A 144,179-nucleotide genomic window follows, 5' to 3' on the forward strand; every position below is an offset into this window, starting at 1 on the left:
AGTCGCTTTTCAATATGAGCATTACTTTTTGAAACAGTAGACAAAGATAACTGATCACTAGAAACATCCGAATTATTGAGATTTAAATTACAAGGTTTAGTACTACTTGAAGCGAAATGGACAGTAGCTTTGCATACTGACTGAATGTGTCCTATCTTACCACATTTAAAACATTTAGCATTACGAAATGCGCATGAATTACGAGAATGAAACTTTCCACATGATAAACATTTATCAAACTTCATCTCACCCTCGTGATTTGCTTTGTAATTCCTTGTTGCAACACCTTTCATATTTACACGAGGATAGGAATCACTATTAAATGAACGCAAGTTTGATTGACCCTGAGATTGTAGTTCATCATGACGACTAAGCAAAGTATTAGAAATCTTCATCGACTGGATATCAAGTTCATTGACTGCTTCGTAGTTAATACACGCAGTTCTAGCATCTTGAAAGGAACAGTTTGGCATTTTTAACAGCTCTCTTTCCGAACTCGGTATGTTAATTCCTGCAATTAATCGATCTCTCAGTTGCACATGAAGTTGATCACCGAAATTACACTTGGCAGCTTGTTTCTGTAATTCAAGGATGAATTCCTGAACTTTTTGGTCATTTTGACGAACCATCTTATGAAATTTCGCCCTTTCACGGCATTCAAAACTGGTGCATTTTACATGACTTAATAATAGCTCTTTAAGAGTTGCATAAGGGAGTGAGATAGGTTTTTCTGGACATGCCAAAGTTTTTAATAAGATGTACGCTTCTCTCCCAATGAATGTCAGAAAATGTGCCACAATTTTCTCACATTTAACATCTTTCTTAGTCATGCTCCAGATTTCGAACCTTTCCAAGTAATCCTCAAAAGCTTCAGGAGTTGAATGAATATATAACTTTTCCATTGCAGGCTCCATTGAGACGCCAATATGGTATTCGAATTATCGTATGAACTAGGAATTCCAGGATTAACGCAATTGAATTAAGAAGACACAGGGACAAACGAATGTATTGTATTTAGAATTCGAAATCAAGCATTCAACCAGTACAAAGGTATCATTAGTTCATTCAAACACCACACATTTTTATACAGTTGGGATAAAAGTGCCACAATTATTCGGAGTTTAACAACACCTTTACCAGCGACACTTTTTATAATCGAGGTATGCCAATCTAGTTGAATCAGAAGTCAGAAGTGAAGGAGTTTGAAGTTATATTTGAGAGGCTGTCGATATATCGAGAAGTTTTTGATCTAAGCTGGCCAACGGTTGTGGGAGATGTGTAGCACGGCGTATCCACTCGTAATCTGGTGCGCATATATGACCGAGCGCCGTCGCCTAGGCGAGTTCAGTAAAACTAGTGCGGTTAGCATCAAATGTCGAGGACTTACAAGAATATTTATTTTGAGGATTTAATTACGACGTGCTCATTTAGTACTCTTCTGTTAAATGGCGTTATTTCTGGGATTCTCAGTTTGTGCTATAATTCAAATACTCCAAATTATCACATTGGCGTCCCGGTGGATCTTGTGATAAAATGGTTGGGCATACATCCAGATCTTGATGCTTCTGATGATTAGATGGAAAGGTTCGGGATCTGGGTTATGACCAAGGTAGGAGTAGATGATGTTAACACTGTGGCTCATTTCCTTACATTCGTCGTCTTTTTGAACAGGTTTTTGAAGAATTTGACAGGATAGGATAATATCGAAGACAGTTTGGTAACATGGTCAAGACGATCCAAAAGAATAATCCCTGCACCTCTGTCTGGCCGACATAACACTAAGTCTTGACTTCTCCAAAGATCAGGTATTTGAGATTTATGTTCTTTTGTTAGTAATCGACTAATTGTAGGTATTTTATTCACATATTGATTATAGCAGTATACAAGAGTTCTTTTTGAAATGTTCATAATCTTTATTAGATACTGTAATAAGATCACTTGTCTGACGAATGAGGCCTTCGAACTGGAACCTGGCGTTGATTTCAATAATGTTAACTAACGTACTGCAAAATTTAGGGCCAAGAGATAATGCTTGTGGCTTAATAGTTGTAGTGTGGCGTCGAGTCGCGGTTGACTATGATCACCACTACCGGAAGACTACGTGCCAGTTAACCGATAAGAACCCCCGTAGGCCAAATATCAGAAGGCAGTTGATAGCTGTAGTCGAGATGTATTCGTTGACGATTTCGTGGTATCAAAAGAATACTGAGATCGTGCCAGGTTACAAGTGGGGTTACTGAGAGTAACCGAATTTGTGCAAGGTCACAATCCACGGAAGAATGTATGTATTTTGGTACAGTTAAACAAACAGGTACGGCAAAACGACCCCTTGTACAATTGGTTATAATACTAATTGCTTCCATTACACCAATCGAGTTCTCGTGATAAAAGTAGGTCACTACATAGTCGACAATATTGTACTGGAGTAACTAAAAACCTATTTCCCTGACGATTCCGGAAAAAACGCTTGAGTATCGGTCGGTTTTAAACATTTCATTATTCACAGGTACACCGGCAGTACAAATGCGAACCCTTTTTATGAATATGGAATTTAAAGAAGATACCACCTCTGAAATCCTAAATAAACGGATTTCGAAATCGTTGGATAGAACGTTCCGCGTAGCTAAGCTCTGAGTTGTTTTTTCAATCCGGCCTAAAATTTATGGATGTGTAAAGGATAAACTTCCTCTTTGGGCCACATGAGTGCGTATCTACGAATTTAGTTGCTCGTGTGGTGCGGGTTACATTGGCCGCACAGAGCGACCACTTTCCAAACGCATCTCAGAACACTATCCGGAATGACTTTTAAAAGGAGAATGTAAAATAATTAATAGTTTTATACAGGAGCACTTGATCAACTGTGGACACATCGCTCCAAAGGAGTAGTGGTGGACCAGACTATGTATAAACGTAAAAAGTATCAACGAAGTTATTAAAGATCAATAGTAATGTTAATATATATAAGTTAATTGTTACAAATACAATAGAAAATTGGAACCTTACTTAAGTTCGCCAAATTGATGCGTGTTCAGCTTTGGTCTGGTACTGAAATTCCACAATTATAAGTGCTTGGTAATTCCAATCAGGTTGACGAACTCTCCAGTAGTGTAATCCAATGTAAGGTATGATATATTCCCACTCACAGTCTATAAATGTAGGTAATATTTGATTTAGATTTCAGTTAACTCAATCATAAACGAAAATGGAACGAGGGATATGTGTGTAGCAATGTATTTGTTAGCAATCAACAGTATGTCACGCTATGTAAGTTACACAACGGAAAGTATATTCAAGGTCATTTACTTAAACAACACGTATAGTCATTTAATGACAAATGTACATACAGTGAAAAATTGACAAAATAAATACAAATAACACTAAAAACTATTTACAAATTAAGCTTGTCAGGCCTATCTTTACAGAGTCTTCTCTTAAGGTAATCTACACAGTCAAAGGAATTGGATAGAAGGGATGTTGGATCAATATTTTGTGCACTGATGAGGCACTGGCAATCCACCAACTCAAGCCCGAAGTTTGCGTGTGGAAACGGTTTGTCCAACCTCTCATCCTTCCTTGGTCCTAGTTCCCTTTAGTAGTATGTTTCGGTTTCTCACTCCCTTTTCTCATTTTTCGTTTTATTGTTATTGATTTTTAAGTGAGTGTTGTGTAATTTTAAACTGTAACCAGTTATTATTTATTATCTTTAAACAAGTTTTCTTGATTATTATTCATTTTATTATTACGACCTTTGTGTTTGTCGTTCTTCTTAATATCTGTCAATTGGACAATTATTTGAACCGCAAATTGTTTTCATACTTATATTCCTTTCTTACCCGTTGATTATTGCATAGCTTCACTTGATATTTAGTCTCGAATCAATTTATGATGCATTCTTTTCTATCCTTCTATAGATGTATATTTTCCATATAACTATAAATACGAATGTGCAGCTTAAGTAAATAATTTCATCAAAAGTAAAATTTTCTTCGCTGAATTCTTTTTTCTTATTCAGTGACACAATGGGTTATTTTAGTTACTCAGATAATTCATTGAGGAGTTTAGATGCGTGTCGCGAAGATGGGCACACATTTGGTCAATGTTTGTCCAGTGGCAAGTTTCACTCACTTAATCCATATGTATTTCGTAATTCTAAATGCTTTAAATGTGGTGAGATTGGACACATTTTGTCAGTTTGTAATACTACGGTTCATTTCGCTGCAACCAATGATAAAATTTGTAATTGTGATCCTATTAAGTCGAGTATTTCTAATGATCATTTATCTTTACCCAGGACTTTGAAAAGTGGTATGGAGTCACATAGCGGTCCAGAGCTAAATGAAACTCAGAATCACTGTAAGACAAAATTTTCTAATAAACCAACTTCTTATCAGATTTCTCATGTTATTGTGCCGGATATGGTTTTTCCTAATGCTTCACATATTTCTGATGAAATTTCTTACATATCTGAGGAAAAGATGTTGAATGAATCGAATCGTGATCGAAAATTCAATACAGTCTTGATAGATGCTGATTTTTCTAATGACCCATTCATCTTATATGAAATTCTTGATAAATTTGTGGAAAGTATTTCAGAAGAATCAAATCCTGATACCATATCATATGTCATTTGTCCTCAAAATAAATTTATCTCTAGTGATATTCCTAATGAATGTGACAAATATTTGCCTCAAATTATATGCCAGAGTGTATCCCTAGTTGCTCACACATAATAATCAAAGTGTGAGATATAAGAAGATAATGCAAATTGGGAACATCAAATTGGTCATAACATTGCGACGTAGAGACCCAACATTATTTCGTGGGGGAGGATAGTGTTGGAAAGTCTATGATGCAAATTCTAGATATCATTGGTTTCACTACACGACCGACATGGTGATTGTATACAATTCCAGGACTTAGATGAGTCCGTTACAATTTCACTTATTGATTCTGATACTAATGAGTACATTCCAGATAATGCAGAGTCAATATCCAATACACTGTTGGGCAGACATAGGATGAAATTAAGGAGAAGACGTACAATCGGTTACAGAAACTTAGACTCCAATTTAAGCTGTGGCGGATGTAGTGTTTGTATGAACTAATGATTCCTTTGTACTTAAGGACTGCTTGATTTCGAATTCCAAATACAATACATTCGTTGGTGCTCATTTAGTAATTCTCGGTTAAATTGCGTTATTTCTGGGATTCCTATAATAATTCCTATAATTCAAATACTCCTAATTATCACAAAACGATTGGAAGAAAATATATGATATTGCTAACAGAAATGAAGGCGGTGTCTGCGATATATGAAACTGAATAACAATAACATTCTATGAAAATAATACTGATTATAACGAAAAAGGTTTGGGTTAGTACATAAAAATGGCGTTAAAGCCCTGAATTGATTGATAACAGAATTAACCCAATGGAGACAAAATACAGTTATACAGATTTAAAACCAAACAGCAAAAGACTCCGATGTGGAGAGTAGGGAAGAAAATTTTTATAAAACGTTGGGATAGATATTCAAAAGATCAAAAAAGAATAGATCGATGACTGATATTCTTGGAGACTTTTACTGCAATTTGGGTAAAGACCTAAACAGAAGACTCCAAGAATTAGTTGACCAACAATTAAACTCAGTGGAGGAGACAACGTTAAGTTGAACAAAACTAACAGAATTCGTTGATAACACTGAACTGAGAGTACTAAATAACCAGGACGATTACCTGGGCGCATCCAGGAACAAACAAAAGTTATATGATAGCTTTCGTTCTGTCAGTAAGTAGAGGAGGTCTCTTGATATGTAACGTACATATAAGTACATCTACCGGAACGAATACTGACCAATAACCGCTGAAATAATCAAGCGAAGGAAAGCAAAATAAATATGATTCTCTTGAAAATAACAAGTGAAATCTTGATAAATCCAGAATCACGCCTAAACACTGAGTCAATGCTAATGTGACCAGTACTTATAAAAATAAAAGTTCCAGAAAGCACCCAAATAACTATTGAAGTATTTTCCTACTGGATACGACTGGAAAGATCCTTTCACGGATGGAATGCAGCCATCTCAATGCAAGAACAGATAATCTGACCTTATCGACTCCATTCAAACTCAGAAGTAACTTATAAACAGGCCAAGCCATAAAGTCAGTAAGACACTTAACACAAAATGTTACGGACAGTAAATTCGAATCTGTGTTTACGTTTGTGGATCTGATGCAAACTTTAAACTCAATCCCAAAAAAACTAATTATAATTAAACAACAAAAACAATGACAAAATGTGAATGTATAAAGTTGTATAAGCCAATTAAAACTAATGAGAATAGCTATGATGAATATGAGGCAAACATAATTGGGAAAATAGAGCTGATCTGTAAATAATGAACAAAAGTTGCGACAAAATGGATGTAGCTACTAGAAGGATGAGTATAAATCATGGAATTGATTATACCTTGAATGAGGAAAAATGTTTGCTCACTGATTGTTTCAACGCTTGTAAGACGGAAGAATGATTATAAATACATATTAAAACGTGGTGTTCGCAGTTCGAGCTAAACTCAGTTATTCAAACGGCAGTTAAAAATTTCAAGACCAAAGGAAGTAAACAACTAAACAAACTAAATGATAGAAGTTAAAATAACTGTCCATATAAAGCCTGCATAATTGATGGTTCATCGTTCATTACTATACGGTGCACATATGATTAGCAATTGCCGGACAAGAAATCAATACAAGGAATTACGGAAGAGAAACAGTAAGTTCACCTCAGTGGTTGTGGCATGTCATAGATGATTATCTCCAGACTCAAAAGGGCTAAAAGCAGCACCACTACGGAATGACTGAGTTGTAATGGTCAAAAGGTAATAGTGCACTACTTTCCAAGCCTTCGATTTCGCCACCCACCAGGATTCTCTATCCAACTCTGTCCTGGGCATTCCAATCCAGTTGTTTCCACTTGCTGTTCTTGTTTTGGATATCTGCTTCTGATTCTCGACACACTGTGTTCTTTGGCCTTCCCCTCTTTCGTTTCCCTTCAGGATTCAAGTTAACGCTTACCTCATGATGCAGTTTGGTGATTTCCATAATGTATGTTCTATTCACTTTCAATGTCTTTTCCTAATTTCCCATTCATTTGGAAGCTGGTTTGTTCTCTCCCACAGTGGTCTGTTGTTGATGGTATCCGGTCAACGGACATCGAGTATCTTATGTAGACAATTGTTTATAAGTACTTGTACCTTTTTGATGATGGTTGTCGTAGTTCTTCCAGTGTCAGCTCCGTACAGTAGAACTATCTGGACGTTCGTATAGAAGATTTTGGCTTTGATATTGGTTGAACGTTGTTTTGAGTTCCATATGTTCTTCAACTGTAAGAATGCTGCCCCTGGAATCACCTGTTTTTTATTTACCCAGGCCTAGTTAACTCACAAAAATAAGTTTAGATGTAACTGAAGTCTTGATTCAACAGAAGGAAGTTAGCTCATACTTGAGTCCAGAAGATGAACAAAAGAGAAAGATAACAGTTTGAAGGAACAATGTATCCGATTAAACGTGGTAGTAGATAGGCATAAAACTACTTAACTGGTGATCTAGGAGAAATAAAAAAGGTCTAATTTGGCCGGTGTTGGGACATGTCTTGGATATGTGGCCAATGGACAATGATTTTCATTCAAAATCAACATGAAATATTGGTACTGTAATGAGATTTTACAGTTCGCTAAACTAACTCAAACTAATTTTCTGTGACCACATTTTGGGCACTGAATAAAAGTATTTCTAACGCTCGTTTTTACAAGATATAAGATTATAGTCATTCATTTTTAAATTCAGTGCAAAAAACTTATGAAACGTTTTCTTGATTCTTATTGGTTAATTCCTACACTATACTTTCATCTATTTAACTGAAATATGACTACGAAAACACCGAATCTATTTAATAAATTCTTTATCCATTATCATTGAAGACTCAAAAATTTGTCTTACTATGAAAACATACTTAACAAAACACCTTTTTTAGTTGTTTAGTAATATTATTCTAAAAGTTGTAAGTTAAGAAACTTGGAGATTGATTATCTCTAATTCAAACTATTGTCTAAATCAAATAATTACTCAAAGACTACTTTGTTGTAAAGTTATTCATCCAATTTTAAGTAGACATCTGAATTCTCTGAAGAATTTCTGCTTACTTATACCGTTTTGTGTTTTAATATACATCAGTCTGAAAATTTCTCATCATTATAATTATTTATTCAATTGAAAAAAAAGGCGTAATATTCATTTCAAATAGTGTTAGATAATGAACTGACTTATCAATTATAATGAACGTGGTGAACATAAGGAACAAAAAAACCAAAAATAAAAAGAAATAAGAAATGCATATTTATTACAAATAAGTATTCAATTGAGAAAATGTTTTTCTAATCATCATGTTAATTGAATATTAACCAATGATGAATGAAAATTAACAAAAAGTATAAGATAAACATTATATGACAAATACTTCTCAAATGTCTATTGATAACAAGGGAAGAAAAATGAAACCAACATTACAATTTCTTGTCCTATTTAAAGTACAACATTTATTTGTATTGAATGATTATTACATAGAAATTATATTATACAAATAAAATATTACTGATTGAATAATATTGAAAAGTAATGATAATTGTTTATCTATATTTGCAAAGGACAAAGTAGTATTTACAGTGTAGCTTCTTCTTCTTTTTTTTTCTTTGTTTTCTTTATGACTAGAACCTATATTAGTCAATTTCTCATATTCATTTGATTCTTATGTATGGTAAATCAAATATATATATGTTAACCGGTATACGAATAATAAAAGCATATTAATAAAAGATTAAACAAATTATATCTCTTGATAAGAAAGTTTAATCAACAAATATATATTAACTAAATAAATTATTATTGCGCTTTATTTTTTATTTAATATCTAATTGTATTCATCCTTCTCATCCCCCACCCCCCATTCCACCCCGTCCACCGGAGAAGAGAATGTATAAATGGTGCTAACATAATGAAACATAAATTGTTCAGAAAAAAGGGGGGAGGAACAGAACAATCATATTACGTCATAATTCATTGTTAACAAATTTAAAAATTGTTATTTAGGAGAAATCTGTGAATGTAATTTTTGTTTTTAGAAAAAATTATCATTTTCATTATTATCCTTTCAATTTCTTTTTTTGTTTGAATGAAATCTCTTCAAATCTTTCGATTAATTAATTAATTATTGAACTAAGTAACTAACTAACAGAATTTAGTGTAGGAATAAACATTGTAGTTGTATTTGGTAATAATCGAATACCTAATCCATTAGATGATTTACAATTATCATTTCTTGATTCTTGAATTCCATTTGAATTATTTGATATATTTGAAATTGGTAATTGTGTTTGTGTTTGTGATGCAAATTTACCATTTATTGTTGTATTATCTGGACTAGAATTATGATATTGACTAATAGAATTACTATTATTATTAATCGTTGTATTAGGAGTATTTATTGATGGATGAAATAATTCAAAAGGATCTGCAGTATACATTTTAGTTAAATAATCTTTGGGATAAGTAAAATGATTTTTTATATTAAATGTTCCCGGGCATGTTTGACGTATTGATAAGTTGGATTTTGAAGTCTCTGAAAGACTTTCTGTTCCATTGATGCTATTATTAGTAGCATTATTTAATTGTTCAAAATCAATTTTGTTATCTATAATCTGAGAATAAGAGAATACTTGTTCACTCGAATATAATGATGGTATAACGGATGCATCTGAATACCAATTTTGTATTTGATTTAAACAATCTTTAAACGTTGGACGTCTTTCAATTTCTTCATTCCAACAACTAGTAATAAACATATAGATGTTAGTTGAACAATGTTGTGGACATGATAATAATTGTCTAGAACGTATCAAATCTAAAACTTCTGGATCAGAATATGCAGAATATGGTCTCATACCACCAGACCAAACTTCCCACATCAATACACCAAATGCCCAAATATCTGATTCAATAGTAAATTTACCATAGATAATTGAATCAAGTGGCATCCATCGAATCGGTAGCATAAGACTATGAGGATGTAAACGATAATAATCAGCTGCATAACAATCACGTGCTAAGCCAAGATCAGTAATTTTACAAAATAATTGCTCATTTAAAATGATCACATTTCTTGCAGCTAAATCACGATGAACGAAACGATGACTAGATAAATAATCCATTCCAGCAGCAACTTGTGATAATACTCTCCAAATTTCTGATTCACTAAGAGGATTTGGCAAATTACATGTCACACCATTAGGATAACTTACATTTGTTAAATTTATTTGATTAATCATAGATCTTCTTGAAGATAATAATTCACATAAATCAAGATATTGCCGAATTTCAAATATCATACACCATGGTGGGTGTTGTACACTAACCCCAAGAAGACTAAGTACATTTGGATGATCTAATTCAGAAATTAAATTAGCTTCTCTGCGAAAATTTGCTTGTAAACTGGCAGGTGAACCAGCTGATAAGGTTTTTACAATAACTGAAATTGGATGACCATTTTCATAAGCACTATTCGGTAGTAATTCAGCCTTATAAACCGGTCCAAAAACACCTTGTCCAAATTGTTTCCCAAATCTTTTTGTATAAAAAAGTAATTTAAAATGTAACATACACATAAACTAATATATTTAAATATCAATATATCAAAAAAAATTTGTTGCTTTGCGACACAATGGAATTTTGATGAATATTTAAATAGTTGTGTATTGTTTAGTTTCTAAAACAACACACTTCCAACCTCATAACAGTTAGTTTAAATTCCATTTCATCCATATCCGTTTGAATAGCCAGGTACTAGATCCGATTATCTTTTATACTCAAACATAAATATACAAACTTGTATTTGGTGACTGAATTTCATTGTGTTATTCACTTTTTATTTTTACCTTATACCCAGTTTTCAACCTTAAAATTGTCTTTACTTAGTCCTACGTGTTGGGGTGATTCAGAAATCCCTTGCAAAAGACAAGCAAGCATCAAGAAACACTAAGACGTGTTTCGTCAAATCAGCGTTCATTTGGAGTCTTGGCCAGAAATATCAAGGTAGCGAAACGTCACATGCGGAAGCTCTGATTAATTGGCTACTACAGTGCTACTATGTTTAGTAGCATTCCAGAATATTCCAGCGACCCAAGGACATTTAGATATATAATAGAAACCCTATACTTTCTGTAATAAAATGAACCTCGGAGTAAAGTATTTTCCCTCATACTTGCGTCTTCTCTCTGGTGTTCAAGTCGCTGTGCAGTTCTAGCTTTCGGGGTACCAGAATAGCTTAGGAAACTAATATAGCGTTCAATCGATAAGACTTATCACTACGTTAAACTATCATTTAGTATGAAAGCCTCGACCATGTACCTTTGATTAACATAATTACATCAAGGAAAAGAATTTAGAAGAGACGTGGGATTAAAATAAATAAATAAATAAATAAATAAATAAAAACCTACTATTTTAATTCTGAAGTGAATTTATACTAAGACGGGAATTACTAAACTAATTGTTTGATCGGCTGATATATGTAGAAATGTAATTAACTGGGATTTTTCTTGAAATAAACAAGTTCAGGACTAGGTTACCTATTGAATGTAAGCCAGCAGTTTTTATAGACTCGACATGTAGTAGCAATATGTTTCATCGCTAGCCTAGAAGTTATCATCAGTTTAATACTCAAACAGAAATCAGTCATCCATAATTATTAAGATATTTGAGAATTTTATTTGGATTTAACAATTTCTTAAAGGATTATTAAGGTTCCTCTTCTTGGATCTAACAAGTTTTATTTTGATTCTGCCTTTATTCAAACTTAACTCATGTAATAAAGTACATGATAAGTAATTTAAATATAGTTATTTAGTTTAAAATCGTTATAAAACTCACCGCAACTGAGAAATGGGATATTCCACAGCTTTCATAGGTTCATCTTCCAAGTTAATTTTTGAGAATAGTGTGGCGTTTTGTGAAGCGTTAAATGAGTTAATTGATGAAGGAGGGTCATTTAACAAGAATTCATTAGGACTAGCATTTCTAAGTGTTGTATAAGCCGCTGGACTTTCAGCGTCAGCTTTTGTTTCATAATGTAATCCTACCTCTGGAATTATATCACCATTTAATGGCAAGTGGATAGACTGATTAAATGACTGTGCATTATATGATGGGTCGGTCATACTAAATGGAATTGATGTTGGTGCAATTGCTGTAATGCCTATTTGTGATTGTGTCGTTAAACATTGTGATCCTGGCGGTGGCGGTGCAGGGGCTCGAGGAGGAGGCAATTGTGGGGTCAAAAAGTTGGAAGCTTGATACTGGAAATACGTCGCAGAACCATTATGTTTAGCGGATGCAACCGCAGAAATAGATGTGTCATTAAGTACTCCATTTGTGTTGTTAAGATTAGAAGAAACACTGTTATGCCCAACCGTAGCTGGTGCGCTCATAGCATTCGCATCACTTGTGCTGCAAATCGTATTACTTCCACAATATGTAGTTGTGTAAGCTTCTTGCATACCATTTAGGAAACCGTTCGTACCACCTAGTTTAATACCAGCTCCCATTCCAGGGACCCTCCTTTGCTTGCTGCCATGGTTTGAGTCATTAGGAGCCCCAACTCCTTGTCCTCTCACGTGAAATCCGTCCAATCTTTCAGTTTCAGAACAATTACGATTGCCTCGACAGTTGGAGCGAATACGTGACCTTCCTAGGAAACTTGAACTATCTGTTGTTAAACGCGGTGAATCACTTTTACCATGTCGACAGAGAAAACATACAGCAAGAAGAACAAGACTCAACAATGCTAATGCCCCAAATGAAACAAAAATAGGTAGCAAATCAGGACCAGTTGATAACGCAGTATTTAAGTCTTGACTAGATGATAAGACACCATTTTCATTCTTTTCTATCAAATGACCAGATGATGGTGCCGCCATATGATGCTCTTCCCAGAATTGTCCATCATTATCTTGTCTGTATTCTGATACTATAAAGGGAAATTTCAAAAATTATATGTATAAAGATTTTACATATGTTTATGCTCAAGGATCGGACAAAAATTATGTAAGTTGCTGGTTACAACACACCACTTTTAATTAGTTTCAGATTATTTTTTAAAAAGTAATTACACATGATTCCTTGTTATTATTCTCCATAATTTAAAGATGTGACATAACAGTTTAATAGTAAACTCGTTAGCACAGAAAGTAGTTCACTTAATCTAAGCGCCAGTTTTTACTTTTAAATTGATGATAATTCTAATTAGTAGGTTAATGCGTTCGTGTGAAGACTTCATTATGATTGATTTTACTTTTTTTTAAAATCAGTATTAACAATTACAGGAATATTTCGAAAGTAGCTTCTTTTATTTGTGTCACTAGTATAATATAAATGCAAATTTAGTCACTGGTTGACTATTGGCATCCATTATTACCAGAAATATTTATCATTCAAGTAAGATTTGTGAAATCTGAGGATCAAGTACGTTTTTTTATAATAAACTCTCCGTAGACAAGAAAGCTCATACTATTAGACAAACCTTGATTCTCAAAAAAAGTTATTTATACGAATGGAATTTAATTACAGAAACCAGAATTTAAATGGATGATTATAAGTAATCTTATTTTTCTGGAAGCCTTTAAGAAAACCTAACTAGACAAGTAGTAATTTGTGAGTTTAACCAATCAGATTTACTAAAAGTCATAAACAGATTAGTATCTGGGATTCATTAAACATTTTTTAAAACATTTATCAGTTTCCGTAACATTCTTTGGAATCATTGTTAACACTAACGCGAAAAATTCTTAGTTTTATTAGTTAGTCAATAAAGGAAACTTTTCATCTCTTTGTTATATAAGTTGTATTAAGTTAATGCCTGGCATGAAACGTTACCTAACTATAGTTAAACAAAGAAAAATGTATAATTTGCTATGTCATTTTGCCATTAAAGCAACTTTGCTTAAAAACTGATCATTTTACACCACAATAGAACTTTACTAGAATTTGTAACTAAGTAGCAATATCAAAGTAGTTCGTTCATGATGCGCATATACCGATAGAGGTTAATCGATTACAATCCGTAAAATAGACAAGGAAGAAATCTAAGTTCTAAGAATAATTCAGCACACGATGAGTAATTTACGGGCTATTTTGGAAATCAATAGCTTGATGGATAACGCTTTACTATTTAAAATAATAGATACTTGTTGAAAATCACAACATTATTGCCCAATTACATTCAAGTGACGAGTCTCAAAAAGTGAAACATGCTTCCTGAATCCCACTCTTATCCATAATACAATAATAATTTCAATTGTTAGAATTCCTTGATAATTCACTGATCATGTATAAAGTGAAAGATTAGCACAGTTTATCAAAAGCTGAAATAAGAGAAAATTATAGTCGTCAGATTTAACTTACTTTGTTCTGACATAATCAAAGGTTCACCTATACGACGACATGTTTGTGGATTATCCAGTGAATAAATCGGTAGACGTGAACAATCCATAATCATTTCCGGTACTAAATTTTAAGAAAAATATTGTTGAAATAGTTTACATTGTTGTTAAGAAGATAATACGTTAAACTTTTTGCATTCGAACAGAAATATCCCTTAAAGACAATGGATTTTTGAAAATAACTAATAAGAAACGTATCAACCTGAATGATGAAACGAAGAAGACGTTTAAAACATTTCGTTTATATTGTGATCCGCAGAAACGATGGAAGTTTAAAAAATCTATTTTTTTAAAAAAATAAAATGCCATTAGTACGTAGAACTTATATTTAACCAAGTTAGTTGTATGCAACTTATATGGTGAGACTATAATTCATAAACGGACCAATCAGGTTTAGAATAACAGATCTTAGATTTTGGCGCGAAATTCACTCACCCAATTGGCCAAATAGCCTCTTGGCATTTTAGCTGAGGTCAGTTCGTGATGAAAAACCGTAAATCTAAGTCCAAATCCTAATCATCAACTGTGTTTCATAATCCTTATTCTTCAAACTGCTTTATAACATTTCATTTAGCCCTGATAAGTAGGTAAACACTTTAAAGGTCACTTTAGCGTCGCTCAAATGCAGTCCATAAATTATGGTCTCATCACTCATGCAATTTAGCATAACTGAAAAGGGTTTTGTCAGTTAAGCGAACATGAATCGGAAGTAGAATAAGGACAAAAATAAGCCGATTGTCATCGTAATCATGAACCGATTTTACATGGTAGTTAATGAATAATTTTGAAATCAACTTTCAAAACTTGTAGAGGAATACTCTGATCTTCGATATCAATCGATGTCAGATAAAGATTTAAGTTAAAATTGTACCTTATTGGGTTTTAATGGAGTGGTGTCAGGACGTTATGGACGCTTTCATATCCGAGTTAGATCACGTGTAGGGTATTAAAAATATAATGTCATAGAGCCCGAAGCTACAAATAACAGCACTCTGGTTTTCACCAAGATACAACTGGGTACGTTACACTATCGATGTCATTTAACAATCCTGCAATATCTTTCTAGGATCTTTTCTTCTTTTCTTTCTCTTAAGATTGACGCTGTAGTGTCTTGTTTGCTAAAATAAGGACAAACTCTTAATATGTTCCAAAATTACGAACACACTATTCACTGAGAATTTCTGTTTACAATATACAGATAGCGAATAGATGTGTATATCGAGTTAAAAATCAAGTCCAGTTGTTAGGTTCCAGCACAGTGGCTTAAAAATGCTGTATCCAACTGTAATGAATAAATGCATGTAGTTCGATTGTATGTGGGGTAGTAAGTGTGTGTACTGATGAAGTGTTTAGATATGAAATAACTGTTCAATTCTTCTTGGATTATAAAAAATAGCTTTAGACAAAACTTGGTGAGTAATATATTGAAACTTAGAGATCCTTGTTAATGCTGATTTCGTAGTCTGTAAACTGCAAAGTCAGTGCAGAGCTAATCTTTTTAGGAAAGTTATATACATATATATGTCACTTACAGTCATACAGAATTTTTCTATCCAAATAGTCGTATGTTGGTCCACATTCATTTTGCATTACATTTTCGCATTCTTGTCTGCATAAATGACGTGTCTGATATAAATAACGCATTGAGTTCTCATTTAATGATTGTGTTTCGCTTGAAACATCATTTTCAAAGGAAACAGGTTTTGTTTCTAAACACACTGGAAAATTGTAGTAACAAATTGCTTCCATTAAACGTCTTAAACAATCTTCTCGTACACGATGTAGTGATTGAGTTGCAGTAAGCTTAAGAACTATAAGAAATAAGGAATAACAATAGTAATAGTGATAATAGCAATATATTAGTTTATAATACGAATAAGAAGTGACTACTGTTGAAAAAAGATGAGGACAGATTATTATTTCGAATTTTAATATCATGATTAATGTAACTGTATATATTTTAATGGTTAGGGTTGTGACCATTAAATTCATCTTTGCAATTTCATCTCTTTTATAAAAGATAAAAATGAGATAAGCTATGGAAAACATTGAAATTTGATAAGTACTTGAACAGCTACCCTGAAGGGGCGCAGAAAAGTACGAAAAAGAGAAATCTGTTGTTAAGATCGAACTGTGAATGTGATTTTATTAACAATATTCTAATTCATCTATACAACAAATATTTCGAAAGATGTTCACTATCTCCATGAACTTAAATCATATTCAGAATCTTGTATCCCTGAGCAGTCATCAGTGTACACTTTCGGCTTGGAGAGTGGATGTCTAGGCTAATAAACACCACATTCTAATTCGTTTGACAATGAAAATGGCATCGAAATGAATGTAACATTTTAAAATCCATCTTTTCTTGTAAAGATTATTTTGAACAGAAATGTTTACTACTGCGTATAATATTAGTAGCTAAGATCGAAAAGCATAATTTGTGCATAACATTCTCCAAATTAAGACATGAAGAAAAAAATAATAGAACGAAATATAAACAAACTGTTTGATAATTTGTGACTTAGATTTAATCGTGACTAGTCAGTAATCACATAACTCATATAAATAAAAGCACAAGGAGTTAACAATCTATTCTGTCTAGTGGCTCCAACTTCTGTTTTGAATAAGTAAAATCAATCAAAATTTTAGTTGAAATAGCAATTTTACTCATTCATTTTTATTTTACTGTTGGAAACAAATAACAACAATTGGTTCATACGACATTTGTTCCCTCAGAATCCTGGAGCCCATGTGCATGGTTGGTTTGGAATCAGGGTTTTCCAACCCCCCTAGATAGATCCTCTACATCCACCAACCCGGTTAAAGCTCCGGACATTCGCTTTTCGATTTCGTAAACAACAGCTGCGAGGAGGCAGTGAGTAGGACTTTCCTGGAAGTTGTTATATACGTGCGGCCATGCGAGAGCGTTTCGAGAAGGAGAGCTGACTCTCCCCACTGTTTATTGTTTAAACCTTATATATCATAGGATATATTTATGAGATCATGTACAGAGATTGAGTTGTATTTTTACTGGTAATTAGTTGTGAAGAAGTCTAGAGTGATTTAGTCGTTTGGATTTTCGTTAATAGCTCCAAGATTATCTATAATAAATGAATTAATTGACAAAAAATATGAAAAAATAACTATGCGATTACACAACTACACCTTAATAATAATTTATGTGGATCTGATGATTTGGTCACTTTACTGTACCTCCATCTGGGTGGCTTATCAATAGTTTAAAAGATTTTTCCGGTTACAAAGAACTTATTTCTGGGCTCATGATTTAGCTACCATGAGACTTTTGGCCAGGTAAGCTATAATTTTTAACTTTAGATAGTAAATATTAAGGGGACCGTTCGATTTTTAGGAAGCAAACAATTTACAAGTATGTAGTGACTGGAAAATAACCTAATAATTGAAAGAGTTTGTATGTGAATTCTAATGGATGAATTTGTTGTTTGCTAAAGTCATTGTTTACCATAACAAATGAAGATATCATTTAATTTTCAAAATACGTTAATGTCCATAATGATATCTCTATAGATTTTCTTATATAATAATTTTTGAGCACATGATTAAAGTAATCTAAGAGGGTTGGTCTTCTTTGAAAAGTGACTGTTGATATGAAGTAGGGTTTGTGTTCGAATTACCACCGAATAATGGAATTCATTTGTGATAAGTAGTGGAATAATTCTATTGTGTTATTTCTGGTATCACAGAATGTTATTCCAAAAGAATGAATCTGAAATGATGCGAATATGGATATCCTTTAGAATTTTATTGGTTTGTTCGAGTAACCACATTATTTACATCCCATGTGCACAAAGAAATAAATAATACCTCATTTGGTGTCCAATTTACTTATGTCACTACCTACTCACATAGATTATATTTATTTAGCTATCTGATGCCCATTTACTACTATCATTGATGTTCTGAAGTTTTATTGTAAATAGTAACTAGTATGTCATCGAAAACGTCACCATTTGCAAACCAAGTTAAAAGTACGCTTTCGCTCTTTGCTGTGATCTAAACAGATTCTTGACTATTTCTAGATCATGTTTTATACAATAGCATATTTGAAGTCATTAAAATGAACTGTTTTGAGAATAAAGAGTTTTATGGGGGTTATAGATAAGCTTTAAAGATCTAGGAAGAAAAGACACGAAACTTTAACCCCTTAATATTTACCACCAGATGAATTGATTTATCTTGATCAAATACCTCTAATCTCTATTAACGACTATGATACGATAGTAAGTATTATTTAGTAATTAATTTAGAATGAAAATCCGTCATTGTTAAAATCATGTTTTTCTACGTCAACACTACAAAGATGACTTTAAAAGGAATCGAAACGAAAACAGTTTCCATACTTCCATATGTATGGTGATACATTTTTGATCAACAGGAGAGTTTAGGAAATAATTAGGTCAAACAGGTGCTTGTTTTTCTACTTTGTTTAAGGCAAACACCATCTGTGGCGTTAAATTACAAGACATAATAATAATGTAACTCATAATAAACAGATATTCTGACAGTAAATCCAAGTACAAAGTTTATATCAAAGTCTAAGGTATCCGGTTATTGAGGATAGTCTACATCACTGACTAGCTTTAGTTAAAGCACAAATGGACATTCACGATGACGCAATGCATGGAACTTATGATCTTCAGGTTGACTATTCATCCCTAAGATTCCGAAATTGCCATTTATTGATTTGGAATTCTAACTGCAGTCAATTCACTCTTATGCGTAATCATCGTCTATTCCCGCAGATTAAAGCACCATTACAAAGGATAAAGTTTTTGGATTAGATAGATAGAGAGTTCATGAAAACCTACAACTGAGGAGTCATGTACTAAGACAAACGACTGTCTAGAGCTGCTATATTTTAAGTGGGTGTATAGATAAAGTCAGTCAGCGGCACAATTATCTTAAACTTAAGAAATCCGCGTAAGAATAATGTCATTAGGGGAAAGCAAGAGATATAGACTTAAAATAAGCGACATTACTGTATTTATCGGAATTGCTTGAAATATATTTTTAGATAGACACTTTTAGAAAATGAAATGTGTGGATAAATACTTACTAAGTAACTTATATCTATAAAAATGGTAGCTGACTTTTTTATAATAGGAAAACAGGCTAGCATTTGAATTACACTTCTCTCTCCCAACCAGTTGAGATAGTTAAACATAGTGAAACCGAATTCTAATCAAAGTTAAATATCAGATGATCGTTTCTATATTTGAATGGGTTTTGTGGACATTATAGTAATTTTAAAAGTTGAGATCATGAGTCAGTTGAAGCTAGGCCACCATGGAAAACCTGGAAGCACTGGACAGCCGATTCGTCCTAATGTGGGACTCCTCAGTAGTGCGTATCCACGATCCCTCCTCACGAGATTCGAGAGATAGTAACTCACCGAAGACAATGGTGGATGTGCCGTTCAATTTCGTGGATTGGTTGAAGTTAGACATTAACACCGCTGGATGCAGGCTCAGTGGTCTAGTGGTTAAGCGCTCGCGCGCGAGACTGATATGTCCTGGGTTTGAATCTCGCCAGGCGGGATCGTGGATGCACACTGCCGAGGATTCCCACAATAGGACGAAACGGCTATCCAGTACTTCGACGTTTTCCATGGTGGTCTAACTTCGATTGACTCATGATCTCGACTATTAAAATTAAAAATATCCATATTTATTTAAAATTTGTGTCTTACTACTTATTTTCAAAAGTAGTTTCGAAGAATTTGAATTTTAAGTTTTAATGTATAATGAATATGATATTTAAAAATTACTGCACAAAATTATAGTTTACAACTAAACATAATTTATTAGTTTACATAAAACAAAGTCAATGTTTATTATCATGAAAAACAAAACCAAGTCATAAATAACACAAATTGAAAAGCAAATGACAAGAAGAAGAAAAAGAAAAAAGAAAAAACTCTATTACCACAACTAAATAAAGTTGACAAGACAGTACTTTTATTATTTACAATTTATACTTTGAACAGATTCGTTTTAACGTGTTAATCAATATTATATGATAATGGATAGGATTTGTAACTCAGTTGGATAATTTTTGATGTAGATTTGTTCACTAAGCTGAATGGTTTGGTTGTGACCAAATATTGTGTGTGTGTATGTATGTATGTATGTTATATGTTAAGTGAGATGTTTACTTATTTATTTATTTATTTTCATTGATTCATACGAAATTGATAAATGATTGTAAGATAAGTAAACGATTGTAGAGTTAACTTGAAATGTTTATAATTTTCTTTTTTATACATGAAAGAACTGGTCAGAAAACTGACGAAGAATAAAATAATACTGAAGATAAAGCAGGAAGTCTAGATCATGTTTCTTGTTTTATGCTTAAATAGATGGATTTGGATACTGTATTATAATATAAATTAATAACTAGTTAATTATATAATATTTTCATCGGATACGATTTACAGTTAGATCATAATGGATAGTGGCTAGCAGTGGAATACAGGATGAGCGTTTCGTCCTATTTGAGACTCGTCAGATAGATGTATCTGCATACCACAGTTGGTGTTCACGCCGGTATTCAAACCTAGTACCGTTCGTTTCAAACGCCATCGCATTATCCACTTTGCTACTGAGTCCTGATAGACAACTACTTGTGTAACGAGGTGAAGTTCAAATTCACTTAGTGTTGTTTTACTTATATCTTCCCATTGCACAAGTAGGTGGCTGTCAGGACTCAGTAACAAAGCGGATAACGTGGTGGCGAACGGCAATAGGTTCGAGTCCCGGCATGAACATCAACTCGGATGTAGACACATAAAGCCGACGAGTGCCAAATTTGACGAAATGGGCGTCCTGAATTCCAGTGTTAGCCACTATCTATCTTTGCTTAAAAAGCTTGTGACTTAAGGCTATATCAAGGTAATCGGCATAGGATACAAATATACTAAGATTGGACTGGTCAATTGCAGCCCTAAATAACAATGGGAGGATACAAACAAAACAACACCAAGTGAATTTGTCTTAGTATATTTCGTATAGTTGTAGCTATCAGTAAATAGTCTTATTTTCAGATTACAGGAAATTAGGCAGTTGTTTAAATAAATATTAGGACTTAAGATTTAAACAAGATTTAATTTACTACAAGTTTACTACAAGGAAAATCATTCGAGCATTTATTTTGAATTGTCTATTACTATTACCATTGATTTTAGATACGTTTATTGTCAGAGGACATTCTACTTTATCAAGGCCATGATATCAAATCCTCTTCTATTTACTAATTGCCATATAGTGTTAATTTATTGTATTACAACACTGAAAATGAAAATAATAAGTATGTATATCATAAGTTGTCATATTTTCATTAGTCGCTCCATCAACCACATAATTTAATGTAAACTTTAGGTAGAGAGATCGATTAGAGACTGAGGTTAACAGATGATGGCTTATAAAGCTAGTCACCTAAGGCAATATCAGGGCAATCCGCACAGGATGCATATACACCAACAAGAGACTGGCCAATTGCAGTCCTGAATAACAATGAGAAGATATAAGTAAAACAACACCAAATGAATTTATACAAGGGGTAGCCTGAGTTACAAAAATCATAAATTATCATATTTGACTACTGAACTGATAGTAATGTTAAATCACACTGAGAACATAAATTTGATCTTACAAACCTACATAAATCACTGGAAAAAATTTAGGGAAAGTTCATCCTGTATTCATTTTAATGATGTATAATTAAAAATTTTGTTGAAAGCTACTTCAACATGGATACATCTGAAAAGTATTGTATATATATATATATCAAATATTAGAACTTACATTTAGATATTTGTGTTTCTATAAGAGCTTGTTGAAATTCTCTTGTTACATAGACACGATGACCCATAAGGTATTTACCACAGACATTACTATGAAATTCTTGACAGAAACCATCAGATTCAGCAGTTATTGAATTCATACTATGTTTTATAAAAAGGAATAATATAGGCACGTAAATGTTACTACTTAACGATACTTTCAAACAATCGGAGAAAAAATCTATGAAAAGAAATGTTTAATACATTGCAAAAGTTTTTGTTAACCTGTTGTTGATATTTATGAATCAATTATTAATATTCTATGACTGTATAAACTTCTCTAAGGGATACACTGATATCGCTTGATTTATATAGGCTTATAATTCTTCTGTTATTAGTTACTAGTGGGATTGAGCTTGAGCGTTTAGTTTTATTTGATACCGATGAGCTCAATGCATCTGTGATTCATTATCTAGAAATAGCTCTTCAAAATAGGATGCTTAAAATGGTTCCATGTTAATATCATGATCTGAGTGTGTAAAGTATGAGTAAAGTTATTGATTTCAATGCATGAGAAGTAAAAGATAACTATTCTTTATGAGAACCGATCTTTATCCTGGTCAGTATGATTAACTAAGCCCAAATCAATCACGGTTAAATTAGTCGATAACTGAGTGAGAGAAGCGGATGAAAAATATCATATATTAAATTATTCTTATTTGCTTTATAACAGTATAGACAATTTGGTCATTAGAATTTCAAGTCATATTTAACACTAAACTTTATGCATCCTGAATCTTGATAACAGCTTTGAATATCTGGATTGCTAGTCTTTAATATTAACAATTAAGAAGGTACAATGACACATGTAATCATTCAATGATTAGTATGAATAAACTACTATTAATCACGATAATAACTTAGTATTAGTCTTTTTTAGTAAATTCATAAATGAATAGTTTCAATGCATCAAATCAATGTAAATGTCTTCAAAATGTCAGTTATAAAGCTTTATTTATAAGATCAATGATGACAATGAAGTTATTTTGACCAGTACATTTGTAGTATTTTACTTATATTCTAAGAATGGCATATATGAAAAAAGAAGTTATTGAAGATGAAGATTATAAATAAAGGAGTATGGATGTATGTGTTCTAAAAGAAATGTAATTTTTTTCCATATAATCCTATTTCATATTTTGTAGAGAATTATATCCAGTGTTTGGCATAAATAGAAACAAATGACAGAAAAAGCTTTTAGTCATTTCATTTTCATACAGGATAATGTCTATTTGTTGTATAACAACAGTATTGAAAGTAAACTGTGTTTTTTTTCTGTCTGTCGAGTAATACTACTACTACTACTACTACCAGAAATAATGATAGTTTATTAGCTTTTTAAAAGTAATAAATGAGTCATCATGATGATATATATATGGAAAACAAGCAGAAAAAGATGCTTATACTTATCTTTTGTTAAATAGAACCTTTTAACAGTTTTATTTTGTTTTAGTGAAATGAAAATTAGAATTGGGCGCTTGACATAAAAGTCAAGATGATAAGAATAAACAAACAAATAATTCAAATTTCTGAAGTAATGTTGTGGCTTTGTTATTCACTAAGCTTTATTATTATTTTCAGAATAATCAGTTAATGATGGATGATAAGTTACTTTTCTCAATAACAATAAGTAAAGGGCTCATTTATGATGAAGTAGACAACCTAAGCAACTTTATGAGATTACTAAAAATGTGCTTGTTTCTGATTTAATGATGCCCGTAATGGATAGTTTTGTCTTTTAAAGTATTAGATTTAAGATCTTTTAACTATATGAGTAATTACATAGGCAATTAGTAATGGGAAATTCTTGAAAATTTTAGGAAAAGAATTTGATAAAATGCTTGCTAAGTTTAAGGAAATACATCTGAACTTTAGAAAATACGTAGAACTTTCCTCAAGTCCGAGTAAAAAGGCAATAAAATGCTGAATTTCTTCTAAATTTTATAATAGTCCTTCCATAGAGATTTTATGGGATGGTGGAGAAGATTTGTAGCTCAGGTGGAGTTTTGTTCTCCACCAAAAATAGAGATTATATAATGATTCTCCCACAAAGTTGATTGTTTGGGGTTACTACCTATAATTGAGAGTTTTGTTAGCATAGGACTTAATAATTAAACAACAACCTGTTAATTGTCGTACTGAGTGATAAGAATGAACCCGAAAATACATGAGATGTAGAATAAACCAGATTTTTCTAAAAAAATGAGTGTGATTTTTCCCAGTTCATTAGATCCTCAATGTTTATAATGTACAATAATTTCGAGACTTTCACCATTGTGAACCTTCCAACTTCATTAACTTTGTAAGTACCAAAAAAGTATAAAAAAATCTTATATTTAGGGAATTAAATGTGATTACTAGATTAACTTATTTGTCATTGAAGAAGAGTTTGATTTTAAAACTTTAATACTAATACCATAATATGAAGTTGTCTAAATCTAGACAATGAGTTTGCATAATCAATGATATGTACGAATATTAGTGATAAATTAATTTGTTATTTATGGATACTTTCAAGAGTTTGAATATAGACTTCCCATTATTTCTATTTGTATCCTTTTTATGGCTTAAATTGTAAAAACACTTTATAGGAATAATAAACTTCACTTATGGGATTCGCGATTTCAGATTAGTTCATATTCTCTTAGACAGATATATTTGAAGGGCTGTTTAAATGATTAAATAGATTTCATGGTACATTATATTGGTAGATATATATATTTGACATATGCTGAAGGGAATTTTTATACGAAAGTGATAGAAGCTGGAGGAGGTTTGAGAGCATAGGAGAACTAAATATTTGTTTCTCGACAGATATGCTGGAATTCAGTGATTTAGAAGTTTTATTTCAGTCAATTTTTGGTCAACAATGATTTTCACTTAATGTCCTTGTTGAATTACTGTCGTATTGTCAACTTGACTAGTTTAAGTAATTACAGCTTTCCAATCACTTGTTAGCAAGTAGTTTGATAAGGTGTTTATGTGTAGAATTATGTATAAATCTAAAGTTGATTTTATGTAAAAAAGGTTTTTGGCGGAAGTTTAGCAGAGTACTTTTATTTTCGCATTGGATAAGGTACAGAATAGTTCCATCAGCATCTATGCATACTGAATGCATAAAACAAATTTAGTAATAATAATAATACTAATGATAATAATAACTGGACATTGTAACTATTCTATTTTCAGTAAACGTTTCGGACGTATACCGTGCGTATTTTTGTGTGTTGTGGAGGTAGAGCACCAAAATAGAGTTCACGACTTCAGTACACTTGCATGAACTCAATATTTTTTAAAAACTTTGTTTCTCTGAAACTGTATACTGTTTGTTACGACAACTGTGATAAATGTATACATAAGTTGACAGACAAGATATGAAATCTGCATGAGAGTCTTCCAAGGTTTAAACTCAGACTGTAATACAAATGAGTTAAGGTGGTATAAAGAAATTTTTATTTGACTGAATGTTATCAGCGATAAAATATGCTGACAAAACAGACGGCGGACAGCTATTAAGAGAGACAATCAGATGTACGTAAGGGTGATAACAAAGTAAATCTGAGGTTAGTCATTTACATGTATGAAACTATTTATTTACAGTAAATAAAAATAAGCACTTGAACCTTCTGAAGTCTCACGCTATATATATATATATATATATAAACGGATGGAAAAGAAAATTAAAGCCTAAGGGAAGAAACATTGATTGCTATAACCCTAACAACATAGGAGTAATTTCCGATGCAAAACAAATAAAGGGGAAAAATGTCAATAACATGAAAACTGAATAAGATAAATTTACTGTTAATCTTCCAGCAAAAAGAAACTATGAATTAAGACAGTGTAATTACAACTTTGTATCTAGGTATGATAATGAACTATAATTATGAACGGGAGTTTTTAAAATTACTAAATACATTATTTTTATTTGTCATTTTAATAAACTATTCAAATTAACACAGATTGGATTGTATGTGGCTAGCAATGAAAGCTAGAACGTCTGCTTTGTCCCGTATGAAACATACCTGAATTTCAGAGTTGATATTTACTTGGGGATTCGTACTCATTATCTCTACCTTCAAATGCCAACACGTTATTCACTTAGCTATTAAGTTCAGATAACTACTAATTTGTGCAAAAGGTACAAATCTTTATTTATTTTGTAATGTTTTGGACTGTCCCAGTACATTCAGCCAACCAGTCCAAAGTAGGATAATCTAAGTGTCCTGGATTCCACCGCTAACTTCACTACATCTATTCCATATAAACTTGTCTTATTTGCCTAATGGAGACATTTCGCATATAATCCACTAAAATCAAGTAAGATTGATCGAAATTCAGTCAAAATATCATCAGTGCAATGATTCAAACCATTATAAATTAAATTAATATTGAAATCTACATTTAAATTGCATCTGTGATCATTAGTATTAAGATACTAATAGGAGAGTTAGTTTTTATTAGTTACTAACACAATGATATAGACATAAGCTTTATCCAATTATTAGAATTAATTAATAGGATGTAGAAGTAAACATGAAGAAATTAGTAATATCTACTAGATTAAAGTTTAATTTACATAATAGTGAAACACTGAAGCAAATTATCAGTGAAATTTTAAAGTGTTAAGTTACTACTTGTTTGACTGATTTACACTACATTCAAGTTATTGACCTGACGTGCTAATGTTCCAAAAAGAACTCTTTTCCCAAGTTTTCAACATTGATTATTCTTAATGGATTTATTTTTATGCAGCCTATCATAATGTTTTCAGAAAAAAAACGTTTGCGTAACAGAATGGTTTGTTATTTTTCGTATATATCACTTTACCTTCCAAAAGTAACATATTTTGTTACTAGTGTGCAATTTTTATTTTCATACTGTTTCATATAAAGCTTTGAAAAAAACGTTATGGGTTTTCCGGGCGTAATACTAGGCTTTATGCATAGAGAAATTTCATAGTAAGCATATTTACTGTCTGTAAATGAGAAGTGGTTTTGGTAGTTAAGCTAAATAATATAAATGGTCACAACATAACTCACATTTACTTGACTACTTTCATTGCATGTCTTTCCAGTGTAAAATAGCAAGATATATCTTTCAATAACTGTAAATAATTTATAAACATTAAACCTTAGTTTTGAGAACGCCTTGAAATTACCTATCAATCTACTTTTTCTAACTTAATTGATCATCTGTATTATATTTTGTTAGTATATTATTTATGAATGAGTATAATGTACTGTTGAAATGTAAAGTGGGTGGTTTTGGCGACGGGGTGAAAGAAAATTTTGAACCCTCAGTTTTCAAATTAATGAATCAAGGTCAGCCTGTGATTGAACAAAATTCAGTGTAGTTATTTCGAGCAATCGGAACGCGAAATTCTCGCCGGTGTCCTTGAACGACATTGATTGTTAATTAGTTATACAATATTTTTCATTACGGTGCTGATTCAGAAAATGGCTATCTCTTCCAATCAATTACAGTTGCTATTTGAGCGACAACAGCAGCGTTTCAAAAAGAGCCAGTTGAATTTTTTGGACAATTTACGCACACGGCTGCTAGGTAATCCATGTTTTAGAGATGTGACAGTTGATGAGTTAATTTCTAATTTGCATACAGAGTTGTAAAATGACTGCGGAATGTATGAACATGTCGATGAAAGCCTCCGTAAATCCTTGATAAGCGGTGATGTAAACGAAGTAGCAGCAGTCACTCATGATTTGTCCAGTGATCCAGAAATGTTCATTTCAGAGACATGCCCTGTCGTGGGTTCAAATCCCATCCCCGTCGTCAATTGTTACAACATTAACAAGATATAACAATTACAAAGAAAACTTCTTGAATTTTAAATTTAAAACAATTTTAATCCATATAACTGTGAAACCTAGAGGTACCTAGTTCAGTTCCATATGTGGTCGTTTGAAAATGCTCCTGAAGAGGCTTAAACTAGAACAAAAAATTGTTCAGTACTCAATGATTTCTTCGGCAAACATCAGTCAGTTGTAGAAATTACTTTAATGTCATACAAAATTCATAGAAATCAGCCTTACCTAACAATTATTCATCAATTTCGTTTGAGTTGACTGAAGTTGGTGTTATGATTAGTTGAAGGGCCTACATTCGCTTATCATAAAATGACTCTATGTAACTAGCACTTATTATATTAGTAAATATGTGTAGTATCATAGTAAATATTCTATAAGTTTAACTGAATTCATTGTATTTGCTTGAGATACAAAAGTTATATACAGTGTTGTGTTCGTACAAGATATATTTCATTAGCTCCAGGGACTGAAAAGACAATCTTTACTGAAAATTGTTCTCTTTCATTCTGCAGTCATCCAATAAATGGACAAAAAACGCTTAAAAATGTTTGCATTTTGTCAAACATTGAAAAAAGTATGTGTTAACCTCATATCGTGTTGTTGACACTTTATTTCTAGTTATATCAACTAGGCACTACTCACAAAATGACTGTATAGAAAAAAATTCATTGAATGAATAAAACAATATCATTGTTCAAATACTATTTGCCTTACTTATATTTCCTTTAAATTATATCGAGTCAAGTCAAAATCATGTTGAATATAACGTTGATATTAAACGTTTAAAGATTATTAGAATAAGGTTGATATTAGAAATATGATTTGTTTACGATTAACTTACAGATATTGATTTTCTTGTTGTAAAATTGGTTTCACAAATATATTTGACTTGGAAGCTATGCGATATAGAAAAAAAATTGAGAAAAAAATTGAAAATATAATAAATTCATAAATTTTAATAGTGGAGGTCATGAGTCAATCGAAGCTAGACCATCATGGAAAACCTGAAAGCAGTGGACGGCTGCTTCGTCCTAGTATGGGACTTCTCAGCAGTGCGCACCCACGATCCCTCCTCGAGAAATTCGAACACATGACCTAACGGTCTCGCGTGCGAACCTCAAAACCACTGAGACGGTATCCAACGGTGTTAATGTCTAACTTCAACTAATCCACGAAATTGAGCAAAATTGAGAGGTTAAGCATTTGCGCGCGAGACCTATAGATCGTGAGTTCGAATCTCGTCAGGTGGGACTGTGGGTGCGCACTACCGAGGAGTCCCGCAGTGGGACGAAACGGCTGTTCAGTGCTTTCAGGTTTTTCATGGTGTTCTATCTTCAATTGACTCAAGGTTTCAACTATTGAAATTAATATTTACCATTATTTAAAAATCATTATAGCATACTACTGTGTATCATGTTAGAAACAATAGATAGATTGTTTGTTTCTTTTTAAAACACTTCCAGTCAAATCAAGATGAAAAGAAATATAAAATAGTGAGATTTAGAATTCTAAATGAACAGTATGATTCCATCGAAATTCAACAGTGCAATTTCAAAGTGTAAAACTATTACTTCTAAACTACCTCAAGTTTTCGTATGTGTTTTTTTTTAAGGTTAATAAGTGAAGTTTCATTTGAGAAAAATTTTCCAGCGGGAACTATTTTATACTGACATGAACTAATATTTGGACAATTTCCTGAATGTTATATATATATATATACTCAAATCTGAATAAATGGAAACTAATTATTTGAAATGCTCATATATGTAGGGATTGCTTAAAATTCGAGTTAAAAAATTAACATATTTTGAGAAAAATGACTCATTTCATCAGGAATATATTTAGTTATTCATTTCATTCTGATCATGTCATCGTTTTCCTTTTTTTTCTTTTTTTCTTTTTTTTACATGCCGAACAATAATGGTCACAAAGATAGAAATAGAAAACATAATTTGTTAAGTGTAAAACAATAAAAACATTGTTAGATTGCGTGACATTGATTATTATTAGTATATGAATTATTTAATGTTTGTATATAAAGAATATACTGATTACATGAACAGTTTGTCATTTTTCTAGTTTGTCATAAAAGAAAAAAGAATTATTGTGGAGAATAAAGAATAGAGAGGAAAATTTTAAAGAATTAATCAACAATTGACTCGTATAAATAAGATTCAGTCAGTCAGTCAGTAACAACTTAAAACCTCTTACGTACGTACATCAGTTCGAGTTGCCACACCAAATTAGCACAGAGATGCAGTTGTCGATTCAAATCCCGTAGTGGTAGAGGTAGCAAGAGTATAAGCAGTAATCGGGAAGATTAGGGTTTGGAGATGTTATTCACGGAGTATAATACAGTGAAATAAATTTGAAAACAGGAAAAAAGGGATATGAAGAATTCGGAAGATTAGAATTTGGGAGAACACAAAGAGTGGATGCACTTGCGCCATTGCAAACTATTTTGAGCCATGTCGTTCAGGGTCTCTAACCATCGGTTGCTATCATCTCGCGGATCCCAACCAGGTAGTCTACACCTACCAACATGACTCAGTCCACTTGTCAGTGACTTCATGGACTTGTGCCATGTTTTGGTTTGGCCGCCCCTAGCTTTCTTCCAACCTACTCCTATACCACTGAACATCGCACGTCGAGGCAGTCGGTGGTTGGGCATACGTAACAAGTGTCCCAGCCTTCTCAACTGATGAAGTTTCACTACTTCAACAATGGATTTGCCATCCTTACCTACAACCCGTTTCCTAACAACTGCATTACTTACTCAATGGTCCCAGGATATACGAGCAATGTTTGGAAGATACCTATGATCAAATACTAGTAACCTACGGATATCCTCTACTCTTACCGGCCATGTTTCACTGCCATAAATTAGGACGGATCGAACTGCTGCACTGTAAACCCGTCCTTTGGTTGATAGACGCATATCTCGTCTACGCCATAAATGATGCAAGTTGGCAAAAGCTAGTAGAGCCTTCTGTATCCGTGCTGAGATTTCGTCACACACCAGACTACAAGGGCTGATGAGACTTCCAAGATAAGTGAAGCGGTCGACACGCTCAATTACTTCACTCCCTATTATTAGTTCGGGTGTCGATGCAACCCAATCCTGAAGCAACATTTTTCATTTCGAGGGGGAGAATCGTATCCCGAACATGCTTGCATTGTTGCTTAGTGTGGTCAGAAGACTCTGAATTTTGTCAGCGTCTTCACCAAATAGAACTATGTCATCGGCATATTCTAGGTCAGAAAGCGAATCTCCCGGTAGAAGTTTAACCCCTGGAAATTTAGATGAGGAGAGTGTTATCTCTAAAAGCACATCAACGACAAAGTTGAACAAGAATGGAGAGATATTACTATCAGTAGTATAGTGATTATGATTTGTATACAGAATAATATAATCAAGGCAAGAATCATACAAAATACTGTGAAAAATATAAAATTTATCAGTAATAATGTACATACAAAGAAAAATAGTGACTAAAATACATTTGAATATTATATAATTAATTATAAAATACCATCTATAATGTTGGATTTCTGAAATGTTTTCTTTTCAAATATACATGAAAAAGAAAACTATATGAAAAGATGGATAGTGGCTAGGAATGGAATTCAGGATGTACGTTTCGTTCTGTTTGGGATTTGTTAGCTAGATCTTGGAGTTGATGTTCACTCTGTGACTCGAATCCAGTACTGTTTGCTTCAAACATCAACTCTGGGATGTAGGTACATCCAACTGACAAGTCACAAATGGGACGAAATGGGCGTCCTGGATTCCACTGTTAGCCACTATCCATCTTTGCTTAATAAGCTTGATCCGAATAGCAATTGCTTCAGCCGTCTGTAGGGTTCTCACTCTGACAGAATTAGGTAGACTGCTGTTAACACGATTATTATTGCGAAAGATTACTTTATATCGGCTGTATGTCCCGTCTAAAGTAGATTGTCTAAAATGGAGGTGTTAACCGTTTTGACTACAGCTTTGGTTAACCACACGGGGAGGTGCTCAAGAGCCCGAATGTACAAATTCCTAGAACATTTGCCAATATAACTTGCTCCACAGAAGCAGTTAAACTGATGGATACAGAAAGAGGTGGCTAGTCTAGGTAATTTATCTTTCAACCTCGGAGTGATTATTGGACGTATGGAAAACATGTTACAATTTTAAAGGATGTACTGTCTTAAATCTGGCCAATTTTATGAATTATTGAGATTTATAATTGTAGAACTTGATGAGAAATTACTGAAAAGAATATTTTTCGTTCTAATAATTGTGTTTTAATATAATGGGAATTTTTCAGTGATTAAAATCTCCACAGCCCTATACTGATACTTTATTAATTAACTGACTTAAATGCTGATGATTTGTAGTTTATGATTATTATATAGAAAGAATGAAATTAATTTCCACTAGATCGACATTCTTTTTTTATTTCTCAAAAAAAAATAATTAACCAATAACTAATCCGTTGGATGGGGGGGCGATTGGCTAACTAATTCAGTGTACAGATAAAAATAGAATGCATTTTAAATATTTTTTCAAATAAAATAAAATAAAAATGTAAATTAGTATAGAAAATCAGTGAAAATAAAAACAAAAACTACCTCAAAATGCATAAATTTCATTTTCATTGTTCTTTTTGTGTGTGTATGTGTATGTTGTGTATAGAAATAAATAACAAAACTTATTTCAATTTTAATTAATGAGCTAATAAACTGAATTTTTAGTAAATATAGATATGGAGGGGAGAATAAAGTTTATTCTTATTTATATTTAAAGTTATATGTGTTTGATTTAAGGAAAAGAACGAGACGAAGAGGTAATAATTTTGATATTTTTTACAAATTTCGGATATATATTTAAGTATAGTTAGTTGTTATCTGTAGGTAATTGGAAAAGAATATACCTAAAAGGATGAACTCTGTAATATTTATTAGTTCATATATAATTAAAATTCTGTTTATTTATAAATTCATTTACACCAAGTGGATAAAATGATGCGTATACTATTTCCTATGTATGTAATTCATGTTCAACTATACAGAAAATAATAACTATAGGAGTAAAATCTATTATAGTAAGTTTCAGGGTTGAATGCAATCTAAACGGTTTTAATACTGCTTGTATAAAGACCAATAATTCTTTAGTTGTTATGAATAACTGATTATAAATAACCCATAATCGAATAGATCTTCATAAATCATTCTCTAAATATACATTGGATACTTATTATGTATATCTAATTTTGGAATATGTTCCCAAATGTCTGTAGTAAGCAGTTGTGATATGTGAGATTATCCATGTTAGGAATATGAAACATATTTATTAATTTCAATCTATCCTAGTTTTACTGAATTGTCAGTAATGGGTTGTGAAGATTATTAAGTTTTCGATTGGATTGTAAATTAATGAGAGATGTTAATAAAATGGTTTTCACAAAACTTGAATTTTCTAGGTTAAATATAGTGAGATGTTATGAGTAAGAACTGTTGACTAGTTACAAGGCAGAACAATAAATCTACTTTCATAGATGTACTAAACAAATATGAAAGGAGTGACCTAAATCATCGAAACTAACATGAACGCTTAGCACTTAACATTACTAATAATTAATGAAATTGACAGTTGTACACCATAATCTAAAATATATTTTAAAAAATGCGCATAATTTAAGTTATACATTAAGTCCTCTAACTGTCTTCATTTCGTTAAATTAACTGTCAAGAAGAGTGTCATCTGGTTGTTTAAGAATAGACTGAAAATTCGTCATGGTTGTTTTAGAACTCTCTTTGCACTATACTGTGTTTGAATTGCTTCATACTATCGGTAAATAAGTAGTGGCAAACATAAGGGATGATTTTCTCACATCTATTAATACGTATATTTATAAACAAAGCGTTGCTTCTAATAGAGTGAAGATGTTTTCAATTAACAACCCATTGTGTTTTAATAAATTATTGAGAGAAAAAAACTAAAAATGAATAAATATGCTTTACAGAATACTGAAACAGAAACTTTTATGCTTACTTTTACTTGTTAATTGTAGATAAGCTGTGGCATTCAATGTTCCAGATGGATTAGTTGCAACGCACAAATACTGTCCAATGTCAGAATTATGTAATTTTTCCACACGTAAACTAGAAATTATTAGAGGAAAACAATCTAATTTAAGTAGTGAAATAGGTTTATGAAGAAAATATAGAATATATTTAAAATAAACTAATATTTTCTTTGTTATTTCACCGATTTGATTTCAGTCAAGCATAATGAAAGCTTAGTTTTACAGTATCTAATTATCAGATTTCATTAAATGCTAAATGTAACTTTGTCATTATGAGATATGAAATGCAATAATTCAGTGTACTAAAATCTATTGTAATTGACTCGTGGCAAATATACCTCAGTGACATAACAATTTTTATAGTAAGAGAATTTTATTACATTTACAATGAGCACTGTTTAGAAAGGTGGATAGGAGTACAATGAATGGTTATTTGTAGGGCGATTCCAGTAAATGAATTCTCTTATTATATTACGAGTTTGATCTAGCTACTTATGAGTAATAAAAAAATTTGATAACTGGTGCAAAATAGCATGAAATACAAGTTAAAGGAGAAAAAAATTGCCGCTTCAAACTATTTAGAGATAGACCACAGAAGAATGAATAGTTGTTCAGTCTACACTTGAAATTTCACCGACAAGTCACTTTTCCTTCATGTGTTTTTCAAAATAAAAAATAGGATGTTAAATGCATGATAGTAAATATTCAGTAAGACACAAATAGTCTTAAAGTTTAGAGAATATGATACTCAGCTGTTGTTTTATATGATTAATGTATAAACTATGTCAAAAACTATGACCAACCTGTTGAAATTATATAAAAGTTCCATCCAGTGAAACATATTTTTTGGACAGCTTTCTATGTGATTCTAGTCTCAACTGATTTCTCTTTAATAAACGAATATGAAACAATGTGTTGAAAGGATGTTTGTACATCATTTCGAATATTATTGATCATATCATTCATGCCTGTAACCTGTTGATGCCATAACGTCAAGTTCGAATGTACCGAAATCTATGTGTATTTTTAATTATGACAAAGGTTTTTTACTGTAATTCTTGTTACCTTTCTAGTAGAATGGTTTTTACAAAAAAATAATTAAAAAATGATTTAATCAAAAATACTTACGCGCTTCCCCATAAGGCAGTGGTTATTTTAATTTTATTCGGTTTTTCTAACAATTTTTCACCATTTTTATACCACTGAAATTGAGGTATAGGTTCACCAAGAATATCACAATAAAATGTTCCTTTTGCTCCGATTGAACGAGTTAAGTTACGCATTGGTTGACTTAATCGAATATAGGCTGTTAGGGGATATTTAAAGAAATATTCTTCAGTTAAACAACAGAAATAAAATGAAAGGTAAATCAGAGTTTAGTTGACTGGATGCTTTTAAAACGATGGTTATAAAGTGCATAGTGATTGACAATGTATAGAGAAATTATTTAATTTAACAACACTGTTAGACCACCATTGAAAACCTGGAAGCATTGGACATCCGTTTCATCCTATTGTGGGACGACCACATGGGCGGGATTCGAACCTTCGATCTCGCGCGCGAAAGCTTAACCTCTGGACCACTGAGCCGCCATCCAACGGTGTTAATGTCTAACATCAAATGATCCACGAACTTGCGTGACCATTGTCCGTTGTACTGAGGTAGATACCTGTCTCTACCACAAGCGGGATCGTGGATGCGTACTGCTGAGGAGTCCCATAATAGGACGAAACGGCCGTCCAGTGCTTCCACGTTGCAATGATGGTCTAACATCAATCGATTCATTATCTCAATCAAAACTTAGGAATCTTCACAACCTGATTCCGAGATATTGTCAAAATTCCTCCTAGTTACATATTTTGGAAATCACTTCCTTTATTGATTTCGGAGGATTAGACAACCATTGATCAAATAAACAGATTATTTTAGTGAGCAACACATTTCATTTTATAAAGACTACACAGAATAAAAGATTTCAATGTCATAATATACATGAAAATTACATTACAACCATTCAGGTGTACGAAATCTTTACCTGTCAACTGGGTATCTCACATGAATTATTATTTGCTGTAATATCATGTCTATAAACATGTTTAGTTTCAAAGGGAAATGTTTTAAATTACCCTGACCCCATCAATTCAGCTATATAACCAGACAATGTTTCTACGAACAGTAAATCTTTAACAAGATCACATTCCATATGTAAGGAATGAATTTCCACTGAAAACAATAGCTTATGAATCCCTAAAAAACCAATCTAGGTAGGTACTTCAACTCAGTTTACACACATCAGCAGCTGTGATTCTTCATTCTATCTAGGAATAGTCAATGTTTAAAAAAACTAGCCGAGTTGTTATTACTTATATTCCGGATTAATTTATCCGATAAGCTTTTGAATGAATCCATAGTGATGATGGAAAAACCAATCAGTGATTTAACTATATTCATATTGTTTATGTTAGTCAAATTACATTAAAGATATGAAACTAAATTTGGAAGGTCTATGAAACTAATAAATGACCGTATAAAACTTATTCTAATCAGAACAATTCATTCTATTAGGAAATATTTAGAGAAAACAGAGTAAATTTTATATATAATTAACTAATAAATGACAGTTTTCACTTGAAGAAAGACAGTAAAATTTACTATTTAAGAGAATGAACAAAACTTGTTAACGGAATTATCCAAGTAAACTTGATACTGTGATTATTCACAACAATAATTATAGTAGTAAAATTTCAGCATTTGATAAATATATTCTAGTGAGAAACAGTGACCAGTCGAGTGCAACCTGGTCTGTTGTGAGATAGTAACTCACTGAAGACAATGGTGGATGTGTCGCCCAGTTTTGAGGACTGGTTGAAGTTAGACATTAACACCGTTGGATGATGGCTCAGTGGTCTAATGGTTAAGCGCTTATGTAAGAGACTAATATGTCCTGGGTTTGAGTCTCGCGAGGCGGAATAGTGGATGCGCACTGCTGACGAGTCCTACAATAGGATGAGACGGCCATCCAGTGCTTCTAGGTTTTCCATGGTGATCTAGCTCCAATTGACTTATGATTGCAACCATTGAAATGTATTTTTAATGAACAATGTTCAGACATCACTTACTAATTCTTTCCTCAACTCCATACCTAAAACCTACGGACCATGAGCTATAATAAAGATATCACTTGAACTCAATTACCCAAAAAAAATTTTGTGACGTATGATATTTCTCATTTGGCAAAAATATCGACATATCATAAGATGTTTATGAATATCACATAAACACTTACACAGGAAACAAAATAAATCCAATCTTTATTATCTTTGGTCAACCAAACCATCCAGCTCAGAGAACAAAACTCCATCAAAATCATCCACCTGAGCTACAAATCTTCACCATCTCAAGATTATGTTCTTAACTGTTACGGTTAGTCAAGCATCAACATTATTATCAATATTAGTATCTTTTTCAAAAGTTTTAAAAATCAGAGTTCAAAGGCTTGGTATGTGAATACATTGCTTTTTGTTACTAAACTAACTTGATTCGTAACTCCACCTTTTAGTTTTTCTAAATTTTTGCTGGTCAGACAACGGCTTGTTGTAAATGGACTGGTATCTATTTCAAATGTTTGATGTAGCAAAAATCCAATGGAAAACTCAGTAGTCTAGATTTTTTTAATGTCCTTATTAGTGTAAGAAAGCATTATGGGTAGTGGCCACTCTATTTTTATAATATTTACCACGGTTAGTAGTTACTAAGTTACGTGTCACTACACTTAACATCCAAAAATATAAGATAAAAGTTTAATGAAATATAAGGAGCAATTTTTACTTACTTTTACGTTCTTCTACAGATTTATCCTCATAGTGTATACTAAAAATAAAAAAATGAAACATACATGCAAACAACATTAGAAAAAAACCAGATGAGAATTTGTATGAAACTTGTTAAATGTTTATAGCCATCAGTTAATTTTGAAGATTGTTTCCGATATTAGTGTTATGATTAAAAGTGTTAAATGATATATATATTACTGATAAGTTAAAATATAATGTCCGGTATGAGTTATCAGGAGTTTTATAACAAGCCATTCTATTCAATAAGCATTTTGGCATACTTAGGTAACATGTTGAAATAATAATACATAATGGTAATATTCTTGTCAATCAAGTCTACCGGATAGATGATAGTTAAAGATTTGTGTTAAATAGATAGAAGAAGTCAATTGATTGACTCTTTATATTGTTTTCAAGAAACGTTTATGACAGAAATTTATCAAACGTTTTTACACTTTAAAAGTAACATGATGGATTCTAGAACTGAACTGTCACTTTAATATGTTTAGTAATAAAATTATTATTTTAGCCATAGAATCATTTGGCTCTATAATTTCAAACAGACATCTTTATTTCGATGTAACAAGAAGCCGAAGATTGTTATCGAAACTTATCCAAGGAACTAATTACTTTAAACATCTTTATAATTAATTATTCAAAGCATAAATAATTTTTTGATGCTTATTACCTGTTTAAATAATGATATAGTGTGTGTAGTAACTGAATAACTAAATAGAGAAGGGAATAATATTTTCAAATTGATTATAATATGATACTACTATGCACTGGAGAGCATACTTAAATTCAAGTAATTTGTTAATTATGAGTAGTTTCAGTCAATATGAAATTATTCTCTTTTTGTTGAATAGAACCTCTGTTAATTAATACAAACATATCTACACATAATGGTAAATAATCAGATTTCATAAAAGATGCAACTTAAATCCATTCAAGTTATTACCAGAAATAAAATGTATTACTGAAGAAAATTGATTCATCAATTTCAGTCGGATGAAAAACACTGAATTCTATAGAAATTTGTTAAAGGTATATATACCTTGAAAAATGTATTTATAAACTATAATTAAATCATAAATTATTGTAGTTGTCAATTTATACAATGAATCGAATTGTTAAACCTTGTAATCTACTAAAGCGTATTCCTAGAAAGTTCCTAAATGATATATACATATTTCTGCAATATAGTGTTTCCTTTTATTAATGGTAATAAATTTGTAAAGACAATCGATTCAGTATTATATTAGTGACCGGTTAAGTTATTTTCGTCAATCAATATAACTAATTTCTAGTTGAAAAAAAAGATTGACTGACTTTGTAAATGATCTACAAAACATATGTTTTTCACAAGCGTATTTCTGTAAAAGTCATCGCTTATAATATGGTTTAACAATCCTTATTACTATTGTTTCGTTTAACAGTCAGAAGTAACATATGTACATACTTACATCGATTCAAGTTGCCATACGATACCAGTATTTTGAGATGAAATAATCAAGAAAAACACAAAGTTTCAGTCATAGAAGTAGTATCCATGATAGTAAAGAAGGTAGTCTTAGTGAGTATGATTCAAAAAGAAAAGAATTAATTTGTATGATATAAAGTGTGAGATCATTTTTAAATTCATCTTCACGAATAGGCGAAAGAATGAATGCTTCTGAATTGTCACTCGATGTCTCTAACCATTGGCAACAATAGTTAGACTGATCCTAATTGAATATTTCGAATCCTCAAACACAACATAGAATAAAATTAGTTAAAAACACACTTAAGTTATACTGGATGTCTGTTTTACATCAGTAATGTGTTTAAAGCGATCTGTTCCATGATTTACAAACACCTTAGATGCTTACAACTGCAACCAAAGTCATTTGTTTGACTAAAACCCCCCTTTGTATTCCGAAACAATTTTTACAATCACAATATTCTCTACATTCGCATTAATCGATCCTTGAACAAGATATTTTGCTTAATATATTAAAACAGCTGACAAATTTGACCTTTTTATCGTTGAAACCAAAACTATTCCAGTATCTTTTCTGTTCTTATCTGACTAATGAAACATAATTATCAAATATACTTATGATTAATGTGCGATTAAACCGTTTTATCGACATCTGATTTCAATTTTCACTGAATTCAATTTTAAAGCTGTTTTCCATAGTCGTCATTACCATCATATTTGTTTAATTGATTCCTTCTTTAGAATCGTTTTTCTATACAACTTAAAATGTACAATTAACTCTTTATTATCTACGTTATGGTCATTATTCATTTCTTCACCACCATTTTGGCTAAATTGATTGCTATAAAGGATGTAGATAAATTCCAGGACAAAAACTGATAAAATGTAACTTAGGAAGTAGAATATACTGTTGACTAAATGTGTGTGTGGCCACACATACAGAGGTAAGAGTAATCATGATCACCAAATTAAGGTGTCTGAACATGTACCTTAATGGTTGCAGAAACAAATAAGCAGCTGATGAGAAACCACGAAATATAATGAATTTATATTATTCAGCATCAATGTTTGTTCTGGCTTTATTTAAATTCATAAGGTGAACTAACTGTATAAAATCTAATGACCCATGAAGAATAGATAATAAACATCCATCGTTCTTTATCGCCAAACACATAGTTGAAACAGGTCATAAGATGGATCTTAGATTTTGAGGTGTTGCACAAAAGTGTAAAAGAGAGTATACTAAGGCTTATTAAAGCCTTAACCATATGGAAATTCAAGTTCGCTTTTTGTATTCAAACACAGTTTGTTCTCACCTTAAACCTATCCTGGTAATATTAACTTATTATCTAGCGTGACGAGTTTTCAATTTTTTTTCAGATTATTTTCGTTACTATATTTATTAACTAGATTTGTTTTCTCTTATCCCTCCACTCATTTCTAGTCTAGTTGACCTTTTATTTTTATATATAAATGTTCTTAACAAGTGTATGTGTGATCAGATTGTCCCAAATGTATTACGCTAATATATCATATAGTTCTGATAATCTTCGTCTTCTTATTGCACTATAAAAATGAGAGATTGTACTATATTTTATAAGAGTAATTGGAGATTTTCACTCAATACATATTGAAATAGAACATTAGTGTTGATTGTTAAAGATTGGCTAAAAATAAAATTCAACAGTATAAGATGATGACAATCTATCAATAAACTTTTCAAGAGGCCACTTAATGTTAGAAATCTAAGCAATGTCAACAATTGTTCAATTATCTATGCTTAAAATGTGTTCATAAACATTTTTTTTATCATTTCATTTTAACTTCATCTGTAGTCTGATTAACTAGTCAGTATGATGACTAACCATTATGATGAGTGAAGTAAACACACAAATACAAACATACACACCAAAATGAAACCCACTATTGTTATATTTTAGCTATAAATAAATAAATCAGTTTATCTTGGTAAAATCTAGTGTAAATAAGATAATACATAAGTTCATATATTTCCATTCACATTGGTACATTTATCTTTTTTTCTTCTATCTATTTGTTCATACCATTTTTCGTTTTATATACGCTTGCACAATCACAAAACTTCATATCAAAGTTTTAACAAAGTACTACCACACACATATAGAAAAATCTCTTTTTGTTGATTGAATATGTAAGATTAGTATACACAGTAACTATATGATAATAAATTGAATACTTTGATGTAAAATAAACACAACACTTTAAATTTTCTGTGAATTCATTTGTACAATTGAATATGAAAACTATCAAAAATTTTAAAGAATTTATTAATGATATAGTGTAATATTATGTGATTAAGGAGTTGACAACATCTTTGTCGTTATGCAAACAAACAAACAAACAGATAGTCTAAAATATTTTAAACATTTTTCCTAATATGTACTAGACTTTTCTTTCCCAACTAGTTACTTAACTATTATGATATAACATAAACTTTCGTAATATAATGCACATTTCATAAGTTTTAACTGAAAAAAAAGAATAATTTACAGACAATAAATGCACACAGTAACTAGTTAATTAGAACAATGATAGTGTTATATGGATGAAATCCATTAGAGTAGTATCATTATCATATTACCTTTATTCACAACATAGAAACCATTTTGAGTTAATTACTAGAACAGATTTCGTTCGTTATTTTTCTTTTTAAGATGAATATTGTAGAAAGTTCAAAATTAATGCAAAATAAAAAGCAATAAGTTTCTTTTAATGGATTAGTTGGAAAACAGCTGACGCATAAATGGTAAACTAATTGAATGTATAGTTTGTATTGCCTAATATGTATATTATATGTATGTCTGCGTATGAGTACATATGTACTGTATATATGTACAACGTAGATATGTACAGTTGAATGCTTTTAAGCTATGTATTATCCATTAGCTGTAAATGACATTTGTTTCTTATATATTCGATAGTTGATTATTTAATCTCTTAAAAGATGTGGAAAAAAAATGAAATTAAAGGTTTTGAACACCAATTTATTCCAATTTGTTTTGTAATATAGAAAATAGAAGAAATTTGATAGTTTCTAAGTGATTTAGTCGTGTCAGATTATAAGAATTGTACTGTCTTACAGATGCAAACATTTTGATAGTTTTATTTCCTTTCGGCTGGATGTATTTATGCTGAATATTTTCGTTCACCTACCAAGTTTTTGTGTCAAACATTTAACGTGATTGTCATAAACTTTTATCATTTTTTTGGAGGTAAAAGGAAATAGTTATCAACCGTACTGAATGATAGGGTGAATCAACTTTCTGTTATACGGATCGTAAACTTTGAGATATAAGCTGATGTCATCCAGGAAATTGTTGAATTACTTACGAACAAGTTGGATAACTTCATAAACATTAACTTTCCGTTACCAAACATGACTAATATTTGTCCTAATGCCTTGTAGTTTTCTAGAACTATGACAAATATTCCATCTATGAGCCATGCGTTTATGTATTCTTTAAAACTGTTGGTTAACTATTATAGTCCGAACATCAATGTTGGTAATAAACAATTATCATGTATATGGAAAATTCATTATTTCTGCTTGGTCAATAAGGCATTATCGTACATTTGAATGTAACAGGTTCGGCTCATCTAAATCTGAGAATTAGCGGATTTCAATATTGCAATAGAGGCAGTTACATATCGAACAATAAACTAACCTATTTCAACGAATGTAGATTTATCCTCGATGTATATACGCATGAATATACTTTAAGTAAGAAACGGCTAAACAAATTTGATGAATAGTTATTACTAAACGGTTCTTGAACTTCTCTGATTGTCAAGTGTTCAAATAACTACTGTTTTTAGATGAGGAATTCAATTTTATATAATCAAAGGAATATATGACCTTATAATCGTTTTCACTTATTCAGTAACCTAATAGTCTTCAAACATATGGGAGATGATACTATCTTGTTGTAGCTAGCTTATTACTGAATATGACTAAGTTTATGAGTCCTAGGACAAAAATTAATTAGACGTATTGTATAGGAAGATGACATTGTTAACTTGATTAACAAAAGCAGATGGTTGACAACAAAGCTAACTACAACTACTGAAAGTAGATGAAATTATCTTTCATATAGTTCACTGTGTAATTTGTTACTAGATTCTAAATAATTTCCTCTTTTCTTCTAACATTGTACACTAATATAAATGACCTTTTACATATGTCGTTCTGTTTAGTCTAAAATAAAATATGTTTTGTTGCTTCAAATAAGTAATTATTTAGTCTTAGCATGCTAATTATAAACCCTAGTAACTGGATTAATTTCCTCGGGCTAATTTTGAAATGTTTGACGGTTAAGTGTACAAAATATGAGTAAAATTCACTCTTTTAATAAAATAGATGATAATCTGCTCACACGCGAACAAATCAACATGACAATAAAAACGATGTTTTCTTAGAACGGAACTGACAAGACAGAAGAAATGAGTTTATAACAATTTAGAATATATATATTGATGAAGAGAAGCTATTCCATAGTAATTCAACTTGATAAGTTAGCAGTATCCTAGTTATTTTGAAACCAGTAACATACACGTTACATTTCCACTGGGATAGTGAGTGAAAACTACTCATTACTATTGACTGATCTAATATGAGTTTGACTGAGTTGATTATCGTCACATCATCTATTTAATGTACAATCAGGCCTGATCTATAGACTTTTTGTTCACTTGATTAGATAAAAATATTCATGGGGCTTTGCCGTGAATCGAGGACGTGCGTTTTGACCTATATGAGACTCGTTGGTTGGATGTAACCGCATCTCAGTGTTGATGTTCACTTCGGGGCTGGAACCCAGTACCATTCGGTGTAAACGCCATCATGTTATCCACTTAGTTACTGAATCCTGATAGCCACGTGCTTGTGCAATTGGATGAAGTTTAAATTCACTTGGTATTGTTTACTTTCCTTGTAATGCTTGTAAATTAAGGCAATATTGAGGCAATACGCATGATATGCCAATAAGAGACTGATCAATTTCAGTCTCAAACATTAATGGGAAGATTCAAGTAAACAATACCAAGTGAATCATTGCTAAATATGATATTTTCTGATTGATATTTACATTTCAATAAAATCTTTAAAAAGAAATAGATATATTCGCTGAAAAAATTTTCCTGTGCTATTGTAAGATGAATATCATTTATTTGTATCGCTCTCCTTGTCTTAAGCAAGACTAAATTTCTCCTTATTCCAAGCACCAGTTGTCACAATTAGAAGAAACATCATTTAAATTATTAATTAATATTGTATATATTCAATAACAGACTATCTTTGTTTATAAATTACCAGTGAAGAATACATTCATATTAATTTTATATCAACTGACAGATGATGCCATAATTGAACCTAAGAATTGGTCTAATCTAGATCGCCATTGAAAATTTGGAAGTACTGGACGGCCGTTTCGTCTTAATACAGGACTCCTCATCAGTGTGTAACCATGGTCCCGTATGTGGTTCTCAAACCCAGAACCTTTGGTCTTGCGTGAGAACACTTAGCCTCTAAACCACTGAGCTGATATCTAATAGTGTTAATGTCAAACTTTAATTAACCCATGATCTTGCGAAATCCTTAGCTTAGATCGACTGGTGAATTTAATTATGAAAATACTCTGATCTTCACAAATCTCCATATTTATAAAAATGATATCATACATAAAATTCGATCGAACATTGAAAATCTTCTAGAGTAGGTGATATATGTGTTATTTGTTAGGATGACAGAATTTGAGATAAACATTAATTTGCAATTAAAATTAAAATCAATTTAATGCCAATATTCTAACATGTTTATATTTACAATTTCAAACATAATTTTTTCCAGATAGTTATCTGTAAATTAGATTTTTGTTTATTTCAGTGGTTGAGATCATGAGTCAATTGATGTTAGACCACCATGGAAAACATGGAAATACTAGATGGCCGTTTTGTCTTATTGTGGGGCTCCTCAGTAATGCGCATCCACGATCCCGCCTCGCGAGATCCAAACCCAGAACATATCAGTCTCACGTGCGAGCGCCTAACCATTAGACCACTGAGCCTGCATCCAACGATGTTAATGTCTAAGTTCAACCAATCCACGGAGTTGAGCGACACATCCACCATTGTCTTCAATGAGTTACTATCTCACAACAGACCCGGTTGAACTCCACTGGTCGCTGCTTATCACTAGAACTGCAGGAAATACTTCTTGAAGCCAGTCACTAGTGAGCATACGTTTATTTAATTAATTAGTTAATTAATTAAAAATCTATAAGCAATGTTATTTACTTACCTGCCTAATAGCAATCTTATAATAATTAAGATAGGTTCTCCCTTGAGTAGTACAAAATTCTCAACAATCATACAAATTTAAATTAACAATGAAATAAAATTGTAAATGCTGACTCAGTAATGTGTTGTTGTTGTTGTAATTTTCCTATACATAATACACCTTCTTATATTCTAAAATTATTATTATTATTGAATTTAAGTAGAGGAAATAAATAGTATATTAAAATATTTAATCAACTAAGTAAAGTAGACTAATAAAACATGTCGAATATTACTTTATTAGGATATGATCATAAATGTCTGAATTTAAATGATATACATACATTTACTTATGTATAAGTATGCTGACTCATCAACTCTTGAATTATCTCTAACCCTCTTTTAGGTTATTTCTGTATTCAATATATATATATATATATATATATATATATATTACTTCAATGAATCTACTTTTGAAATATTTCGATTCATTTTGAACGTTTCTTTTTTTTGATGATGATGAAAAATAAAAGAGATTTTCTTATTTTTCATTTTTGTATTATTATTAGTCATTGAATATTATCATCACTTAAGTAAAGAAAATAAACTTAATATTCAATATTATATTTATGTGTAAAATACTACTCATTTAGTTTACTAACTAACCACTTAACTATATACTCATTTCCTTAATATGAATGTTTATCTATTTATTTAGAAAAAGAAACATTGTTGAAGTGTAGTAGTAGTAGTAGTGGTAAATGAAATTCACTAAGTATGTAAACAATTTTTGTATATTATTATTATTTACAAAATTAAATAATAGTTTTGAATAAGTTATGTAGATATAATAATAGAATTTATACAAATAGTATAATTTTATGCTGATTGTTGATTTAATTATCTTATTAGTTCAGATAGTACTAATATATGTAGAATTACATTTGATAATTTAATCAAATACAGTAGTATAAATAGTTCGTTTTTTTATCTATCTGGGATATAACTTTGTAATTAGATATAATATTAAAATATAAGTATGTTAAAATGATATGTTGTTTTCTTTTTAATTATATTGATAAAAGACATGATATTTTAAGTGGTACTAAGTAAATTCATCAAATGTTCACAATTGAATGATCACTGAGTGGTGATCAATGTCATATACAGATTGAATGCTATCGACCAACTTGCAATATGGTCACTAGTCTAGGTGACTTGACATTACGTGCACTATGTTGAGAAAAGATGATAGTTGGAGGTAGTCAACAGGAAAAAACCTTGGACACGGATTTCGTGCTATTTTGCGCTCATCAACAAGGTGTACCTGTAATCTTGAGGAAACTGATGTTCCCTAACGGATTCAATCCCGTGTCACCCAGCTTCACAGTCAGATAGCATTCAACCCGCACTAGGAACAACCCAACACACATGACATTGATCATCACTCAGTGACCAATCAATTGTGAGTACATCACAACCCTACAAAAGGTCAGTCGCGACTTGGATAGCTCAGTGGTAAAGTTTCTGACTATGAAGCCGGTGAGACTGGATCGAATCCGCCAGTGCAACCAGGATTACAGGTACACCTTGCTGATGAGTGCTAGATAGCACGAAAATATTGTCCAGGGTTTCCTGTTGAATATTTCCAACTCCCATCTTTTTCATCAAATGTCTTGATGACAATCAATAGTGATCACTAAAAAAATAAACTTGTTATCTTGAGTAGACTGAGCCGTTATTATATCTATTGGATGGCCTGTTTGAATATCTGGTCTACTTGTTCCTGTCATCTAGATATTTCAGCAAGTTATTTGTTTTCATGTTTGTTTTAGCACATCCTTATGCTTATTAGTCTCATAACATAACCTATCCAGGTGTGTTTGTGAAAAGTTTACCACATTTCGCTGTACGAGTTACAAAAGAGCCCAATCAGAGATATTGTGGTTGCTGGTAATATACACCGTAAAGAATATACATTATTCAAATGTTGATTCCTGAACTGCTAACATCTAACTGGCGACCACTTAATATTTGTCGCAAGAATCGATCAAGAAATAAGAAAAGGAAACTTGTTGAAATACTTTGTGCTGAAAATTCTATAGTGTACCAAAAAAATACAATACTGAATAAAGTCATTAATAATAACATTTTATGTATGAGGAAATAGATTAAGTTTAATTCTGCTACTCTATTTAACTTTCTAACAGTGATTTACTTGAGATAGGGCATAGTGGACGGAATTTTTATCAACTTAAATGTAATAGGTTTTAATTTTGTATTATAAGAAACCATTGAAAGATTTTCTCGCCCATTTAACGTTTAAGAAAACGACATTTTGTTGATGAATTAAAATCAATTTTAGGTAGTTATTCCGTCATATTTCCATTTTTTACTGTAAACAGAATACTTTATATTTAAATGAATCGATCTATTTAATTCAAGACACTACTCATTTTTCTATCTCTCAGAAACAGTGTAGAAACAATTAGTGGGCAGTAGATTTCGACAGGTGCTCTGATATATTGAATTGCTGGAGGAAAGCAACCTGGCTTGTAATTTTTTGGTGATCATTACTTGTTAGGAGAAAAAAAAACAAGTATACAATTCGGTAAACCAGATGTCATTTGTGGTTGCAGTAATTTACTCTTATATTATCTGTAGATTGTCCATACAATCAATTATTGATTAATCAACAGTAAGTGTCAATCAGCCGAATATATTCAAAATGTAATTATTGATTTTAATTATCGTATTGAGATTTAACTTTGATCTAATTTTAGTGTAATACGAATGTTCATCTGATATCGGAATGTTCCATCTATGATTATCATAAGTAAAAAAAAATCAGTCATGAGAAGATTTATAGAATAGAAAGATTATATTACAACTGTTCCAAATGGAACACGATCATATACCCGGTTTTATTTGAATAACAGTATTCTTTCAATAAGAAATCAACTTCTTTCTCTATTTATAAACAGGAAAGCCGTGTATATATAAGTTTGACATGCTCGATACAACATTATTTAAAGAAGTTGATCTAGTTAATTAAAGGGACTGGCGAGTCATCAAAGAATTCAAACTCTGTTCACCCTATTTTACAGTTATATACATTATTACTTAACTGTTCAAGTCATGACTCAAATTCTTTATTACTAAAATATTTAGGTCAACCGATCAATGAATTTATTGACTTGCCATATTATGTAATCAGTTATTGTACTAAAGTCTCCTTTCAATTAATAATTGTTAGGTTGATTCACAAAGTTACATTTCAAACATAATATATTAATTTATTCATACCATTTTGGGTAAGTGGCATAATTTACTCATCCTTTCAAATGATTATCTACAAATCAAATTGTAATGTTTATGAATTAGAGAAAAAGTTTCACATATAATACCTTATCAGCTGTTTATCATTAAAACCGTGAGAATTTAATTGATATTGATTGAGATCGTGAGCCGATTGATTCGAACCCGCGAGCGTAATCGTGGGTGGGCACTGCTGAAGAGTCCCTCAATGGGACGAAACGGCCTTCCAGTGCTTCCAGGTTTTCGATGTTAGTCTAATATCAATAGGTCCGTGATTTCAACCAGTAACTTAATAATCTCCACAACCCTATACTGTTAATTGATATTTTCCAGAGAATGAACTAACCAACATATGTTTCTATACAATTCTAAAATTAAACATTCACAAGTATTATTTAACGACTAATAAGAAAAACCATATCATATGTGTATCCGTTCGGAAAACAGCAAAAATGCTATACATACGATAAGAGTAACTGATTGAACAATCAAACTGTTGTGGCAGTAAAACACTTTTAAGTATGCTTTAAAAAACAACTAGACAAAACAAGAACTTGAAATTATTCATTAGTCATATAGAAAACTTATTTAAACGCTTTTTAAAATAAGAAATCAGTTTAAAAGTGCTGCCATGCATCAGCTTATTTACCGCTCGCTTCCTTTCAACATTCAGATATGTATGATTTATTATTCCTCAAAAATTCTTATAATTAATATATAAATTATGGTTTATTTAATTGGATGTGAGCTAGGCCTGATAATGATATCAGGCATCTCAAACTAAATTATATAAATTAAGACTCAGATATGAATCATTTTGGTTGAAATTTTGAATAATTCAACCATCAAACTCACATAAATGTTATGCCTACTTAAAATAATTAACAATTCAAAATTTGATACATAAATTTAACTTACTTATTAGAAGATACTACTCCATCACCAATTAATCCTGCACTAGAAATCACCGCAGCTTGTAAACCAACATTAGGAATAGAATTATCAATAGTCTCCTTTATTTTGTTGCTATGACCATTATGTTTTGTAATATTGATTAAATTTGAAGATAATTTATCAGATTTATGATTTGTTGTATCAATATTTGATGTTTGGTCACATATTATTATTTGAATATAATTAATAAATAATGCATGAAATATGAAATAATAATCAATAATTTTACATTTTTTCATCTTGTTTTATTCTCTTATTGAATAGATGTAGGATACTTCATAATTCACTGGTAAACTGAAAATAAGACAAGAACAGAAGATAAATTGAAAAAAAATTACTAAAGATGTAAGAAAAAAATGTAAGTCAACTGAATTCTTCTAAATACACATGGATCAATGCTTGAAAGAAAACAATAAGATCTGAATGTATGTCTTATTAACTATTATTAGTTTTGATATGTCTGTTATTGGAGAAATAAACAACAACAGTATGTTACTGAGTAGATTGATTCCCTTTAAGAAATACCAAAAAAAATGCAGAATAAAATTTGGAATTTTATTTAATTTCCGACAGTTTATGTTATATAGTAGTAAAATTACCGATGAATAGGAAATGATAACTAGGTTTAGTTAGTTTTTATAAAGATCAATATTGACTTTTTAAAAAAAACTGAATAAGAATTTTCAGTAGTTGAAATCATGAGTCAGTTGAAGCTAGACAACCATGGAAATCCTATCGTGGGACTCCTCATCAGTGCGCATACACGATCGCACCCTCCCTCGCGAGATTCGTACCCAGAACCTATAAGGATTCACGTAAAGTTGACTTTAGTTGAAAACCAACACTGCAAAAAGTGTTAATGACTATAAGACACTGAACATAATATTTAGCTCTACGTTTTAGTCTTTAGAAGTGTTTGACAATGATGGCTCTTTTTTAGAATTCAGTCTCATATTTCTAGGTATTATCGTTGCTAATAGAAGTCTTTTATTGAGTGATTTTATGTGAATAGAATGAAAATCAGTATTTGTGGCTCAAAATTTATTCATACTCATTCAAAATGTGAAAATTTACGATGAGTGACATTAACTCAAACTATAGGATTGTTTTATTATAAATAAAGTACCAGCATCATTATGGATCGTTATTTAAGTTGATGCTTTGTCACATGAAAAATGTCAGTTATAGGTTTACTGAGAATTAAGAAGATGAATAATAGATTTTCTTATCATCTTTCAAGGTAGATCAGTAATACAGAAAGATAACTCATTAGTTTAATTCAGTAACTAATATATGATATGAATTGAACCAAATTGGATCGTATTAAAAAATTTTTAAAATATCAAAATTCATTAGTCACTAACAGCTGGTTACTTTTATTATAATAATGAGTAGGCTTTTCTAATTCACGATTCATTTAACAGAAATAATAGTAATTAGTACATGCAATTATTATAAAAACATTTGCTTAGCTTGAAGCTAAGCAAATATCAGGTTTCATTAAATAATCAAATGTGAAGAATGAACTCAGGAAGCTAAACTAATAACTTGTTTTTTATTAAGGTCAAATAACTCCTAACAATTGTTCAGCTTTCTTTCTCATTATAATTAATTTAATTATATGGAATATAAGTGAGAATGAAGCTAAGGTTAATGTTAGGCTGTTGAATACAAAATAACACTAAATAAAGCAAATAAAATAAATATGCAGTTGTAATAAGTATAAAACACTTTTAGAACAGATGAAATTAAGTTATTCCCATGTGCTTCATTCAGGTGACTTAAACAGAATAAGATAGTATCAAAAATATTTCATGAATGAACATTACAATCCACTGGAATTTTTATTCGAAAAACTTGAAATGATAACTGTTTAAGGTTTCTTGTCAAATTTTGTTCATGATAAACAAATTTTAGATTTTGCTCGGATACCTAAATAAATGACAGCAACATTATTACATCAACAATCTTTTATATAATTAAATGAATATTACATAATTTCGTAAAACTTCTGAATAGCATAATTTTAGTTGTTGATAGCTTTCAAGACTGATTGGTACTAAGTAAAGAAATATTGTAGAGGTCAGAGAACATTTGTGTTTTTTTAAATTACTCTGTAGTATGCACCTATAGACTTAAAAGAGACCGAGCCAAGAAAGTTTTAATTTTAAAATGAGCATTTGAATGATAAATTATTCAGTATTGAGCTAGAAATTTGGTACTTAACTTCTGTTCAAGCTTATGAATGGCAAGTGTTTTCATTTACAAAAAAAGCTGTTAGGTAATGTATTCTATAGAATAGTTATTTAGAAATGTTACCTGCAGTTTGAGGCTAACCTACATAATCTATGAAACTGCTATAAAGAAATAAGTCATTAGTCTAACAAATAAAATAGCTTTGTAACAATATAAACTGTCTGACAATCTTATTATCAGAATAAACATATTTCAACCAATACTCTATTGTAGTACAAAGTAGGTTAACAAAGAAATTTATTTGTCCAATCTAATAATGCAATGCATCCTGTTTTATCCTTAAAATTAATGCAAAAAATGACCACTCAATTAGTCATTATAAAAAAAGGTAATGAGTTAATGATCATTTCATTTGCTGAACAAATATTCAGTGATTACTAACATTGTACATAAACCAGTGATTAGTCATTATTATGATTATGTTTAAAGGATGTAATTCTACTTAATGAGATAAGTGATGATGATAATAATAATTACTACTAGTACTACTTATAAATCATATTGTCAATGGATTATTCATAAATAAGGTAATTAATTAATGATTTGTACAATAATTAATAAAGATAATGATGAATCGATGTGACACTGGGATTGTTTGAATTATGAATCTTGTCCTTGTTTTAAAACAATATTTTACAAGTAGTGTGTAAAGTTCATTAGTTTACAGACCTAATGTTTAGCGTATGGAGACAGCTTTATTTTATCACAGGCATTGTAAAAACCTGTATAAGTTATAGTCATTGGATGTTATCGTGTATCGCAAATATATAAACTGTCATTTAGGATTCGTGTCAGCTGTAGATAATTCCTTGACATGATAAACATCATGATGTCTATATGGTCTATTCATTAAACATATCTGGCTGTTTAGTACTGCAGTTCAAGTTGATAACACATTTCTTTTTAGATAATTGCTGGTTTCTTATACGAAAACTTTAGCTAACTTAATGTATTATTATTATTATAGTTTGCTTAATAAAGAATCTACATTCCATTAAAGATAGGTTTGCCAGATTTTCAGTAACGAGTGTGTGTGAATTTAAAATTCTAATAATTATTTTGACTCAGATGGATACTATAACATTTTTCAGATGACGAAAACTTGGTAAAGATGTTCCTGTGTTTTATGCTACGTAGTAGTGTACTGCTAAGGTATTATAGACTACATCAAAACAGCCATTTTATTCACACTGATTTTGAACAGTTTTGCAGCTGATTTCATTCGGTACTGAACAGTAAATTCAGATGAGTTTTATCACAAAAAACAATATCCTAATTTTTTAATATGATTATATTATGAACTGATGTTGTCATCCCTATCAAATATTCCACAATATTTGTTGAAGCTATTTAGTTTTCCATTCATTCAAAATACTTCTACAGTAATATTGCTTTTAAAACTGGGTTCAAACACAAACTGATTGTTTACTGAGTACTGGCCAGTGTCATGTTTGTCTAGTTTTCGGTGCTACTCAAATTTTATCAGTCAGTTTGCTGGGTATCTTCTACATCACATATGCGATGAACTGATGCTAGATATTTGAAGCTAGTTGATACAAAGCCTCAAAACTTGGTTTTATACAAGTTGTAACTCGTTTGCAAGTTATCTTTATAATCATAAGGAGGCTGATGATACCAATAGAATTTTGACTGTCGTTCTGAAGAGCGCTAAATAATATGAAACCTAAGTCAATATCCTTCTACCAATGGTGTTTACTCATTTGGCCTTACACTCCCTAGACATTTATGACAGTTTGACACTCAACTTTTAAATTGTAAATAAATAGAATTCAAGTCTATTCACCGGCCGAAAATCTAAATGTGTTTACTAAACGTTCGAGTGTACAAGTACAGGTCAATGTATACACACCCATACTTTATGATTTGGATCCATTTGATATAAAAGTGAAATTAAATTATTCTAAGTGGTTATAAGTTAACAAACAAAATATACACTGTTGTCATTTGAGAAACAAAACGTACCACACATAAAACCAATAGTTGAAAATGATTAATAGTTTAGCGCAATCAGACTATACAAAACATGTTTTCGAATTTTGACGTTGAGAATTAAGTGGTTTTCGTCTAGAATATAAATATATATACAACTTTAATGTATAATACAACATAAATCATATAATGGTAATCCACTTGACAATTATCAGACCCTTAGCAGTCACTGAAACAAAATTTACTGCTTCACAGTTATCGATAGTCAACCTTTATGTATAAAAAAAGCTACTAGATTAGTGATTCAAAACAACTTCTATGTATTTCGAATCATTTGATACATGGCATTTGGCACTAAAAACCTTCCTATTATTATGTATTTAATGGTAGTGAAGACCTAAATTATCTACTTGCATACACAGTCAACTGTGATAATAAATTATATGAATAGTTAAGAGACAATAATGGCTCAATATGGAAAAAGAAAAAGAGATTGTACAATAGACGAAATAATTATATGGTTAGATTTTCTATATAAATGTCACTTAAGACATTTTACCATGTAGATATAGTTAATTTTAACTAAGAATCTTAAGTTATATAATTTGAAGAATATTTTGAATGTAACATACTTTTGTAATTCCTTGACTGTTCCTCTAGTCAAAATAAATTTTGGTCAATTAGGCTTTTGAAAACTTAGGAGAAATTTGAGCATGAATTCACAATGGTTTTTACATAATTTGATTGGTCATGTTATATTTATTGTCATTCTTTTCTTCAGCTTTCTATATTTTTGAAAGCTGTTGTAACCTCATAAGTAACTTTTGTCTTCTCTATGTAAACTAATATTAAAAATAAATTACCTCCATCGTCCCTTTATTCAAGTTTTATTTTACTTTCAAGTGTTGACAATTTACGAAGTCTAAAAATTTGGTCAGACGCCAACATCATAACTATTCATTATACTGAACTTTTCAAACTTAAGTAATACTATTCAGCCAAAGACTATGAATACATAGTTTATGATCTTAATATATGTTCATTTTTTATGTTTTATTATCCTTAGGTTTACATAGAAATACAAGATTGACTTGAATGCTTTATAGTGTATTCATAATATAGTGATAATGTCTATAGTCACTAAACAATTACTTGAATTGTAAATCCTAATCTCCTTTGCTTTATGTTAACATAATAACTTATGTTACACCTAAGTTACTAGTTTTCTTTGGGAATATTTGTCACGACTACTTACCTTTTATATTATTTACTGAAAGTATTTTAATTTCACTAAACTGTACAACTACTACTTGCTCAATGTAAAAGTATTTCTTCATAAGTATAACCAACATTTCTTATTTAATAGTCGACTTTATGAGTCAACTGAAGTTAGACCATTATAAAAAACCTGAAAGCATTGGATGGCGTATTCGTCCTAGTATGGGACTCCTCAGCAGTGCGCATCCACGACCTCGCTAGCGGGATGTTACTGGCATCAAAAATGTAATTCTTTTTAAAGAAGCCAAGAATTCTATTAATTTCATCCTCAACAATTTTACCTTAAATCTTTGGTCTACTTACTATTATACACACATCACTTACAATATTATCTGTAACTAAAGAAATACATCTTTGAATCTTTCCAAATCGAAATAAAACAGGTATTTCATACTACATTTCAAAATTAGGCGTTTATATATATAGTTCTGTGGGAAACTCATCAAAACGTGTGTACATGTTTATTTCAAAATTCCTTCATTTTAAGAAACAAGAAAACAATACAATTTTCTATACATTTTGTAATGATTCATTTATTTTGTTTACATTTTGCTATGTTTATAAACTAGTGTAAGTAAACTAAATTTTCAATTCAATAATACATTGGATGCCGGCTGAGTGGTTTAATGGTTAAGCGTTTGTGCGCGAAACTGACAGGTCATGGGTTCGAATCTCATGAGGCGGTATAGTGGATGCGCAATACTGAGGAGTCCCACAGCAGGACGAAACGGCCATCCAGTGCTTCCATGTTCTTAATGATGGTCTAGCTTCGATTGACTCATGATCTCAACCATTGGAATTAATGAATATATATATATATATATATATATATATATATATATATATATATAATATCATAAAAGACCATTCAATATTCAACGTTTTAAGGATTCATTCCTTATTTCTTTTGTTAAAATATTGTAGAATTTCTTTTAACAGAATTTTAAAAAATATGCATAATATGGGCCTACAATTTATTTTGAATTATTTCAATCAAACTAGAAACACTTAATTCACTGAAAAGATCTGTTTATTCTTTTCTGTTTAAAGAAGAATATCATGAAGAGATGGAGTATTTATTTGATTTCGAAAACTTGACACATTTCAATCTGTTTAGACAACTGAATATTTGAAAAAAGTGATTATAAAAGTGTGTCGACCTCTTAATTGTAATAAGATTGACATATGTCACTCTGTAGGATGCCTTTTATTTCAATATAAAATGATAATAATAATACCCTGCTATCTGACTAATTATGCGGTGAAATAAGCGAGAACGAAAGATTAGAAAAAAATTCGAAGGATCAAAATTTTTCACATTATATGTACTTTCATCTAGTTAGGTTCACTTTTCTTAGAAACAAAGGGTTAAAGAAACAAAGAAACTAAAAACCGATGCATTGAGTCATACTTAACAGATTAATAAATTCTTTCATCTTAATTTTATGACTGTTTTTATTTAAAATCTTTCAAAAGAAAAAGAAAGCGAATAATTTATCATAGGCGAAAAATAGATTTGAAATTTTTTTCTGTTTTCTTGAGATTTTATGTTTGGTTCATTTTGCGTCTTTTGTATATGCCGTATATAACACTTTAGGGAGAAGAGAAATATGTGTATGATGGAAGTTTTCATAAATGGTTTAGTCGTATAAGGGGTATAAATTGTTTACTATCTATATATATTGGTGGTGTATTTCATTGTCTTACTTGTCTCCATGTCTGCATAACTAATTGAAATAAAACAGCATATAAAAATTTAAGGTACCACACATAGATTTCCGTTGGTATCCCACAGAGAGATGAAAAATGGGGTGGGTGAAAGAAGTTTGAAAGTAAAGGGTGAATTTCTTTATCTATATTTTTTTGTTTCTACATATATAGACTATAAATATGTATTCTTATTTCGTTTGATACATTTACAGCTTTACATAGTTGTTCATCCGCAATGTTTTACAAAAAATATACAGTCATATGAATTCAAATGAAAATAAATTATATTTTTATATTATTTTCAAATGTTTTCAATCAACAAATGTTTATATTGATACTGACAGTGTCCACTATACTTTTGTATAAATTTATATGGATATAAATGACTAGAACTATAGGATTATATCGTTTAACTATGATCGTTTATCGTTGATCAAGAATGAGAGTAATAACAGAGGGAAATGGAAGATATTGTCTTAATTATAGATTAGACGATATGAGTATAGTTTTGATCGAGTACAGTTGTTTCTGTGTGTTTTTAACCTTTGACAAATCATTTTAAATTGACCATGACTTAAATATGAATACAAAAGACAAAAAATTGAGCATCTAAAAAAACCACACTAAACGTATGGTAAAACACTGAGATTTATTTATCAGGATAGGGGTTGTGGAGATTATTAGGTTTTTGGTTGAGATAATGAACCGAATGATGCTAGACTACCATTGAAAACCTGGAAGCACTGAACGGCCGTTTCGTCCTAATGAGGGACTCCTCAGCAGTGCGCATCCACGATTCCGCTAGCGGGATTCTAACCCAGGGCACATGATAATTATCATGTGAACACTAGTAACTAGCTTCGTGGGGGAATTTTCGGAGTTCTGGTGAGAAGCCATGACCAGTGAAGCTGAACCGTGTCGGGTAGAGACAGGTATCTATCTCAGTACAATGAAAGATGGTCGGGCGATTTCATGAATTGGTTGAAGTTGGACATTAACACCATTCGATGCCGGCTCAGTGGTCTAGTAGGTTAGGCGTTCGCGCAGGAGACTGGAGGTTTGGGGTTCGGGACCCGCTGGTGGGATCGTAGATGAGCACTTTTGAGGAGGCCCACAATAGGGCTAAACGGCCGTCCATTGTGCCCAGGTTTTCACGAAAATTTAGATTCTTGTGCATCGTCTGACACATTTAGCTAAGTAAGATTGAACTCAATGATATACATCTACCATTCCAATTAAGTTTCCGATTCAACTCAGTCATGAGAGTCAATGGTGGTGTTGTGTTAATCTTGATATCATTCGATTTTATCAAGTCACAGCATCGAGCTAAATGTTTGGAAATCAATATTTAAGCTCCTTGCTGATGAGAACATGACCAATACCTACAATGAGGGTTTGTAAAGACTATTTATTTCGAATATGATTGGGATTTAGTCAAAACGGTTAGACAGAAATATGTTGCTTTTGATGACAAAATGTTATAAAAATTCAAGCATAAGATGGAAATGCTTTCCAGGGTTATCTTAACCATAAGGATACAACTATTTATACTGCATGAATTTATGAATTGCTTCAGTGATAAAAATGTGACTTAATTAACTGTGTTTATTTTACTTTGAATTGAAGCAGTGACCAATGGAGTTCAAACAGGTCCGTTGTGACGGAGTAACTCATTGAAGACAATGGTGGATGTGTCACTCAATTTTGTTGATTGGTTGAAGTTAGACATTAACACTGTTGGATACCGGCTCAGTGGCCTGATGGTTAAGCGCTTGCGCGCGGGACCGATAGGTCCAGAGTCCGAGTCTCGCGGGGGGCGGGATAGTGGATGCGCACTACTGAGGAGTCCCACAATGGGACGTAACGGCCGTCCAGCGATTTCAGGTTTTCCATGGTGATCTAGCTTCAATTGACTCATGATCTCAACCATTGAAATTACTGTAATATCCACAAAACCCCTCCTGATATTAAATAAATATATATCTATCACTTTCGTATATTGATTTTGTCTAATAATACTGACTATTCAATTGCTCTTCAAGTAATAATAAAAATATTCAACTCTATATTATATATTTCACTTCACTAAGAACATAACAAACATTTCCAGTTTGTAGTTTTGGTATAAAGTTAGGATAAGAAACCGTATTTATTCTGAAATAAACACTGAAACTCTTGAAATAAAATTTATAAATTTCATTAGACACTATATAATTAACTTTTTCACGTAGCACACTATTATGAAAAATTAGACAAACAGAAACTAGTGAATAATCGAAAAAAACAATTTGGAATTCATCATCTTTCATAATTATATCTAATGTGAAATGTATAGTTATTGTTCAATTAGATGTTGTTATGTTTATTGTTAATGTCGGTAGTAATAGTAGTAGTAGTAGTGGTGGTGACAGAACTGATCTTATGGTTGTTTGTTCCATCCCACTTGTGGTGTATACGTAGGCAGCATACAACCTTATACTTTTGTGCGTGCGAATATTCCTAAACGATTGCACGCATTATATGACTTGATATATGGCTTGTCAGACATCATATATATACTGCAAAACATGATCATAAACCTTTGGAACGCATAAACTTTAGAAATTAGGAATAAAAACATTTAAACCGATGTTTCTGTCTTCTTCAACTGTTACACAAATCGAATTTCTTTTTTCTCTTTTAAATAGTACAGAGATTATGAATAAATAGATTGTTTATTAGAAAAAGAGAGAAAAAAACAGATAATTATAAGAAAGAAATCATTATCTTATTATTTTTTTTATTTCTCTCCTTTCATTCTTGTTAGTCTGATTAAGTAAGTTTGTTTTTCTTTTTTTTGCGTAAATATTGTTACTTGGGTGATACCATGCGTAAAGATAGGTTTCTGCTAGTAACATCATTTCATTAAGCCAGATCAATAATGGTAGTAGTAATTTTTATTAAGGTAATATGAATATAACGTAGTGACGTAATGTATGTATGAAGACCAATAAAAATGTATTATAAGTCATATAAGTTAATGGTACCTTATGAAATATATCATTTATTGTAAGATAATTAGACATTACATCCGACTGAAACTAATTTCATTATTTTGAAGAGTATTTTATTGTAAATGATAATAGATAAAAAAGGATAAATAGTTACTAACCATTAGTACACATTTTTTAGTAATCTCAAATTTAAAAAAAACATATATTTTACGAAGCTTGGGTGGTCGAACATAAATCATGATATCAAACATGTTCTTACATGATAGCAGAAAATAATTACGTTATATTATGATTAAAATTCAATCATTAGGATTTAGTCAAAATGATTTGGTAACAATACGTTTCTATTAATGACGAAATGTTATCAAAATTGAAGTATAAGATGGAAATACTTTCTAGGACTATCTCAATCGTAAGGATACAACTATTTATACTGTATAAATTTATGAATTGCTTCAGTGATAAAAATATGACTTAATTAACTGTCCACTGATAATTCTTATTTAAACATTAAAATTAAAACACGAAGTTCAGCGAAAGGATCTCTTTTCAACGAATTTATTATCAAGCTGTACAATCGTATATATATGAAAATTTTGTTTTTGTAAAAGTACTAATTCCTTGAGGAAATGTGAACACAGTTAATAAAAAGGTTATAATACTAGATTACGTAATATGAATAATAACAATAGATTTAGTGAATATAATAAGATGATTAATATGTTTTTGTTATAATAATTAAAGGTCATAGAGGTGTAAAAAATAAATAAGGTGATATGATGAGCATTTACGAATAAAACAATGAGAATATAAGACATAAGTAAAGGGGGGGGGAATGCACTAATAATAATAATAATAGGATAATCGAAATAACTAAAGCGAAGCTAAGGATAAGACGTACTTCTTTTGTACGCATAGTTCCGGTTTTAGCTCCTGGATGGTAAGAGCTTCGGCTATTTTTAAGAGTTGGATACGAAGAAATCTGGGTAGATTTGAACGAATCATATAAACAACCTTAAAGTCAATTTGTGGATCTGTAGAATGGTTATAGTAGATTAAGTGTTCAAGTATAGAACTCCTAACTGCTTTCCTTTCACCATTATAGAACCAAGCTGGGATATCATCTTATTATATCACTAAATCTATTGTTATTGTTATTGTTCGTATTACGTAATCTAGTATTATAACCTTTTTATTAACTGTTTCACTTTTACAAAAAACAAAAAAATTTCATATATATACGATTGTACAGCTTGATAATAAATTCGTTGAAAAGACATGCCTACGCTGAACTTCGTGTTTTAATTTTAATTAACTGTGTTTATTCTACTTTTGATTGATTTACAGGTTGTCCTATCGGACTTATCAAAACTGAGAATATTCTTAAATCAACTTAAAAAAAGAAGTGAAAACTCAACTAAGAGTTCGAAAAAGTATTATACTGAAGAGTTTCGTACTGAAAAATTTCATGATGTGTATAATTTAAAATACCTATTTAGATGTTTAGATTCAAAAGAAAAATAAAGTCATTCATGCAATCTACAGTAGTTTTTAAAAGTTTTTAGAGACAGTAACATACATTGCCTTGTTGTACTGTAGTTTTGGAATAGGTTCTAACATCAGATGTTTTTGTGAAATGTATTCCAACATACGATATTCAGGGAACAATATACACTTTACTTGTCTACAATAAGGAGATTATTAATTCTTTCGATTAGCTATTTAACAGAAAAAAATGAAAAAAGCATAATGATCAGTGTGAATAGTTTTTCACAAGTTCATTACCTAAGTACTATAGATATGTCATGATCTTCTAACAGCATTTTAATATGTCAAATGATAATGTGTTATATTACATCAAATCATATTGAAGTCTCTTTCATTAATCTTTCAAATTGTGGATTCAATTTCTTCTGCAAAATTAATCACCTAGTTAAGATTATATTGAGTTTTCTTTTTTAATTTGCTAATTACATAAAATGTATTGTTATTTCGATAATAGTGCTAAAATAGTACATTAGAAAAATGAGGAAATATATTTGTTAGATTAGAACTTAATATAGAAATTATGTATGCAAATTCTTTTTTTCATTCCATTCGGAATCTATTATTTTGACAGCTCAAGGGAAATCACGAATAGCTTTCTATTAATTTTATTTCAAAACACAGTATGAACTACTAATTTCCATAATAATAATAATGATTATTATTATTATTTAATGAATACACATGGGACGTATAAAAAAAAGAAACTCATGGTTAGATATCTAATTCTTTAAGTCAATAAATTTCACCACCAACAATTAAAACCAATGAATGAATAAATTAATGAAAATTAAAAATTCTGTCAGCAAATTCGGTCAGTTTTGTTTATATTTGCTTTTAGCGGTAGTTGTTCTTCTTCTCCCTTCTTTATAGGCTTTCGATTTCCCCTCTCTTTTTTCTTTTTTCTTATTTATTATCATTCATCTTTTATTTTGCTTTTATTTTTATGTGTTTTCGATATTTAAATTAGTTTTATTTTCAATTCTCAATAGAAATTAACATCAAAAGGATGGTTTACATTTGAACAAATCTTTTATTGTCTCATTTGTTACTTGAAATAATTGGATTTTTTTAATCTGTCAAAGAAACAATCATTGGCGGAAAATGCACATCTTAATGATTAGGTTTTTCAGTGTTGAACAATAGTTTTATATATGAATATGTAGGCTTCTTTTTCTAAACTCAGTTTAAAAATGTATAAAGATTATACAGCTCTCTTTCTAGTGTTTTATGGACATGTATTTATTGATGTTCAAGAGTATATTTTGCATGTTTGTAGTATTCAGGAAATAAGTAATTTAGACCAAAGAGCTAAGGATTAAATAAATTTCTTTTTTCAGATTATTAATTGGTATACTTCCTAAACGCTTTTTAGTATCTATAAATTAACTTTTCTTGAATTCAGAACACAAAATCCAGTGTTTTGCCAAAAAACTTTTTACTTATAACGTTAATCCATGTTCAAGATGTAACGGTATTTGAAGTACAAACTTTAACCCTGAGCTTTCAAAAGCTTCTAAAAACTATGCAAACACTGGAGCCCCCCTGGGGCTACTGCCTGTCCCAAGCCCGGATAAAGGAGGAGGTTTGGTCATTGGGTTAACGACCACATCCCGTAGAAAACGCTAACCCGAAAAAAATGTTCAAGTAAAGTAAAAAAGTAATCGGCTAATAATAATAAAAATAAAATCTTTTGATTTTTAGGAATCCTTTGGAGATTTACAAAGAACTCTAATCGATAGCAGTAAATTCACCATCTTCCAAATTTTTGAAAATCTTTTTTGAGGATTTACCGAGTAGTTTAAAAATCCCCATAAAATATTGAAAAATGAAGAAAATTTGAGCGAAGAGTTGTTTTCGCTAACTTCATTAGATTCTACAGTTATAAGTCCATAATTGGTAACACAGCTCTTATTACATGTTATATTGACAGAACTATATTATTATTACTAGTTACATTATTACATCAATTAATAAGATGAAATTCTGCTATTGTATATTTTATTCACACGATTTTTTTTCCTTTTCATTTTTATTGTATTGTTTGTGACTTGACACTACTCTAAATCATTTTGCCCTTTGTTAACTGACCTTTCTAATTTACACATGACACATGCGTTTATATCAGTGAATTAAGGGCATTTTAAAGAAAATTATGATGAATGAATATGCAAAATTTACTAAATGATCATCTAGTTACTCTATTAATAGTGTTCAGAGAAAATAAAACATAAAAATGTCAAGTAATTAACCGTGTACGTGTGAACAAAATGTATAACTTGGCTACCGAGAAACATGAATTACTTTTCTTAATATCATGGAACAGAATTCATATTGAGTTCTTTCCTGATAATACTAACTGTGGTCCAAATACTTTGGCAAAGGATAGGCGTAAACACGCTAGCTGGCGAAGGTACATAACATTTTAGCTTAAAGGGCTATGTCACTGTACTTTGAGACTACCAAACACTGCCTGTCCATTATTTATTTACTTACGCCTGTTACTTCTAATGGAGTATAGGCCTGTCCATTGCTCGGGTATTAACGAAGTACGTTTAATTATTACTTGAGACACTATAACATAATACATTTGAGTTAGAATCCACAAATTCACATTCACAATTTCACTTGATTTGCAATGTAATTAAAAATTTATTTTATTCTTTATCGAGAAGTGGATAAAGTATAATCAATAAGTTGATGATTCAGTTCCTCTCGATTTTTAGTGAAATCACTTCATGATGAACACAATTTTTAAATCGTAAAATTATTCATTTAGTCTCTTTATAAACGTTTCTAATTTAAAAGTTAGTTTTATTATCTCTAAAATTGAAATTTAATATGTCTAGTTACCAAGGTTATATTGAATGCTAGACAAAGTTCATTGTCCATGGAGTAATAAACATTGAAAGTTTAATTACAAGTATTAAAAACGAAGTTGTTTGAATGTCAGTTTCTTAGCTACAATATAGCACCAGGCACATATATGCATCGGTCCAAATTGCCACACCTTATTGCTTCACAACAAGATTAACACCGAATTCATAGAAGCTGTTGCTTCAGTGGGAGTAATATATAAAAGAAAGATTGTGTATAGGGATATAGTACAGGAAGAAAGAATTAGTTGGTAGAAAGAAAAAAAGCAATTTCAATCTCACAGTTTAGGGGAAGACAGAGAGTGTATACACTTACGCCATTGTGAATGATTCTGAGCCATGTCACCCAGAGTCTCCAACCATTGATTACAACAGTCACGCGGACCCCAACCAAGTAATCTACATCTTCTAACATGGTTAAGACTAGAAGTTAATGACTTCGAGCACTGATGCTACGTTTTGGTTTGAACGCATCTAAGTTGAGTGAATGAATATTACATTTCTCATTGTCGTATTCTTGAATTATTATTATCTCTTTATAAAAATAAGCAACTATTGTGTTATTTAAAAAAAGTGAATGTATGAAATATTAAATTTCCGACATTCAAATGGCTCCACCTTCTCTCCTAAATTATTTTTCACTTAAAAAACAACAATATATCTGATTCAGTTATTATAACATTGTCTACTGTTTATCTATTAGACAACTTTCAGCTCATACACATATACTGACAAACTGAAAAAATATATATGTTGAGATCAAACTGGACTCACACAAAAAATGCACTGAAAAGTATAACTGAAAAAAATGAATAAATAAAAGAACATCCAATTGAATTGTACACCATTGTCTTTAAAACAATCATTATAATTAATAATTTAATGAATTACTTTTTATTGAAAGATATTACTCTTTTTTGTTTTCTTAATTGAATATAATCCATATGTTTTTCTAAATTATATTTAAAAAAAATATTATTGACAAGTAAATGTGAATAGTTTAAATGTACTTCAAATTTAAACAAAAGAAGATGCAACACTCAATCTGTGTTAATTAGTAAACTAATGAAATAGCTTCCTATTTATTCATTAAAAGTTATAATAATTAAATGAATGTGTAATTGGCGCCATTTAATGAAATTTTGTAAGATATATTTTTTTGATGGATGAAAAATACTTAGAATGATCACTTTCAAGTTACTAATTATTTTGTCATGTACAAAAAAAAATAGTTAATTTAAGTAGTTTTGTTTAATAATGAGAATATTTGATAAAATATAGTTGTAAATGATCGGTGAATGTGTCGTTTAATGCTATATGCTTATATATGATCTATTCTGAACTTAATAAACAGATCATGCTCATTAACTGTCTCGATTGTCTACTGTTTAAATAAACTTTAGTGTGTTTACTAGCAAAAAAATACTCTGGTTAGGGTAATAATCAATTGTAAGTGCATCTGATGATAGGGTGATAATTTAGTTTAATATATATTTATCCGTACCATTCAAACTGTCAGACTGTTGCCATGTGTTTTATTAAAGATGGTGAATACAATATTTATTCCTTTAGCAAACGATTAATGTTTCACAGTTGTACACTTGAACACTGTACAGTTTCTGAATCAAATTTGCTTTCGTTGACAGTAATCATAACTAAATTTATTCACAACTGGTTGGTTGAAATGTCTTTAAGATTTCTTTGTTGTCCAATGAACATATTTATAGATTATAATGTATACTGAACTCCTCTTAAATATATATAAAGCCATCTATGATAAACTATAATCTAAATAGCCACATTTGTAAGAAAATTACTCAACAATCGAGTTTAGTTTGAACTTGATATTATTTTCTGGGTTGATGCTTTCAGTTTATCATTAAACTAAATAACTAAATTGTATAATTAACGTCAAGAGAACAACCAGTAGCAACATAAATTTGTCTTAAATATCTATTTAATCCGTTCATTTATCTAAGATGAGTCAATATGTAAAGAAGAGAAATTTTATAACTTAATTAAACTAGACAGTTCCTCAGAATTTGAATGTCATTACTTATCATCTATATAGATAAATACATATTTGAATAGAACAAGACTTAACAATGTGGACATGAATCTGTCAAAATCAATTGAAATAAAGGTAATTGATGGTTGGATTATTTGGGAGAAAGAGAAAGATAAGAATAAATCATATAGTTAACCAATAGACAAATAGGTAGACTAGAAATATTGACAGTCATTACTCTTACAAATTTTGGCAGTGTATTGTTTGGGTTTAAAGAAGTATCAACAGTACTGTAATGTGTTTTCTTAAAAAAATAGAGTAAACAAGCGGCAATAACAAATGTCATATAAATACGGCATATATCATTAGTTTATTTAAACAAATAATCAGAGTATTTTGAAATTTCGGCTTTTTTTAAAAGTCGTATAAGCGACTTGTAAAAACGTTTAACCTATGATTTTTTAGATACTCTATTGCATAATTTGTTTTGGATATTTGTAAGCAGACTGCTATTTGAGTTATGCAAGTATCTGTTATTAAAAATGTTATGAAAAAACGTTCTTTATGCTTTGTCAATATATCAGAATCTAAGTACTCTCTAGATTCTCTGTATTTATTTCCATGTAACATTATAATTACATTTGAATTGTAAATTTCAAATAAGATGGATCCATTAATCGATGATAAGAGAAATTGTTATGTAACTGATGATCTTCGTCTTTTTATTACACTATCGAAATATTATGTAATTGTAAACGGCTAACCTATATATGTGATTTCTATAGTGTCCATTCACTGTCATTGAATTCGCATATTATAACAAACTTCCTAGGAAAATGAAACTAATTTTTATTGACTTAAAATGGCCACAACATGTAATATTTTAGAATTTAACACTAATATTAGCCAACAAAACGCAAGCTCTAGTAAACTCTTCATCAATAAATTAATTATCCGAATTTTCGTTAAAGTGTTAAATTATAAACAACCTCAGATAACTTAAAATATAACTATAGAACATACATTTATATTAAACAATCCTATCATATGTAATCTTCAGAAGATAAAAAATAATCCGGCCATTTCGTCCTATTGTGGGAAACCTCAACAGTGCGCATCCATGATCCCGCCTCACCTCACGAGATTCGAACACTGAACCTACCAGTCTCACGTGTGAGCGCTTAACCACTAGACCACTGAATCGGCCGGCATCTAACAGTGTTAATGTCTAACTTCAACTAATCCACGGAATTGAGCGATACATCCACCATTGTCATCAGTGAGTTACTATCTCACAACAAACCCAGTTGAACTCCACTGGTCAATAAATATATTATTGAATAGCATCAATAAACTAGTAATTCCTACAACCATATATTTTGATACCTGAATATAATTTCTAATAAATTTGGTTTTATCAACATAAATGCATGAAAGATTCATGTTTATTTGCATAAATATTTCACGTTAAGATTTTAAAAAAACTTACCGTTTATTGATTAACTCTTGAAATGTTTTCTGATATTTCCATGAAATTTATCGTTATCTAATTGATGACAAAAAAAACAAAAAAAAAGAAAAATGTTTGTGAGAAATGACTTAACTGTAGAACAAGTGGTAAAAAACTACTTTAAGTGTGAATAATAATAAACCGGAATTATCAATTCTTACCTTTCATTATTATTTACTTAGTTGATATACTAACGCATATGAACAATATTTCATTTTCTCATTGCATACAATTATTCAAGTCTTTATATATTAAAGTCTAAGTTTACAAAAACTAAGAATCTAGGTGAAATGATTTGAAAATAGGTTATTTTATCGTTCACTTATGGGTGATATTGTTTCAATGTATACATATATTTTAAACGAACATAAATCCTTGAAAGTAATTTCAAATCGATTTAACAAGTTAGTGATAATCTAAACTTGTTAGTTTAGTTTTTTTACTTGTCAACTCTTAACATCTACATCATAGTTCTGGTCCAACCTGCTGATAAATTTTCAGTTGGACGAAATACGTTTATTGAATCCCATTGTAAACTACATCTCAACTGAACTAAAACTTGTGATAAAAAAAAACACTATATAGAGTCAACCCAGAACAGGATAATCATATGCTAACAAAGTCTTATTAAACGCTATGAAGAATATCAATAATGGGATCGTGAAGTTTTTCTTAGAAATTAATCCTAGTTTGAAATAAATTGTTAATGTATATTTTGGACAACAATATTGAACTTGAATGTATTGCTAACATTCAATTTTCATAAACGCTAATATAGATAAAACAATTAATTATTAACAACAGTTGTTATCTTGTTAGTAACTGAAATTGTTACACTAGATCTTATATAAATATACGTTTGTCCTTATGAGAAAAAGAGAATAGAAGACAGTGAGAATATAACCGACAGAAAGTGATGTAAAAAATATAACGAAATATCGCAATAAACCAATATTTCCTTCAAATAAATCCTTAAAATAGCAGTAAAGGTAAATGTAACTATATTCAAGTAGATTTATCGAAATATCCAGGATAATCCTTTAAACGTCATAAATAACGACATACCAAGTACATACATATTCACATTCATCAAATCCATAACTTTGCAATAAATCTAATTGATTGCATTGCATATTTCTTTCATTATTTTTTGTTCGGGAAAGAAAAACAAAACAACTGTTTTGGTAAACATAAAAAGCAAAATACAATTCTGTACAGTATTTTTACAAGCTTTCATCAATATATTTTATTTTGTTTCTTTGTTATCCATTAACTTAAACCTTTATTTGTTTACTTTTAAATTTTCTTCTATCCAATATTCTAGTTTTGTCTCTATATAGAATCGTTATCTAGCTATTTCATTTTGTACCAAATTTCATTGTAATTATTAATGTCCAATGAATAAACAATAAACAAAGCAACTAGTATACTAATAATATACAAACTTGTTATATGTTTATGAACATGGGATAGAATGTTAATAAACCGTAAAACAAATTTATGCATTTATTATTTGCCGAAAATTCCAGTATATATATATATATATATATATATATATATATCTACGTGATAAATTATTTACTCTTCATTGTCTCTCTGTTCATTGTTTAAATTTATTTTAATTAAATTTCATGGAATTTTCAAATTTCTCTTTATAGGTGAATTTTGGCCAATAAATGACAATGTGATAAGATCAACTGAATAGGAAGTTATAAAGAGGAGATTGTAATGATATAATTTTTAATTAAAATGTTGATATGGGTGGATAGTGTAAAACGACAGAATTTATTCTTGTTGCTAGGTTAGTTAACAATAATTTTTTTTAAAGATAAGAAAAAAAATTCGTTTATGCAAACCGGATATGGAATGAAAGTAAACACTGACAGATGGAAAAAAAGTGAAAAAAATATGAGTAGTTAGTTCAAATTTATCATTTTCAATATTGAAACACAGTTAATATCTTGTGAAAATATATTAGTAAGATATCCCCTGAAGTAGACATGTCAATTTAGATGATATCAACTAGTGATAAAACTTTGAATGGGAAATTTACACAAGTTTATGCAAAATTTTCGAATGAAATGACGATTGTGTACCATAAAACTGAATACCTTGGATTTTATTTGACAATTTAAACAATAATCTAACAAATGATCGCTGCTTTTTGGTTTAAGTTGTTTATCTAAATGACATGACCATGTAGTAAAAAATCGTCTTCGAAATGCTTGAGAATCATTTAGAAGTACTTCTGCTGGCGATGAAGTAAGAACTGTTTTCTGTGTAAAAAGTCAGACTTTATCCTGTAATTACTTATCAATTTAATTATGTACTGAAAAGTGATTCCGAGCGTTTTTTGTGTACATAATCTAAGTTGAATTTTAAATCAGTCGATTTTAACTGTTTAATAGTTAAGTGATAAGGAAAATGTGGCTTTTTCGATTAATTAAAACTCATATTAACAAGTTACTTTTATTTTAGAATGTGGAATAATTCCATTTTTCAACAAATTCATCCAAATATGAAATTCAACACATGGCATTTCCCAGTTTTAATCATGAACTAATATCTTAGCAAGGTTGTCGATGGAAATAGGGAAGCACAGAAAGGCCCATTTCTTTCTAGTATGAAACTCTTCGGCAGTGCACATCAACGAACCTTAAGTCTCGCGTGTGAACACTCAATCTATAGACCGCTGACCTAGCACCCAACGTCGTTACTGTCTAATTTCAATTAATTCATGATATTGCACGACTGTTATCTATTGCTTTTTTTAAATAAATGATCATAACTTCTCATTAGGACTCCTGGAGCTACATTTTTATGCGAGTCATTAATGAGCACATAGTATAATGGATTTGTGGAAATTGTAGAAGTTTTATTGATTAACTCACAAAGTGATCTTGACTAGAGCACTGTTGAAAACCTATGATATATTATTCAATATATTATTTAAGATCAGTAGCTTCTATATTGAATATATCGTTTCAGATTTAATTTCTACTAAAACTTAAAAATTTCTATCATGAACAAAATTATTCATACTTAGTAGATCAAAGTATATTAAAACACGGTGAGACTACAATTTATTGGCAACTTTTGAGCGACATCAAAGTGACCTTGAGATTGTCCACCTAATAACTAGAACTAAATAAGAGTTATAAACCTGTGTGTGGATTTCAAATTGTGATTTATAATTGACGATTAAGGTTAATAATTATATTTAAGTTTTTCATCACGAACTGACATTAACTATAATGCCAAAATTCTATTTTGCCAAATTGATGAATGAATTTAGCGTCAAAATTCAAAACCTTTTCATCTTATACCTGATTGATTCGTCCATAAATTATGAACTCACCATGTTAAATATAATAAAAACTTATATCATAGAATTAAATAATTGATTAATTGATTTCTTATTAATTAAATTCTAATTAAAAATCAATATACATAAATCAATCATCATGATAATAATAAGCTTTCCCATAAAAATTTTGTTTTAAATTCTAATTTTGGTAAATTTTAATTTAAATAATCAATATTTAAAAAATAATAATTAATATAGAATATATATTTAGTTATTTAAACAAACAATATAATACTTAGAACAGTATAAATTATAGCGGAAATTAAATTAATGTTTATAAATAGAAATAACTCACTGTATACACTCTTAATAGATAAATATTGAACGTTGGAGAAAAAAAGGATAGGATTTAAATAACTGGAAAAGTATGATTTTTAAAAAAAACAAACAATTTAAATAATTATTTCAATGGTTAAGATCATGAGTCAGTCGAAACTAGACCACCATGGAAAACCTGGAAGCACTGGACGGCCGTTTAGTCCTATTGAAAATTATATTTAAATATCTATGAATCATATGTGAAATATAATATAGTTAAACAAATAATACTGACATTAAAAAAAATCGATTATTTTGGAATACTGACAAGAAAAATAAGTAGTATTTTGAATGTATACTTATATCTACTTCTATAATATAATATGTATTATTATATTATATTTATTTACAGGTCATTGATTACATTAATTAACAAATAATTAAGGATGAATGTATAAAAGGATAATATTAAATTTAACTTGAAAATAATCATTTGTATCTTGAATCTATGTAAAATAATATAACTAAATTGGGAATGAATATTTTGAGAAAAAAAATGAGGTTAGTAAAAGATTTCACTGACATTTACAAAATATGTTTTAAATAGATTTGATGAATTTTTACTAATAGAAGCAAGTTTTAAAAACTCTGTACGAGAGGTATATCCTGGAGACCTAGTGAGAAGTAGTGACTAGTGGAGTTCAACTGGGTTTGTTGTGAGATAGTAACTCACTGATGACAATGGTGGATGTATCGCTCAATTCCGTGGATTAGTTGAAGTTAGACATTAACACTGTTAGATGCCGGCCGATTCAGTGGTCTAGTGGTTAAGCGCTCACACGTGAGACTGGTAGGTTCAGCGTTCGAATCTCGTGAGGTGAGGCGGGATCATGGATGCGCACTGTTGAGGTTTCCCACAATAGGATGTAACGGCCGTTCAGTGATTTCAGGTTTTCCATGGTGGTCTATTTTCAATCGACTCATGGTCTCAATTATTTTAATCACTAATTAACGATAAATGTATAAAAGGATAATATTAAATTTAATTTGAAAACAATCACGTTTATCTTGGATCTATGTAAAATATTATAACTAAATTTTGAATGAATATTTTGGAAAAAAATATAAAAAAAAAACTAAAAGAGGTCAATAAAAGATTTCACTAACATTTACAAAATATTTTTTAAATAGATTTGATGAATTTTTGTTAATAAAAGAAAATGTTAAAAACTTTTAAATAACGAACAAGTAATTCATTAGATAAGTAGATGACTAAGAGACTAATTCTTTGGAATGCTGAGTCTATAATTTATGAACGACCTTTCAGAGACGCTGAAGTTCGGCGGTCTGCTTGAGCATCTGGGCTACCTGTTTTTGCCATCTAGATATTTCAACAAGTTATCTATTTTTGTTTGTTTTAATATATCATTATGTCTATTAATCGCATAACCTATCCTGATGCATTTCTGAAAAGTGTACAACCTTACGTTGTCAAAGTTACTAAAAGCCCAATAAGAGATAATGTGATCGCTGACAATATGCAGATAAAAGAATATACATTATTCAGATGTTCATTTACTGGACTGCTAATATCTAACTGGCGATCACTCAATATTTATCGTGAGGATCGACCAAGAAGAAGGAAACGGAAACTTGTTGAAATACTTTGTGCTGAGAATTCTATATTGTACCAAAAATGTAATATTGAATAAAGCTTATAATAAAGAATAATAAAGAATAAAGATAGTGTCCACTTAATAACTAGAACTAAATAAGAGTTATAAACCTGTGTGTGGATTTCAAATTGTGATTTATAATTGACGATTAAGGTTAATAATTATATTTAAGTTTTTCATCACGAACTGACATTAACTATAATGCCAAAATTCTATTTTGCCAAATTGATGAATGAATTTAGCGTCAAAATTCAAAACCTTTTCATCTTATACCTGATTGATTCGTCCATAAATTATTGTCTCCCCTAAGTAATATACAAGAATAATTTTATGATCTGAGGCAATATACTGACTAAAAACGTAATAAAAAAAAACAATTTTTAGGACTCAATTCCTATATTTATATTGGGTGGAAATAAGTAACTGAATATGTCATGACTTTAATAATCAGATGGTAACGATCGCGATGATAGTGAACGAAATTTGAGATTCCACTAAGAGTTTAGGACATTCTTATTATTCTTTCGGTGATATTGTGATTGATATTTATAAATAGTAAATCAATTTACAACAGTATTAGTGAAATAGTAAAGTCAGTGTTAGAAATTGTTAAGCTAGTCAAAACTTCACTTCACAGAGAATCATGTTGATACTTTGATACTGAGTTAAATCCTTTCGGTTTACGCTATTCATGTTTAATACTTTTGTGTCAAAGTGTGGTTACTATCTGCTAACATCAGTGTATAGCTATTCTTACATAAAACAAGATTTCGATCAAAGCTTTTACTTAAATTACCTTTATTCACCAAGATTTTATTACAACTCCATATGCTAAAATGAATAGACTAAAGATATCGGGTAAGACTGACGTTGTAAATAACAACATAATTAGACGTCAGAGTAATGAAAAAAATTTATATGTCATGGCAGATCATTTCCCTACTAATCACTGTCAGTTTTATCAATTAGACATTGACAGCTAACTAACCCTTGGTAACTGAATGTCATAGTTTGATTATCAGTATAACAGTTCATCTCATTTTAAAAAAACAGTCATTAAGCCAGTATTCATCAATTGTTTCATGTTTAAAGTTGTATGATGCCGAGATACACTTGTAATTTATGTTATTTTGTAATACAATTTTTCCATGTTTAACTCTAATTGTTTTCGATTAAGGAATATTCATTTTATAGGATTACGAAATGTACAGGCAACTTATCAAAGATTAAATTTCGACGTGTTCTGCATCGATCTGTGACGTATTTCCTAGAAATTTTTGATTAACATAAACTGAAGAATTTCAACTTGATTAACTTGATCAATACCATTTATTTTATTCGTTCCGTTCAGTTGTGATTTTAATAAAAATTATTCAATTAAGTTAAATGCTTGAACATAAAATTAATGGAACACGATCACTGATTTGTTTGATTCAAATGCAAATCGATATTGATTCAATATTGACGCCATTAACTTTTTGAAGAAATATTATCTAATCTTTACAGTTGTTGAACTTTAGGTTTTAATTTACATTCATTATATCACCAATGTACAAATGAAAGAACTAGACATAAATTACTTTGCTCAATTGATTAGGATAATTTTAGTTATTTAACAAAAATTCTTTTTATTTTGTGTAAGACATTATCGGTATAAACAATTTACTAAATAGGAGAACATCACAAAGAAAAGTCAATAATAATGATAGTCTAATTTAGTAAATTTCAAACTATAGACTAATCATAGACGTAATAATTACGAAAGTTATTTTGTATTTCCCTTTAGATAAAGATTAATAATGACAAAAATAACCACAAATTCATATACCAAATCATAAATAAACAAAAATCTACTAATGAAGGAAAGGGTTGTAAGCTAATAGAAATTCACTTTACGATAGCGTTTTCATAAAGGTCAATAACCATCATCGTCATCATCATCCATATCTTCATTAACTAATTTATATTGTCTGAAAAATTTGCATAATATAACTTTTAGTTTCTTTTTTTCACATAAAGTTTGTATACTTGTATACGAATATGATGTGAATGGTGTTTTTAACCTTCCTAATATAATACACTAGTTACTCCATAGAATATCAATAACAAATAAATAAATAAAATGGGAAAATAAATGTTATATCTTCCGACTGGGATTTTTTTGGTATTGACTTCCCAATTTTTCAGAATGATTTCAAGAATCCTAGAAGATGGGATGAAAAAATACTACTTTTGTATGCACTTAAAACAGTAAACTGAATTGTGAATTTTAAAAATACACTTGATCAATTGATTTGCTAAGAAAAAAAAATCCGCGATTAGAAATTACTAATCTTTTAAGAAAAACAAAAGTCAGAAGGGCTTTTGCAGAGATTTTAGAAACTTCATTGATTGAAATCATGGGTTCTAATGAGAAGCCGTTGCCAGTGGAGTTCAACCTGGTCTGTAGTGAGATATCAGCTCACTGAAGACAATGGTGTTCGGTGGCGCAACTTCGTGGATTGGTTGATGTTAGGCAATAACACCGTTCGATGCCGGCTCAGTGGTCTAGTTGGTTAAGCGCCTGGTGCGAGACTCATATGTCCTGGGTTCGAATCTCGTGGGGTGTGGGATTGTGGATGCGCACCGCTGAGAAGTCCCATACTAGGACGAAACGGTCATCCAGTGCTCCCAGGCTATCCATGGTGGTCTAGCTTCAATTGACTCATGATTTCAATGAGTAAAAAACAAAATGTTTATCAGCATTTTCTAATATGTATGATTAAATCTTCTTTTTTGAATACGAGTAACAGTTTTGTTTGTACGATAAAGGAATTTAAAACGATTGTTCATTAAAAGGAAGGACTATTTAGATAGTTTACATTGTACAGGTTAACTTGAATATGTTTTATTGTATTTGATATATGGCTAGTAGTGTAATTCAGAACAAATATGTTGTACTATCTGTTCCTTGACAACTGGATAAATCAGCATTCCATTGTTAATGTACGCACTTATACTCGAACCCAGTATCATCAATCTCAAACATTATCACATGGACGCTAACTTGTTCATTGGTTCTTAATGTATGGTTCTGATCTTTCGTAGTCAGATAACTTAAACAAGGTTTTCGAAAAAACAAACTTTGAAAACTATTTTTGTCTCATGTTAAAGCCAGTCAAGTAACAATTAAGAATTTGGACCAGAGGACTTAAATGTTTTGGACTCGTTTATTTAAATTCGTACTTTTGATAACTTCTGCTTTGGTTTTGTTTCATAAAAATTTATGAAATAAAAATTCAGTTAGTTAAAAACAGTTTTTTTCGGAATTCAAAGTTATTGAAAAGAAACACATGGTTACTTCATTTAAATTTCAAAACACTTGGATAACTATTAATATTTTCCAAATTAAGTATACATAGGTGACGGCTAACAATATAAAAAATGACGAGCCTTAAAACATTTCTTGAGGTCTTCACATGTTGTTTCCTGTTCTCATTCAGACTATATTTCATAATATTGTTTGATATTAAATAGGTATGTGGTGAATCTTTAAGTCTGTATAGTTGTGAATACACATCTAAAATATTGCAAATCCTTGGCAACTATTATTTTATCTTATACTAACCATCCACTTCATTTATATTGTTCTCCATGTACATATTCTGGTGGAACGAAGCGTTAATACATCCCAATTCACACATCCAAGCAAAGGTATAAAAGATGTACAATATCTTATCTAGCAACGCTCATATGATTTTGATATGATGAAGAATATTTGTAGATCAGGTGGATGATTTAGGTAAAATTTTGTTCTCGGAGATGGATGGTTTGAAGTCTGTGCTGATGATATTATTTAAAGGGACAATGACAGCTGCACAACTAGGCCATCCAGCTCAGAAAACAAAAATCCAAAAACGTATCTATAAAATATACTATGCAATGAACAAATTGTTAGAGTTGACGAATCAATAACTTGTATACTTGAACATATTTTTAGTTGCACAGGTTGCACAAGTTGCACAGGTTCTAATCTTATTAAAAAAATTTCATCTAATTCCAGATAGTTTGTTTACTTGATTTACGTATATATAAATGTAGTTATCGGGTTTTCGTAAGACACTTTCTGAAACACTGTACTAAGAGTTCTAAACAGTATTGGACAAAAATATTGAATATAACCATTAACAATAATAACGATAACAATAGTAATAATAATTTGATATAATTAGTTTTCTTACCAACATTACTGGTTCCGTGTTTGTTTTTTTCGCACACAACTGATACAACTAAGAATTTAGAAATTTTGCCTTATATATATATATATATATATATATATATATATATATATATATATATACCGTTCGCTTCAAACGCCATCGCGTTATACACTTAACTACTGAGTTCGAGTCCCAGAGTGAACATCAACTCTGGGATGCGAGTATATCCAGCTGACGAGCCTCAAACAGGACGAAACGCGCGTCGTGGATTCCGCTGCTAGCCACCATCCATCTTTGCTTATGATGCTTTTAAATTAAGGCAATATCGAGGCATACTCACAGTATGCACATATGCCAATAAGAGACTGATCAATTTCAGTCCTAAAACACCAATGGGAAGATTCAAGTAAAACAATAGCAAGTGGATCAATCAGATATAAGATTACAGGACTTGGATTTTGGCACGACATGCATTCATCTATTCGACTAAATAGTGTTTTGACGATTTAACTGATATCAGTGCGCGATGAAAGTCCTAAATCTAATTTTTAACCACAACGATCGACTGTAAGTCATAATTCTAATTCCGCATACTGATTTAGAACCTTCATTTAATCCTGATAAAGAAGTGAACACTCTAATGGTCACTTTGACGTCACTCAAAGATTGTCCATAAATTACAGTCTTACGTAGAGTTCAGTACTACGTTTTTTTAATACTTTTTATTGTTTATCAAATGAGATGTTTATAAAAATAAGTAATTCAAAACAGACTAAATTATAAAGTATTTACGATTTGGCTGGAAAAAATGAGTCTATAATCCAATTTAGATCCTTCATATATAATACCACGAGCAAACGAATTATGAGAATATGCATGGGAAAACTGACTATATATATATATATATATATATATATATATATATATATATATATATATATATATATATATTCGTACAGAGTTTTCTCTTGATGGAATTCTGTTCTCTGAGCTGGATGGTTTGATCATGGAGCTCAGAGAATAAAACTCCATCAAAATCATCCACCTGAGATACAAATCTCCACCATCTAAGAATTTTTTCTTCTTATTGTTATGTTAAACTGTTACTAAATTAAATATCGCTAATGATGTCATTTCTATGCGATTTTTTAATTAGTTCAAACTATTCTTACATTTTATTTGTATATAACAACTTGAAGTTAAGAGTCTATATGAATGTGTTCTTGTATTCATGTATCTACATGCTTATTTTCGTCTGAACACATATCTTCTATTGTACAACTTTTTTTCATGTCTGATTCGTCTAACTAATTTAATTATGAGTAGAAAAGCTAGATCATACATTATTCTAGAGTTCTCTTTTTCCTTATCTAAGTTAATATGTGAATATTAATAAACAAATGAAAAAAAGAATAAACGAATAGTAAAGAGTTTGACAATAAGATAAAGTCGTAATTATACTGACTATGATGAGTTACTTTTTCTTTTCCCTACATTTTTGTCCTTTCTCTCCTATCGTCTACTTCTTTACCTTCAACAGTGTGCACAAGAATAGTAAAAATTTTCTATTTTACTATCTTGAACGATGTATAAATTATGAATAAGGGAATGAGCAATGTATGCAGACGTATACAGATTTTTATTACAATTTGTCATTCATTCTTAGTTAATAGAATGAATTACAGATATCTGTCAAGTTTGCTTTCTTTTAGGTCATGTTTTTTGCGCAATATTCTACTCATTCATAAAGATTTTATCTGTCTATGCCTATCTCTCTCTTTCATTCTCTGTAGAGAATCTCAATTAATATATTTAACGTGTATAATGAGCTTAGTGGAAAATAGAATTATTATATGGTTGATAGTAGATATGCTCTTAACATATGAACATAAACTTCACAAAAAAACCTAAACAATATCGTTCAGTGCAATCTTTTGGGATTATAAAAGCAATTCAGTCAGTTAGTCAGCTACAAAGTAGAACTAGGCACATATATGCATCGGTCTGAATTGCCACAACTCATTAGCGCAACAAGATTATCAACAAATTTATAGATGTAGTTAATCTAGTGGTGGTAATATATATAAAAAAGATCGCATATAAGGATATAATACAGGGAAAAAAAGTTCGTAGAAACGGAAGTATACAGTCATTTTAATATCGCGGTTTAAGGGGAGACAAGGATAGTACGCGCCTATGCTGTTGTGATCGATTCTGAGCCATGTCACCCAGAGACTCCAGCCGTTGGTTGCGATAGTTTCGTGGACCTCAGTTGGTAGCGAAATATCCAATGAATAAGAAGTGAAATACTCAGATGAAATTCAACATTATTAACCACTAGTCATTAAGGTAGCTTATCTACTTAAGAATCCTATGTACAATTTGCAATTAACTCGTTTTTACTTTTTTACATTATCTATCATAATTTCTTAAAGACGAAAACAATTAAATGTATCCATCTAGAGCTTTGTTAGATTTCAAACAATTCAAGATACAACCTTATAAAGTGTTTTAACAAGGTAGAATTTAAAGTAATTTGTAACATTATAAAGTAACAACATTCAAATTGTAAAGTAATATTAAGTACTTATGTTTCAAGCAAATCAATTCCAACATTATTTATGATAATGGCTTTTACGAATCACAAAACTCATTTGATGATAGTATAATATGACTATAATTGAATAGCTAAGTTGTATTTTATAATATGCTATATGATAACGTCTTCAAACCTGAACTACTATTTAACGTTAGTTAGACATGCTTTCAAAATATCCGAACAGTGTTATCATTATTGAAGATGTTGAATGTAACGACTATAATTGTATTTCTTAAACATATCAATATTGTAAAGATATGAAAATGGAATCTTCTGTAATCATTTTCTGTGATAAACCATTAACTATAAAACATATATGATAACAGAATAGAGAGATTTATAATATTTTATTATTTTAAACACTATAAGATCGTTATGTATAATCATTACATATTTAATGGTTCCTAAAATGATATCTATTTTGAAATAAAACAACGTAATCATTTTAATAGAAACCTCCAGTTAGTAAGTTGATTTAGTTTTCCTTATTGAAACATCAACAATAATGTTTTTCTCTTTGACAAAAGTCAATAATATTGAATATTTATTAAGGAATATAGTAAACAATATATATATATATATATATATATATATCTGTCATGTGGACTAGTTAATGTTACCTAAATGGATACAATTGTAAACATTTTATTGAAATATTGTACATATAAAGTATTCCTGTTTATAGATGATAAAATGTTTCTTGACAAGAAATATATTCTGAAATTGTTTTAAAATTAAATTTTCAGAACATTGAATATCTATAGTTAGGTATATAAGTATATGGATGAAAAATAATGATGAGGAGTGCCAAGTAGCACGAAACCTATATCCAGGGTTTTATGTTGACTATCTCCAATTACCGTCTTATTTCAATGTAGTGCACATAATGTGTAGTCACCTAGACTAGTGGTTGCATTGCAACTTGGTCGATAAGATTCGATGTTCATTAAGAAGGACCTGATATAAATAACACTGATCACCACCTAGTGATAGAATAATTGTAAATACATCTCAGTCCTACAGGAGGTCGGTCGCAGTTTGGATAGCTCAGTGGTAAAGTCTATAACTGTGAAGCTGGGTGACATCGAATCGAATCCGTCTGGGTGCATCAGTTCCCTCAAGATTACAGGTAAACATTGCTAACGAGTTCCAAGTAGCACGAAACTCGTGTCCCGGGTTCCCTGTTAAGTACCTCTAACCACTATATTATCTCAGTGATGAATCCAAATAAGCGCAAAAATAATTTTATCTCATTTTATCCTAACAACAAATCTACTTGTATCATGTCATCAAAAATATCCATTAATTAGTGAAAAGAGAGTAATATTAAAAAAAAACACTAATGGATTCACAATTATACCAACTCTTGTACATAAATTAATAACTTTTATTTGCTAAACATGAAATATACATTAAATATACTGAAAGAGAGAACGAAAATAAGGCATCATTCACACGAATGTTTGCCTAAATATTTTTGTTTACATTTCATAGGATAGATATTTCAATTATTCAAGTGTATGATATTCACCACCAGATGACTCGTTCAATGTTTACTTAATTCAATGAAATGGATATATTTAATTCCATTTTTTTAAAAATACAGTTAGATACTTGTTATTCTCGTGAAATAGGCCTAATAGATTGGTTTTATTGATATAGTTAAAGTTTTCTTTTCAGGGAAATAACTATTTCCATAATCTATGTTAATATTATTAATATGCAATATATATAATAAAGATGTGAGAGAAAATTTGAAAGACTAATTAGAAGTGAATTATGATATGCTTTTGGTGAATCTGAACAAAACAAAAGTAACGGAAGTAATCCATATAATTTTATTGTCACTTTAATAGAAAACGATTTTCTGACATATGAGTAGTACGTAATCAGTGATTTTCAAGTGTATTCATCAGTAATAAAGATTATTGATAAGAATATCGATTACGAGTTATTAGTTACTAAACATGAGTAGGTTACATTACGTTTAAATCGACAATTTAGAAATAACATATAGAGTCACTGATTTCTTCAACAACAAAAAAATGATCCAGAGATGAAATATTATCAAATAATTTTTATTTATCAAAATAAATGCTTGGATGATACTTTTGGTAAGATTCAAAGAGCCCTTTTTAACTTCTTTCTAAAATTAGAATTAATACTGTGTTTAGATTGAAGAAGCAGATATGAAAAGGATGGAAGGAGCTCGAAAGGATTGCCCAGGACAGGGTTGGATGGCGAATGCTGGTGAGAGGCCTATGTTCCTTCACGAGGAGTAACAGGCGTAAGTAAGTAAGATTGAAGAAATGTTATGTATTTGTTTATAAACTGAAAAATATCCAGATAGATATTTTCTTTTCTCTGAAAACAACCAGTGGGATAACATTATGAAGAGTAAACAAGCCCTCAAAAACTGCACATTGATTTTCTTAATAGGACTTCATTAATGTTATATGAATCTACAGTGTGATAGTTCATAGATAATGAGGTAAGTAGTACTTGTAAGCGGATAAGTTTCATTTACTCGGAGATTTAATGCAATCATTCACGATATGTAGCCCATCATCAGTTATTACCTGCATAAATCAAAGTACTTCTTAAATGAATTTATTACATAAAAGTTCTCACCATAACATTCATTTAGTTAGCAGTTTTATTTTGCTATATATATTCAATAGAGACTTGGCTAAATAAATAAATCATTAGTTCAATCACTCTTATCATTTCAACAATTGATTATTACTACGTTTATAAACTGAAATGCAAATGTTGATATGAATGAGGTATGTGATCAGGTATCCTTTAATTCAAACAAAAGACAATGTGAAATATTGTATTTCAAACTACCTATTATACAATAATATATTTATAAATCTGTAATGATGAAATTTATACAGTGGTATTTTTAGAAATTTAGTATTTGAGTATGATAAGGTCTAAAATCTCAGTAAGGACTTGTTTGGATTGATATTGAGTCAAAGTTAATCAATTTATACATCTAATTTATAAAACATTAAAAATAAACAAATAAATCTAAATTATCAGAAAGATTTTTGTGGATATTACAGTAATGGTTGAGATCATGAGTTAATTGAAGCTGTCCAGTGCTTCCAGATTTTCCATGATGGTCTAATTTCAATTGACTCATGATCTCAACCATTGAAATCTAAATTAGCCTAATATACAGAACGGACATTTTCATGATAACTAACAAAACTAGTTAAGTACATTGATATTTGACTGATAATTTCAAACTAGTAAAATTCTGTTTTGAAGATTTTACAAATAATTTCTGTTAATTCGGATGGAAAATGACTTGTGTTTGATAAATTTGAAATCTAATAGGCAGGCATTGTAATATTATTAATTGTCTAAGTATTTTTTTATATTTTGCCTATTTCAGTTCTTTAACACTTTTGGCGCCAAGTCTTTTATACAAATTAACTGATAGTCACAATTTAATAAAATAATTATTTATATGAAGAACATTCATGTATGTATTCAGGAGACATTGGGTTTGATTCACCTTTATACATATATATAACTCGTTGCACATAAAATAGAACAGATTCTATATGCATATAATTGTCTCATATTACAGAAAATCATGTTGGACACACTAACAAATGTAACTTAACTATAAACATTAACCGGAAACTAACTACAATACAGTTATTATGAACAATAATGATTAATGTGTAAAATACCACCTAGGTGCATTTACTTACTGTCCTATGAATCATTACATATATATTTATAGATGGTAACTATTTAAAAATCAAGTCTTAATGGATTCTGCTTGATTAGACTGAGATGAAATTCAATACGTTTTGTTTGGTTAGCTACTTTCTACTTTTTTTAAAAAAAGAACTTTCCATCAGAATAACCATCACTCGTTCTTTGCCTTGATTCATCATCTGGAATCATAAAAACAGGTTTTATATTTATGTGCATGTGTATTATTTGTCTGTTTTGAAAGTCAACTTAACCAATTTCAAATAGAATACATTCGACTACATAATTCAATATTTAGGTCTGCAATTTTTTGTTTACTGTTTAACTAAAGAAAAAAAGAAAGAATTTCCATAACAAATTCATCAAAATATAATATTCAGTGTAATATTTCATTGATTGTATAGTTACATGTATATGTATTACATTCACTTGGTAACAAAAGGGTGAATATATTTTGATTATATTTCGTTTGTGATTAGGTCTTATTAAGTGTTAGTGATTGTAAAATTAAAAAAAAGCTACTTTTTAATAATTAAACAAATAGAAACTTATTAAATATTGTCAAGGTATTATCATGACTGATATTTGTAAAAGTGAATGAACAAAATTGTACATAGAAGCAATAGTATATTGTGTGATAAACAGGATCAACGTAACAAAGATCGGATGAAATGAGGAACTATTGGATAGTTGCAAAGTTTACTATTTGTTTCTAATATTTAAATTGTATTGTCCTTATTGGTAAGCGAATCTTATACATCCGTTTTGAAATATGGTCACTAAGTGAACTGATTTGACTTTCTTCGCTTTTTTCAATGTTATAGTAATACAATCGATTGGTTACTCTGGATTGCATTTTTTGTCGCAGTTCATTAAACGCACTTAGTACATTACTACATCTGACGGGGTCCTATGTTTTGCGAAGTTTTCATTTTCCTATGACAAAACAAATGTCCTATACTTGTACTTGAGCTATTCCTTGATATAAACTACTTGAAATAAGTATTTGTAAACTGAAAAAAAAATATACATATAGGATTACATGACAAATACGTTTATAGAGTATAAATTAGTTAAAACTAAGTTATTATTAAACTTTCCGAATTTCTCTAAATGTCAACTAGAAATCGTTAATAATGTAGGTTTTCTAAAATGACCAAAAAATGTTCAATGACCATATATATTCCAAAAAACCTACCTTACATTTCATATAAAGACAAAATGTTTTATCCAAGATTTTTTACATAAGAAGCTCTAATGCGATTTTCTTAATATATTTATGCATATTTTCGGTTATTTATTTAATATGAATAATTATTTATTATTAAGTTTATAGCATATAATCTCTGAAGAAAATGTCGATGAGATTTTGTTAAGAAGCATTTAGTCTCTTTACGATTCAGAACGAATATAAAGTTGAAACGTTTATGTATGTAGACGTAAAGGTTTTTTTATAGGTAAAGAGGTTGTGGAGAATATTAAGTTTTTGATTGAGATCATGAACTGATTGATGTTAGACACTAAGCGTTCGCTCGCGAGACTGAAGGCCCTGGGTTTAAATCCTGGGAGCGGGATCGTGGATGTGCACTGCCGAAGAATCCCACAATAAGACGAAACGGTTGCTCAGTGCTTCCAGGTTTCCAACGGTGGTCTAACATCAATCAGTTCATGATCTCATTCAAAAAGGTGAAAGATTTTATTGAAAAGATTTGAAATTATGAATACTTTTTTCCAATTAATTTAATAGTTGAATTCATGAGTCAATTGAAGCTAGACCACCATGAAAAACCTGGTACGGGACTCCTCAGCAGTGAGCATCCAAGATCGCGCCTCGTGAGATTCGAACCCAGGGTCTAACGTTCTCTCGCTCGAACGCTTAACCTCTAGACCACTGAGGTAACTGGCATCCAATAGCGTTAATGTCTAATGTCAGCCAATTCTTTGATGAAAAATAATTTTTAATAATTATTATCTATCAAATCACGTCTTATAAAATGTAGTTATGTTTTGTTGTTTCAGTGCTTGTTATCAACAGCTTACAAATCATAACAGCTGACCGCTGATCATAAAGTCACAGGTTTAAATTTCAATCATTCCACTATTTTTATTTAACCAGCCAAGTCGATTAACTAATGCACAAACAAAATGTATAATCCATTGTTCATTACATAATTATTGACTTGATAACAAAAGTTGGATTAAAAATTGAATGATCAATATGGACAAAATACATAAAACTATTTCATCAATTTCAAAAGTTAGTTCATATGTAAGTTTATAGATCATAGAATTCAATCCCGCTAGCTGATAACTTTTAACTATAAATCCATTGACAATGAAATACAGTTTATTTATTCGATATTTATTTTATGAAAAAGATCAAAATATCTCGAAATAAACCGTTTGATCTTTTAATTAAAGTGAGTCATTTTGGTAATGTTTTTTTTCTGAGCTTGAATTGATAAGTTACAAAGCATCCCTTGTTGTTCCGGACAATAATATAAGTTCTTACTTAAAATTGTGGTAATTGACCATTCGACAAAAGAAAACAATGAAAAGCTTTATTCCAACGCATTTGATCGATAGTGCTCATTATAATCACACTTAGCTTTCAAAGTTGTCCATAGAATTCCTCTGAATTAACCATATCGTTTCAAATTCGTCTCTTCTATGTAACGAAAGCTACAGAAGTACAAACAAATGTAATATTTGTTTACAGAAATAGCTTGTTCAATCTTTATTCACCCTGATCTTCTAATTACTTTCACTTACCCTTCTCCAAAGCTTTTTTATTTTTGTCTGATATTTATATCCAATTTATTTATACTTAATTTCTTGTATTAGTATGATTATCTAATTATTTTTGTATTGTTGTCACAAGAGGTACTAACTTATTATGTTTAGTATCCCGATCCTAGACTTAATTTCCACTCTTCTTTATATGTCACTAAATGTAATCATAGACCGATCGTATAATTTTGTTTCGATTTAAGTTTTACATCCAATGGGTCACTAATTTATCAGAGAAAATGTTGGAAAATGTGAAATTGGTTGGTGACTAATTTGTGATCAGTCGATTCTAAATACCTTAGTCTAATGGGAAGTTAATGGCGGCCCGAATAGCTTTATAGTAATGTTAGAAAATAAAAAGCTGGATGACCTGAATATGATCCTCTATAACATTATAGTTGCTTATTTTTCATTAGTGACAAAAAGCACGAAACCTAGGTTCAATGGTTTTTGTTTACTACCTTCAACTAATTAACATTGAAATATGATACTAAACTGACCCACCATCGTTTGTATGCTATTTGCTTTTAGCTTAATTGTAAACCTCTAACCTAGTACAGAACCATTATGAATAACTAAGGGATAAAAAATTACTCTCTCAATTTGTATTTTAATATCTTAATAGACCGTCGTATAGTATGAGAAAGAAAAAAGTGCTTTATGTTGTTGTGAACAAAATTTACTGATTGTTTGGTATTATGTGGTTAGTTTGATGGATCTATTCAGTAGTGCATAAAATCCCTTACACTTTATTTGTAGATAATTAGTCATTGATTTTGTAGATGCATGAAAAAAACAAGTACATTTACACAGTGATATTTGATATGTAACATCAAGGTGGTTTCCCATTTTCGTAACTCTTTCAAAAGATCTCTTGAAAAATTCTAGAATAAACAAAAACATATTAAACGAGATCTTTTCTATCAAAATTGATAATATCAGTGAAAGAAATAACGGAAATGAGGCCAATATACTTATTCGATTTCAATAAATTATTCTGTATAAATGTTATCAGAAAAAAATTTAGAAAAAAACGTTATGGTTAAAATTACATTTAACACGCACAATATTCAAGTAAATTACCTTCCTGCTTGTGTATTATCACCCAAGCGCGAAGTTTAATTTAGATGATAATTAGTATAAAGGATCATTAGATATAATAAACTTACACTTTGAAAATTCCAGAAATGCATACAGTACATGCGTTTCTTAAATATAAATCAATAATCAAAACCAATGCTTCCACAACGTTTTTAATCAAAGCTATCAGTTGTTACCCCTCAAAAAATATGCAAATAAAGGACAATAAATCAAAATGCAACTTAGTTTCCATATAAATATTTTTTATCATAAAATCACTAATCTTTCTAATTTTTAGTAGGCAATAAATATACTAAAATCAAGTTATATTATGCACTGTAAAATATAAATATACAAATAATACATTTTGATTGAATAAATACTCAACCATTAAAAGCAGTAGTCGGGAAAATTTTAGTATTTCCACAGGTTTACTAATAAGACAACATAGTCTACGCGAATGGATAAAACGCGCTTCTTGGATTCCACTGCTAGCCACTATCCATCTTTGCTTATGAAGCTTATGACTTAAGGCAATATCGAGGCAGTCCGCACAGGATGCACATATGCCAACAATAGATTGATCAATCGCAGTCCTAAATAACAATGGGAAGATACAAGTAAAGCAACATCAAGTGAATATAGTCTACTAGAAGTTTGAGTAAATATCCTTCCATTTTACTAAACGAGTAGATATGTCATTTCATTATAAGTTGTGAAGACCATTAATTTTGCTCGTGTTCTTTTTATACTTAGTTATTTCTAGATGCCTCTTACAAATTTCTTAATAAAATTGATTTTGTTGATGAGAAAATGTAGAAAAAAATGTCTATGACGTAAGACAGCGGGTAAATCACTGGTTCTTTATATTTGGGAATCCAATTAAACTAGAAAAAAAGCAATCGTTTCACTAATAACTCTTCAAGAGTAGACTACATATCACAAATCAAAATCGAGTATTTCATTGATTATTTCCTACTACGAATTAATTTCTTTATAAGTTCTTACGACAATAATTCTAAGAACACTATCGAAGATGAATTAACTAAATCAATACAAAGTTATGAAAGAGTGTTGTGTGCGTGTCAGATAAATTCCTTCTGATTAATTATTACTGTGACATGTTTGTTTTCATCAACTTAATGTACACTGAAGTGATAAGTATGTGGTATATGCTACTTACGTCTGTCGATGTAAGTAGTATGTAACACTGATCGAAAGTGAAAAATCTAGCAGCGGAAGGCAATGAAAATCAAGTTGAAGAAAACAGGAAAGAAAATAGAAAGGAATTGTGAATTGGAAGAATCATACAGAATGTGAAGGACAATTGATGAAAGATTTGCAAATGAAGTATTTAATGTATGGTTCTTATATTTTACCAAGATATTTTATAATTTCGTATTGCAAATAAATTAATAGTCCCACCTGAGTGTCTGTTCATTACAAGTATGCTGATACATGTCACTATTTTGGTTTTGTCATGTTTATCTGGTAAAAGACTAGTTACATTTTCGAATATGTCTGTTAAAACAAATTGAAATTAAGCATAACACCAGACATTATACATGAAGATCATTCAAATATATTTGCTAACGATAACATGCAAACATATATTCAACTAGTATTTATTCTGAAGCAGTATCTACCAACAGAAGAACGAGTACAGTTTGTCTTACTTGTCATTACAAAACCACTATATTCGAATAATAGGTAATTTAAGCTAACTTTCTATTACGAAATGAGATGCTCGGAAAATAAATTGTGCTGAGTGATAACAAAAACTCATCTATTAGTGAATAGGAAACCATAAATCTAAATTGACGACGAACATTATATCAACGCTTATGAGGGAATTCACCGACGATTAAAGAATTGTATACTCAGATATTGGTTTTTTGCTTGTAAATTCGACATCTAGATCAAAGACCTAAGATGAAATCTTTTAAGGAAATCATTTGTTTCCATTGCAGGCCCTGGTCACATTATTGGCCTTCAGTTAAATTGATAATTATAAAACAATTATTGACCACTCACATCACTTCATTTTCTGTCATTCCCTGTATTTCTGTTTAATAACTATATTATCGTACTGGCTTATTTCACACATATATTTTATAAAAGTGGGCCAGTATATATCTTATATGATATTAAATGATTACATAAGGTAACCTCATCAATAAGTTTGTCAATCTTTTTTTAAGTGTAGTATAATATTTAACCATAAACATGAATTTAATCGTCATAATTAGAATATTTGTATGTAGCAGTAAAGGAAGTCATGTGTAAATTAATCACAATAACTCTTGGTAAGCTATTTCAAACGTTATTATATGTGAAAATTATATTTGAAATATTCTCAGCGATTGAAATATAACTAATTCCAACGTTTCGTCCAGCTAACTTGTCTGGACTTCTTCAGGGTAATAATCAAGATCAAAATTATCAAAGACATATATAGCTTCTAACAATCAGGATTATACTGTGTTAAACCAATCAATTACTGTCAAACCATTCGTTCTAATCTTGACGAATATTCGTATATATTTCAAACGTTATTTACAATGGAAATATGATTTGTCACTTAATTCTTACATTGGTTTAGTTGAACCATATGAATTCTGTAAAATATAGAAAAAGAAATAATAAGATGAAACGTTAAACGCATTTATTGAAGAACCAAATAAAAAGAATTAAGTAGGCCTGTTTGTAGGATATATATACGTTCATAGAAAATTATTTTCATGTTATAAATGAAATTCCTGGTGTATCAATATCCATAAAAAATAAAATTGTTCTTGAGAATTATCTTTCAAATTATAATTACATTTCCATGAAAAGATGAAGTTAACTAAAGGAATAGTAGAACAATTGAAACAATTTCATAGTCATGATAAAGACTGAACGTTAAGAATATGGTTTAAAAATACAAAATGATAAGATATACAATAAGAAACAATGGAACTCGAGATCTAACTGAAAGTATAGAGTAAATATATTAGCATCAATGTGTTAGGTATAAAGCTATTTCATCAAGTGTCTCAAGTTACTGACTGTGGTTATCAGGAAGACACAAACCAGGTAGTCAGTATCAACCAACATTGTTCAAATCAGTAGTTAGTGACTTCGTGCTCTGATTTCTCCAATAGATTTGTCCTCCCTTAGCTATCTTTCACCCTCCCCCTATATCAGCTTACATGCCTTTCCGAAGTAGGAAATAGTTAAGCATACGTAGTATCAGGTGATGAAGATTTACGACTTCATCAATCTACTTGTCATCATTGCAAAAACATCAAACATCAATATTGCTCACTCGGTCTTTCCATTATGTGTAAAGAATGCTTATATCTTCCACTTTTATTACTCATGTTTTGTTATCATAAAATAATATAAAGCGGATTACTGAACAGGTTAATCACTCATTTTTTAAGAGGTGGATATCTACCATATCACACTACTTTAACCATTGTAACCAGTCTAGGGGAATATTCACATCAATCCTGAAGTGACGTTTTTCATTTTTAAACGTCTGATAATTAATAACTATGATAACTAGTTATAATCAATACAATATTCGTTCAGCTATTCATTAGCCAAAATGATTTAATTCCAAATATTTCGTGTAGATTAGCTTGTTTGAATTAAGTTGCAGTTGGAAACAGTTACTGAATATTTGATAATTTTGAACTACTGTTTTGTTTATTATATTGAGAATAATTGAAATGGAAATATTTGGTTAACTTTTATGTACATGAAAAAACAAAACATTCTATTGATAATAGTTAAAATAAATGAAGGTATAGCATGTTGAACATAGTTATGTCATATCAAGTAAAATAGATAGATAGTAAGTAATTAATTACTATCGAGTAGAAGGCATTAGCTTTACATGTAATAGTCTTATGTTTCATCCTAAATAATTAAATAAATGTAGATTTAACTTTATTAGAAGATGAAACACTCATTATGAACTTTCTACTTGCCACTGTGAATGGAATAATAAACCGTCTAGTATATTTTTATTTCAAATAAAGATACACAGTGAACCGATTTTTGACTATTATTATTTATAGTTTATACCTAAGAGTTCTTCTTATTTCTCTCTTGAACATTCATCGATGTTGTATAGTTACGTACATACAAACACATACACAGAATAATGATAATATTCCTTGGAAAATTTCAATTTTCTACTGTAAGTTGTTTTGTTTTTTCCTTCAAGTGTGGTTTAGATACAGATTGTATTCACTTTGGATATTTCAGAATTGAAAGACAGTTTTTTTATTTTATATATATTGTCGCATTTTATTATTATTTCCTCTAAGCTTAGAAATTATGCTAATTTTTAAAGAAAGTTGATTGCCTATCTAACCATTGTCTACCAGATTTTTTTGTTAAATGGTTTTTCATAGAGTATTCATTTAAAGTAGAACATAGAAATGTGAATAATTCAGTGAAAATAAAAATTAATTTTGTTCTTATACCACATGAATAAATGCATTCTGTTCAAAAATATTTACTGGACAATCTCTTAACAAATGAAGGATTAAGTATATCTGTTGTATATTAAACGAGAGATTTAGGATTAATGAGCTTATTTAATAAAATAATTTGGCTATACATATATATGGGTTGATGAATTGATGAGGCGTAAGACATCACATTAAACACTTACAATCTATGCAAAAGGCTCTCTAAATGTCAAAAGAGCATTTTTTTGAAAAAATTCATCCTTCTAAAATATTTTTGTGAGAAAAATTACCCTTTTGATAATATTGAACTTTTCCAGATAGTTAATCAGTTTCACAATTGATTGATCACTGAGTGGTGATCAATGTCATGCTTGTCTAGTCCTTATTAGTGCAGATCGAATGCTATCGATCATGTTGCGATGTGGCCACCAGTCTAGGTGACTCGACACTGCGGGCACTATGTATTGAGATTTAGATGGTAGTTGGAGGTTTCCTGTTGACTACCTCCAACTACCATCTAAAGTTAATCAGTTTGTTATGCCAACAAACCAAATATCGCTTGCTAATGTAATGATCAAAAGAAGGAACACTTACAAGAGGATAAGATCTTGTCATGTAATTTTTAAGTTAAATTGATAGCAAGAACACGTTATGGTTTATTAGTATATTTTCAAGACTTATTATTTAGCTTTACACCAATCCCTTGATCATCACAAGTGATAATTAACCTTTATGTTATAATTCGAAGTGCTAATACCGGTCAGAACAAAGAAATATTGAAATCTAATATATGGTTATCACCAATGACAACAATTTAATCAATATTTGATTTTTTCAGAGACTTCATTTACAATTAGTACTAACATTACTGTCTTTTTGAAGGGTATGAAATGGGATTATAATTACACTGTTAACCACATTTGGAAACAAACATTTGTTTGAACTAACTGCAGTCACATTACATAAAGACAAACTTAGAATTTAGGATTTCAATGAGAGCTGGGATTCACTGAATAATAATAATCTTGGTATATTTGTATACAGTGTAACTGATGAATACCAAAATTTGTCATGTAAGTATAGATTTGATCAGATAAACTTTTGCAAAGTATGGTACACATTAAGAGCAACTCAGTTACTTTTCATAACGGGAGAAGGAATCATTAAAGTTAAATGTAGAACAGTATACATCTGCATTCCAGATAGTAAGAAGGTAAAACATAAAAAATTATTTTATAGTAAAAGAGTTGATAAGCACCCTATATACAGTTTCTTCAACTCATTAGACATTTATGTGAATTAGGATTCATTGGATAAATCTCTATGAAAATATTCTACATACTATTATTTATTTTATATATAACTGAGCTGTCCGATACCGATACTGAACTTTCTCTATAATTCATAGCGTAACTGGTATTAAAAATTTGTCAATCTTATTTTGTTTGTGTTGAATGTCCTTTCTTATCGAAAACTGAAGCAATGATGTTATGTATCAAAGCAAAAAAAACTGACAGTAATTAGTAAAACGTCTTATCATTATTGTAGGTTTAAAAGATAATATGCCTTAGTGATTATTGTCTATTTTTCAACTGTCCAAGGAAGATTTGCAGATAATAATTGGATTCATTAGATTTGTACGCCTATGATAATTGCTAATTACTTCAACAACATCATAAATATTCACATGGATTATATTTTGAGACTGTAAAGAAAAAAAGTAAATGAATACTTTAATAGTTGCTTTCTCAACACATTCAAAAAAATTTAACGATACTTAATGGGTTTCAGTCTGAAGTTCGCACACAAAAACTGCACTTGTACTACTTATTAATGAGTTTACATTCACCTGTCAAATTATCATCCAAAATAATTATTAATGCCATGAAAAAAAAGTTTATTTCAACAGGTTACCATAAACCATTAAACCAATGAAAATAACATGAAAAATGTAGTGAAATCTGATATTTATCTTATGAATACAATATCGTTATTCTTTGTAGAAAAGTATATATATATGGGTAAATGATGAGTCACGTATGTAGTCATCCCAAAGAAAAACAACAATCAACACGATTTAACCATACAACCTATTTTCTTATTAAAAATTTCCTATATATTTATACATAAGATCCTTTGGTTGTTTGAAAATTACAATCTGTCTGATTCATAACAAAAAGATATGACAGAATAAATGATACACCAACCTAGTAATGACTTTATATATATATACCTGTTTTTCGTATTAAACAATCGTATTTTATTTCTGAGTCTACGAAAAAGAAATTCACCCCCTTCTTCATCTTTCTTGTTTTATCATAGACGCATAGATACACACACACACTCTCTCTCTGTATTTATCCTTTTTCTTCATTTATCCCATGTTGGTGTTGATTAGCATTAGTAGAATCCAATTAACAATAAAAAGAAAGATTAATCCAGTCATAACAATAGTTTAAATTTCTTTAATAAATCAACGAACAATGGCAATATTAAATGAAAGTCATGATTTTTTTTTCAAAAATGCATTTGACATAGTTATGAAAGCACCTACAGTTTCAAAATAAAAATAACTACCTAATTAGTATAAAGAGGAGTCAACAACTAAGAAGCAAATTATTGATGATTATCTGTTTAACAAAAAGAAAATTTTAAAAAAATTTATATTTTCAAAAAGAAATAAGTGTAAACTCATAAAACTGTATGCAATGAAAAGTCGTTTATGTTTCGTTTCTTCATTCTCTTCTGTTTTTGGTAAAAAGAAAACTATACTTCACTGAAATGGATGACACATAGTTCCGTTTATTTCTTTCTTTACTATCATGTTAGTTATACTCTTACCATCTTTATCCGTTTGTGTGTAATTTTTTTTGCTTTACAATCTTGTTATCATCATTAAAAGTATTACAATAAAGTATTGTACATTCGAAAAACTAGTGAAATTGTTTTCATTACTGGATTAATTACTGATAGATAAAAGGAATTGTACATTTAGTGAAATACTTACAATTGAATGAACCACCAAAAAAATGAGAGAAAAGAAAACAAATTGTAATTTTATCGAAAACAAAGTGAGATTATGACTCATACACCGTACAATTATGCACATATACATATATGTATATATATATGATGATTTATGTTTATAAAAGTAGCCAAGTAAACAAATTATGTGATTAGAAAAATTAAAAAATAACCTTTTAAACATAGTAGAAAACAAAAGGGTAGATTTATGTGTTCACTGTTAATGTTTCTTTCTTCGTTTTTTTTAAATTTTTTAAAAATCATTTTGTTAATAATTCAGTTTAAACTATGAAATTTAATCTCTCTTGAGAATATTCTAAGTTATGTTGCTTAGGTATAATAAATGAAAACTTTCTTCTCAAATTTAAGTTAACTTATAAAGTTTACATGATTCTAGTCATCATATAAATCAATCGGTAATATAATCTAATCAAATCATTGTAATTAAACATAAATCAACATTGTGAATGTCATTCAAATGATAAAATTTGAACATTGTATCATGTTTCAACTTGTTTGCATAAAGAAAAATAGTGTTAAAGAAATCGGTACCAGACGCCAAAATGTCGTTTGACTAAATTATTTCATTTACACAAGTGTAATATACAAATATAAAAAAAAGATTGACATGAAAGAACTGATAACATTAAAGACACGATTTTAGACAGTTAATTAAAGTATCTTATTTGGGAGAAAAGTATTATAGTGTCTACTTAAAGTCTGCTTTAATATAACGTCATAAATAATTCAAACAAAAGAAGTTAATATACTAATAAGTCTCCTCACGTATTTTATATTTATTGGCCACCATTGATGCTATGACTCAGTCCGAATGATTGATTATCTAAGATAGACAGATTATAGCTATTAAAGATATGCTTATAGATAAATATTGAAAAATTATACATCACTGTCAAACAAAATACAATCAAATAAATGAAATTAAACATCATCTGAAAAATTTTTTTAGTTTTAGAAATTAAAATTTTATTTTCTCTGCTCAACCAACGTTAATTGAATGACATTATATCAAAACAATCCCACTGTGTATCGTTGTCAGAACAGATAAAATTGACAACCTTGATGATAATGATGATTACAACGATAATGAATATTTTGACCAAATGTCTTATTCATTCTAATTTGAATAATCACATCAACCATAACAAAGTTTAACTAATCTACTGTTTATATATAATTGTACTTTCGAAAAGATACAACGAAACATCTAAAATAGCAAGAGCTTGAGAAGTATGTATTTACATAAATAATCACTGAATAATTGGAAGACAATAATTGTTTTATTTATTTTTTTATTCCTACCTTTCATATACATTCATGGAAATTGAAAAAAAGGAAAAAAAAATGATTGTACAATATTATAACACCCTAAATCAAATCCTCCCCTCCCTTCATTTTAATAAATTTGTTGTCTTATCCCAATCGGAAAACCTTGAACACTTGAGATAAATTTTCAAGTGTTTAATTTCATGGGTTTCAATTTTTTTTTCTACGAGGGAGTAGAAGTGAATCAAAGAGAAGAGAAAGAAAAAAAAGGACGAGAAATCTAATTTTTAAAAAATCTATTTTTAAATATTAGATTAAAATCGACTTTCTTATCAGTCTGATTTTTAAATTATTATTATTACCGCGTTGTCTAGCGGTTAGGATTCTTGGCTTTTGCCCAGGCGGCCAGGGTTTGACTCCCGGCGCGGGAGAGTTTTGCCCCCAAATGTCTTGGTATGGCCGAGAGTGAGGGAGTCCGCTCTCCCTCTCGAAATGCTCTCACATGGCCACGCGTATATAGCCTCTTCCAGGGAAGTCCTACTCACTGCCTTCTCGTGGCAGGGGTGTTGTTTACGAAAATGAGAGGACGAAAAGCGAATGTCCGGGGCTTTAACTGGATCCCAAACCAATGGCGCACGTGGGCCCCAGTATCCTGCAGGAACAAATGGCGTATGAAACAATTTTTGGTCACCGGCTACCATGGGACTGCATCTCCTTACGATGCTCCACTGCCTTGTGGGTTAGACCTTTAGGTCAAATGCTCGGGGAGTGGCCCCCTAAGATAACCACCTGGTTCGGTTTGGGCACCCGGGCAGTATCACAGCCCTCACACATATCGAATGAGATTTGTGTGGCACATATGTATTTGGTGCTTCCTTGTAACAATATCTATGTGCTAAAACAAATAAATAAAATTCTTCATGTTTCAGTTTCATGGTTTAAACATCATACACAGTTACGTAACAATTTAATTTTGTACATTCATAGAAATTACCATAGATTTAGAAATATTGTACTATACTTGTTGGTAAATTTTTTTCAAATGTTAGCAACCATTTTAACCTAAGTACTTTAAAAATAAACTGTAAGACACTTTAATTATTGTTATATTCTAAATAGGATTATTTTAAAATGAAAATGTTTGACAAAATGTAATTTAGCTTTTAGATAATACTAGTTAGGATATTCATCCTTAAGAATCTTCATAAAGGAACGAACCAACTATGTGATTTCTCAATATTTTTAATAGTCGCTTAAATTAGGTCGATCTATACTGAATATCAGTGGGAAATATTATCTTGTTAAATAAGTCCTCTAGGTAATCACCCACAGGTATTTAAGCGGCAACTTGTTTCGACACAACATACCAATGCTTATTATGATGAAGAAGCTTATAATCAATACTACATAGAGAAAACGTATTAATATGTCAAAAATATATCAATAAATGAAGGATATTTGGATTCACTAAGTGATACACTAGGATTACTTTTCACAAACCGTTATGAAGACATTCAGTATATATTTTCTTTGATACAGTGGTTAATAGAACCCAGAATCTTGCTTAAATGATATTTTCTACTTACTGAAAATGTGTAAGTTCAAATGAACTGAATAGAAAACAGATGATGGTAAACGAAGTTCTTACAATCCACCTATCTAAATAATAAACGTTATTACACTATCTTCAAAATTAGGAAATGGATAAACAACATTCTAATGAGATGTTTTACCCAGTGTAGTTGAAATATACCATGAATTATAGAGGTATCATATCAGGTAATCATGACACTTTAACAAAAAAAAAGACTAAGATCGGAAACAACTTCACTTTAATCTTAATTTATCGATACAAACATCTCATGTTCTCAGTGCAATCAAACATTCATGGTTTTAAATCCTAAGTGTAATCGATGGTGTAAACATTTAAAGAATCCTGAACTAGGATAAAACTGCTAATATTAGATTTTCTAGTTTTCAGTGAATTATCTCATTCCATAGATGAATAATAGTTTGAAATGTGCATTATATCTACTTGTTATCATGAAAATGTAAACAAAATTTAGACGAAAATGTAAGAATCTAAACAACTGTAGAAAAAAACATTCATTCATACAATTGATATCTAGTTCATTGTAAACAAAGCGCAATCATTTTAAATGAATTAACTCTAGCAATACAGTCGAATAAATGAATATCTATATATTGATATCTGATGTCTATAAATACAAAGATTTTATCTACCATAGGTCTTGTTCCAATTTTCAAAATCTTTCTGTAAATTATTTTTTTACTACTGAATTGTAATCTATACTACTAAAACTTATCTAGTTACCAAGCAATTTATTAAAAAAAATAATTGTCTTTCTCATACTTCCGAAATATAAACTATGTTACATAAATCTTTAAAGCATAATGTGTTCTTAAGTATCTTGATATGAACATACATATGTATGTATGTATGTATGTATGTATTTGTGTGAGGGGACAGTCAGATTTTTATTGTACTAAACATAATTTTATGTAGACTTAATAAAATATGGTGATTATAAATAAGAGACAAAGAGAAACGTTTTTTTTAAAAAATAAACATGGTTCACCTACAAAAATAGTTTAATTGTATCATTTGAGTTTTATTTATTTTATGTTTTATTTTTAGTTCTATCTTTGTATATGTAAATAACATGTTGTTGGTTATAACTTATTATTTGTTATTCCTTTTTCTATTACGTTTGCCCAAAAAAAATTGTTATGAAATTTATTTCCTTGAAAAAGCTTGGACTAGATTGCCAGGTGAAACGTTGAATTTACTTCAAATTCTTTCGCCAAGATTTTACAAATACATTCTTCCTCTTTAATTACATTTATTGTTCATAATAATAATATTATATTATTATTATTTTATTATTGTATATGAAAGGAAAATGGATAGAATTTCGTATATTCACTAGAAATATCTTCTCAACATAAAGTAAACATGTAATTTATGATAGTATCACAAACGAATTGTCAATTAGTTAAATAATTGTAGAGAATCAGGAATCATTGGAAATCAGTTTCTTTGTAGTATTAAACTCTTTAGTATTGTACATTTATGATCTCGATGATGATCAGAGATATTACAGTGAACAGAACACGGGTGAGGACAATCGAATGTATTCAACACAAAATTATAGTACTTGTTAATAAAATCTAATAATCATAAAGTAAATGCCTAATTTGCAAAATGTTCACCAATTGTCTCAAAATGACTCGGACTTCATTGTTCTTGCATTTTCATACAAATTGCATTCTGTTCCCATTCTTTACTGTTTGATCCTCTTGTCTCTCTGCTGCCAGACCTTCTGTTCACAACTAACATCATATACTACTTATGTCAATATAAGTAGCACGCACCACAATATGACTTTAAAGTTTTACAAAAAAAGCACTTAATATTTTGGTTTTTGAGGTACTACAAAAAAGTTTACATGGTGACCTTCAATCAATCATTTTTATTGACTATATGACAAAGATCAAATCATGGTGCTTTCTATAAAATTTCACAGTCTATACAATTCACATATGTGTAGTTTAATATTTCTATCACTTTTAGTTGTATACGAATTTGTTTATTTCATGTAAGCGAATACTGTTTCTTTAAAATGTAGTAGCAAACGAATCAGATCTCAACCGATTACAAATGTATAAAGTAGTCATTCAGTTAGATCACATTGACTTATAGCTTAATAATGATTTTGTACAGCGGTCTTAAGTTCTAAATTTCTTTTGACATATCTATATCAAAGCCATTTAGATGGATATTTTTCAGGAAATATTTTGGAAAATAATATATTCTGCTAAAAGCCATACATTGAATTTAACAAATCACAATATTTCGATAGGAGACATTGTTTCATGGATCACTGACTTCATGAAATTTACATACAAATATGTAATTATATTTTATTCTATCTTTATTTCTAGGCTTCCGTCATTTTGTTCATCAACACTGACGAAACAGTCTTTAAAACAGATATTTTTTTAAAGATAAAAATTGTTTCTATTCAGAAAAGAAGAGTGGGATATATGAATCGTACAGTATTTCGTATATGGTAAGTTACATGTCTATATATATATATTGTAAACAGTAGTGATAAGTGTCAATAATTTGGCGTCTTATCGTGCAAGTTAAACATGTCTAGTTATGATTTCCATTAAATATGAAGTGCAGGCCAAATATTACTTGCCTCTATGTCTGTTAATTAAAGAGACACTCAGTGACAATTTAACCCTCTTCCCTGCATCATCCATATAATTATTCACCATGCTTAGAACCGTTTGCACTAACGCGTAATAGCATCAAAATGAATGATGAATTTGGATGTTTGTGTGTTTATTTGTGTATTCGTAAGCTCCTATGAACTTTTGTATTGATGTGTCTGTTGTCACACTGCTTGAATACTAATTAACTAATTAACTTATTATTAAAATCACAGTTGTGTGTCACATACTCATACAACTCGTAAGTGTAACTAGTTGTGAGAAAGCTTGGACAAATCTTTATTATTTGTGCATCATAGTTATTAGTTGGATGATTTATTAAACTAATAATGTTAGTTACTCAGCTTATAGTTTAAGTAGCGTTGCAGTCAATTTTGTTTTATAAATTAATAAGTTTGAAAACTTAGATTATCTATAATGGTCTGGTCTAGTTTGAATCAGGTTTGTTAACTAAACCTGAACAGTTGTGTTATTTATCGAAACAGTTTGGGATTCTGTTCAGTGATTGAATCTCAGGTGGGTCTTTTTCCATCCTATTAGTTTATATATGATAATTCATCTCACTGTAACTTTACTATAGCTTTCATCTGTTTAAAAAACATTGTTATAACTTGTACAGGCGACTGAAAGCATTCACCTCATTTAAAAAACAGTTGATATGTTAACCCGTTTATTCAAATGATTCAATAAAATGTTGGGCTGTTTGGATTTTCGGCTTCATCAGACCTAATATCCAACATTGAAAAGTGTAAATAATAATACTGATTTGTTTTTGTAAACATTGCTTACCAAATATAAATAAATAGAATATCTGGATAATAAATTCATGCATCAGTTCTGTAGTTCAAGAGCCATGAACAAGCATATTGATCCGTTTTCGAAATAATGAAAAAGAATGTAGTGTTATTATTTCTCACTACTGAATGGAAATCAATGACTATAGTTTATCTGTACTATACATTTGTACTATACATTATTACTTAAATGTAAACTACGTTGTCCTAACAAACAATAATCTGAATTTGTCGTGAATATTAACAAAATATAAATCCATTTTTGTAAAAGTTGATAATCACCATTAGTCCTTAGTTTGGTTTATGGATTAATAGTTGAATAGTTGAATAAAATCTACTGTAAGATTTTATCTTAAAATATCATACATTTATGATTTTATAATTTTTCATTTAGTAAATATAGTTGTTTTATATGATATCACTAAAAATTCAGCTATATATTGTACTTCATTGTATTCATATATAAACGAATGTTTGTTTACAGTATGTCACGCAAATGTTATACCAGTAAGAATTTTATAAAGAGAAGTATAAATAGAAGGAAAGGGAATAGGAAATAAAAATTCAATACAAAAAGAATATGAATAATAAAATTAACCAATAATTGAAAATGAAGACATTTTAGAAAATGTCGACATTTATGTAAAGCCAATACAATATGGAACAGTAAGTACAACAGTCAAAAAGCGACCAAATTAAGTAGAACAGTTAAACAAAGAAAAGAATTTATTAGTTAAGTAGAATGACATAGATGAAGGTGAAGTAAAAAGTAATGGAGAAGAAAGGTGAAATAGAAGGAAAAGAAAGAAGGAATAATGGCAAAGGTGAGAAAGGAAAACATAGTGAATGACGGAAAATAAACTAATTCATGTAACATTTTAATTCGAAATTACCAGTTGACATTTTCAGCAATTTTTGGCATAATGAGTTAGACGGCAAAATGAATAAAAGTGATCACTTTGATTTAACATATGAACGTTCATCTTATGAACATTACAAACGATCACTTTTATACATTTTGTTTATATATTAAACCCATTGTTCATAAAAAAAATAGATTTTTTGTTGTAATCTTTAATAGGAGATATGAAATTTTAAACCAAGTAGTACAATATAATCTCTGATAATGTTAAAATGAAAACCAACTGTAGATCAAATAACACTTAGATTACCCAAGTTGAGAATAAGAGGATTTTGTTGCATGTGTGCACCGATGAACAGAAGAGGGCGAGTAGCGTGAACTATGGAGCATTTCATTTTAAGATCAGTGAGAATGAAAGAAAGTATTATCTACATAGTTACTGTTTTGAATTCTTCTTTGTCTCTTTCAATGTACAACAATATAATGTAATTAATCTTTATATAACAGGCGAGATTCGGGCTTGTAACAAGGAGTAAGCGTGATTATAGACTTTTGCATTCCTAAAAATCCTTAACAAGTGCGTCACCATACTCAAAGGTTGAATGTCGGTAATCAATAGATTCATATAAATTTAAAATTAGTTAGTGATTGATAGTTAAGATCAAACAAATAGCAGGATAATCTATGAGAGAGAAAACTAAACCTCAATTTTACAGAGGAATGGAATAGTAGAATGAAGCATATGTCCAGTGCTTCCTAGATTTATCAATTTAGGAAGATTAGCACCAAAATAATTTATTCCATATATGCACATAACAAAATTTGAATGAATAGTTTGAAAGAGATCGTACTTCAAAATGTAAAGAAGGCATTTTATGTGGAGATCATATCACAGAGTAAACTTTGATTAGTCCCAACATTTTATCCATAAAGCTTATCCAAGGTTCTACAATAATAAATTCTGCGTAGAAAAAAATACACCGAAATCGCAATACGTTTTTAATTACCAAACTACAGTTGGCATCTGAATTGATTCTTGTTAGCCTTGTGAAATTCACATAGGAAATTACGCGTAAATTTCAAGACTGATTTACAGCACTTTACTGAAACAATAAACTGAATAGCTTACAAAGTTAAAATCAATATTTTTGATGATTGCTTTGAGGTATTTTTTATATATGTTAAGATTTTTCAGTTCGTCTAGTATTAATTTTTAGAAATAGAACATTTTGTTTTTGGTGGAGTTTTGTTCTCTGAGCTGGACCATCATCCACCTGAGCTACAAATCTTCTCCACCATCTCAAAATCATATGAGCGTAATACGCTTCTCGTTGTTCGAAAATGGGAGAGTTTCGCCAAAAGGCAGGCTTCCACTCGAGAACAACTATATTTTCTCCATGAGTGTCTTCGCCAGCATGTTCTACCAACAAGTGTAATATATAGACCTCCAATCAACTGCCCCTTAGGATGGAAAATAGCTGAGCAAAGTGGAAGAAAAATGGTATATCTAACGATAACGGATGCACACTACAGGGTCCGCAAATACCAACACGTCATAGAGGACCAAAAGATGAAGCTATAAAAGACACTCACGTTAGAACATTTGGAAATCTTGACAACAGACATCGAGATATCATGCAAACGACACAGAGAACAAAGAAGAAACACCTTAAAGAAAAAACCAATCAAGATCTCAACACGACCAAACCATTCAGCTCAGAGAATGGATATCTAATTTCATTTCAGCGCAAGATGAAATTACCGTGATGCGAAACAAAAGAATTCAAATTGTCTTCAGTCTTTAACGTGATGAATGTAACTCAAGAAGAAAAGGTGAGGTCGAGATATAAAATTTGACTCTGGATTAAAAAGCCTCACTATAAATGAGCCAAATCCCAAATCAGAGATTAAGGATAATACACGGGACGTAATAAGGAAGTCCACTACCAAAATAACACTCAATAGCTTCAGAAAGTGATATCTTCTAACTTTCTCCTAATCCATTCTTCATTTCGCCCAAACATACATAACAAGTGGGAGGTGGCTAGAAATGTGTAAAACAGTCAACAGTGCACAATTATTAAATTATTTAATAATGAACACGCAATTTTTATTCAACTGCATAGTAATATTCTTGATGAAAACGGGCATAAATTTTAAATAAACCAGAACATTTCCTTAATATCATATTTTTTTCTTGTCATATAAACATGGGATTGTTCACCTGAACAACTTCTAAACCTAATCGATTGAATAAGCAAAACCACCTGTCAAATTGTCTTGTCTATTTGTATAACGTATTAAAATACCAGTGTTTATTACTTTAAAAAACAACAAAAAGGACATGATATTTCCCTTAAAATGTCTGGACCTTAGATATGATAGAAGTAATGGAAACGTAAATCCCTCTATTTTTTTTAAGGCGATATCGATTCAACTGACAGAAGTATGTAAACAGTTTAACAGTGTTTTTCTTACACAACTTTTCACTTTTTCAAAAGTAATAAATAACATTCCAATCTAAGATTTAGCTATCATGATTTTTACTTGGGTTGAATTGATATTTACAAGAAAAGCAGAATACTATTCTTCTTATAACAGATATGTAAGAAGTCATTTCTTTTATATCTATTTCAATATTATTGAAGTGGTGATAGTTTGTCCTGCATAAACTCAATAGGCTTGTTGAAAGCTTCAAGCCATGCAAAGTAGTCAGCGTTTGAAACTACTCTATCACCTGTTATTAGATTAAGTGCAGGTATTTCAAATGCATTTGTGTGCAGTGAGTTAAAATTAACTTTCGATGCGTTAAAGTGAATAGATTCAAAACAGTTGTCCGAAGTTAGCGCCAAAATGTATATCCATTGAATCTCATACGTCAAGACTATAAGTTATTGAATAACCAATCAGATCTAAGATTGCAACTCTTTGGTTTAGGCACGGAATTTATTGACCCAAATTACTAAATTATATTTTGACTTCTCAGCTAATGTCAATTCGTGATAAAACCCTAATGCTAATTCCTAACCGTGACTTATAACTATAAATAACAGATTCAGTTCTTCACACTGATTCAGAACCCTCTTTTGACTGTAGTAATTAGTTGAAGTTTTTAAAGGACACTTTAGTATCGCTCGAAAAACGTCTCGCCTTACTGTTTCGCCTTCATTCGATAGAGATATTAATAGCAGTGAATTCAACTATATTACACTTACTAAAACATTGAGCAAAGTTGAAAATGTCCAACAGATAAACTATATTGATTTACTGAAGTGCTAGAGTTTGTCTTAGTACTGATTAATATTATGGGAACCTTAACAAATGAATTATATTGTTCAATATTTAACTGACTAGATCATTAACATGAACAATTTCTCTATATATTGATGTTTTAACTTTATCATTAATGGTTTGGAGGTTTAGTTTTTGCTAAAGAAATATTTTTAAACTAAACTAAGCTTTATCTGTTTTAATAATAACTTCTCAATAATCTTAGAGCGATTTGATATTGGAATGTCTTTATCAAACAACTTGTAATAATTATGATTACTTCTACAATCTAAAAGTAGTAATTAACATTACTTCTCAATTAACTTGTTCGAAAAATTATGCCGAATTGAACATATTAGTATTTTGTTATTATAAAAACACTCACATCTATACAATTTCATTAGTATATTGCTCAATTTGGTATAGAGTATTAACAAGAATAAATAAAACAGTTTCAATTAATGACTCAACTATCCCATTTTAGATTATCTCATTGTTCGAAATGTTATATCCATGCATACTATTAAAATGTGTTAGTACCTAGATGTTTTTTTTTTCTTAAAGTGAATAAATACATTAAAAATAATTCAGTTAAATGACTCTTATCTTAGTAAAAGATATTAGTAAAAAGCACGATATTCCATTCGATAAGTAGAAGAAATTACTTAGTTAAACATTAATTATCATCTATATGAATTACTTGAAAACATATAAAATTAATAAATGAATTAAATCACGTGATCTGATATACAAAAGTAACTTTGTTCAGGTAAACCTTGTATCTAAGGTCAGAAAGTTAATGAAGTTATAAAGATGACTAGAAACAAAATAAGTAAATATTCACATGAAACTCTAGAGAATAATTGGACATATATGTGCACGACACTATCTCTTATTAGATGTCTCATAAAATGTTACTAAGAATAAGTCTTGACAACTAAATAAACCTTTTTACTAATGTAATTCTTATCAGATGATGTTTAAAAGGCTTTAACTGACGAACTAACTATCAAGATTTTTCAACTGAAAATTTTATTTATTATATCATTGAATTTTTATACTTAGTAACCAGATTCTTATTTTTAATAATAATAATAGACAATGAGGAAACCAGAGAAATATCGATAACATACTTAGTGTATCCTAGTTATCCAGGATAAATAAATCAATGGACTTTAAGAAAAACGTGATTTCTTAAAGATAATGGATGAATTCATACAGCCATATTGAAATTATTCATGTTTAATGGTACGACATTGTTGCCGAACGTTAATCTGTTGATTTATTATTGTACATCTAATAAAAATAATCTTTATAGAGTCGGTTCAAATATTGGACAAATAATAAAAAATGGATCACGAAACAAAATCACCGTTTTCTATACATCAACCTTGACTATAAAGCGTTTTATTATTATTTTTTCATTACATTTGTCTATTGAAATTGAATTCACCGACTTTTCTTTTTAAATGTCTACCTACTTATGTAAACCAATACTTTTTATTAGTCTTCAAGTATATGAACAAAGATAACACACTGAAGCTGATATCATGCAAGAACAATTTAACTTTTTCTCCTTATTCTTAAATAAAATTAAAAAATCTTGATTATAATTTTTAAATAGATAGATGTTTAGCAACAAAAAAACGGTTAATAAACGGCAAACAAATAGGTAAAATGGTCATAAACAATTACTATTTTCGCATTTCTGTAACAGTAAAACATTTATTCTCGAAAATTCATCCTTATCAGTTTCCAGATTTCTCTACTTAAAAGGAATGTCATATACAAGTTAAAACTATGGTAGACTAGAAAACTAAACTGTACGAAGTTAAAATATTTAGATGTAAAAAAAATAACAAACAATCGCCTAATAAGTGGATAGAAAAGTCAGTATATAGTGAATGTGCAGGCTTTCCTAATGTTTTGACTGTAAAAAAGGAAGTTAATCAATATTGAAACTATGAAGGTAACTTAAAGTGGATATTTTTGTCTATCTAAGCTAATTCAACATTATTTTCTTTGTCTAACATATAATAAGAGAGTATAAGTAAAGTAATGATATTATGATGTAAATCGAAACAATGGTGAATGACAATATGTTCAATAAACGATTAGAAAGTTAGATATATATGTTCACAGTCTAAGGAAATATTCCGTAATGTTTTTAGTTAACATTGAAGTTAACTTTTCCATTGTTATTTAAGACATACTCATGACAAACTACATTTCTTTAAGCTATGAAAGTTTACTCCCACAGTTTATTTCGTCATCAGTAGTTACTTGTGTAGCATGTCGTAAAATTATCTCATTAATCTTCCTTAAACATTAGGAAGTAAGCAAATTTTAAAAAATCAGTTAACTAAGTATCATCCAGTTTGTGTAGGATGTAAACAGTGATTCTGACAAAAAATGGCTACTTTCGAGTTATTGATTATTTTTTGACCAATAACTAAGGTAAAAGTTCTGTAATATCGTTCTACCTGTGTAATTTTATTTATAATACCGTTATCAAACACTAAACAAGAAACATATTCAAAGTAGTTAGAAAAACGATTAAAGAAAACCAGTCCATACTAACATATCGGTATATAAAGTGGTCAAACGTTTTCAAATTACCGATGAAATGATCTTGTCAGCTGTATAAGAATATAAATAAAATAATTCATAAATTATAGATGAGGGTAGTAAATCATCGCTATGTTGTTGTCTAGAGAATGGGATTGGATAAACAGAACGCAATATAAGTTTGTTTCAACCGTGAACAATGCATTTTTAATCTATTTTCGTTGATATTAGTGTGTTATCAAACTGATTTTTCATAAAAAATATTTTCGAAATATTCACAGCCGAAAAAATGATCCATACTTTTAGATTCTTTGGTCATATCTGGTTAGTGTAATGTGGTATGTTCATCCAAAACCACATAACACAAAATCAACGGTAGATATCCTTCATGCGTTTTATTGGCTTTTTTAACAGAAATTCATTTCTCACTGCTTCCTCACAAAATTAATCAGTTTCTTAAGATTACAATATTAATTGTTAAAATATATTTTAAATCCTAATGGAGTACTACATAAATTTCAACGTCAATAATAATATCCTTGAAATTAAATAACCTTGAACCACAACAAAACCGCTAGTGTAAAATAAACCCATTGATATCACAGATTGTATCATATATATTGAAGTTGTGTAACACCATAGTATGATCTTTATTCAGAACTGTAGTAATGGTCATCATCTAAGACTTATATTACTGATTTATAATCTTAAGAAACTGTAAAATTCCCTGTAAAAAATTTCATTCCGTACTCATTAGTTTTACAATTACACATTTACAAATTAAAACCTGATCAAAATTCAATGATTAATCATATGTCATTACAAAAATATCTTAATATGACTAAAAATATGTAGATTAACAAACTTACCACTAATTGGCACTATAAATATTGAATAAGTAATATATATTTGTTCATATAACTGTTATAAATTAATAAACATTTAAATGTTCATCTAACATTACATAGATTTCTGAAGATAATACATTATTCAATAGAATATATATTGTCCAGATAGATTTCAAATGTATTTAATTATTAAGATATAAATGTTATACTTTCTTCAAATTAGATTTTGAAAAATAATTATGTAATCAGTTTAGTTATTTTCCGTTTTCTCTTTTTTTCGTTTGTTTTTAACTATTTACGTTTGAATTGAAACTAATCGTTTAGTCTCCCGTTTTGATGTACATTTCTCAAATTTATAGTATCTAAGTAAAATTAACTTTTATAAATGAAAATTATTTATCATTTTTTTAAACGACCAATTCTACAATATGGTACGTTGTTTTATTCTTGTTAGAAAAAAATACAATAATACTCATTTCTGATTGGTTACTTTCAAAGTCAATTAATAATTGGTTGTAAAGCACATGATGAAAAGTAAATAAAATAAATTATGTTATGAATGTGTTTCTGTGACCCGTTTGCTTGACAAAGACAAAAAAAATAAGAGAGAGAGAGACAGGATTAGTATTCAGTAGTTCAAAATAGTAAATGTTTTCGTTTTCTGCATAAGAGAATACGAAAACGGTATGCTGTTCACAAGTTTGGTTATCAGTAAATGTAACAGTATTGATCTCATAATTGGGTCATTTTTTTCATATATGTAATATATACGGAAAATAAAAAAGGATTGACTATTGAAATTATTTTACGCTACGTTTCAACTTGTTTTTAAAAATAATCATGTCTACGATAATCACTTGAATGTTTTGTGGGGCCCTTTATTTTGTCGTCATTTTGATCGGATGATGTTTGTTGACGGGCTCTCCACTTTAGTGGCCAGAGAACTGACTCCAAGTAAACCGTGTGAATGTTTTTTATCACCTAACCTCTTATATAATCATCGACTTAAATCGCGTTAGTCAATAACGGAATTAAATAAGTCAAATAACGAGAATGGACTTTTGAATACATACATTTTGTATATGAAGCGAATGCAATAGAGAGAAGCGAGACAACGCTCAATGGAGATGGCGGGTAAGCCAACTCCCTTTAAACAAGCGTTAATCAACAATTATAGTTACACAAAAATAAGTCACAGACATGTGATGAGAAGAAGTGTGCACACACCTACGCGCTCATATAAAAACAGTCAAGTTTGGTAAGCGAATAATTAACAAGGTCAGAATGTGACTCGAGTAGAATAAACAAATTGGTCTGTCCGAAAGCTATAGCAATGTATATGGGCTCAACATAATAACCGACACTACAAGTGATTGTAAACTTCTATAAACATTTGATGGTTTAAGTCGGCATTCGAAGCGTAGAAGCTGTAGTTTTAACAAATATAATGCAACTGTAAGTTGTTAGGCCATATTAAAACAAAAACTGAACAAACAAAGAATTGAGAATCTAAGAATAGCCTGAGGCAAAATCTCTTTGATTCACTTTCAGTTTAGTAAACTAAATGATAAATGAAATATGTGACTATGTTTACATTTAATGAAAGCAAATAGGACCAAATATTTTGTACTGTGATAAAATCATGAGAAATTTTATTTTAATAAATTTTGTCAGAATGATTTTTGTTAACTTGTAAATAAAATCTTACCGGCAATAACACTTGCATATTATGATGTAACTACATCAAAGTCTAGAAGGGAAAATATTTTTTTTCTTTTATTTCGTCGCTAATTTTTTTTATTTTAATCAATATTTGCCTGGAAATTTATCACATTTGGCTATGAGTGGAATGTTTTATTTTTTTCTAGTATTAGAATGTTCCGTCAAGTAATCCAAGGTCATTTTTTTAGTCTGTATAGTTATAAATACATGTATTAATTAATAGATATCCTGGCAAACTGTATTCGTCAGATATACAATATAGAGAAATATCAGGAAATTGATAACATAGTTGATAATAAATAATTATTAAAGGAGGAATATATAAAACAACATGGATATATAGCTAGAAGCAGTGATCGATCGTTTCGTTCTAGTATAGGACTCCTTAGCAGTGCGAATCCAAGAGTGAACATTAACTCTAAGATGCAGGTGCACCCAGCTGACGAGTGCTGTATAGAACGAAACACGAGTCCTGGATTCCACTGCTAGCCATCAAAATCTCCACTAACAACTAGGATAAACGGAACGAGTTATAAAATTGACGAATTTATAAGTTAGAAGAATACATGTTCAATATTAGTGATGAATATAAATTTTATTTGGGAACAACTTATAAAATAATAGTAAAATAAAAAAGAACATTTTAATCATGATATAACCGTAATTATGTAATAGGTTGAATGTCTTGAATCTACTACATAATACAATAAATAGTGTAATCGATCTTTTGTATTACAATGTATATCATGACTTAAACTTGAAGGTGTCCAGAACTTTATTCAATTGAACCGTTAACCGAATACTATGAAAATTTAGTGAAGTTTGATTTAAGAATTCACTCTATCTGGAGAACTAATAATAATCAGGAAACACTGAATAAGTGTTTTTTGATAGTTCTTTATATTGATAAGGAACAAGTTTATCAGTGTGGAGTAATTTTCAATTGTTATCTCTCTTTACATAGTCTTGACAAAATTAAATCATTTTTTAAAGAGTTTAGCAAATGCTTGAATATCATATTAAATCAATTCACTTCCTTACAAACTTTATCTAGAACATTTCATAACAAATGGATAGGTAAATGTAATTAGATCTATGTTAGCGAGATAAACCAATTGGCTTATTTCATCTATCCAAATTGTTAGTAAATTATAGATTGTGCCAACTTAAAGTTTAATTTACAACAAAACTCGGAATTTAAAATAAGTATACTACATAAAAGAAGTAAATAATTGTTAGAATGTACATGGCATAAGAAGCTGTATTTTCGAGATCGTATCAATAAATCGACTTGCATGTAAATTGTAAATAAAATTCGGAGAGACCATAATTTATGGACGAGCCAATCAGGTATAAGATAACAGGTCTCGGATTTTGGCACGAAATTCATACATTCATTGGGCTAAATAGAGTTTTGACATTATAGCTGATATCGATTCGTGATGAAAACTCTAAATCTAATTCCTAATCTTAACCATCAACTGTAAATCATAATTCTAATTCCTCACGCTGGTTTATAACCATCATTTGGTCCTAGTTATTAGGTGAACACTCTCCAGGTCACTTTAGCATCGCTCAAATGACGTCCATAAATTATAATCTCACCTAAAATTCTTCTCCGTCTTATGAACATTCCCTGTTTAAGTATACAGAAATGAATAAAAATGATAAAACAACAGTATTATAGATAAACATTAATAATGAGTGAAACGCTCATTTAGCATTTAAATGTATATATTTTATTGAAACAGTAAGAAAAATGTACAGACTAACAGTAGCTTGTAATTTTAAAGAAACTCTCCAAATTAAACTGTCTCAATAGGATGTACGAAACCAACCTCTAAGATGTATTTAAAAGTTTCTATATTGTATTATAGATCATCATTTTAGAGTTTTGTGTAAGTTCGACAAAAATCTATTATATAATCTTCGTTATTTAGATCATTTCCATAAACTTTTGTCTTATTAGGTGATAGATTAACTTCTTGTCTTGAATCAGATGTAATTTTGTCATTTTCGCTATTTATGGCATGCAATCTTTTATTTAATTGATTATGAAGACTATAAAAGTATAATAATAGTAATAATAATAATGTCTTTAATTCAGTTACCAAATAAGATGAAACATCTTTCACCGTAAATCAATAAACATCATGAACATATTTATAAACAATCTCTTATTATCTTATTCTTCCTGATCACAAATATGGGAAACAAAGACTACTTTCATCAAAGTAAAAGAATCTACAAAATAGTTTTTTCTTATTTTTAATTATTATCATTATTATTATTTATCGTAAACGGAAATTAAAATTTATTTTCCCTTCAAAAAAATTTAAGATTGTTATGAAAACTAATATGATAAACAAAGATGTACCCAGGTTGATGAATATAGGAAGAAAACTTTATTGATGATTGTATAAAACAAACAATTTATTTTGTTTTTGTTTTTTTATCTCTCATTGAGTTGTACAACAAGTATGAAATAATCATATTAGTAATAAAATAATGACATTGGTCTTGAACGGTTGACTTCACTGATGTTTATTATATGAAGTTGAAAGATGAATAACATATTTGACTATTTTAGGCAATATAAAAGCATCAAGTTTAATTAAGTAGAATGAATTACTTGAAGTTGTTCTTTATAAGCAGCTGTAAACAATTACAATGAAAAAAATATTTATCAAACGGACTATTCACTTTTATCTCCATAAACAAATAATAAGTAAATTGCAACAGTTTATTATAGGACTCCTCACCACTGAGCATTCACGATTCTATCCATAGGACTTGAACTCAAGATTTTCGATTTCTCGAGCGAACATTTAACCTCTAGATGTCTTAGCTAGTATCCAACGGAGGTAATGGCTAACTTTAGCAAATCCACGATATTGTACAACCAACTTCCATTGTTTTTGGTAGGTAACTGTTTCTTACTCAACATAGTTGAACTTTCCATTGAGTGCTGTGTTTCGGTTCATGATGTTATTGCATCAAAATTCAATTATAATTAAAGTAAATCGTTTACCATCAAGTTTTGTCTCTGTAGTCTACAGAATAATTTAGCTTACTATGAGCAAACAAGGAAGATTATTCCCTTAATCCTATGTGTGATTTTATTTACACACTGCAGAGTAGCCTAATTCATTTCAGAGAGAAATACTGATCATTACTTTTTGATTTCAAATTATCCTGTGGCTGTCATCAGTCCAGTACAAAAGATAATCATGGTTTTGTGATAATTTATACTCGTTTTGAAATAATATAACAATTACATTATGTATCATTGATATTACATTTATAAAACTGGGTAAAATCTAACAAATAATACAAGTTATGTAATTTAAAACTATAAACAACTTTTTCTAATGTTAGTTCTCAACAGTTTTCATCAATAATGTAATTGAAATCACACTAATTAGTTTTAATCATTAATCTGATAGCAAATAAACTTTAACTAACCCATCAGTAATTGGTTTGAATATTTAACCAAGTGTAAAATATAAAAACTGATTCATCAGTCACTAAATGTATAATTATGATAAAGAAGTTATTCATTTTGGAAATATTTAAATCAACATCCATCTTATTCAGGTAATTCTCTTCAAAAACACAGCATAAAATCTACGAAGGTGAATTAGAAAATTGTCACTTTTTACTAAACATAAGTTAATGACACTACAAAAATCTCTTATATACACATATCATCATATCTCTAGATAGGTTTTCTGTTATGAAAATATATTTTTGTAGAAATAAAAATAATAAGTTACATTTTGTGACAATTATCTTAAACGTATGCACAGCAATATATATATGTGTGTATGTAGATCTGTGATAAAAACATTTTGTAAATACCAAAGCATAAAATGGGGAGAAAAGCTAACAACTTAAAAGAAATCTGAACTGTATCCTTAAAAGCGACATAAATCATTTTTAGCATTGATAGGAATTATCAAACAAAGTGATACTTAAAATTATTATTATTGCCAATACTGTTAACATTCCCTTAAGTATACAAATTTTACTGACTTTCTTTCATTCAAGCTTTCATATATTATTGTATTTTTAACAAATAGTTATTGATCTATCTGTGTCATAGTCAAAAATAAAAAGCACATTTGTTTATTATTCCTCGATTTTTCAAAGTTTTGTTGTGTGCATAAGGCCTGAAATGTCTCAGTTGAATTTCTTTTTAGGTCGTTGTTAAACAAGTCTGTAGAGGCATAAAACAAAACGAAACAATTATCCTCTTTTGGTTCCATAACACTTGAATTTTCTTTGTAAATTACTAGTGCCTATTATTTGTCGTTCATGTTAATTGAAACTTTGGAACGTTTTGTTTACTATCATACTATTTAGTATAATAAATGGATCATTTCAGTTATACTATCAATAGTTCTTGTTACATTTCCAATCAACATACCATTTGGTTATCATAACATTAAAATATCTGAAATTACTTAACCATGATCTCGGAATTTCAGTGATGTTTTTAAAATTCAAAATAAATTCCTAACTCTTCTGTTTTACTGTTCTTCGATTTATTTGGCGCAAACTTTGAAACAAATTGAATAAACAACGTAGGTTTTGTTTAGGCTAATTATGATATATGATACTTAGATATTGATCATTATCAACTTATGTAAAATTTGAATAATTAACAATTACTCATTAACAGCATTTCATAGACATTAAATGAATAGTTACTAGAAAACAGAATAAAATACCAGTTTAAAGCATTTTAGGGTAAGGCACTGTATATAACAAATATTTGATTAAAAGAAGGCTCAAAATAAAATCTATTTTATAGAACAAGTAACTTTACAAAAATACTCAGCAATTAATCAAACTAGAAACTTTTGCTAAACTATAAAACATTACTTTTGTATTCGGTTCTTTAATGAAGATCCAAACAGTGTATGATCTAAAAGATATCAGTCTACGAAGCAGCTATCCATAAATACCCTGGAGATATATGAGTGAGTGTAAGCGGTGGAGTGAGGGAAGTTTAACCACTACATTAAGTAAAATACGGTTAATAGATAATCAATATATTTTTCGTTTTCTTTCAACGAGTAGAAAAATTATATTACTGACATTTTGTAATTTATTATGAACCACCTCTTCAGAGTAAATAGAATATATTTGCTATTATTAACTTCATACACAATGACTAATTTATTTGAAACTATCAAGTCTAACCTATAGACTGAGGTCTATAAACTCATTAAACAATAATGTTTGTTACAGTTAAATTAACATTCAACAAACACATGGCAATAAGAGTTGAAACTAATCTTCACTTGAAATAACAAATTTTTGGATAAAGCTAAAATTGGTAAGTGATTAAATTGATTAATGTAGTCTTAAATTCTACATTTGAAAGGAAAAATATGACTTGAACATACTAATAAAAAATGATAAGCTAAAATAAAAAGAATAAAATATTTCCTCAGATCAATTTTTATATATACAACAAAGTAGATTGTTATACAGCTTTAAATTTACCATTTGCTTAATTGGGTTCCTTGATACAATACCTAAATACAACTGATTCACTATCCAAATGCTGCACACTCTCAATTTTAGTTGATTTGCAAAGTTATGAAACTATAATATATTGTCGTTGAAGAATAGTCAGAGGTATGAATTTGTTGATATCGACTGACGATGTGATAACATTTCATAAATTACAAAAGATTATCTACGTAGTTTTCATTAGAATATATTGAAGACTTATAATTTTGAGAGCACATTTTAGTAAGATATAAATGTATTCCTTGATATCTGAATGTTCTACAATATATATACATATATATATATATATATAAATTCTATTTTTCAGGTAAGATAAAACACATGAATTTCTTTGAAATAAGGTAAACACTTCAACTTGTGTGTTCCGTATTACACAGACATATTTATTCTTTTAAAGATAATCTTGTATTGTAAAGTGATAATTAAAAAAAGACCAATTGTTTTTTTATGTGGACCATTAAACACCTGTTTTCTTATCTAGTTACTATGTGGAATTAACTTCTGTTTATATAAACACAGATATATAAATATTATCTTTCCATTGGCTGTTGGAATTTTATTACAGTTTATCTAAAGACATAAGGTATTACAATATTTAGTATTTATTATTATTGTATTCTAACTCATGATTGTTGATTGAAGAATGTAGTTTTGAATAGACATTGTATTAACCGTATTTCATTCTCATAAGATGTGAATTATCTCTGTTGGTAATATATATATATATATATATATATTCATGATTCTCATTCCGGTATACCTATTAGAGACTAAGATTTATAACGACTTTACAGGATTTCTTCACTATCATCAAAAATCAACTATTATCGAGGTTTGCAAATGTAATCTATAAATACACCACATTGTTTTTTAATTAAAATTCAACATTTTAAAGCAAATTTCGGTAGATCAACTCCGTCTTCTAATTGCTCTAACATTTTAGCTGTTGATGAACCCCTTAGATTTAATATAACTTTACCAGGGTAAATATATTCACTGGTGTTTGTAACATATTCTTCAACATATCTTACCCTAATGTTAACATCATTAGATGGTGTGTGAACTATAGATCTTTTTATTATTTCGGAAATGTAATAACCTTTTAACTAAGAACTTCAACATACTCTAATAACTGCTTCCAGTTTTACTTTTCATCCAAAAAATTCTAGTTAGTCAGTTAGATTTAAAGTGGCAAAAAGTCAAAACATAATGATAAGAACATAAATTGAAATACAATATTATTTCATACAAATATCAAACTGAATTGATTTAATAAGATTATAACAACTTACACACATATCCCTGATGAACAAACAACCTAATAATTTCCCAGTTGATTTAGTCCCTATTATATATATATATAAACATATTAATCTTGAATGGTATATAATTAGGTACCTCTTTTTATGGAAAATGCTAACTATTTTCAGCATACCAAAGTTGAATAATAGTGTACAAAGAATATTTTTAAAAAACAAGGAGCAAATCTGATTCACAATAAAGAAACCAGTTATTATTTATCTAAACTTAAATTATCAATGAAATAACTATTTTCCTTACCATACCTCTTTTTTTCAAGCATTTTTACATAACCCTTTGGGATGGGCGTATTTGAATGTATTTCCTATAAAAAAAATAAAAATAAAATTTAAAATCTTCATTTACAACATTAAATACGCTTAGCAACATTTAATATAGATACATTTTTTCTAAATTAGTCACTTGTTGTTATGCCTTAAATAGATAATACGCGGGTACATATATGATTTTATAAAATTAAGGACCTTTGGGGATAATTAAACAACCAATAGGTGAATATTTCGGCGGTTACTATTGATAATATATACAAAATATATACATTTTAAAAATGAATGCAAAATTGTTTGTTTTTCTTAATCACTCTATTTGTACGCTTGTATCAAATGGGAGTACTATTTTTTTTATACAAAAGCATGACAGGAGAAAATTTAACCAAAATGGCTATTCAATATGGTAGATATTTTCAGAATGAAGGCAAATGCTGAAAAAAATATGTAAGAAAAACAAGAAGAGAAGGTACACGATATAGCCAACCACTTAGATACACATCTGTTTTTGAATTTATTATGCCTATTTTTCTCCAAACACTTGGGTGGTCTGTTTTGTATGTTAATAGAAAACTAAAAACCATGAATAGAAATTGACAAGTTTGATTGACAACCGAAATGGAAACCAATATATATCGTTTTTTTGCTTTTCTTTTAAAAACAGAAAATAATAATTTAACTAAAGAAATTAATAAACAGGGACCATTTTAATTTGATTGATCTAAATTCATTGAACTATTTTATTTAGAAAATAAAGACAAAAATAGAGAAGTCTTTATTTGTGGGGTGGGTAGAAGAACAATACTACCAAACAAATTGAAAGCTCATTAACTTTGATATTATTACGAAATTCATTTACAAATTATGATATCATTAAATATTTATGAATGCAATTTTATTATGATGAAAAGCTTGTAAAGATAGTCGGATTTCATATTTTAGATCAAAGTTTAACTCGGGTTTAAATCATTATTGAAAATCAGGAACTAAATGCTTCTTACTAATATATGGTCCATCAGTGGTACACATCCAAGGCCCTACCAAAGATTAAATCCATGACCTTTAGGTTTATATACAAACCTTTAAGTTGTAGACTACTGGGTTGGGATCAAGTGTCTTGCATTTTAAATTTTAACCAAATTATAGTATTCTGTGTTAATAACCCATATGGATCGATAATATTTATCTCATGTTGATATGAATTAACATCACTGGTCATAGCTTCTCATTAGAAGTCTTGGAATTACCCCTCAAATTTAGTTACTGGTAATTACATACCACATTATAGGCTGATTTAGAGAACATTAGATTTGAAGTTTCACGTCACGAAGTTACTTTGGTCAGATATCCACTGAAAATGTATTATATAGAATAAAGCTATCATCTTATAACCAAATATTATTATTGCATACAGCAGTTCTAAACAGATTTCGTAAAAACAAAGTACTACATGATTAAACTATTCTTTGATCTGACCGATGTAAATGTAGATGTATATACAAAAGCACATAAATCAGGACAGACAGATGGGCTTCTGCTCATTTTAATAACTGTATTTCTAAAGACTTATAGAGGAGAGAATGGATTAAGTAGTTCAATGGCACACTACTTACTAGACATGGAGTAGAGCGTGAATTTGATGAATTCGCCTAAAATTCATAACAAACAGTCCATTTCTACATGACTGAACGTTCTAGAAACCATAGGAACTAGAAGGTTTAAACTTAACTTTTATATATATTAAAGGTGGAAATATCTGACCTCGTCATTTGATTGTGATCATAATTTAGTGGGTTAAAATCACATCTTTCTTCCAAAAAATTGTGTTAGGTTGCATAATGAAATTATTCAAACGTCCAAGAACTATTTCACCAAGTATTTAGAATAAGTGATCATCATAAAAATTTAATTATACACTCTTTTCACGTCATATTCAACTTGTTCCTTATCGATGAACAATTCATTATTAATATTGTGTTTATAACAGGATGTAATCTATCTGAAAAATTGAGTTATCACCTAGATATCCCATAAGTCTCCATGACATTAATTACAATTACTCGTTATTAAAGTAATTAGTGTTTTATTATTGATTACAATCATAAAATAACTCTAATTTTTGAGTTTTGTTCCCTTTAATATCCTCAAAATAGTCAAATGTTAGTTGAATGAATTTTATCTGCAACCAGTCACTGTTTTATGTTAAATAACATTGAGATTTGACTTGTGAAAGTTTTGAAATAAATTATGCCATAAATGTAATATTACTATTGACTGTTCAAAGGTTGTGTTCTATTGTATAAATGTATTCATTGAGTTGTTAGTTTTAATGAACAATCTAAATTTAAGTTACAGATTAGGGAAAAATAAAATGGATGTCATATTGTAGTAGCAATTATTTGAATGTTCTGCATAAATCTATACCCAAGAAATATTCTTTTATTTGAATAAGCTACTTAAAGAAGATACTTATTATCATCTACCTTATATAAGAATAACTATCCACCCGCTTTAATATTCATGATTCAAATGGGATATAATATATTTTCACAAGTATTAAATCATAGAAAATGACGAATTTTAATATTTCATGACTGTTTCGTTTTATTACAATTGACAATGCAAAAAGACCAATTATATATTCATAATCTGTATTTAGCTATGAAAATATTCTAAAGTTTCTAATCGTATCTCATATTTAATTAATACTTATAATAATTATATATACTAAACTATCCTATACTTCAAACAACAGACTATAGTTCTCATATTAATCAATTTCAGAAATCAAATTTAATGAATAGATTATTCTTCAGTTAACAATTCGAATTTCATTATAACTGAATTGTCTCTGGAATTTCACCAATTTCATCAAATTGCAGGTTAACAGTGGCAACAGCATTAATATCGTAGAAGGCGTGGATTGTATCTAAATGTATATATGTACTCGTTTATTTCAATAAACCCTTCTCACTCCTAAAAAAACCAAGTGAACTGGTACAGCCGAGGGTAGGGAGAGTCCACTCTCCCTCTCAAAATGCTCTGACATGGCCACACGTATACAGCTACTGCCAGGGCAGTCTTACTCACTGCCTCCTCGCACCGGGGGCGTTGTTTACAAAATTGAGAGAACGAAAAGTGAATGTCCAGTGCTTTAACCGGATTGGTGGTTACAAAGAGTCCACTTAGGGAGTTAGAAAACCCAATTGTATACATAGGCTCCAGCATACTGAAGAAACAAATGGCGCATGAACCAATTATTGGTCACCGGCTAACATGGCTCATGGCAGGACCCCATAAGAAAACCACCTGTCTCGGTTTGAGCACCCGGACAGTATCACAGCTAACACATAAATCAAACGACTTGTGTGGCGCATTTATATTCGGTGCTCCTTTGTACTAATATTTATGTGTTCAAATGAATAAACTAGAACTTTAGCTATCGCATCAAACTGTAGGTTAACAGAATTTTCCAGTGTCTTCACTACTGAACTACTAAATATCAGAATGTGTTTTGTGGAGATTGTAGTAATTTTAACAGTTGAGATCATGAGTCAATTGAAGTTAGACCACCATGGAAAACCTGGAAGTACTAATTAACATATAATCATTAGTGACTGGCCTCAAGGGGTATATTCTGGAGTTCTAGTAAGAGGCAGTGACAAGTGGAGTTCAACCAAGTCTGTTGTGAGATACCAGCTCACTGATGACAATGGTGTACGGTGGTGCAACTTCGTGGATTGGTTGAAGTTAGGCATTAAAACCGTTGGATGCCGGCTCAATGGTCTAGTTGGTTAAGCGCCTGGAGCGAGACTGATATGTCCTGGGTTCGAATCTCGCGGGGTGCGGGATCGTGGATGCGCACTGCTGAGGAGTCCCATACTACGATGAAACGGCCGTCCAGTGCTTTCAGGTTTTCCGTGGTGGTCTAGCTTCAATTGACTCATGATCTCAAATGTTCATATTAAATATATATATATATATATATCTGATTAGTAATATCATTTCTATAATTTTAAAAAGTTATATATCTAAGATTTATACATACTATTTTCAATCCAATGTAAATACTGTCTATTATTCTTTTTTCTGGCAGTGTCTTTTTGTTTGACATAGGTTTGTGAAGAAAAAACGAACGAACAAACAAACAACAAACATCACAAGTAATACCACAAATCAAAAACTTCGAGTTCATTTTTTGTCTGTTTTGGGAAACACAGTTTGCTGGTTTTTTATTAATCAAATTACACTCATAATTTATGTATATATAAATATATATTACGACATCTTTTTTTCTTTTTTAAAATGCTCTTTTAGCTTAAAAATGTCATCTGTCATTTGTAAACATACACTTAAGTTAATTGAAATTTAGTTTATTATAAATGATGTCAATGATAGAATAGATCATTTCATTGTATCGGATTGAATACTTAGTTTATTTGATAGGTGAAAGATTTCAAAATTGAATTTTATTTTATTATGAAAATGCATTGATGTGGAACTGAAAATTTTTTTCCAATGTTGGAAATTATTAATATTTTTCTCTGTTTAATTTCGTTATAATAACTGAATAAAAATTGATGTGGCTTGTTGCAAAAAGAAAAAAAAGAAGCAAAAAATGAAGGAAATGGAGGCTTTTCTAAATTCTTCGTTATTACTAGTTTATTGTGAAATTTTGAATAAAGTACATTAGATACCACGATATTTTTTGGTTGCTAACTTACACAACAAACCTAATTTACAATGTCACAAGATTAGATTGTTAGAATCAACGAATATAATTGGTTAACTGAATTATAGACTTACATCTTCCTAACAATAATTTTAAATAACAATTGTATAGGGTTGATTATTTTAATTATTAAAAATAAGATTTGTCAAATGTAAGCATTTGTGAATTTTTATTGATTTTATTTCTGAAACTAATAAAATATCGTTTTTTATGCACAATCCCTAAGTTGTTTGCTTTCTTCCCTTTCTGTTAAATAATCAACGCTGTATATGTGATCTTCGTCTTTTAAATAGATTGGTTGTTCTTGAAGTAAATACTTGAATACAGTATGACATTACATAAGTTCCAATATACTCAAGTATGATTCAAATATTTCAATTATCACTGACATCGATTTTAGCTGTGCTCAAGTGTGAAAGATGCATTTATTTTATTGGTTAGATAAGACATAAAAATTCAATACTTTCCATCAACAGTACACTAAATAAACGTTTTATCACAGTAATTGAATAGTACAGACAATGTAATGTGATAATCAACAATGACTATATATTACTAAAAACATGACAGTAACTGGATCTGAAAAATTATATTTCTGTTACGAATTAAGTTCTACTTGTATATCAAATAGGCATAAAACTATAAATTTTAATTAAACACAGTAATTAATTTCCTTTTTATCTTTAACAGAACTACATAATCTGAAAGAATTTTTGTTCAAAGATTTGAATGCCCTAGTTTAGGTTGGACTATAGTTTGTGGATGACCTTTGAGCGACGCTAAAGTGACGTCCACCTACTTATTAGTGTTTAATAAGGGTTATAAATCAGTATGAGGAATTAGAATTATGATTTACAGTTGATGGTTAAGGTTAAGAATTAGATTTAAGATTCTCATCACGAGCTGACATCAGTTAAAAGGCCAAAACGTTATTTACTCAGTTGGATGAGTGAATTTCGCACCAAAATCCGAAACCTATAATTTTAAATCTGATTGACTCGTTCATGAATTATAGTCTCACCTTAGTTTAAAACAAAAGTTGAAATCTATAATTAAACATATCAACTTCAGTTAATTAGCACGAAGCTGATCACAATTAAATGAACAATTGAAAATGAATAAGTTGAAGATTTGAAGCCATGTGGTGAACATTAACATCAACAAACTACTAATAGATAACAACTGTTTCTCAATTGAATAGGTAACTTAAATTTTAGTTTGAATAGAAAAAGCACAAATTAGACATACGTTAAAATCATTTTGACTGATATAAACAAAATAATCCTACTAACAATATTTTTTCCCCATTTATATTTCTATTAGTTAAAATGAAATCCAAAAAAATAAACCAAAATCAAAATGTTAAAAAAAAGAAACTGTTTCGTTTTTACTTGAAGGGAAAGGACTTTTAGTCATCAATCTATCAAACAAACAAAAAAAATAACCAGATTTCTTCTAACCAAAACTTCTTTTACTATTAAAATGATACCTTTTAACTTAATCTTCAAGAAATATAAATGAATCCTACTGTGATAACTTTAGTAAAACAATAATGTATGAAACAGATGGGAAAAAAATTCATTGGTAAATCCAATTGAACTATAAATCTCTTGGAATATATATATATATATATATATATATAATTCAATTTTAAAGACCACACAACTACATTTTGAAACAGTTAAAAACATATCTATGATTAAATTCACTTGGTATTGTTTGGCTTGTATCTTCCAATTGAGGTTTAAGACTGCAATTGATCAGTCTGTTATTGACATATGCGTATATTGTGCGTATGCGTCGATATTGCCTTAATTCACAAGCTCTGTAAGCAATGATGGATAGTGGCTAGCAGTGGGATCCAGGAAGCGCGTTTCGTCCTGCTTGGGACTCGTCGGCCGGATTATATGCTTCATTCTGTAATGTCCATTTAAGCAAATTTCATTACATCATTTAAAATGTTTATTTTCTTGAAATTGATGAAAAGTATCAATTTATAGTTAAATGTCAACATTCATTATTCATTATCAATTAAATGAACATCTGTTATAATGTTGTCATTGTTTTATTTATCTTCATTTCTAATCAAATAAATAAAACAATAATTTGTTCACTGTTTTATGAAGAAAATGTTTACTCCTCGATTCATTGATCCGCATTATATTTTTGTTCTCTATCTCTAGACCTTGTACAAAGTTTACTAAATTTGGTTTTGTTTTCTATTTACTGATTAATAACATAAAACAAACAAGAAAAATCTAGTAGGGAGAATTAAGTGATTCTTTTTGTTTGTCTTGAATATATTTTCATCAGCATATTAAAAAACAATTACATTATGTTTTTGTTCTTAAAGTTATAATAAACGTCTTATTGTCTAAAAAATTAATTAAGCAAGTTGTTTTTAGCAGTAGAATCCAGAATGTGCGTTTCGTCCTATTTGAGACTCGTCAGTTGGATCCATCTTTGCTTATATAGCTTGTGACTTAAGACAATATCGAGGCAGTCTACACAGGATGGACATATGACGAAAAGAGACTGATCAATTTCAGTCTTAAATGACAATGGGAATGGGCAAGTAAATAACGCCGAATGGATTTAAGCTGTTTTTCCCTAAATAAACCATTAGATTTAATGAACACATTCATAATTATAGTAGTATTTACTGAACGTAAACCTTAGTGTTGTATATAACTATTAGCAAACTTTGTTTATAGATGTTTACAAAACATTTTGATTATCATATTACTTGAAATATCATTTAAAATCATTAAAATATCTTTTGTAACAATGCAAGCACTTTCCTTATTATCCAGTGGTTGTTAAAACAAATTAGGAAGAGGTATGTTAAACGAATTTCTGATAAAATAAATATAAAGGAAATTACTATAAATGTATGAGTCTCACAAATAATTGTCTGAGTTGCACTACAATAAAAGATACATTTTGTTCTATTTCCATAGTCGAATTCCCTGTTATTATAAAGAGAGAATTTTATCTAATATTTACAAGATCGAATTAACTTAAGTCTGATCTTTCAAGTAATCCCTTTGTTTATCTTTTACCTTAGATTGTTATATTCGACATTTCACGAGGTTTATGATAACGTTTCTTATTCAAATTTGTCCTGTATAGCATTGGAAATAAAATAAACGAAATGAGATGTTTGACGTGAACTAAAGTTAACCTTTTCTCGGCAAATATTAAGCAAACTATCGTTTATGTTCACCAATGTGATTCAAGAAAAAGAAACACCTAGTTACAGTACTAGTGACTTCATATTAAAAGTAAAAGTTTCTCATGTTAAATTTTCTCTTTATATGGATCACTTTGTAGGTAAGTTTTTTTAAACTTACCGCAATCTGTCTGTTAACTAAAATCATTACCATCATTTATTCGCTACATTATTGGTTACCTCTCCTCTGAAGCTGTCTTAATAAAAATTGCATTTATGACTACATTCCATCTCGTTGATGAAATTATAGAGTCAGTAAACGTTTGATCATTGTTTTCCAGGGCACATTTACTAATCCTACTTTCCTGCAAGAACTTTACATCGACATTACCCATATTTAATTCGACTAATTTAAGTAATATCTACCCAAATAATTAGATCGTAAAACAACTTAAGAATTATATAACCTCAAACTTATCACAGTTGTTTTAGCAACTACTGCTCTGTGCTCTCTGTTTTTATTTATCTATTTGTAGTTGGTTACGATTCCTCTACCTGTAAGTCGACATATCTTTTGCAATTATTTATATTAAATGCTATAATTAACGAATGCATTTGAAAGTGATGTTTTTTAATTTAATATCAGTTTAATGATCAAGTAATTGAATAATGAGAATGTACACCTATGAACTCACAAAACTCCTTCTGATAATAATTATCTGCTCACTAGTGACTGACTTCAAGAGACATTTCCTGGAGTTCTAGTGAGAAGCCGTTACCAGTGGAGTTCAACCAGGTCTGTTGTGAGATACCAGCTCACTGGAGAAAATGGTATACGGTAGCGCAACTTCGTGGATTGGTTGAAGTTAGACATTAACACCATTAGATGCCGGCTCAATGGTCTAGTTGGTTAAGCGCCTGGAGCGAGACTGATAGGTCCTGGGTTTGAATCTCGCGGGGTGCGGGATCGTGGATGCGCACTGCTGAGGAGTCCCATACTACGATGAAACGGCCTTCCAGTGCTTCCAGATTTTCCGTGGTGGTCTAGCTTCAATTGACTCATGATTTCAATCAGTGAAATTTCTAAAATCTCCACAAATCCCCTTCTGATAACTCTTTTTCTATCTATAAAATACAATTATTAGAACTGTAACGTTAATTTCTGTTACATATTGAAGCAAAATACAATATACTTTTAACTGAATAGTACATATATATGCATATCCCTTTCTTTTACTAATTAAAAATGACACTAAAAGTAATTCTCATTTATTCTCTATAACTAGACTAAACTACATTGAAAGTTTACAATAGTAAATAATACCAAAAAAACAATAATTTATAATGTTATTATGTTATATAAACAAAATATAATCTATTTTATTGGTAACCGATAGATACATTTACACATAGTTATATACAAAAGTTTCTATATTCTAATGAATTGATTGTATAAAAGGAAACATTACAATATTCTAATTCTATTCTGAACGTTTAACCATTGTATGAATATCCGTAGTTGATGTGGTGTAATAATTCTAATTAAATACTAATAAGTGAGTTATAGAATCAAACTTCTGAATTATTGAATTCTACTTATTGAAGTCTTTGTGAAACTAGATCTATCGGAAAGTTTAAAAATGAAACAATTGTATATAATGTGTATAATATAATTAATGACCAGAGATCATGAAAAATATTTATTCAGTGTCAAAATTGAGGATTAATGCACTGGAGTGAGAAATATATGTCAGTCAGTCAGTCAGTCAGTAACAATGTAGAACTTCGTACGTACGTACATCAGTTCGAGTTGCCATACCATATTAGCACAGAGTTGCAGTTTTCGATTCAAATCTCATAGTGGTAGAGGTAGTAAGAGCGTAAGCAGTAATCAGAAAGTGAGGGAAATGACAAATTCAAATTAGAATTTGGGAGAGCACAAAGAGTGGATGCACCTGCGTCATTGCAAACGATTTTGAGCCATATCATTCAAGGTCTCTAACCATCGGTTGCTATCATCTCGCAGATCCCAACCAGGTAGTCTACACTTACCAACATGGTTCAGTGAACTTGTCAGTGACTTCATGGATTTGTGCCATGTTTTGGTTTGACCGCCCCTAGCTTTCTTCCAACCTACTCCTACACCCTAAAACATCGCACGTTGGGGCAGTCGGTAGTTGGGCATATGTGACACGTGTCCCAGCCATCTCAACTGGTGAAGTTTCATAACTTCATCAATTGACTAAGAAATTTATAATGGATGCGTCAAATGATAATTAAGAACCTAATGTAATTTTGTTAGATATTGATTTTCCTAATGATCCATTATCTACCAATGGGATTTTTAATAAATTTGATGAAAGTGTTTCAGAAGAACCAAACTCTGATAACCTCCTATCATGTATTGTTGATCTTCACTATATAGTCACTTCTAGTGGATTCTCTATTCAATGTGGAAAATATGTTTTAAATAGGTTCAAATTAATTGTAATTTGGGGATATGAGGATCCAACATTCTTTCGTGGGGGGAGATAAAGTCTGGATCCAAAATCCAAATTATCAAAAAGGGGGAGGTGTTATATAGTGAATGGTAATTATTGAGAACTAATTATGGATCAATACGATACATACATTTTTATTGTATGATTATTAAGTAGTAAAACTATTCATATTTACGTTCCTCTTATTATGAGCTTTATATGTTCCATAGACTATTATTATACGATTTACCGTTTTTGAGTTCTGCCCAGTCTATTAGCCTCCCACATTCACAGCCACTTTTTGGCTACATCTTGTACAAACTTTGTTTCCTATTTTGTGGTGTGATGTGGTCTGTTTGGTTTGTATATAAACCCAGTATGTTTGAAATACATGATTCATATCATGGAGGCTGAGATCGGCGTTCTGGACTCAACAGGCAGGGCTAGGCAGGAAGAAGGACCTATAAATACTCTAGACTCCATGTACGGGTTTTATGCATCATTGATCCGGTCGATAAGTCACTGTTTTCTAAATGGCAGTATCATTACGTTGTATATTAATAGGGCACAAGGCCACAAGTTATAATGGTTACTGTCCTCATTTTGACTAGGATGACTGCCGTACAGCGTTGTTGATGCACACTTTTGACTAGTCCCATATTAGAACAAAATAGGTATTTAATGGTTCCAGGTTTTTAATAGTTATCTCATTTTGAAGAATTATTAAACATTGTCAACATAATAATCACTTTGATTGAAACTGATCACCAAATAATAAATAATATCTAATCAGATGAGAAGTAGGCCTTTTTTGATAATGATTTACTTTGACTTAACTAATAACTTATTTCACTGGTTAAGATCATGAGTCAGTTGAAGCTAGACCACCATGGGAAACATGGGAGCACTGGACGGCCGTTTCGTCCTATTGTGGGACTCCTCAGCAGTGCGCATCCACGACCTCGCCCCCTGCGGGATTCGAACCCTGGACCTATCATTCTCGCGCGCGAGCGCTTAACCACTAGACCACCGAGCCGGCATCCAACGGTGTTAATGTCTAACTTCAACTAATCCACAAAATTGAACGACACATCCAGCATTGTCTTCAGTGAGTTACTATCTTATTAAGAATATCTATTTTTAAAAATCAGTCGTCTGTTTCATATTTTAAAAATTAACCCCTTAATTATAACTCATATACTTAATCTATAACCCACTTTTATTGATATGAAGAAGTTTCAGTTTTTCCCAACAGATTAGATAATATTTTATCTATTAATGCTATAATTATAAAGAACTTTACAATGAATGTTACATGAATATTATGTTGCTAAAGTGACAATAAAATTGAAAGTATGTAAAGATAATATTATGAGAAAGTTGTCTTGTTTAGATTGATTAATGTGCATAATAAAACTTGATAGTTGAATAAATAAACATTTTACAACTAACTAATTATGCAATCAAACAACAACAAAAAAAGACTAATTAAAATGAAAATCAAAATGGTGCTTTTATTGTATTTGCATCGTTAAGATAATCATAATAATAAATATCATTTATAATAATCTGAATGATTGCCTAGCATCTCCATAATTATATTCTGTATAAGTAAAGAGTTTTACAGTTATTTTTCAGTTACACTATTGTACAATAATTTTTTGGTAATTGGTTCTACAATCTTATATCTCTCAAAGGATTTTGTTTTTTAAATGTTTGATTTATTTTAGTATAAATGTTGTTGGATAATGTGAAGAGGGTTGAGCTTTTCAGTTCTTGTGATTACCTTTCACCTAACCACTTCATATTAGTTCATATCGATCAAAGAAAATATCAAGCACGTTACATTCATATTTTATCTGGTTAATGCACAGACTCAACAGATTAATAGCTTTAGAATGAGTAGAAATTATATATTTGAGAAGAGGTTGTGACATTGAATTATGGTTATTGAACTTTATAAAAACTGCGTTACACTTTACCTCTCGTCACATCTAAATCTTTAGATATTTATATAGTATAAAGATGTATTGATAACAATTTTAGCTGATGAATGAATCTATAATGATTCCTTCATTTTGAAGAAAATCTAAAACCAGTTAGAGCCTAATTTATGAAACTTATTGAGTGATTACATCGGGTAAACAATAAGACAGTGAAAGTCTACAAAAATCCTAATGTATGAATCTGTAAGGTGTTAATTAATTGTATATGTTCATTTAATTCATGAATGAAATATTCTGCGTAAAAATGTAGAGAATGTAATAAATAAATTACGTTTTATGGTAATTTACTACATTCCATACCAACATTTCGATTTAACTTATGTTTTGGACAATAACAATTCACAGGAAAGGTTTCTTAACAAAATTATAGCAACTATCTACAACCAATTTCGATTATGGTTAATTTTGGTTAAGCCATTTTATTAACTTAATAGACAATGTTATTTGAACAGTAACAACTAGCATATTTTTTTGTACCGTTATGATCACTAGAGCACATGACAGACTCCAGCTAAAATGTTGATTGCTTAAATATCATTCGATGATTCATCCTCCTCCCCATGTTTATATGTACTCAAATCTTATTACTAGCTTTTGTTTTGCTGCGTCCTTATGTAATTTGACTATAAATGTCCCTATGTATTTACTCGTATATACTTATTCGCCTCTCCGCTACAAATTCGCTTGATGTACTTATAACTTTGTGATCTGTTCTATCCCCTAATAAACTTATAGTTTCCGCTTCTCATTGCTTACTCATTTTAAACAGCGTTGAAATTTATATTATAACGGTTATCGAAATGATTGATTAACGAAGCAAAGCCACTATAAATTATTCCAATTAACAAAATGTATATATCATGATTTTTCATTCGTCTTTTGTCTATATAACATCTAAACAAAATACACCATTTTCTTTGATACTACTATTTATCTTTTTGTATTCTTTGATGTTATCCTTTATTTCTATTATGAAAATCGTGAAATAAATTATAATATTTCTTTTTACTATGTGTGAAAATAAACCTACATAAGCTTAACATTAATAACCACTACTACTATTATTATTCTTTGTACAGAATTATAAAAAAACCCATTTAATCATACTTATTTGTTCTCAATAGTTCTTCAGCATTCATTTATTTATTTGCCTTTCATAATAAGTCATAGTTATAAAGTCTTTTAACTACTGTCATGAACGGAAGCGTGATTCATCATATAACATTAGTTTAAATTAAATGTTCATATAAACATATGGAAATGAAACTGATAAATTTAAACATTATGGTAGGTAAATTTGTACAAAATGCTGTTAGTATTTAATATCTATTTTAAAGCTTAACTTTCTACGCATTCTATTTGATAGCTCTGTAAGACTTGAACATTGGATGCTGACCACATTAGTTTTAATGAACTCACCCAGCTGAAGGCGCTCGGTCATACATCCGCACTAGATCACGAGTGAAAACGCTGTGCTCAACATCCCCTGAAATCTCTAGCCAGTTTAAATCAGTCAATTCTCGATATATTGATAGCCTATCAAATATATATGTTCGAAAATCCTCGTTTCTGTATTTTGATTTCACTTGATGGTTACGATTCATAGTATAAGATGTTACTTGTCAAAGCGTTGTCAAACTCCAAATACATGTGTTATCTTCAGTGTTAATTCTACAAAACGTCTACCATTGTTTTAGATGTTTAAAGTTCTACAATATTTTTATCAGAAAACTTTAAGTACAATTATTCTCTCAGCTTTGTGGTTTCTATCGCAAACCTTTGATATACATGTGTAAAAATGTTAAGATGAGCTTAGACCACATTTCTATGAGGACCTAGCAAATAGTTTACCTAGAAATAGTTTGGAAGTAAACATGTAATTTGAACCTATGTTATTTGACTTATATAATTAAATCCTTTGAACTTCACATAACCATTATCATAAAAATGACTTTGAATTTAATGAAAGCGTTTAAATACTATCAAGTTGACGACTACCTCACAATATGAATGTGAGTGAGGTTGTCACTTAGAAGTTTACTGGGTTTTCGTTAAAGTTTTGAAATACTGAACTGAATGTTGTTTTCTCCTCCTAAACGAGTATTCCAAATTAAATATACGGTTGTTTGGTAATTTATCAATTAGTATCCAACACAAAATTGTCGTATAAATACACAACTCAACAACTGAATGGCATACAATGTTAACATTTAACTATTTGTACTTTAGAACTACTTCTATTTTGATTAAAAGATTATACTTAATGGTTTTAATCAATGAAATGTGACAGATTCCGAGAAATCTTGGTCAAGAAATGTCAGTTATGAAAAGCGTATATGTGGTTTGTAGATTATTAATTTATTTATATTCACCCAGCTAAACTGATGATAATGTAGATATTTACCTGTAACACTAAATGATGATCAAATCACTTCAGGAATTGATTAAATCTAAAAAATATATACAACTGAGCATTCTTTCAATGGCTGCACAGTGATATACCATTTGACACAAATATTCATGAATATTATTGATAAATGATTCTTGTTTCCAATTTAACCTCTGTTCATCTTAAACTGAATGCTTCAGAGAATATTAATGTACATTTCAATAGTGACGTTTCAAAATGTATTTTCCTTTCATCAAATTGATACAATTGAAAGACCCCATATTTACATATTAAAGGAGAATATTTTATGTACTCCAGCATACTGTTTGTGGAATACTGAGAATAAATTAACTGATTACTGAATAGCAACTAATATTTTTTTCTAGTTTTTACTGCTTATCAAATTCTTTCGACAATTTTTCAATATGGTCATTAGTCCAAGTGACTAAATATCCCGAGTTCCGTGTCTTAATTTAAGGTGGCTGAAAAGAGTCATCAGAAAATGTTGGATCTAGATTTCTAGATTTTTATCTCTATGGACGGAAGATAGATTTCTACAAATTATGCTTCTAATCTTTCTTGTATGTAATAAAAAAGAAAAGCACTATGAACAGTGTCACATAACGTGTCCCGATGATATTAATTCATCTTATTCCAAAACATCTGACTAGACGTGAAAAGGATGAAGTTATCCTACTAACATCATTATGAAGTCAGTTTTACAGTTTTTAGTCAATGAATTTGGCACTGATATTTGAAATGAAACAGAAGTTCATAAGCTTAGGGAGGGAATACAAAAATATAATATCAAACATAATAGTGAGGATCGACAAGTATTTATACATTAAGACAGAACTCATATACAGGTGTTGACATTAAAAATAGACTGTTGGGGATTTTAAATCCACAGAACTCACTTGGTAAATGCCTTAATTTTATAATTTATTTTGGAAATTTAAATTTCCTTGTTTTCGCGCCAAAAGCGCACTTTCACCTTCATGTCGTATTTCTCACTTGGGAGAATCTTTAACGCTATTAGTCCGTTGTGTATTTTTAGTATGCCATTTTTGCTACGCTTCCCAAGGACAGTTTTATGCTGTATATATACGTTTGATTTGTGCCTGTTATTATTCACTCGTGCTTCTGGCTTACGGAATATACTTTCCCGTTCCAAGCTTGAACTTCTTCTTCTAGTTGGCGGGACTGGGACGCATAAAATAGCCATCTTATTGGTCTACGGTCATAAGTCCTCGTTCCGTTCGCAAAGTAAGTGAACTCGTAATAGCTTTAAACCTAGCATAGACAAAATGAGAAAACTAACAACTGAACGTTTATATAATCAAGTTCAATAGTTGACAAAACTTAACATAATAAATAAGTATCAAGAAAATTTTTAAAATATACAGACTATAAAGCATAAATTACCAAATAACTATTGACTACATTTTTTTCTTTCATCTTCTAGAGTCTTTATTATTCAGTTCTAGAATTTCAGAACCTACTTCACTATAAAAGTGTATCATGTTTAAGAGTTCACTAATAAAAGATGACACTTTGAACTATATCATTGTCTTTATCTATATTATCTAGGATAAATCTATTTATTTTATTGACTAACATTCATTTCAAAGGTATAAGTAAAGCACTTTTTTTAAACGTTTCCAGATTTTGTAGCTCTGTTTTCAGCATATTGTTTACACTTAATACACTATGCATTCGTTGAAAGAAAATTAAAAGTTGAAATAATGCATATTTGTAATTCTCGTTACTAAATTCAATCATTTGATTTATGTGTTAGTTGTGATACTGCCCGGGTGCTCAGACCGAAACAGGAGGTTTTCTTAAGAAGCCACACTCCGAGCCTTCGATCTAAAAGTCTGATCCACAAGGCAGTGGATTAATGTCAGGAGATGCAGCCCCATGGTAACCGATGACCAACAATTGGTTCATACGCCATTTGTTTCTTCAGGATTCTGGAGCCCATGTGCACCAGCGGTTTGGAATCAGGGTTTTCTAACTCCCTAGGTGGACTCTCTGTGTCCACTAATTCGGTTAAAGCACCGGAGGTTCGCTTTTCGTCCTCTTAATTTCGTGAACAACAGCCCCGTCGCGATAAGGAAGTTACTTAATAAAATTTATCAGTATAAATGATAATTGTAACAATCTATTTTTCCAAGTCTGATAATTTATCTTATTTCGTTAACTCGTTTAAATAAATATTTTATGCAACAAATTATCTTGTTTAATCGATTTTGTACTGGTTTTTAAAGCTTATGTTATTAATACTAATTACTGGTGTGGTATGTGCTACTAATATTGACATAAGTGGTGCATAACGCTAGTCAGGAATAGAATGTCTGGCAGCAGAAGATTGAGAAGATAGAGGAAGAATGAACAAAAAACAGAAAGCGATTGGTATGAAAATGCAAGCAAAATGAAGTCTGAAACAATTAATAAACTTTTTGCAAATGAAGTATTAGAGTATGGTTTTTCTACTTTTTCAAGTAACTCGGTAATTTTGTGCCAAATACAACTGGTTGCGCTTACACGTGTTCACCTTCACTACACTGATGTTGATTTGGTACTTATCATTCAAAATGTCAATATTTCTATGCTAAAAGAGCTTATAGATAATACCTTAAAGAAATATTTATTTTCAGAGAGGGCTTTGTGGATATTATAGTAATTTGATAGTTGAATTCATGAGTCAATTGAAGCTAGAGCACCATGGAAAACCTGGAAGCACCAGACAGCTGTTCCGTCCTAGTACGGGACTTCCCAGTAGTGTGCATCCATGATCCCATCCGCGAGATTCGAACGCGGGACCTATCGGTTTCACGTGCAAACGCTTAACCTCTGAACCACCAAGCCGGCATCCGACGATGTTACTGTCTAACTTCAACCAATACACGAAATTGAGTGACACATCCACCATTGTCTTCAGTGAGTTACTATCTCACAACAAACCTGGCTGAACTTGACTGGTCACTGCTTCTCACTAGAACTCCAGGATTCTTTCGAGGCGGGATTGTAGATGCGCACTGCTGTGGAGTCCCACAATAGGACGAAACGGCCGTCAAGTCTTTCCAGGTCTTCCATGGTGGTCTAGCTTCAATTGAGTCATGAATTAAACTATTAAATAGTTATTTATTTATTTTTCATGTACACCATTTTTTTACCCACCAATTAAAGACAAAAATATATTTGTATGACATACATTAATGTAAGTAATTAACAAACATTATATATATATATATATATATATATATAAATCTGTAAAGAACATGTCAGAGAAATGTCATATATATTTTTACTAAAATTAAATTAAAAACACGTACTTATAATGTTCGTGAATTATTCAATGAGCTTCGTCTCAGTTTTAAGTATATATGCGTTTACATATTATACATGTACAGGCCTAATCAAAATATTTTCTGTATGTTGTTTTTTTTCATGATTAATTTTCCTCATAGAATTCTTAATTTACTATAGAAAAAAGAAATAATAATGAGTAATATATATAGTCTGAATGTTAGTCACTTAGACAATACACCAATCTATTAGAATAAAAAAAAGAAAAACGAATATGTGAGAGTAAAATTTGTATTTGCAATATTAACTCATTATTGATTATCTGAGTGCCTATATGTATATACGTATCTATTCCTTTACACAAATCCGATCTTTCTGCCAGATTTATCTGTTCATGTTAATATACATTTGTGCATACATGTTATATGCAGCATATTTAATATAAAGTTAAGTCATCTTTTCAGCATAGGGGTTGTGGAGATTATTGAGTTTTAGATTGAGATCATGAACCGATTTGCTATTCCATCATTGGAAACACTGGACTGTCGTTTCGCTCTATTGTGGGAATTCTCAGCATTGCTCATCCACGATCCCGCTCGCGGGATTCGAACTCGAGGACTTCAGTCTCGCATGCGAACGCTTAAGTTCTAGACCACTGAACCGGCATCTAACGTTATTGATGACTAACCTCACCCGATCCACGAAATTGCTCGACCATCTTCCATTGTAACGAGGTAGATACCTGTCTCTACCCGATACGGATTAGCTCCACTGGTCACGGCTTCATATTAGAACTCTGAGAATGCCCCTCACGAAGCTAGTCACTAGTGAGCACATGGTAATTAACAATGTAGGGGTTATGGGGATTTAATTAATTTGGTACTTTTTGATTATTAATAGTCAAAGTTCATTATGTAACCCTTTATTCAATCACATCGTTTTTTATGTATATAAATATATATGAAATATATGTATTTAACTGCATTTTATATTTGACTTAATAATACCACTGCTGCAAAAATGGGATTAGCAGAAGTATGTTTTACGATATCTAAATACAGGATCAATGTATTTCAAATGAAGCAAGATGAACTACAAGAGAAAACATTTAAATTTTACATAGTTGGTTTTTCTTCAATTGAATTATCTTTAAAATCAGAGTCATTTTTCATCGAAATCATGAATCGATCAAAATTAGATTAATATTGAAAGCCTGGAGAAACGAGACATCTATTTCGTCTCAGCATGGCACCCAGTAATGCTCATCCTTGACCATACACGCGAGAATCGAATCCAAAACCTTCAATTTTGTGCGCTAATGCTTGATTTTTAGACCACTGAGCTGAGACCCAATAGTGCACAGTCTAATTTTTATCAATCCAAAATAGCGATCATCTACTGTCTTTAGTGAGTACTTTCCTCACATTCGATATAAATGAGCTGCATTGGTCAGGGCTTTTTACTAGAACTCCGGAAATTTCCTCCCTAAAGCCATTGACTGATGAGTGCAGTTTCTGCCGTAAAATGAATAAATAGTTTGTCACTTTGTTTCACTTGCTTTTCCATACAGTTCTTTAGATTCTCTTATATCCCTTATAGCTATATCAAAAAAAGAGACCCATTTTTGCATTTCCGATATAAGTAGCATGCTTACTAATGGTGTACATAAATCAACATTTATGTTACCGATTATTATTGTTATATTGTTTTCAATATTAGTAAACATTTTCTGTAAAAATCATGCTTTCGTGATAATACGGTTACAATGTAAGCAAGCTGAATGAAAGCAGATATAAGTTAACAATGACCAAATGAAAATTCAGCGGAAGTATTCAACGAGTAAATGAATCAGTTTCAATAAGTCACCACTTTAGTTATTGACCGAAAATCTATACAAAAAGATAAGAATCTGTAAAGAGATAATATGAATAATAATCTACGTATTTTTATTTAAGTAATACATTCAGACTTCATTAAAAAATATAAATTCAGAAGTTATAATGATTATATTTTAGACTGATTGAGGATTTGGATTAGGAAAAATAAATGTTAATAAATATTCATGAAACAAAAATATTGTTTATTAGTAATTTGAACAATAGCACGTATTACTGAACGTAAAATGGATGAAATACGGAATGTAACTAATACAGAAAGAATAACAGACTAAATGGTATTGATGTAACTGATAGTTACCGCATTAGTATTCATTTTGACTTCGTTCATAAGTAATCAATGGATTCAACAAATAAACATTGTATCATTATACAATACGAGGTTAGAAATTTGAATCTATACAGTTTCCATAGTTTCAAAAATTTAAAGGAGCAATAATTCAACACTTTCTGAACGAACTACATAAATAACACTTGATTCGCGTTACGAAAAAGTCGAATATTCTACAACAACTATATAGTACTTCATCTTTTTTCGTATAAAAATGACACATGCGTAGTGATTGATTTAGACGGAGAAAGATATGAATAGAAATATTTGAATTGTCTGATGCACATAGAAATCACCAAGTTTGGTAGTCCATATTCTAAACATATCCAAGACATAAATTGAATGATGAGATAAAATATATTGTAGACTAGATATTTGGTAAATTAAACTAAAATTTACACTAAACACTTAAATATATATTAACGAATTCATTCTGCTCATTGTAATTGATAGAATTACTAAAGATTTAACCACGAATTTATACAACTTGACACCACAAAAAAACTGAATTCTTGGCCAGCTAAATTGATCTTGGCTTTCAATTCCCAAAATATGTAGATAATATTTATAAATAATTGTCAATTGATTCATAATGATATTGGTATAGTAAAACTAAAGAGGATTCATGGTTCATTTATACTGTCATAGTCATTTTGTAATTGCTCATTGCACACATTTTCCATGCATCAATCAGTATTTTTATAAGGTCAGTGTATATTTATGCCATATACATATGTAAATGCCATATAAAATAACTTCATTAAATATGCATTATGTTTATCATGATTAGCTTACAAACTTTCTTAATTTAGTTTGACATTTCTCACCTTTTGTTTATATTAGATACCTGACAGTTAAGTAAACAACATTTAAGATTTATTAATTAGAAAAACATCAACCAGTATTGTATTCACTTTATGTTGTTTAAATATTTTTTCACCTTTATTTTATAGAAATGTTTTGATTATTAAAATAGTTTATTCTGAATTGAATTGTTTTGTTATTTGTTTTTTTTAAAACTATTCATATTTTAGTAGTTAAGATCATGAATCAATTAAAGCTAGACCACCATGGAAAACCTGAAAGCACTGGACGGTCGATATTGACACGGTTGGGCTCCGGCTCAGTGGTTCAAAGGTTAGGCGTTCGCGCGTGTGGTCGATAAGTCCTGGGGTCGAATCCCGCGGGGCGGGATCGTGGATGTGCACTGCTGAGGAGTCCCCGTGTTAGAACGAAACGGTCGTCCAATGCTTCTCAGTTTTCCATGGTCGTCTAGCTTCACTTGATTCATGAATTCAACCATTAAACTACTATAATATCCACAAAATCCCCTTTTTTCTGCTATTCATATTTGTTGAACATCTAATCTTGTTTCTTCATTTCTACCATTTAACTTCCAGTTGGTTCTTTTTTAATTTCTTTTTTTCATAATATTTGAGTGATTTTAACAGATTTTGTTGATTGATTTACCATTTATTAGAAACGTTACTATAATAATGAATTCTTTTGATTTAATTGGAGATATGGAGTCATTGTTACAAGATAATTTCTCATTGTTATCTACAGAGAACGAAATACTATTAATATCATCATAGTTAAGAGCCATAAATCTAAACTCCTATAACATATTTGCATTAAAATCTTTAAATAAAATGTTGGATTGTGAGTATAAATTGAATTTAGAACGTATGTTTCATCTTATTTAGATGTCAACTGGATACCCTTAAATCTCAGTGTTGATTTTTATATTAGAACTCAAAAATAATACTTTTTGCTTCGAACATCCAACGTGTTATTCACCCAGTTACTGAGTCCAGAGAGTCACTAATATGTTTGACCCTAAATATTAACAACATGATATCTCAAACCCTTGCTTTTTATAAAATAATTTGCAAATCATTTTAATCACCTATATTATTGAATTAAAAGTATCCCAATATGTGATTGTCTGAATGAAACAATATGAAAAGTTCCACCACAGTAAATCATTGGACACTTCAATCTTCATCTAAAAATCTACACTTTCAAATCGATTAATCGATTACTCTAGATTCGAATTTATCGCTCTAGTTGTAAAACCTAAAGATTCTTAGCTCTATCTTGTATAAGATGATGAATTGTTGGTATTAAGGAGTTATGAACTGGGACAATACTACAGTTCAGTAGTACCAGTCTTTAATAAAAATTCTATCTTTACTATAATAAGAAACTATAAATTATTTATCATCATAAACGGAGTTGTTTGTCTTGAGTTAGTGATTTATTAGATAAATACAATTTAAGAAATGATACTGAGCACAGTAAATGGGAGAAGTAATAAGTTTTACTAACATATTTAGCTAAAAAAAGACTAAAAAGGGCAACAATAAACATTCAGATAAGTAAACATGAGTGGTAACAATACAAGTTACATTCACATTCATTTTCTTTGTTGTTAATAGCTATTAACTTACAAATGAAATATAGATTTTTAAACCAGAATAATTTTGATTTTGATTTATCACTTGGGGTAAGATTTGACAGAAACTGAGTGAAAAAGTCATATTAAATAGAAATTTTAGCTTTCAGTTAGAAATATTTGATAGAAAATATCATAAATAAAGTGGTTAAGTAATACTTATAGAAAAACACAAATAGATAATAAATAAACTCTTCAAATCCTATAGATTCTTTTCTTGTCCTCTTCGTAACCAACTCAAGTTAGTTGTTATCGTCTCTTAAATGAGTTGATATTGGGAAAAAGAGTTTTTCTTTTGAAAAACCACTTCATATAGCATATTTATGATAAAATTAAAGTTTGTGTTTATTGTGAAATAAAGTTATTCTGAATAAAACTCGTGAGTCATCTATTTTGCTTATCATGTCAATTAAACGAAATGGTTAGTACAGATAAAAATAAGATGACAAGGTAATACATATTTTTCTACTAAATATAAATGCTGATCATTGACTCAAACCCAATTTAGTTAAATTAGTAGTTGAGCAAAACTAAGTAATTAACATTTTAAATATGTTTTCTATGTTGTACATAATAAATATTGGTAAGTAAATACTTTTCAACCGACAACAATCAATATATTTTATAGGTAAACCATGTTTAAACGTCAGGAAAAAACGATAAATATTGGTGGAAAGTTGTTCAAAGTTATAGATAGTAATGTGGAAAATGGCTTAAATGATTTACTTGACTACTCATGAAACTTCAGTGAACTTCACTTAAACAATATATATTGCCACTGTGATCATCAGTTTTTTGGCTCAAAATTGTTCTAATGTTTACCAAAACTATCTTACGATGAATGATAACTAATCATTTACTTCTATCAATGTTAAATAAATAATTATTATTAACCTATAATAATTGACATTTCTTTGAATTTATTGAGATAGATTTATAAAGAATGACTTCATAATAATTAAGGATTGTCTTTATTTCCAATCACGTAAACGGTAAGTTAGATGATGGGGTTATTCATTGGAAGAGTTTCACAGAGAAGGCATTCTTTTAAACCCATATTTACAATTATGATATGAAATTAGAAATACTGTATAAACATTGAAAACTTAGCGTCAATCAATCATTTAAGGGAAACAATGTCACAAACTTAGTTTTATTTAAATTTCTACACATAAAGAATAAATTAAATAGAGAATTTGTATCGGAATAATTTAGTTGAGAGAGGTACCACTTTTGATTATTAAGTAGTCTAGCTCTAGCACTTTTACTAAACCTCATCTAACAAAATATTTCTACCTTTCAATGGTTGAAACTTTTCACTTATAACAACTGATCTATTAGCGAGTTGAAACATGCGATATTAAGATTGAAAAAATGTTTCATTTATTTGAGAAGCATTTTATACTGAAACAAAATTTTATTCATCTAATATCCCATATATGAGTAAGAGCAAATTGATTTTATGTATGATTAATTTTATCCTGTACAATAAATAGCTTAGATCTAATAATTGGAAAATAGGCTACTGATATGCGGTAGGCTGACTAGACTAGAAAATGAAGTATAGGACAAAAAATTCAATAAAACTTCTTATCAAATCGAAACAGTATTTCATTTTCTTATTTGCCTTTGGGTATATATATATACCTAAATATCCGTTTTACAGTTGATTGATAGAACATATATCCGTAGAAGAACAGTCCATTCATTTTAAAAGTGTGTTGTCTATGAAGGGGTCACATTTATAAAAACAAAAGTCAATTAATCCTAATACATTACTTAAGTATATTTAGTGTATCCGTTTACTTGAATTATTGTTATTTTGTTTTGACTGACAGAGACAGACAAATCATTTTTTAACAGAATTATACAAATTCATGGTGTTTCAATGAGCAGACTGAAAAAAAGGAATTCACTTGTGTGAATAGCGTTTCCAATAATAGTATTGATGATAATGATTACTATCGATCTGATTATTCCTTATTATAGTAATTAATAACTAACCAATTTAATAAAAAATGCAATTTAAATACTCCGTAACTGGAAATAAGCATTTTCATGACATCAAAACTAACTTTTAAAAATATTTAGTGACTAACGAATTCATCAGGTAGAATTTTACAGATTCATTGAATAATAACCTTTTACAAAAGTGAAAATTGTTTTTGAAAAGTCTTAATAGTTGAATTTATGTGTAGAGCACTGAACGAAACGGCCATCCTGTAGTGTTTGGTTGTTATGTCAACCCCATATAGCTTATTCCAGCTTCCCGACAGACCAATTCATTCATTCTTATTGAGTCACATTTTGACCTTGTTAACTATTCTCTTCTCAACCTTGACTGTTTATATGTGAGCATATGTGAATGCATTTCTTATCCTAATCATCATATATCTGTAACTTACTTTTGTTTGACTATAAATATCACACTTGGTTAAATTGAGTTAGGTTACATGCCTTCTCCACCGTGCGTCATTTTGCTTCGCTCCATCTCTCTTATTGTCTATTCCGATCACCAACTGTATGAAATATATGTATTCAAAACTTCATTAGCGTATTTGACTTATTTAATTCCCTTATTCACTAACACGACTTAAATCGATAATTCTATACAATAATTGACTATATGTGTAAGTCGATAACGATAACTTCACGATCAAATTGAAGTAAGATATTCGAGGGCCAGCATGAGATGTACAACACTGTAGTGAATGCGACCCTTTAGCGGGGTAAACCAAACTCTAATTAGCACATTTTATTACTGTTTGGATGGCTGATAAAAGGCATCAAGAAGCCGCAAAAGAATCTGAGAGATCCGAAGAGATTTCATTTAACCACAAACAGATAGAACTTGTTAGAACATTAACGTGGCATGCTTTGATCAGACAATTGTATAAACTTCCTACTTGTCGATTGGATGGATTTTATAGCCTATACCAAAGTTTAAACAAGGCAAGAAAGATATGATTTGAAGAATAAAATGAATTCATTCTATTTCAAGGCTTTTCCATATAGCTTATACTATAATTCATTTTGGAATGGTTTGTTTTAGCCGTTGTTTATAATTTTGACTGAAATTTGATCAACCTTTGTTGGCATATA

At 30.0% G+C, this 144,179-nt stretch overlaps 2 protein-coding genes across 2 annotated transcripts; one reads left to right on the forward strand and one right to left on the reverse strand.

Annotated features, from left to right (window-relative positions):
- Positions 1 to 4,019: 4,019 nt before the first annotated feature.
- Positions 4,020 to 4,730, forward strand: MS3_00003738 (uncharacterized protein; the record flags this gene model as incomplete). Its single annotated transcript, XM_035734212.1, has 1 exon — positions 4,020 to 4,730. The coding sequence occupies one exon, from the start codon at positions 4,020 to 4,022 to the stop codon at positions 4,728 to 4,730; it is 711 nt and encodes a 236-aa protein (XP_035588952.1).
- Positions 4,731 to 6,573: 1,843 nt separating this feature from the next.
- On the reverse strand, positions 6,574 to 109,851 carry ROR2 (Tyrosine-protein kinase transmembrane receptor ror2). The gene is made up of 12 exons (XM_012940732.2): positions 109,472 to 109,851; positions 68,338 to 68,394; positions 50,197 to 50,526; positions 38,165 to 38,202; positions 35,461 to 35,638; positions 34,299 to 34,408; positions 29,097 to 29,151; positions 22,390 to 22,529; positions 16,078 to 16,356; positions 14,508 to 14,609; positions 11,979 to 13,074; positions 6,574 to 10,673 (listed from the first exon to the last, which is right to left on the reverse strand). The coding sequence occupies exons 3-12, from the start codon at positions 50,469 to 50,471 to the stop codon at positions 9,278 to 9,280; spliced, it is 3,669 nt and encodes a 1,222-aa protein (XP_012796186.1). The 5' UTR covers positions 50,472 to 50,526; positions 68,338 to 68,394; positions 109,472 to 109,851; the 3' UTR covers positions 6,574 to 9,277.
- Between the last annotated feature and the right edge of the window lie 34,328 nt (positions 109,852 to 144,179).

Source organism: Schistosoma haematobium, chromosome ZW, assembly GCF_000699445.3.
Source record: "Schistosoma haematobium chromosome ZW, whole genome shotgun sequence".
In the NCBI taxonomy this organism is placed as follows: domain Eukaryota; kingdom Metazoa; phylum Platyhelminthes; class Trematoda; order Strigeidida; family Schistosomatidae; genus Schistosoma; species Schistosoma haematobium.

Excerpts from the sequence above, each read along its gene's own strand:
- ROR2 (XM_012940732.2), bottom strand. The coding sequence starts at position 50,471 with ATGAAAAAATGTAAAATTATTGATTATTATTTCATATTTCATGCATTA. Across the intron at positions 16,357-22,389 it reads AGAAACACAAATATCTAAAT|TTCTTAAGCTTACTGCAACT; the intron begins GTAAGTTCTAAT and ends TATTTCTTATAG. Across the intron at positions 13,075-14,507 it reads TTTGATTATGTCAGAACAAA|TATCAGAATACAGACAAGAT; the intron begins GTAAGTTAAATC and ends TTCCCTTTATAG.